This window comes from Sesamum indicum, linkage group LG2 (genome assembly GCF_026168435.1).
Source record: "Sesamum indicum cultivar Baizhima isolate 11 linkage group LG2, ASM2616843v1, whole genome shotgun sequence".
NCBI lineage: Eukaryota > Viridiplantae > Streptophyta > Magnoliopsida > Lamiales > Pedaliaceae > Sesamum > Sesamum indicum.
This window is the reverse complement of record NC_142658.1, coordinates 15,025,667-15,169,380: the sequence shown is the minus strand read 5'-3', so window position 1 is coordinate 15,169,380 and position 143,714 is coordinate 15,025,667. Positions and strand designations below refer to the sequence as shown.

At 33.8% G+C, this 143,714-nt stretch overlaps 12 protein-coding genes, 1 long non-coding RNA gene and 1 other non-coding gene across 24 annotated transcripts; 6 read left to right on the top strand and 8 right to left on the bottom strand.

The window, feature by feature from the left end:
* Positions 1-37,105: 37,105 nt before the first annotated feature.
* On the bottom strand, positions 37,106-41,748 carry UNE7 (Core-2/I-branching beta-1,6-N-acetylglucosaminyltransferase family protein). The gene is made up of 4 exons (XM_011071672.3): positions 41,033-41,748; positions 40,618-40,693; positions 40,391-40,506; positions 37,106-37,788 (listed from the first exon to the last, which is right to left on the bottom strand). Exons 1-4 carry the CDS (start codon positions 41,523-41,525, stop codon positions 37,274-37,276), a joined length of 1,200 nt encoding a protein of 399 aa, XP_011069974.1. The 5' UTR covers positions 41,526-41,748; the 3' UTR covers positions 37,106-37,273.
* Positions 41,749-45,307: 3,559 nt separating this feature from the next.
* On the bottom strand, positions 45,308-50,214 carry LOC105155738 (uncharacterized). Of its 3 annotated transcripts, none has more exons than XM_011071670.3 (4): positions 49,826-50,212; positions 48,872-49,133; positions 48,296-48,371; positions 45,308-45,665 (listed from the first exon to the last, which is right to left on the bottom strand). In XM_011071670.3, the coding sequence occupies exons 1-3, from the start codon at positions 49,991-49,993 to the stop codon at positions 48,313-48,315; spliced, it is 489 nt and encodes a 162-aa protein (XP_011069972.1). In that variant the 5' UTR covers positions 49,994-50,212; the 3' UTR covers positions 45,308-45,665; positions 48,296-48,312. The 3 variants fall into 3 exon arrangements, with proteins under 3 accessions (XP_011069972.1, XP_088734124.1, XP_088734123.1); XM_088877998.1 differs by lacking the exon at positions 45,308-45,665 and adding an exon at positions 46,626-46,644 and having other exon boundaries at positions 49,826-50,214; XM_088877997.1 differs by lacking the exon at positions 45,308-45,665 and having other exon boundaries at positions 48,099-48,371; positions 49,826-50,213.
* LOC105155737 (protein PNS1) lies at positions 45,661-47,950 on the top strand. 4 transcript variants are annotated; one of them, XM_011071668.3, is made up of 3 exons: positions 45,661-45,863; positions 46,217-47,362; positions 47,438-47,950. In XM_011071668.3, the coding sequence occupies exons 2-3, from the start codon at positions 46,247-46,249 to the stop codon at positions 47,570-47,572; spliced, it is 1,251 nt and encodes a 416-aa protein (XP_011069970.1). In that variant the 5' UTR covers positions 45,661-45,863; positions 46,217-46,246; the 3' UTR covers positions 47,573-47,950. The 4 variants fall into 4 exon arrangements, with proteins under 4 accessions (XP_011069970.1, XP_088734121.1, XP_011069969.1 ...); XM_088877995.1 differs by having other exon boundaries at positions 45,661-45,905; XM_011071667.3 differs by lacking the exon at positions 45,661-45,863 and having other exon boundaries at positions 46,120-47,362.
* An 8,599-nt stretch (positions 50,215-58,813) lies between the features above and the next one.
* LOC105155736 (cation/calcium exchanger 1) lies at positions 58,814-60,855 on the top strand. Its single transcript, XM_011071666.3, has one exon. It carries the CDS (start codon positions 58,960-58,962, stop codon positions 60,715-60,717), a length of 1,758 nt encoding a protein of 585 aa, XP_011069968.2. The 5' UTR covers positions 58,814-58,959; the 3' UTR covers positions 60,718-60,855.
* A 6,393-nt stretch (positions 60,856-67,248) lies between these two features.
* RIF10 (polyribonucleotide nucleotidyltransferase) lies at positions 67,249-84,331 on the top strand. 2 transcript variants are annotated; one of them, XM_011071663.3, is made up of 25 exons: positions 67,250-67,692; positions 68,354-68,422; positions 68,658-68,764; positions 68,855-68,897; positions 69,033-69,116; positions 69,415-69,479; positions 69,565-69,721; positions 70,800-70,856; positions 71,447-71,560; positions 73,478-73,741; positions 75,231-75,305; positions 76,014-76,127; positions 77,654-77,746; positions 78,457-78,635; positions 79,826-80,009; positions 80,168-80,215; positions 80,379-80,451; positions 81,573-81,646; positions 81,729-81,836; positions 81,928-82,022; positions 82,219-82,282; positions 82,431-82,484; positions 82,563-82,604; positions 83,188-83,671; positions 83,795-84,331. In XM_011071663.3, the coding sequence occupies exons 1-24, from the start codon at positions 67,354-67,356 to the stop codon at positions 83,590-83,592; spliced, it is 2,907 nt and encodes a 968-aa protein (XP_011069965.1). In that variant the 5' UTR covers positions 67,250-67,353; the 3' UTR covers positions 83,593-83,671; positions 83,795-84,331. The 2 variants fall into 2 exon arrangements, with proteins under 2 accessions (XP_088733564.1, XP_011069965.1); XM_088877438.1 differs by lacking the exon at positions 83,795-84,331 and having other exon boundaries at positions 67,249-67,692; positions 82,219-82,310; positions 83,188-83,286.
* Positions 83,619-88,875, top strand: LBD20 (LOB domain-containing protein 20). 2 transcript variants are annotated; one of them, XM_011071888.3, is made up of 5 exons: positions 83,619-83,671; positions 83,795-83,882; positions 84,435-84,546; positions 85,253-85,663; positions 88,412-88,875. In XM_011071888.3, exons 4-5 carry the CDS (start codon positions 85,292-85,294, stop codon positions 88,772-88,774), a joined length of 735 nt encoding a protein of 244 aa, XP_011070190.1. In that variant the 5' UTR covers positions 83,619-83,671; positions 83,795-83,882; positions 84,435-84,546; positions 85,253-85,291; the 3' UTR covers positions 88,775-88,875. The 2 variants fall into 2 exon arrangements, with proteins under 2 accessions (XP_011070190.1, XP_020547496.1); XM_020691837.2 differs by having other exon boundaries at positions 84,435-84,551.
* A 545-nt stretch (positions 88,876-89,420) lies between these two features.
* On the top strand, positions 89,421-94,485 carry EMB2775 (ATPase family associated with various cellular activities (AAA)). Its single transcript, XM_011071661.3, has 11 exons — positions 89,421-89,664; positions 89,774-89,884; positions 90,385-90,417; positions 90,557-90,725; positions 91,018-91,199; positions 92,188-92,324; positions 92,449-92,547; positions 93,162-93,231; positions 93,333-93,407; positions 94,033-94,078; positions 94,275-94,485. Exons 1-11 carry the CDS (start codon positions 89,581-89,583, stop codon positions 94,331-94,333), a joined length of 1,065 nt encoding a protein of 354 aa, XP_011069963.1. The 5' UTR covers positions 89,421-89,580; the 3' UTR covers positions 94,334-94,485.
* A 384-nt stretch (positions 94,486-94,869) lies between these two features.
* LOC105155733 (putative arabinosyltransferase ARAD1) lies at positions 94,870-98,343 on the bottom strand. Of its 2 annotated transcripts, none has more exons than XM_011071660.3 (3): positions 96,704-98,343; positions 95,438-96,114; positions 94,870-95,197 (listed from the first exon to the last, which is right to left on the bottom strand). In XM_011071660.3, the coding sequence occupies exons 1-2, from the start codon at positions 97,586-97,588 to the stop codon at positions 95,560-95,562; spliced, it is 1,440 nt and encodes a 479-aa protein (XP_011069962.1). In that variant the 5' UTR covers positions 97,589-98,343; the 3' UTR covers positions 94,870-95,197; positions 95,438-95,559. The 2 variants fall into 2 exon arrangements, with proteins under 2 accessions (XP_011069962.1, XP_011069961.1); XM_011071659.3 differs by having other exon boundaries at positions 94,870-95,194.
* Positions 98,344-103,985: 5,642 nt separating this feature from the next.
* Positions 103,986-109,425, bottom strand: LOC105155731 (NADH--cytochrome b5 reductase 1). 3 transcript variants are annotated; one of them, XM_011071655.3, is made up of 10 exons: positions 109,293-109,425; positions 108,779-108,905; positions 108,257-108,398; positions 108,007-108,097; positions 107,805-107,882; positions 106,516-106,596; positions 106,308-106,397; positions 105,908-105,973; positions 104,392-104,478; positions 103,986-104,290 (listed from the first exon to the last, which is right to left on the bottom strand). In XM_011071655.3, exons 2-10 carry the CDS (start codon positions 108,882-108,884, stop codon positions 104,198-104,200), a joined length of 834 nt encoding a protein of 277 aa, XP_011069957.1. In that variant the 5' UTR covers positions 108,885-108,905; positions 109,293-109,425; the 3' UTR covers positions 103,986-104,197. The 3 variants fall into 3 exon arrangements, with proteins under 3 accessions (XP_011069957.1, XP_088733705.1, XP_011069958.1); XM_088877579.1 differs by having other exon boundaries at positions 109,289-109,307; XM_011071656.3 differs by lacking the exon at positions 109,293-109,425 and adding an exon at positions 109,080-109,280.
* A 922-nt stretch (positions 109,426-110,347) lies between these two features.
* On the top strand, positions 110,348-113,681 carry LOC148789213 (uncharacterized). Its single transcript, XR_016064014.1, has 3 exons — positions 110,348-110,533; positions 113,299-113,393; positions 113,517-113,681. It is a non-coding gene; the product is annotated as an uncharacterized LOC148789213 (long non-coding RNA).
* On the bottom strand, positions 110,444-116,947 carry LOC105155730 (uncharacterized protein At4g18490). The gene is given in 16 exon segments (XM_088877578.1): positions 110,444-110,539; positions 110,697-110,784; positions 110,878-110,988; positions 111,217-111,393; positions 111,496-111,535; positions 111,624-111,691; positions 111,838-111,982; positions 112,079-112,237; positions 112,673-112,810; positions 112,960-113,088; positions 113,167-113,355; positions 113,496-114,359; positions 114,483-114,668; positions 114,989-115,115; positions 115,554-115,647; positions 116,889-116,947. Coding segments are annotated over 14 exon segments (2,448 nt in total). The 5' UTR covers positions 115,618-115,647; positions 116,889-116,947; the 3' UTR covers positions 110,444-110,539; positions 110,697-110,733.
* A 782-nt stretch (positions 116,948-117,729) lies between these two features.
* TRNAL-AAG (transfer RNA leucine (anticodon AAG)) lies at positions 117,730-117,810 on the bottom strand. The gene has a single exon. It is a non-coding gene; the product is annotated as a tRNA-Leu (tRNA).
* Positions 117,811-126,475: 8,665 nt separating this feature from the next.
* Positions 126,476-130,696, bottom strand: LOC105155903 (uncharacterized). The gene is made up of 5 exons (XM_011071887.2): positions 130,202-130,696; positions 129,470-129,587; positions 128,027-128,307; positions 127,555-127,653; positions 126,476-127,451 (listed from the first exon to the last, which is right to left on the bottom strand). Exons 1-5 carry the CDS (start codon positions 130,630-130,632, stop codon positions 126,818-126,820), a joined length of 1,563 nt encoding a protein of 520 aa, XP_011070189.2. The 5' UTR covers positions 130,633-130,696; the 3' UTR covers positions 126,476-126,817.
* Positions 130,697-131,393: 697 nt separating this feature from the next.
* LOC105155729 (cationic amino acid transporter 2, vacuolar) lies at positions 131,394-137,782 on the bottom strand. Its single transcript, XM_011071651.3, has 14 exons — positions 137,176-137,782; positions 136,538-136,739; positions 136,129-136,213; positions 135,752-135,892; positions 135,548-135,666; positions 135,338-135,434; positions 135,083-135,255; positions 134,914-134,980; positions 134,331-134,489; positions 133,744-134,020; positions 133,257-133,365; positions 132,782-132,894; positions 132,566-132,641; positions 131,394-131,971 (listed from the first exon to the last, which is right to left on the bottom strand). The coding sequence occupies exons 1-14, from the start codon at positions 137,360-137,362 to the stop codon at positions 131,815-131,817; spliced, it is 1,962 nt and encodes a 653-aa protein (XP_011069953.1). The 5' UTR covers positions 137,363-137,782; the 3' UTR covers positions 131,394-131,814.
* Positions 137,783-143,714: the final 5,932 nt, after the last annotated feature.

The following is a 143,714-nucleotide window of genomic DNA, read 5'->3' as shown; positions in this document are numbered from 1 at the left end:
AAATGTCAAAAAGTTAAATAAAAATATATTTGATATTATTTTTGCAGGGTATAAAAATGATTGTATCTTGTCTTGTAATTATAATACAATATAGTTGATAATTTTATGGGATTATTGCATCCCCTTTCCTCTGAGGTTTGATATAATTACACAGAAATTTCTTGTAGTTTGAAAAATTACATCTAGCACCCCTAAGGTTTGATTTCGTCTAATAAATAAGTCAATCGATTAGTCAAAATTCAATAAAATTTTTTATATTAATAAAAAATTGAATAAAAATTGATGTTTACCCTTGATTGACTTAAAACTTACTTACTGCAGGTCAAATAATTTTTTTCAAACTAAACTACTATTATAATGATAAGATATACTTCCTCACATGCATTAATGCGTGAAGATATGATGGTAATTTGATCATAAAAAAGATTTACTTAACTTGGTATAAGTCAGTAATAAATTAATCGGGATAAATATATATATATATATATTTGTATTATTATTAGCAATTTCAGTGAATTTTGACTAATAGAGAAATGTATTTGTTAGACGAAAACAAATATCAGGGGTACTAGATGTAATTTCTCAAATTACAGGGAATTTACGTATAACTATACTAAATTCCAGAGAAGAGAAGTGCAAGTATTCCTAATCTTCTATATGTATAATCATATATCTAGTAATAATTTTCTCTTTTTGGGGGGTTGATTTTAACATACAATATATAGGTGTAAGGTTTCACTGATATTTTAATTGGTCAAAATCAAATAAATTTTAAAATCGTCCAAAACTTACAAAGCCAAATATCTGAATTTGTTTTAGACTGTTTTAAAAAAAGGTTTCGAAATAGAACCAAACATTGCGAGATTTTAAGATGATCAATAGTAAGAACTAGGAATCAGACACTTTATGCCACTACAAAAAAACTTATTATTTTATATATTATAAATTATTAAAATTTAAAAAATTATAATAAATTAATACTATTTACCACAATCAGATAAAATCAATGCAGAAACTTAAATTTTGACCATAGATAATCAACATTTCTAAATGATTTTACCCATAACCAAAATATTTTTCACAATTCTTAATTTAATAAATATTTTTACATCGATCGCAGAAACAACGACTAATAACCATTACGTAGCCACAATTAATTCTTATCCACTATAAATTTTTACTCTTAATCATAACAATTTAAATTATAACGAAAAACCATGTTTTTTTTAATCTTGAAAGTTGTTATTATTATTATTATTATTATTATTAGCTTTTGGATTGGAGATCTTTAAAGTAGTTGTAAGCTGTATTTGGTGTTTTGCTTTGCACGTTGGAGAAAGCGATAGCGTCTCATTTCTAACAACAATTCCGGCTTTCCTCCATCTTTACAGGAACACAGCTTCCGCCCTTTCCTTGCTCTCCTCACCATACTATATTGCTGCCTGAAATATGAGACAAGTTAGCACTCGATGGGGGGGTGGGGTGGGGTGGGGGGGGGGGGAGAAAGAAAAGTTAGTACTGGAGTTCATAAAGTTTTAAAATTAAGAATTACTCAAATATATAATCCAACAAATTTGTTATTGGAAATTTGAAATCTATGACTTCAAATCCATTAATGATCGAGATATAGTCTTACGTTACATTTGGATTAAAGGATTTTGAATCATGAATTTTAAGTTGTTAATTAATACCAAATTCATTGAATATATTTGGATGATTCTAAATTGAAAGAATTTTAAATCCTTTCATTTTAATTTTGAACTATATTTTGATAAACATAAATGAATTTTGATTTCTTTTCAAATGGAGTCATTTGAAATCTTTTCTCCGAGTTCAAATCCATTAATCCAAATACAATCTTAAATTCCATTTGAATTTGGAAGAATAATTTATTTTAAAGAAAAAGAATTTTAAATAATATCATACTAAAAAAACTTGAAATCCATCCATATATGTCGAAATTTAAAGTTAAATGATTTCGAATTATTTAAATTTAAATTATCCAACACGAATCCAAATGATTTGTTCTTAAGCTTTAGGCATAATATATATATATATATATGTTTGCAAAAGAAATTGGACCATTAAAATAAATATTGGTGGTTATGACAATCGCATATATATAGTGATGATGATCTTCATAACAAGCTAAGTGCAATTATTAAATAATAGGCTTAAATGCATTCTTGGCCTCCTAATTTTGATCATATAGCATTTTTATTTTTTATTTTTTTAGAATAGTATTTTGATCTTACATATTTTTAATTTTTGTGACTTTAGTTTTTTTTTTTCACCGAAGTTCATCGTTTTCATTTAAAAAAAATGCATGTGCCTTTCACATTATATTTTAAAATTGGGTCTTTTATTTCTATTGGTCCGATTCTGCTGACATTTTTGTCTTGTATTTTTTTTTTTATTTTTGCACTTTCAATCCCTTTTTTTGCAGCTTCCACCCTTCTCATCGGTGAGGTGAAGTCTGGTGATAAAAATCCAAATAACCTAAGTTACGGGACCAAAATGCATTTAATCCTAAATAATATTGTGTATGAATATTATTATTGTAATGATCAGTCCCAAAAAGAAAATAATTATTCATTTTATGACTATTTATTCCATATTTCTACATAATTAATTTCTGCATCCATAAATCTTTATAAACCACACTCCAATCTCTGCATATATTCTTGCTTACGAAGGCGGAGGAGGTGGTGGATCATGACGAGGATCTGGTCCGGGAGGATCATAGTCCATTAGACTCTCCACATTGAATCCCTCTATCTTGTTTTCTTCAAAATACTCCACAATACGAGTCTTTGTCTGCCTCCTCACGTCCTACAACATTCAAATTCAAAAAAATAAAAATAAATGAATACTCAAAAAATTTAAAAATAAATAATTACACCTATCAGAAATCGCATTTTCGACAAATCTTACACAGCGTAACTAAAGTAAAATCGTAGGTTGAAACACTTGAGAAACTAATTATTTGTGATCTATGTCTTACCTCTTTTTCCCCACTTGAGACGAAGCTTTCTAAAAAATAAAAATAAAATAAAATTATTTCGTCTCTATTTCTATTTGTCCCACATCACAATAAAATGAAATTTGATCAAGACAGTAAGATTTAATTACGTACCTTTCGAACTTGTTGAATGAGCTGCAAAAGTCGACGAGATTTGTGTGTATATAAGTAAGAGACTTATAAGAATAGAGAGACAAAGTTTCTGTATTGCCTTCATGCTGCAGATGAAACAATGTAATATGAAAATTTTGTTGTGTTCGGGTAATATTTATAGAGAAAGAGAGGTAAAAATGGAGGGGAGGGGAGCAAATTTTCAGTTGTAAAGTCTATTTCATCTTCTACTTTATTTAATATATATACGTCACGTGTATAAAATCTTTTTAGAATGATATAAATGACGTCATCTTTGTACACATAAAGTGTGAATATTAAATGAAATAAGAGATAGAATAGAATTTGCAAGAGAATTTGTTAATCTGGAATCATATTACAAATTCATAAGTCAACTTATATTACATAAATCTGCTTCATTTGTCAATCTATTTACGTATGGGATATGAACTCTGTGAGTAACTTTCGGGGGAAGAGAGTTATATCTCCTTATCCATTGAATTTTAAAATATTTATGATATTTTAAATTAAATATTCAGTTATAATTTTAAAATCATCGGAAATGACCATATGCATGAGGGATGATAGTTTTAATCTTGTCGTGATGTAATTATTGGTGATAAAAATTGTGCATAAAATTGTTACTATATACAATATTATAGATATAATTACAACTTAGTAATAACACTGTAGATATAGCGATAATGATTATATTTGTTGTTATTAGCTCGTCATGTTGTATAAAGATGAATGCATCATTAATTGTTTTTTGTAATAATTTTTTATGTCATTGATTCTCGTTGGTAGCAACTTTTACAAAATAATTGTAACTATTAAAACTATGAAACATATTGTTATGAGAACATATTTTTTTATTATAAAATATATATAATTAGTAATAATATTAAAATTATTATTTAATCTTTTATAGTTGATTTTCTCTTTTTTGTTGTAGCCAAACTTGACACAATTAATTAATGTTTTATTCGTACGCAAAGAATGGAAGTGCTGAATGCAATTCCTTGATAAGCTATTGGTTTTATTGATATTGTATTCAGTGTTTTGTATATTATATATATATATATATATAAATAATCACTATAAAAAAATATGAGATTTGTAACGGCTTTTTCAGAACGGCCATATGAATGGTCTTTGCAGCAACTTTAGAATGGAAAATATTTGATAATGTCGCATTTTTCGCAAAAAGAATTTCATATGTTCGGAATGGCAAACTCATTACAGTGGCCGTTCCTATACATTTGTAGCCATAAAGCTGTTACGGAAACTTGACCGTTATAATGTGGAATGATTTTTGAAATTGCTATTAAAATTTAGATTGGTTTATCTTTCTGCAAAAGCTCATTGTTCTAAAATCTGGTCAAGAGGCCGTGCCAAATATGTATTTCGCCGAGACGGTCACAAACATCATTACAAAGTTCAGACTACTAGAATTTATTATAGTTTTTGGAACAACCGTGTTGGCATTGTAACGACCTTTGGAAAAATAAAATTGCGGTCTTATGTTGGAGTTTGAGGGTGGTGTTAAGACTTTTATATAATGGGCCAAGTGTTAGCATGGACATATGGACGGAGACAAGATTAGGTGCTCGAGTCGGAACTGCAAAAGTAAAAGGTTCAAATCACCCAACGATGTCAATTTTGACTTATGTATGCGAGGGTTTATGCCAAAATATTATAATTCTACTTCGCATAGCGAGGAGAGGGTGCATGAGTATTTTGATGCTTTGACTGCCCCTCCAGTGCAGGGGAACAACTCCAACTGCTCAAGAGGAGGGTAATTTGCACTGGGGTGATAAACAACAAATGGATTAAGCGTAGAGGATGCTTTTTTATGTAATTGGGCCAAGTTATTTTTCTTCTGACCACGAAGGTGTGACTGATGATGGTACGATGTCATGCCGTACTGATGCTAGTCCTGGTTCGTGGTATGGGGGAGGGGGGCTATGATTATGTGTTAGGATTGTCAAACCATTGTGGAGCAGTTGTACCCAATCTCAATTGGCGATGGTTGTTGTTTGGTGACTATTAAGGTCGAGGATAACTTTTCCAAGCGAACATATGATCACTATCTCAGTGGACTAATAATATATTGGCCCATCATCACAGCCTGCTAAGAGTTACTAAAGTATGAGATTTGAATTTACCCATTGAAAAGATTGACGCGTGTAAAAAATCGATGTATGTTGTACTGGAAGGACGACATTAATTTAGAATACTGTAAGTTTTGTGGAGACGCTAGGTACAAGTCAAATAGGGAGTAAAACTCCACAACAAGAAGTCCCCGTATGCTGTTCTTAGTTATCTGTCGCTTACTCCCCATTTGTAGAGGTTGTATGCTTTCAGAGCGACTGTGGAACACATGATGTGGCATGTCACACATCCGATGGAGGAGGTCTCTATGTATCATCTACCTATTGCAGAGACTTGGAGGTACTTTGACTAGACGTATCCCGATTTGGCATTGGAGTCCTGTAATGTTCGACTGGGGCTATGCGCAAACGGGTTTGCGTCGCAAGGGCAATACGATAGTACTTATTTATGTTAGCCCATTATACTTACACCATGTCATTCCCCCCGGAAAATGTGCATGAGTTTTGAGTATATGTTTCTAACAATGGTGACCTCTAGCCCTTGTAATCTGAAGCGTCTGATCGATGTGTACTTGGAGTCATTGATCGAGTAGCTGTTGCAATTGTGGTATGTGGGTGTATGGGTGCACGATAATTTAAAGAGGCTAGCCATTAAATAATCGGAGAAGATAATTGTAAAAAAGAGGCAGTGGAGAAAAATTGAGAAAGGGGGGTAGGCAGAACTCAAAGAGATAGAAAGAGAAGAAGACGGCTGCTGAGGATTAGGATTAGGGTTAGGGTTAGGGTTATGAGATAAGTGAGAGAGAGAGGTATTTAAAAGGCAATCAGGTCTGGGTCAAACCTGGTGGATCGGGTAGATGGGTTGGACAACCCATAATGGAATGGGCTCAGTGGTTTTAAGTCTTCCAAGTAAAATGGGCCAAGACCACTTGGTTTGGGCCACATATTTATTTACATAAAATGTCCAATTAATTCAGCTTTAGTATTTATATGTGGGCGTTTTTTTGGTATATGCTCTAGATTTTCGTTGGCGCTTGTAGGTCCCGGCTTGACAAGTTGTGCAAATCATAGTGCAGAACCATCCTAAGTGTGATGAAGGTCACCAACCTTGTCATTTTCTTAATTATCTTTGATCTTGTCAAAATAAATATTTATTAATATCATACTTGAATATTACCATTATAATATAGTAAAGTTTTTTCCACGTACAAGGGACCATTTTATTTGTTCCTTTTCCCTCAGGTTTGTGCAACTTGTATTGTGAATAATTAAATCAACATGTGTGCACAAAACCACCTATAAATGAACGAAATAATCAAAGTAAAAATTAAAACTTGGATTAATTTGATGAAGTTATTATAACATGGACATTGTCAAAGAGAGCTAGCTAGGCATACAATTCAATGTCAGCTATATTAGAACCAACGTTTATTTACGTAACGATCCTGTCATTAAGTTTAGCATTTGTATCAAATATAAATGTTACGATTATTAAGGTGAAAATTAAATATATAGCATAAGTAAATATTATAGACACAATTATAGTGTATGAAATATTTACTAGTTTGATTTGAAAGACAAAATTGGAGGTGATGCATATGAAATAGCAGATTTCAAAAAGTCCCTCAGAATTACTGTTTTTATTTTTTTTCTTAAATGTAGGCGAAAATATGGAAGTATTATAAGGATCAAATGACGTAAAAATTTAATTTTACGTATATTAACTACTGTTCTTTTCATAATTAATTTCCGTCAACTCTATATGTTATCTCACGACTTACCTTACAGGATACGTTTTAAGTACAATACTTTCCTTCTATCACCTTTCCCTCTCTTTCATGTTGTCTTTCTTTTTCACTTCTCTTGCCCTTTTGTTAAGTCAGACGAGACTTTATTCTATATTTTTACTAGGTAATAATAATATTATGGATAGCTATATCTTCATGCAAATCAATTTCTAGCTCTCCAACACACAATATAATATATATATATATATATAAATTATACATAAGTAATTATATCTATGCTTCCTGAATTATGGTTTATTTACAAAAGTTACGCCATTTAAAAGATTACAGATACACGTATCAGAAATATTAACACCATTTATACAAACTACCTCTATTGTTTTGCTGCTAGGAATATTTTATATAATTACGTCAAAGATAAGGGTGATTTGTGTAAATAGCTCATAAATCAGGGGTGTAAATGTAATTATCCCTATGTATAATTTACACAACTTGGTTATATTAGCTAGTATTAATTTAAATTAATTAAGCACTCTCCTAATCTAAAATTAGTCGTAATTAGAGGAAATAAGAGTTGGATTATAATATTGTCCTTAACCTTAATGGCCCGTACTATGTTTAAGGAACTTGTTAGTTTTGTTGGTACTCCTATAAGTTGAGAGAGCTTGCTAATTTAAATATAGAAAAGAAAAAAAGAAAAAAAAAGCCTATTAAATGTGGCTAAAATTCCCTTAAGTTAACCAGATGGGATTTAGATTTGATAATCTACGGATTCAAATTCCCAAACTTTTTCGTTTGAATGATTTCTTGTTAGTACAAATATGTAGAGAGATATGGTAAATAATACAAATAAAATTTTATACAAAAACATGCAATAAAAGTGATTTCTTGCATTCAAATTCTTATTTCATATATTATATATTAATGCATCAACAGAAAATCTTATTGGAAGTAAATGCTGTTGTCAACTAGCCAAAAAAAAGGGTAAAATACATTTGTCTCCTGAAGTATTCGTCATGTATCATTTACCCCCTAATTAAACTAATAAATATAATACTTACCCTTTTTGTTGAACAAAAATGCTCCTTATGTCTTGAATAATTATATTATTTACTTTTAATATATTTTAATATTTTGCACATTAAATCATCAGTAAATTATTTTTTAATTAATTTTTGTAATAAGTAAAGAATTTTCATTAAAAGTGGAGTATAAATCAATGTATATATATAATAATAAATATAATATAACCAACAACTCAAATATACTTTTTAGAAGACATTGACATATATATATATATATATATATATATGCTTAACCAAAAGTTAAATATTTTTAGAAAAAAATGAATAAATATGTTTTATCATATTTTTTAAAGAAAATATATTAAAAAATGTATATTTAGTTATTCATTTTTATCTAAAAGAATAAATAGTTAATAACTTATTTTTATCACCAAATTAATAAAATCTTTTCATGAAATTTTTTTGTGTATTTATTGTACTTATTTATTAGTTAACTTTGAGTCTATAAAAAAATAAAATTTGAACTATTTAACTCACTAATTATTTTTAATTTATTATAAATAAAAGATATTTTTCTAATTAAAATATAATTAAAATTAAAATGCAAAATTACTAAAAAAAAATTATTTGAACTAAATATATAATATAAGGGAAAAACTCTAAAAAATTTAATTATGGGGGTAAGTGTTACATTTATTATTTTAGGGGGTAATTGTTACATGACGAATAATTCAAGGAGGCAAACTGTATTTTACCCAAAAAAAAATTGTAATTTTCTGTGCACAATTACTTCCTAAAATTGGCAGAGAATGTGCAAAACTATATATGAACAGAGATTATTTTGTTTATCCTATCTTTGTCTTATTTATTTATAACATGCTTAAATTTCCATAAAACAGAAATTCAAAAGCAAATATGATAAATTAATATTGTATGCTTCAAACATCAAAACGTATATATATATGTGTATATTATATATAAATACATATATACATGTGCACAAACAAAGATAACATTCCGCGCATATCAATTAGTTAAACAAAAAGAAAAATCATACAAAACATGATCACGTTAAATATGTATGTATAAGCACTTCATAATGACCAAAAACCTATGTGGGCTAATAACAACTTATTCATATACACTCACAAACTCATACATACATTCTGTTTCTGTTATCCGTCCATGACATACGACATCACAATCTGGATATTCAAATCCTTAAAGATTGGAAAATTTGAAATTATAGTATTTTGGTTTTTATTTAATTATTAGTTCATAAGGAAAAAAAAAAAAACAAACCCGACGATGACCAATATTTACTATAAAATTTCACTAAGATATTAAACAACTGCATGCAGCATTAGGCATAAGCATAATTACATATGCCATAGACACACCTCCCATCAATCAAACACATGTTATTGCAGAAACCACAGTGTCTTTTATCGTAGCTAAGATTCACGCATTGTCCTCCGCAACATGCTTCTCCAAAAGGACACTTTCTCCCACACGCCCCACAGTTGTTACTGTCTTGTGTTGTCTCTACGCACTTGTTATTGCAACAAGTCGCGTTTCTCCCTCCCAAAAGATAGTTGCAAATAGCGTGATCCCGGTCGCAGAAATGACGATCACTTGCTCGTGGATTGATTGTTCTCTGGAGAAATCGGCCGACCCTTTTCGTTGCCAATGGTTTTCTTTCAAGAAAATCAGCAATTTCGGAGCTTGTGGCGTTGAGCGACAGGGCGAAGGCCAAGACAATGAAGAAAATTATTTTGATCACCTTCATGGTTTTGAAGGTGGAGAGATGGAGGAATAGCAATTCTGAATTTCTTTTTTTTAGCTTTAGATTTAGCTTTTCTTATTTATATAATTAGGGAAGAGGAAGAGATGGTTGATTAAGAAAAATATAAAATTGCAAGACTTTTAAATTAGGGTATGTATTTAGGGTGAGTACCATAGGGAATTGACTTATAAATGGTGGTAAATATTTGAGGTCCCTTGGCCGTACTAATGCATGAAATATGTGTTTTAATTAATTAATAAACAACTTTTTGAATACGATGGCTTGAGCTTTTTCAGTCTTTCATATGTGAAGTACTAAGTTTAAATAATATTAATGAATTTTAGTGCGTGGATGTGCACACGCATGTGAAAGAATAAGACATTATAAAACTATATATTTAATTGGTAGTAAAACAACGTTTATCGTACTTTTTTATGATTACATTTATATCACACCTAATTTTTGTTGAAAATTGTATAAAATATAGGAAAATAAGCAAAACAAACGTATTTGTGACGTTATATAATATGCATATTGGTAGTAGTTTACGTGGAGTGTCAACCATAAATTAGAATATGATAATTATATCATAAAGTGAAATAATGATGGAATCATGTATGATATAATGGTTTATACCCTTCGATTGTTACCCACATGAGCGACAATATTGAACACCCTGTAAAGTTCAAATCTTGTACGTACACGTGCATTTAACAATGCATTACAAGAATATGAGATACTGCTTGGAGCATTTGAAATTCCTTTCTTATAAGTTGGGAAAAAGTTACACAAATTAATTTTTTGTTCATTTGTTCCATAACCTATCAAGCAAATGCATTGTTCTTCGATCCCTACTTTATGTTCAACCATCTTTTCCCCTACAGACGAAGAGCCAGAGATGGGAATGAGTTGGATTTTTTTGGTTGTGATTCCATTGAGGCTTTTGGTGTATAATAAGGTAATTTGTTATTAACTTCTAATGCTTCTGTATTGGCGTTCTGATAAAACTCGTATCTTGAAATTGACATAATTATTTGCATTCAAAATTTTGAAAGGCCAAGCTATCATAATTTTTGACTTATTATTTCAAACACCGATATAATGCATCTGGCACTTCATCATATTTGCAATTGTAATGTCATGACCCTTAAGTTGATCCAAAAAACTTATGAAACCAATTCATAAGGAACTAAATTTTAATAATTTATTATAACAAGTGGTGATATCACAATTGTTTTTGGTATGAATATGTTTATGTATACACGTATGTGTGTTTGTGTACATATATGTTTCATTACGAGAGAGTTTATTATTTTTCTTGCTCCAATGTGGCGATTTCATCGTGAACTCATGCTCTTCTTCACTTAGCATAAAATTTAAAAATTATGTTGTTATTTGTTAATTAATACTACATAACTATTATGTTATTAACATTTTTGCGAAATTCATTCACTTAGATTTGAAATAAAGGCAAAAGCTATCCACATTATTTATGAACAAACAAATTAAGTTGTTGGTGTTGGTGTTTAATTATGTTTTATCCATATTTATATTTATGCAATAATCTTGAGCGCATATTACTTGTGTAATTTCTTTTACAAGTTTTGAGATTGAGGGACACATGCATGTTGCTAGACATTTATGTTACTTCTTTTATTAATAATATTCAACATTATTTGATTTACTCATAAAAATTCAAAAGTAGTTTACTAAGTTATTCTAGTTTTTTTCTTTTTTTTTTTTGTTTTTTTGGGGGGTGGGGGGTGGGGATAATAATTTTATAAATTAAGTATCTGTAATACGGCTTGAAGTTTGTAATGTACATATAAATTCTTAGTATATATCATTTTGTAGGGTTAATTTCTTGAGAGTTATATATAATATATATATATATATATATATTAAAATGCTTAAGTTAATTGAAAAAAAATCTAATTACTTTTCTATCATGATTATTCTACATTTTCTTTTTAATTTTACCATTTTTTATAATGATTTTCAAATATTTTCAAAACAAAAATTCTAATGTGTAATAAGTCAAAATAACTTGCTTCCATGATTTTGTAATCCTTTATTTCTATAGATAGAGTGAGACGGCAGGAAGATATGATAGTTGTAATTACAAATAAGAAATCACACAACATAACTTGTTGAGTTAAAATTCTTGTTATATATCTTTTAAAAATCCATTATTAATAAATAAGAAGAACATGTTATTTGCACAAGAAGTTGTTGCAAAAATTTTACAATGTTTACCCATTATTTCTTGAGATAAATAAAGAATCTATACAATAAATCAACATTTTTTTTCCTCACATTTTTCTTGGATAAATATGTATATTGATTAAAAATTTCTCTGCAACAAAAATTCACACCAAATATGATGGAAGTATTTGTATGCTTTCGCAGTACCAATACAAATTACATAACTCTTACCACTACAAAAAAGATATAATTTTTCGTTATGGTTAAATACAATAGTCAAAAGAAGAAATCATAGCAAAATACAAATCAACCACGGCTTTGCAACAACTATCTGCCATTGTTCTGCAAATGTTGACTAAAACCACGACAAATGTTTTGAGTATGGCTAATATTGATTAATCATAGTAAAAGTTTAAATTTTTGCTAAGATTTTATTAATTTATCCATCGTTAATAGTATTGATTTACCACGACTTTTAAGCCATGGTCATTCAAAGTATAATGAAAATACAATTTTTGTATAGTGCCACCGATTGAAAAATCCACTGCGTGGAAGATTATGGGAATAATCATCAGGGTTAAATCCATTGTGAAAAGGATGTACATTGTCTATCACCTTCATGATCTTGAAGGTGGAGAGATAAAGCAGTAGTGATTCTGACTTTTTGTTTCTAGTTTTGCTATTTATATAAATAAGGAAGAGGAAGATATATATGATTGATTTAAAGAGTACTATAACGGACTTTACGTTTAGAATTTATAGAGTGAGTACCACAGAAAATTGATTTACAAATGGTGGTAAACATTTGAGGTCCCTCTGGACCGCATTGTAGCATGGATGTGAGTTTAATTTAGTTTAGACGAACAAGTAAAGATAAATTAGTCGCTACGCAACTTTAAACAATTGTGACCATACTATGAGGTAATAAGTTCAGATTTTCTTGAGTTTTAGTATGCACGGATGTGTAATAAAAAGGCGTCATCAATGCCATATATTTTGAATTGGAAGCAAAATAATATTTATCTTAATATTTGTTCTTACATTTAAACTACACCTATTTTTTGTTGAAATTTGTATCAACATGGGACCAATAAGAGAAAACATATTTGGGACGTCATAGGTTGTAATTTGCGGGAGTATCAACCATTAGATTATAATATCATGATATTTATTCTATAAAGTAAACTAATAATGTAATCATGTACGATCTATCGGTCTATACTCTTAGATTACTTCCCTCATAAGTGACAATCAAAATACTCGTAGAATTAAAATCTTGTACTGTATAAACAATGGATTACAATAATATATGAAGTTGAAAACTTTCGATTCCCTTCTTATAAAGTTACAAGAATATATAGATTAAAAACTTGTTCACTTCTTATATAAGTTAATGAATTTTGAGCAAATCCATTGATTCTTCTGTTCTTACTTTCCTACCCCTGCAGACCTCTAGAGACTAGAATGGTTTTAGTTCTTTTGGTTGTGATTCCATTGAGGATGCTTTGATGACGATATTGAGGTAACTTGTTATTTCTTCTGTTGGATATGGGCACTGTATATTGATAATAATTTGCCTTCAAATCTTGTGATTCACTAATACATATATTGTACTATACTTGTCGTACTGATGACTTGAACGTAATTTTTGAATGGCCGAGATAACTACCATAATTACCTACTTGTTCTTTCGACACCCATAAAAATGCGTCCATAATGACCTAAGCTTTTATGATTCATTTTGAAAAGGTGGTAATAACACAAATTCCACTAGTATGTATGAATATATGTACATGTGTGTGTAAACGCAGAAGAATATGTTATATATGTTTCTAGCTCCAATGAACAGATTTCATGCTAATGTCCTAGACAGAGGTGAATTGTTACAAGTAAATTAAATGCTCTTTTTCACTTGTCATTAATATTTTAAAATTTAATTGATGTTTGTAATACTATATACAAGTATTTTGTTTCTAAAATTATTATTTTACTAAATCTTTTTAATTAATTTTTTCCCACACTTCGAATATAAAAAATGTACTATTATGTAACGGATGATATTGGTTCATTAAAAATATTGATAGTGAAAGAAAGGGTAATAGTTAATTATCCATATTATTTTTAAATAGATACTATTGGAGTTTAAAATATCCGTATGATATTTGTGAATTACTCGTCAACTAATATTTCTTTTTTGAGTTATCAGATTGAGGGAGAGGTGTAGCTAGTTTTTGTCCCTTATGTTAATTATTTTGTTAATAACGTTCAAAGTTTATGTTCAAGCACTTTATTTACCATTTCTTTTTTATCTTGCATATAATATTTGATGAATATATTATAGTTGTCAAAATACATTCAGTGAAATTTGTGAAAAAAAAAATTCATTTTTTATGAAATGAAAAAGAAAATAGATAATACTTAACTGGAAAATTCTCTAATTTTCTTTGCTACTTGAGTTTCCTTCCTATTTAAGAAAACGATTATTTTCCAGCGAAACCTTTTACTTTGTCTTTAATATTAATGACACTTTTTTTAATCTTGATTATGTATATATAAATTCTTAAAATCGCACAATATCATAAATATGTTGTTTAACAACTTATAATGTTACTCTAAATTCTACTAGTACTATATATTTATCAATTGAATTGAAGAACAGTAAATATTTAGTGTTACTTACTATTTTTTAGTCCTAATACTGATTTTACCTCAATTAGTATGGTTGGTAAGAATAATTTAAAGTTATAATGGATATGCTTAATCGAAAAGGAAATCTACTATATTGTTTATGTATACAATTATATATATACTACAAGTTTATTTATTTTTTACTGTTTTTCTATAACACTTTGGAAAATTTTGGAAAAAAAAAATCTAATAGATAATTAATTAATTATTCATGATTTATAATTCTTTAATAATAAGATGTTTAAATGAAAAAAGACATGATGAACCAGAAATAAAATTTTTTATATATATAATTTTTCAAACCATAAGAAGTACATATAAGTACACTGAATCCCAGGTGTTGAGAGTATAATCATCCAAAATATTAATCATGGACAAATATTGATCATGGCTCTTGGCCGCAACCAATGTTTGTGCAACACCAAGGGGTGATCAAGGAGTGAGGTCCCGTCTGGATTCAGCCTAAATGAGGCGGGTTGGGATCTGAGGACATGTTTTTGTTTTGTAAAGTTGGCCGGGTCTGACTCAGGTCTCTGTTTTGTTCAAGAACCACTCCAACCCGTCTCCAATAATACTTAGAAATATATTTAATTTATTTAATACATATGTTTGCAACAAATAATTCTTTAATTTTTTTTCAAATATTTTTAGAAAAATATTGATTAATTAAAGAAAAAAATTAATGGAACTTTATGGATCACATATAGACGCATACATAATTTAAAAGAATGATAAAATAGAACTACAATTCACACTATGCAATGTAATGAACAATGTAATAATATAAGCACTTCATACTGATGGAAAACTTTTGTGAACTAAATCAAAACAACTTCTTCATACACACTTTCACACTCATACAAGGGGTTCCTTTTTCCCCTTCCAACATCACATTTGGATATCCAAATGCGGCTTTTATTTAATGATTAGACATTAATCAAGCCTTGACTAGATGATGATAACCAATACTTCTACATAAAATTTTCACCAGGAAATCATTGATCTGCAACCTTATGCATAATCACATATGCCATACACACAACTCCCATCAATCTTGCACTTGTTGTTGCAAAAACCACAATGTCTTTTATCGTAGCCAAGATTCACGCACTCCCCTCTGCAACAGGATTCTCCAAGAGCGCACTTTTGCCCGCACGCCCCACAATTATCACCATCATATGTTGTTTCTATGCACTTGTTATTGCAGCAAGTCGTGTTTCTCCCTTCCGTAATGTAGTTGCAGACAGAGCTATCTCTGTCGCACAAATTATTACTTGCTCGGGGGTTGGTGATTCCCTTAAGGAACCGGCCAACCCCTTTTGTTGCCACCGTTTCTCTTTGAGGAAAACTGGTTGGCCCGGAGTTTGTTAGGATCGAGTGCAATAGGATTAAGACCATAGTGAAAAAGACTATCTTGATCACCTTCATGGTTTTAGAGGTAGAGAGATGGAAGAGCTAGTGATTCTGACTTTCTTGTTTCTAGTTCTACTATTTATATAGTCATGGGAAGGTTAAATAAGAGAAATTTGAAGGAAGAATTTTAATTTATGATTTGTAGGGTGAGTGCACATAGGGAGTTGACTTAGAAATGGTGATAAATTTCTAAGGTCCCTCAATGAGTCCTTCTTCTTGCATGGAATGTGTGTTGTACATATTTCATTTTTGAATAATGGGCAAAGAAAAACTAAGTGCTACGCAACTTTTAAACCATTGTGGGGGAGACTATAGATGATGGTTTTAGGCATAGAGAGGTATTGGTACAAATGAATTGATTGAATGAAAGAAGAACAATTTAAGAATTAAAAATGTAGATGAGAAAGGTACTATTTTACTTATTTTTGTTATCTCAATGCTAAAGGAACAAATAATGTATTGACAATATTCATAGTTTGCATCCAGTTAAAAGAAAATCACTTTCTTTTACAGCATTCAACCCATAAGTTCGAAATAGGAGAAATGAAATTTACCCCATGTGATATAAAAAATAAGTAAAAGAACCTATGTGAAAAGTAAAACAACAAATTATTCTCTGTGGTTTGGAGAATGAAGCAAATTACCCTCCCCCCCCCAAATCTAAACAATTAATAGGGGGTAATTTGCTTCATTTTTCGGTTTACAAGGAGGTAATTTGTTAATTCTTTTTTTAAGGAGAAAGACGACTGAGTTGTGTTTAAGAAAACAGAGAGGGATTTTTCGCCTAGAAGGAAACTTTTAGCTACCTTTTTAAAACACGGGGATTTTATGCATTTTAGCCCATTAAAAATTGATCTCGAGGGTGGAATAAATAAAAAGGTAATCAATAATTATTCATATCATATATGATTAAATAAAATTGTTTATATTGGTGTGGAAAAAGTATTATTTTAGTCCGCTAAGTATGCCTAATTTTAATTTTACTCCGATAACTATATTCATTTTTGTTTAGGTCCAATAACTTACGAAATTGCTTACTTTTAGTCCTCTGGTAAATTTTCGGACAATTTTACCCCTATGCAACTTTTTGAAAGGCAGTTTTAATCCATATGCACTGGACCTAAACAAAAATAGACATAGTTATCAAACCAAAATTAGAATTAGACATACTTAGCAGACTAAAATAATACTTTTCCCTATTGGTGTTTACAAATTATCTATATTCATTTTTTTGTGTATTTTTAATTATCATTGTTAAAAGCAAAAATATATGGCAGATTAATTATGGCTGTGCAACGATTATTAGCCGTTATTTCTGCAAGTGAGACCAAAGTATACTAGTAAAAAGTAAAAAATTTAGGCAAAATAATTTGGATATAGGTACAACCATAACGAATTTTGACTAACTGTAGTATAAACTTAAGTTTTCGCATCAACTTTATCACTGTGGTAGATAGTATTCATTTATTATAATTTTTAAATTTAATAATTTATAATGTAGGGAATAATTAATTTCATTTGAGTGCATTGAACAGTTGAGATGGATAAAGAATTAATCCCTGATTTGTATGGAGTTCTTTAATTTAAGTATTGGATTCAATGTTTTTAAATAAAAAATACAGTGAAAATGAGAAATGTAGAATTAATGTAGAAATTATTAGCATAGTCCGCTACCTATGCATGATATTTATTTTAATTCTTTAAGTTTATCCATTTTAGTTTTAATTTAATAATTTTTAAAATTGTTTAATTTTAGTCCTTTGAGAAATTTAGGATAATTTTACACTGCATATCTTTTTAGGAGCAATTTGAGTCCATATTCATTCATTTTGTATCTTACAGCTAATACGGGGTTAAAATGGTATCAGAGACTAGGTTTATTATAGAAATATTTATTTATGACATTTTATCCACTAATGGAGGAGACTTCAAAAGTATGGAATTGAACGAGAGTTCGAGTTATAATGACAACAACGAATATTTTCAGACTCTATAAATACAAAGAAGGAATGTTCTTATAGAAATTCTTGAAAAAATTGACAACAGTTCAAAAACGACTGACTTGAATCTTCTCACATGAGAATAAAGAAAGGAATGTTGAGAAATTACCAGGCCGACAGATACTACCATGGAATGCAGTAAGATGCTTACACTCCATCAAGGTCCATGCTAGAATACTAGCCAGGAGAAATGGAGTGGGTAAATTTCGAAAAACCTATAGTTATAGAAATAATGATAAAAGAAACTGACTAGAAAGAAATAGAACTGGACACTTCGAAAATCTCTCAAGATTTAAGGGAGATTCAAAAGACCGTTCAGAACTATAGATATAGGTTAACCTAGTTACCTATGAAAACAGATCTTTTGAGCTAGAAGATGGACGAAATCCTTAAAATCCTTCTAGATCTACACAAGGATCTTATAGATTTAAAAATCGAAAACTCAAATCTAAAGTGAAGTTGAAGGAACACGCCTAAAACATCCAAATCTCATCAAGAGCGTATCAGGGACACCTTTGGACCAGTACCTCTTCTACACCAGAAGGGAAAAGCAACGGAGATTTCGAAACTAAAGACAAGAGAAGATCTAATCGTTGAAGCCATCAGATCCATAAAATATTGGAGGTAATGAGGGCAGATCTACAGGAGTTGGCGGAATCCTTTTCCCAACTTGGGTTTGCATATTTATTCAACATTAAAACCAATGAAATCACTCGAGCACTACCACCTGCTGGAGGGAAGTAAAATTTCCAATGATCCCTCACAGGATCATCCAATGAGGGAAAGTGTGAATTTCTACACTAGTGCAACACCGAAGTTCATGATAACCAGACTCAAAGAAAATCTAGGACAAAACCCAAGAAGAAGATCGGAAAATACACCTCGGGCAAAGACAATATTCCAGCCTTTACATCTGTATGGCGCTATACTCAACCTTGATGTTATCGACTTTCAGAACATTGAGAAGATGATAGATGAATGGGTTGCAGCCATGAAGATAGTAGCAACCACATTGAAACTCGGCAATGAGAACTTCATAAGACTATTGGAGTTAAGCTCGGAAGGTTCCATAAAAGTTGGACGGGGATAATACGCCTGAAGACTCCAAAGCAAGCATTGTAGCCGGAGAGTCCAAAAGCGCAATTGCTAAAAGACTTGAAAGGCTCATCAAGATACACTTCAGATGGATACTTCGATGGAAGTAGAGCTAAAAAGGCTAGAGAGTATTCACAAGCTCTCTTTGGCCTCAAATTAAGAAATATATGCACAATAGGTGAATATATCTATTAGTTCCACAAGTATTTATTCTAGAGTGGAGTAGCAACAGAAATAGCTGCCCCTATGCTCTTTGCAAAGATCTGCAGTCCATGGAGGAAAATGTTAATTCAAACATACAAAGTACCCGAATGATAGTTGGATTCAGCAGCAAGAAAAATGTCTTTTCTCAAAGACAAACTAAAGTTCTGGTGTTATCAAGTAGTTGTCCAAAAAAATATGAATAGACTAAGAGGTAAGATCAAAAGAACCCATCTCTGTTGAAATAATAATTATTTTTCAACTATTATAGGAGAATCGATCTAGCCTAGGAAGAGGAAGAAGCAGAGCGGTGACTCCTACATTAGGAGTTCCAGAAAATTCTCTTTTCGAAAGAGATCATGGGGTCGAAATCAAAGATCAAATAATACAAATCAAGATAGAAAACAAGACCAATGAGGGGTTTATTAAAGGATCTAAATGAACAGACGAAAAATCCACTCAAGGTTCCCCTACAAAAAAGACGTTAAGACGAGTCATACCAAAGTCAATGAAAGTTTCAAGAACTGTAACTGCTCAACATGCAGAGCAAAAGGACATATATCTCCACATTGCCCGCAAACATGGTGAATTACGAAAATTTGATGGTACAGACTACGTTTTAGATGCAGTTTACTATGGCGATTTGGCACCCATGTACCAATTCGAAAACCTTTCCTCAAATGAAAGCATCTATGAGGAAGAAATAGAAATTGATTCGGATGGATATTCAACCAAGTCAGAATAATTACAATGAAGGAGATAGGCATCAAGCCTTTGAAAGCTTGCCAGGATTCTTTTCATGAATGACTATATCAAATAAAATTATGGAAAAAAAATTATGTGTCAAGACTCTAATCTCAGCCCATAATATGGATTTAGGATTGGAGGAATCGTTAGGATCCTTAACCAAATAGGATTGAATAAAAAAAACATCACATAATTTACAAAGTGAGTTCATGTGAGCTTGTTATTCTTGTGGAGCTTACTAGTAATGTGATAGACATTCAACTTAATCCTAAAGAAGAAATTCTAAAGAATTAAGTTAGCTTAAAGAAGAAGTAGTTGTTACTATGAACTGAATCAATGGAGGAATTTTTGAGGTAGTAATAAAAAGTAACTTTTAAGGAAGAAATTGATCAAAAATACATTTATCGAGAATGAATAGAAGAATCTATAACTTAAGAGATGGATGTCTTGAAACAATGGTAGAAAATTTGTATGTAGACAAATTAATATTTGATAATCACCCTATAATTGCATACAACCTAACTGACCAAGATTTCAATTGTGTCATAACCTTTCATTAGGACTTTAAGAGAAAGATCTTATGAAAAAAGGAAATAGACCATATTTTATAACGTATAGTATAGTTTATGCCTTTTCCAATACGCATCATTCTAGCTTGTTTCTTGGGAGAGATTATATCGAGACTCCTAGAGTTTTCAAAGAATTTGCTAAGGTAATGACATCAGATCCAATTAAAATACCTGGATAGGGGGTGTTGGTATCATAATAAAGAATCATCCAATCTCAGATAGAATACTTAGCTCTAGGACTGAATTTAGTATTAGGATGTCCTTTTCAAAAGATAGAATAACAAACTACAAAGGTAAAGAAAAGGAGTTGCTAAAAGCATTAAGTCCTCTGGCAATTAGGGTAGATAATGTAAAACTTAGATATCCTGAAAGTTGGAACAAATACAGGTAATATTTCACATCACTGAAAAAGAAAATTATTTTCCATGTGATGACTTACATCATTTGCAGCAACCTGTTGTTGGTAAATATGAAAGCATGCTAGAAATAACAGACCATGAGATCATGGTTGCAGGTGTTGTAGAACGAGAAAATGAAAGTATGAATTTGGGACTAAGTTTTCTCAAAAATCATAAACCAATGGGAAGAAAAGATAACGGCATGGAATTCAGTCTAAATGGTCTTACTACAAGAATTGAATGACTAGTCCCTAATTCATACATATATTTGTAGGTATGTTATATGGGCAATATAAGTTAAAATATTTTGCAGCTTATATTAATTCAGGATTAGAAATTTATACAACAAAACCTAGAGTTTTTCCAAGCAAGGCTATGGAAACCTTAACAGTTATTGAAGAAAAGGATTTTTCACAAAAGAATCCTAATACTCACTAAAGGAATACAGGAAACCAAAATCATGATTGGAAGGGCATTTAGAACACCTTGGTCCAGGGTGAAGAAGCTCCTATCTAATTTTCATGATACAGGTGTAGATATTTTGCTAGCAAACAATTGTATCCAAACCTTTGCAAAATACATACAGGATAACCATAAAAATATGTTAATTTTTACTACTAATTGTGGTAGTGAGATACAGGTTTTGAAAATAGAAAAGGCACTTAACAGGATGATGCCCATAAATTTTCACAGCAAGCATGGTGATTATGACGATACCAAATTAACTCATCCAAAAATGCAAGATAAAAGAAAATATGGTAAAGCTCTTTTGCCTTTCAAGCAACAGGGTCTCAGCGTCAGCGAGTCTTCTTATGAAGCTTCTGAAGAAGAACTTAAGATCCTCGAGAAAGCCATACAGGAACTAAATTCGTTAGACATGAGCGAAGAAAGCAAGCTCTCTTTCGAGAATGTCAAGAGATTTATCTGGAGGAATTTCAACAAGAACCCTCTAACATGGTGGGATAGAAACAAGATCAAAGTTACTCTGAGAGTCAAAGAAGAATGCAAGTACGAGTATGTTCGATACAAACCTATCCAAATAAACATGGAGGATAAGAAGGATATGCAGGAAACCATTAAAGAGCATATCAATCTTAAACTTATTGAACCTGGAGTCTCTACTTACAGTAGCCTAGTTTTTTGATAAGAAACCATGGTGATCTATTTATGTGGATTTGCCCAACAAGAACAATCCTCTTTATGAGAGGCTAAATAGTTGTTTTCTCCAATGGTGGAAATAATATCTTTGTAATATTTCATATATTTCTTCAATAAATATAAGGATTCAGTTCAACTAATTCGACCAAAATTTTATTAATATTGGAGTGTTTTCTACACCCTAAGGCAGGAAACGAAATAGGATTGTATTGTCTGTTGCTGAAAGAACCAATTACCTTGGAACCATTTGTTGCGGTAGTGTGGTTGGAGAAAGTCTATAAAACCAAAGACTTAGAATACCCAGAAGTAAGGCGATCAAAACAAGGTATGAATTTATGAATGCTTAATTTTATTTTCGAAGCATATTGGGCCTTCCTAAGAGCATTAGGATAGATTATTAACTTTATCAACAAAAGGGCAAAATGATCATTAATTGGACCAAAAATTCAAATCTACGTAAAATTAAAAGATGTATAACTAAACTTAATATTGTGAAAGTTAAAAAACCAAAATATATTTGGGACATGGACAGAGGAAGAAACAACTCTTTTTCCCTAATTAATGTATATCTTGCAGAAAATTTGTAATTTTAGAGATAGGTTGCCAGTACAGTACAACCATAGTTGAAAAGAAGCTCTGAAAAAACTAAAAAAATAACTAATAACTGAAACATCTGTTAGTTTTTATTTTTATTTTTTTCTTCTAAAGTAAAACAACTAATGTATGACATATATATATTGATATTATAAATTTTGAAAGAACTTTAAAAGGTTAGCTAGCTAGTATAGCATGAAATCCCCATTAATTCGCTTGAAAAATTCTGAATATATATTCAAATTATTAGGCCCGATTAAGTTCAAATTAATCACCATGGTGGGCGCGAAATCGAATAATTTATCATGTGATTAGTACATAAATTTAATAACAATATTGCATTATGATTGTTTTGATCGGACTAATTAATTAACCTGACTAGAATAAGAATCTTTCTAATGGACAAATATTTATAATATATTTTAGATCATTAAATAAAAAATGCAAATATATTGTTAGCACTCTACAATGACAAAAAAAAAAAAAAAAACCTTCATTTGTGCGCATATAAGAGTAACAATTTTATTCATACACGTTCTCACACTCATACATGGGGTTTCTTTTTCCCCATCACATCTGCATATTTAGATGTGGTTTTTATTCAATTCATTAAATCAAAAGTAATCAAATCTAAACAAAATGATGATCACCACCACCACCACCATTAATTTCTTCACCAAGAAATTAGCAAATTGCAGCAGCCTTAGGCATAATCACATATGCCAAACACACAACTCTCATGAATCTTGCACGTGTTATTGCAAAAACCGCAATGCCTCTTATCGCGGACAAGATTCACACACTCCCCCTTGCAACACACTTGTCCGAAAGCACACTTTCGCCCGCACGCCCCACAGTTAAACCCATCATACGCCGCTGCTACACACTTGTTGTTGCAGCAAATAGGGTTTACCCCTTTCAAGAGATAGCTGCAGATGGAACTATCCTTGTTACAAAAATGTATACTCACTCTTGGATTAACGATTATTCCTTGAAGAAACCGACCAGCCCTTTTTGTCGCCACCGGTTTTCTTTCGGGAAAACCGGCCGGTTGGGCGTTTGTGGGGATGAGCATTAGGGTTAAGGCCATGATGAAAAAGATTGTCTTGATCACCTCCATGATTTTTTAAGGTGGAGAGATGTAAATATGCAGGAGTAGTGATTCTGACTTTCTTGCATCAAGTTCTTGCTATTTATATAGTGAACTAGTGGAAGAAATATATGGTTGATTAAGAACAATAGCCTTTAAATTTTAGGGTTTATAGGGAGAGTACAATGGAGCAAGTTGACTTATAAATGGTGGTAAAATTCTGAACTCTTTTGAGCCATATAGACTTTTAGACTACGTACAAAGACATGTAACTAGTTGCCAAAAGTTAACCATTGTGGGAAAAAAGAAATGACGATTTTAATTAACATGTGAGTGCAATATTTTTTTAAAAATTAAAAAATGGTTTAATTTTAATTAAAGTGACAATAAAATTACATTTATCGTACTTTTTATTGATACGTTATATTAAACCTAATATTTATTGAAAGTATATATTTAGAATCCAAAAACTATTTGAGATGTTGTATCATGTGGGTAGTAATTACCAAAAAATATCAACCATATATGTATGATCCTAAGAATATGATAATTATATGATAAAAGTAAAATAATTGTGTGACCATGTATATATGGAAGCATTGCAATTTTAGCATAGTTATTTAAGGGTTAGCATTTTTAGTCGTGCGCCAATTAATTTTCGTAACTTACTTCTGAAACTTTAAAATTTTGATAATTTTTGTCTTTTCAGTCAATTTGGTTAGAAAATTACATGTAATTTATACACGACCTAATTATATTGTAATTTAGTCCTTTAATTTGGAGTGTGGGTATTTTTTGTCCTGCATGAATTGATTTACAGAACGAAAATTTATATTTTTAGACTAAAATTACAATATAATTGGATCGTATGCAAGTCACGTGTAATTTGTTGGCTGAATTAATTGAGAAAAGGCTAAAATTACTAAAATTTTAAAATTACATAACTAAATTGGAAATATCATTTTGGGTAGAAATAAAAGTACCGACACCTAAATTCTAAGACTAAAATTATATTTTTTTTCCTATATATTTATGATGCATGCATGAATTAAGTTCGAAATTTGTATGTATACATGTGCTCGTGTGAGTCAAAAGAGAAGATAGAAAAAAATAAAAAGAAAATCACCAATATATATTCTAGAAAATATTTTCAAATTGACAGCAAATTGTGCATCATAGTTCTAATTACTACATTTATATTATACCTAATATTTTGAAAATTAGATACATATGGACCCATCTGGAAATTGGTACGACTTCCATCAATGCACTGAGTAATGGGCAATACTACATTCTTTGTCCTACAACTGAAGGAAAATGAGAATGAGGCTTAGTTCGTGAAGTTGAGGCTATATGTGTTTGAATTTCACCATATGCGTGGAATGTTGTGCTACAGTATATAAAAGGTGTGTTTAAATTTAATTTATCTAATATTATTGATTAGGGTATGATTATCGCAATTGTATTTGTTAGGTATTGATGTTCAACAAAAATAATTCTAATCGATTTATTTTAATTAATTATAATTATATTGATTAGATATAATATTTAATAAATACTTATAATTGATTTGTTTTAATTAATAATAATTAATCTCTTTCAAACTGCACGTGATGATTGAAATTGCTACTTATCAAATTTCTGGGACTAAAATTGGCACGCCTTAATTTATATATAAGACTTGAAATTGAAACTGTATCAATCACAGAACTTTCTGTAACACTAAAGAATAATAGGAACAACAATAACAGGGAAGGAGGTGGGAGAAGAGAGAGAACCGAGATGAGGTTGAGGGAAATCAAAGATAATTCATTTTATAATAATGGCTTAAAGGTAATTTTCGTCCCCTAACTTCAGGCCGTTCTCGTTTTAATCCCCTAAGTTACTAGGGTTTCATTTTGGTCCCGTAAAATTGAAAAAATCTCAATTTTCGTACAAATTTGGTAGAAAAGTTAGTCACTCGCCAGAAAAAGTCACATGTCAGGCATGTGACTTTTTAAATTGGGGCTTGCATTGTGATTGGCTGAAAAAGATAATCTGGTGAAGACATGGCCTGAAGTTAGGGGACAAAAATTACCTTTAAGCCTTTTATTTTCAGCAAATCATAATGCAAGCCCCAATTTTAAAAGTCACATGCCTGGCATGTGACTTTTTCTAGCGAGTGACTCAACTTTCCGATCAAATTTGTACCAAAATTAAGATTTTTTCAGTTTTATGGGACCAAAGTGGAACTCTAGTAACTTAGGGGACTAAAACGAGAATGGCCTGAAGTTAGGGGACGAAAATTGCCTTTAATTCCATAAAAATTTTCAAAAACGTCTTTTGCTTTCTTTTACATGGAGTTGTAGTAAAAAATTGACAAAACGTAAAAAGTAAAAGAGCTACAACTAATTCTTTGAAAATGTCCCTCTCAGTCTTCTTTCTCCAGCTTGCTTTAGACTGGTTCTCAACCTCTCAAAGCTTCAAAAAATCCGAAAACAGCAATTTCATAGCTGTGCCAGCTATACTTTCTCCCTTGGACTCCACGTCTCCCCTTGTCGGTCCCTCTAGGGAATGAGTAGTAGGCTCACAATTCCCTATTTCTTCCCCAATTCGATCACGCCCTAATTCTACTGATACGACATCGTCATCTGCTGGAATTGATAATTTAGCCCCAATTTTAACTGGACCCTTGATCGAACGGCTCACATAATCGCCCCAATAGCATGGCTAATCTATCATGAGAAATCGCATTTTTGTTAGAAAACACGATATTTCCTCATCCTTTTTTAAAACCTTATCCCCAAGGATCAAACCCAAGGAACTTGGAAACAACATTGTTGTAATCTTCCCTAGTAGTTTGGTATGGGGAAGCATGAGAACATTGAATTAGCACTTGAGAGACTCCTACATTGTTCCTTGGTATCAACCTCCTAGCTAAGATAGCCACAGGATGCACCTTAAAGACTTCATCTTCAAATTTTGGAAAATTTACTGAAGGAAAATATTTTGCTCCAATCTTCTTTTGCAGCAAAGATACATGAAAAATAAGGTGAATCTTAGCTCCAGAAGGTAATGCAAATTTATAAACCACCGTCTCTAACACCTTGTATGGACCAAAATATTTGGCAGACAGGATCAAAGGCTTCTTGAGGGCTACAGTAGTCTGCCTATAAAGCTGGAGTTTGAGAAAAACTTCGACTCCTACCTTAAATTCCCTCTCTCACCTTTTTTTATCTGTATACAGTTTCAGCCTCTGGTGGGCCTAGTGCAAATTATCCTTCAGTATTTAAATTACTTTGATCCTTTCTTGCATTAATCCATCTACTTTAGTGTGATGATTCTATAGATAATTGATGGGGAAGATAACCATATATGGCTTGAAATGGAGTAGCTTTCAACCTAGTGTGAAAATTAGTGTTAAATCAAAACTGGTAAAAGAGTCAACCACTTGCCCATTTCTTTGGCTTTTGATGACACATACACCTCAAATAATTCTCCAAATATTGGTCAAGCCTTTTTGTTTGTCCATCAATTTGGGGGTGATATGCAGATGACATACTGATACACCAGGTAAAGTGAATAAGTCCTTCCAAAATCAGCTAGTGAACACATTGTCTCTATCAGTCGCAATGCTCGCAGGTAGACCATGCAGCTTGTAGATGTTGTCAAAGAAGACTTCAATAATAGAAACTACATTGTAGGGAGGTTTAAGAGCCAGAAAATGAGAATATTTGGCCAATCTATCCACAACCACCAAGATTGAATCCTTATCTTCTAAGTTAGGTAACCCTTCAATGAAATTTATGAAAATACACAACAAAGATTGGTCAAGAATAGGCAAAGGTTTCAGTAGACTAGGGTAAGAGTTATTATCGTGTTTGGTTCTTTGACAAACTTCACATTCCTTCACCCAAACCTGCACATCATCTTTTAATATAGGCTAGTAGAATAGAGGTCTGATTCTCTGATATGTTCCATTGATTCCAGAGTGTCCACCTACTACAGAATCATGCAGGGATTTGATGATTTTTTTTTCTCTAATTCCTCCATGACTGCTTAGACAAATTATGATTTCCCTTTTGAGTAACCCTAACTTACAATTATAGTTAAGATATGATTGAGCATCCACTACTTTTGCTTGAATGGCAGTCTGAAATAGAGTGTTGTCTTCATAGTTATCCTTATAATAAAATGATTACCCTATCAGTAGTGTTTCCACTTTTTAATTCCTTCTCATAAGTGGATTGACCAAAATTCTTGGTTTTTGGAGCTTTGCTCAAATAAGCAATGGGTCTGCCTCTTTGTATTAGCACAGCCCTATTTCCTTTCCACATGCATATGTCCCAACCATAAAAAGCTGAGAGAAGTCAACTAAGGCTAATACAGGTGCCTTGATCGTCATTTCCTTTAATTGATTGAAGGCTAGTTCAACTTCAAGATTCCACACAAATGCATCTTTCTTAAGAAGGGAAGTCAGAGGTCTACTGATGGTTCCATACCCCTTGATAAACTTCTTAGTGAGCCCCAAGAAACCCCTTACAGCCTTGATAGTGGTAAGCACTGGTCAGTTCTTCATGCATTCAACTTTCTGAGGATCAGTTGCCACCCTATTTATAGATATTACATGGCTAAGGTAGTTCACCTGTAATTGTACAAATGAGCACTTGCTTTGCTATTCAGAAAGTTGATGCTTCTTTAGTAACTCCCGCACTTTATTCAAATGTAGCATGCGTGTACCCCATTCCTTGTTTACACTAAAATATCATCAAAGAAGACTAACATAAACTTTCTAGGATAATGTTCAAAAACCTTATTCATCAATGCCTAAATCTGGAGGGTGCATTTCATAATCCAAAAGGCATCACCAAGAATTCATAACACCCACAATGTGTGATGAAACTAGTTTTTGGAATGTCTTTCTTCATTCTTATTTGAAAATACCCTGATCTTAAGTCTATCTGTGAAAAATACTTAGCACCATGTAATTCATCTAGCAATCCATCAATAACAGGGATAGAAAAACTATGCTTGACAGTAAACTTGTTAAAGTACATATAGTCTAGACATAACCTCTATCATCCATCCTTCTTTCTTACCAGCAAAACAGGAGAAGCAAATGAACTTTGGTTGGTCCTAATGATTCCACTTTTCAACATTTCTTTCACTGTGTTCTCAATTTCTATCTTCTGTTCATAAGCATATCTGTAAGGATGTTGCTTCTTGGGAATGGAATATAGTAACAGCTCAATGTTGTGTTCAATTGTTCTCTCAGGAGGCAAAGTGTTAGGTTCCTGGAATACATCCCTGAATTGGTGGAGCAATTCAAATAATCTGGAATCACTTCTTTTCAACTGTATCTCCTTGTCCACTGAATGGAACTGGGCGTTCATTCCATAGAATCCCCTTCTCAACAAATCAATAAGTGATTTAGAGTGTTCTCAGGTCCCCCTTATCAGTTGGAGCCTTCAAGATCACCTTCTTTCCTGATTTGCTAATTATCACTTACAGTTTGTGGAAATTCAACTCTATGGGATTGTTGCCACTAAGCCAATCACATCCTAAAACAAAGTTACTCTCCTAATTCATAACTCTAATAGGATGTGCAAATTGAAACCCTTGTACCACCTAACAGAATGCAGGACAATAGAGCTTACTTTACACCTTTCCTCCATCAACCACTCTAACCATCATAGGTGTAGTTTGTTCTAGTCTACACCCAAATACTTGCACCACCTTCTCATCAATAAAGCAGTGAGTGCTACCACTGTCAATGAGGATATGAATATCCTTGCCATTGACCCTCCCATTTACCCCACACATTGCATGAAAGGATACAGTAGCATCCTTTTCTTCAGTTGGTTCCTCTTGTTGTTCTCCTTCTTCTTCACAAGCTCTAGCCTCTTCTTCACTCATCAACATATAAAAATGCCTAATCTTACACCTATGCCCAGGGTGTAAGGTTCATCACATTTGTAATAGAGGTTTCTCTCCTTCCTAGCCTTAAATTTTGCTTTAGTGAGGAATCTTCTGGGTGGACGGTTTAAACGCAGGTTTATAGGATTGGTTTCAGTTTGAGGGTTTGTATGGGATTCTGTTGAGGTTGTTCTTTTGTTGCTGATTAGACTTCTTAAGGATGCCATTCACCGTAGTTTCTTGTTTCCTAACAAGCACAATAGCTTGATTCAGTGTGGTAGATTTCATAATAGCCATATAACTTTTTATCTCATCCTTAACCACTAATAAATTTCATCATAAAGAAGTCTTCATTCAAGTTCTTGTGGAATATAAGTATGTGAGCTACCAACTCCTCAAATCTCTCTAAGTATGCATTTACAGTGGTCTCTTGATGCAACATATTAAACTCAGACACCGCCCTCTCATAATCTAGATCCTCAAACCTCTCCAACACAGCAAGTGTTAGTTCAATCCAAGAAGGCACCCCTCTTTTCTCCACATGTCCTTGATACCAAAACTCAATCATTCCTTCCATAAGGATGGCAGCTAAGGAAACCTTTTGATCCTCAGGGATGGGGATCATCTAGAAATACCTTGTGCATCTCCTCACCCATATCCTTGTCTCCTCACGATTAAAAATGGGAAATTCCATTCTGTGAATGACATTGTAGCTTGTTGAGTTAGTTTGAGTTGGATTCTCATTTCCAATTGAATGTTGTTGAATAATTCTTAATGATGAATCCTTCTCCCCAGATATAGTGAGCCCTTCTCGAAGTATTGATTTGTTTCTATAATAATGTTGTAGTTGTTTAAAAAACACTTTGGAGTTGTTGTTGCACCGTAACCACTGTGTGCTTCAAGTTCATCACAACAACCCGCAACTCCTCTTGAATTTCATTTCATTTATCTGATTTTGTCGAGCATGAATTTGTTCTTCGCTAGCCTGTCTTCTTGCTTTTTCATCTATTAATCTTAGCAATGTTTTCTTTTGGAATTCTTTCAATTCTTTTAATTTGGTTTCATCGGCCATTGTTAACACAGGCCTAAGGATTGACTGGCTCTAAGGTCAATTGTAATCTTAAAAAAAATAAGAACAACAAGAACAGAGAAAGGGGTGGGAGAAGAGAGAGAATACAGATGAGGTTGGAGGAAATCAAAGACAATTCATTTCATAATAATCCCCAAAAACTTCTTTTGTTGCCATTTACATGGAATTGCAGCCAAAAATTGACGAAAATTGAAAACGGAAAAAGGTAAAATTAATTCTCAGAAAATGTTGCTCTCAATCTTCTTCCTCCAGCTTGCTTTGGACTAGTCCCAACCTCTCAAAGCTTCCAAAAACCAAAAACAGGAACTCCATAGCTGCGATAGCTACACTTCTCCCTTGGACTCCACGTGTTCCCTTTAAGGTCCCTCTGAGGAATAAGCAGCAGGGTCACAATTCCCCATTTCTTTCTCAATTCGATCACACGCTAATTCTCCTGATATGACCATTTTTTGGAATTGATAATTCAGCCCCAATTTTAATTGGACCCTTGAGCGAATGGCTCACATTAATCGCCCTAATTGCACGACTCTTGCGAGAAATTGCATTTTTTGTTAGAAAACACGACACTTTCTTGCTAAATTTCAGTTCTATAAATTAGGAGGTGATGACAATATTATTCATATAAATTTGATAAATGGTAATTTCAATTTACACGTGCAAAATGCATGCAATTTTCTCACAAAAATGGCAAATCCCCAATTTTTAGTTGTGGCCAAAATTAAACTTTTTCCTGTTGGGCACTGGATTAAAATTGAACAAAATTGAGATAAATTCACCCCCTCAATATTTGAATGTCCTACCAATAATCCTTTATCTAAGTAATGAGGTTGAGGCCTATGTGAGACCTACAGATATTCATATATAGTTCATTTCTAATAGTAATATATTATTTTTTATTTATTTTAAATTTATTGATTGATTTAAAATTATTGATGTATTACGTATCTACTGGATGTTGTAGTTGTTAGGAAAGCCAACTCATAAAACCTATATTTGTTGTCCCACATTGCTTTTAAAATGAACTTTCAACTAATTTACAATACACCATCCTTTTGCATTTGGTTTCGGAAGTGTGGGTGGGTAGGTAGATTTTGAAAGAATTACCATATGTGCACGCTCGTCCGTCCCGTTCGGGTCGTTTTTCGTCAGATTTTCTCCTCCCAACTCTCAAACAAATCGAGGCCTTCCCTTGTATAAATAGGCTTTGGTTTTTCATTTCAGAGATGCACATTCCAAAATCACTTCTCCTCTTTGTCTACAACTTTCTTCTTTTTCTTCTTATCAATGATATAATATGTTATTCCAACTCTCTACCACAAGTATACGTATTAGCGGGTGTTGTGTTAATCTTGAGGAGCAAACAATTGCAACAATTGCACCACAAATGTACCAAAATTTTATTTTCAGAGCAATGATTATTCCATGATACAACGATATTATTTTCTCAAATTTCTTACAATAAAAATACTATGTTGACCACAAATATAACTTTTACATGTATTAATGTGACATAGAAAATCATGTTAGAGAAATGCAGTTTAGTTCAACTTTTGCCGTACGTAAGACGATTCTAATTACCCTTTTCTGATGCAATAAGGATGGGGAAAAAATACAGAAAATAAAAAAATCAAAAGAAAAACAATGAAAAGAATTATCACTGCTAATCCTTTTAATTAACTTTATCAGATTCTAAATAATGGTCAAAGTTTGATACTATTTTATAGTTTTATTTAACACAAAGTTTAGATCCTAATATACAAAAATATAGGATATTTTATCCCACACAGCAGTAAATATAAAATATGTAACTTAAGATATTATAATAATTAATTACGTTTTTTTAATTAGTACATTTGAAATGGCATATGTAACTAATAACTATTTTTCCTCAAAAGAAAAAATAATGTTATAATTATTGAACAATTTATGTCATGATTTATAGACACTAAAGTGAAAACTAAATCATGAAATAAATTGATCATTTAAGAAATCAAGTATTAATTAGTCATTAAACCTAGTCTTAATATTTTATTATTACTTATTACAGTCAATTGATATTACTAGCTAGTAAAAATAATTAACTTGTAATTGCAAATTATAATTAATTAGACTTTTATCTTTAGTTTTCCTTTTAATTAATCAAATCAAAAGGTAACTAAATTAATTACAAAAGGGGATTTCTCTTAATAATGTCTGAAGCTTGAAGCTTTTTTTTTTTATGAAATCTAATAAATGAGAGTGGAAAGTTAACAAATTAATCTGATTATTCTTAATTATTTTCATTAATAATTGTTAAATATTTTGTTCAAAAAAATAATTTCACATACTAGCTAAATATCAAGCTCAAGGATAACATTTCATAGAGTGCAGTAGATGGCATTTTTGTCCTGTGACTAAGAAAAAACTTGGATCTAAAGTCAGAAATTTAATATCAATTGCTCAAGTACCAGTGCAATAATTACATAGCAAATTGCTTATGCTATAGTGTATATATATATAGAGAGAGGATTACCTGTTTTTATTGTCCCATATATAAAGGATAGTGACAAAATAAGGACCATAGATTTAGAGGCGGAAATTAATACCTAGAATTTAAAAAAAAAATTGACAATTATAGGACTCCGACTTTGGAGATTTTATACTGGCTGGACAATTTTTTAATCTCTTCTATGTCTTATATACACTTAATACTAGCTAGCTTTTGTGACATGACGTCTCTGTGTGCAAATAATAAGTATTTTATAATTTTTAAAATATATTATAAATTAAAATAAAATATATAACCCAATACACCAGCTTAAGAAAAAATTAGACACAACAAAAAAAATATAAATACATAAAATTATTATTTATAGATACTCATAACAGAGAGGCGACGACTACTAGGCAACAACTGGGCAACAGCGACATATCCCAATGGTGTTTGCGCATCGCCCCGTTCTATGGGGATGGAAGGAACGGGGGGCAGGGTAGGGGGGACGGGGGGAGGGGATCAATTATTAATTGAAGTACACTTCATAAATAGCATCATAATTAGAAGAGTAAATTAAAGACTCGTAATCAAGAACAAAAATTCTCTGAAATGAGGGATTCTAAATCCTTTACAATAAATTATTTGGCTTTGTTTTGGTAATTCTATTTTTCAAAAAAATTCAAATCCTCTCTCATTTTGAAACATATTGTATGAAATTCTGATAGATTTTAAATAATTTTGATATTATATTAATGCAAAGACCATATATGCAGCTTATTAAAAGACCATATATAATACCTCCAAATTATACTGAGTCATTGACATAATCAAAAATAATGTCCTGACATTATCATTCGTTGAGATATGTTTTCTGTGATCTTACTAACTTAAGGGACAAACTACTTTTTTAATCTCATAAGACTATGGCATAATATCTTTTTGATACAACAATTATGATAAGTGTCGCTTTTAGTTTTATAGAACTCAAAATTATATTTTTTTAGTCTAATATGTGTTGCACATGGCTGATAACTATCGTTAAGGTCCAGTAACTTCTTAACTATTCCTTTAGGAGGGAAAACATGTGAGGCGGCAAAAATGGAGGAAAAAATGGCTGACAATGAGATTTCTTCCACCATAACTGTTTTTATTTTCTTCGCCTTATCATCATGTTTTTAATGTTGTTTATTTTTTATTTTTTTTATGTTCGCGGCATTATAATTTGATATAAATGTCTTCATCATTTTCATACACACAACAAGATGTTTTTTTTACTGTGGGAAACAAGTTCATTTAAGGACATCTTAGACACATCAAAATTCAAAAAGAAGATTTAACACTTGTGTCGATTTATTGACATCAAATGGCTGCAACTTTTTTGATTGGGAAGATAGGCTGATATGTGAAAGAATCAAGATTGTGTTCCAAGTTTATTGCGCAAAACGAATTAGTTAGAAGATGAAGTTAAAGCAAGCTGTTGGGTATAAACCCCACAGCGGAAGCTTGTAAATCTCTAACTCAACTATTACAGATTTAGGGGGTTTTGAATCCTTAAATAATACAAGCCAACAATACAACGATAATAATAATTACAGAAGTAAAATAAAGCAAATAAAGAATGCTCAGGGAGCCAAAGATCCGAGGCTGTCGACACAGTCACAAGAAGGCCGACAACCACAACCACTCACGATTGCTCCTTTCTCACCAAGAGAATACATTGGGAAGACAGTTGTGTGACTTCCTAATAATATTGGGAAGGCAGTTGTGTGACTTCCCAATAATATTGGGAAGCCATTGTTGAAGGATTCAAGGAGACATGTTTAAATGAAGAAGAGAGGCCGGCTTGAGAGAGAGGGAGAAGGGAAAAACGGCTGCTGCATATGAGAGAAAGAGAGAGATGAGTATAAATGATTAAGGTTATTTTTGAGGTTAAAAGCTAAATCGAGTCGGGTTACGGGCATGGATTGAACCGGGTCATGGGTGGAATGAGCGGGCCTTGATGATTTAATGAGAGCCATCCAAATGAGTGGTGGATTTTGGGCCTCCCATTATTGGTCATGTGCCAAATATTTTTACACAAGCCATGAAGAAAAAAGAAGAAGAAATCGAGCTCTTGAAGAGGAAGAAAAAACTTGGCGTGCTTTTCTTTTTAATTGTTGGCAGAGTAATGATGTTGGTAGGTTTAAATTATGCTGATTTTGTATGTAATTCTCTATGTAAATAATTTCACTTGTTATATGTTAAATAACTATGCAAGAAAAAATAAAAAAGTTTAGCGGAATTCTTCGATTTTAGCCTAGGGTTTTTTGGAGTTTGCAAGAGGATAGTATGAAAGGGAACTTTTTATTCTTTTATCCTGTTTTTGTCATCTGAAGTCAAAAGGAAACCCCCAACTCGTGACTCAACAAACGTTAACGGGAGTTATCGGGCATGTTCGAGACACGTCTCTTGTTGTTAACATGAAACTAAAAAAGTATTATTTTAAGTCTTTGGAGCTAAAACGACACTTGCCATGATTTTGATACCAAAAAAAATTCTATCCTAATTTTATGGGTCCTAAAAAATATTTTGCTAAAAGATTAAAGTAATTATTGGGTCCAATTGGAGTTATTCATAATTTTGTTATGAAGTCCTTCCTCACCAAACCTAAACAATATTCAATGAAATAGAGATGAGTTAATTATAAGAAAATCAAAACATATATATGTAATTATTAATTGAAGTACACTTCATAATAGCATCATAATTAGAAGATAAAGACTCGTAATCAAGAACAAAATTCTCTAGCAATGGATCTGAAATTAGGGATTCACTTTTGGTAATTTCATATTTCAAAATATTCATTTTGAGAAATATTTTATGAAATATTGATAGTGTTTAAATTATTTTTATATCGATATAAAAATCATATATGAAGTCTATTATATGACGATATATAATATCCCTAAAATATATGAGAGTCGTTGAACACTATGAGGATCCACGCTTATCCATTGACATTATCATTCATAGAGACCATCTGATCATTCTTGAATTAAGAGGTCTCAATTTATCGTACAAACGGATACCGCATTCAATGCCAGCCATTTGAACTATATATTCTTCTTGTGATCTTACTAACTTAAGTATCGAAATGATTTAAATTTACGCAATTAGTTGAACTGACAAACTGAGACCAAAGGCTGATTGTGTAGGACCTCATTTATCTCCCATGAAAAATGGCACTTTTTCATCCCATAACTTAGGGCATTTTTATTTTTTGTCCCATAACATATTTTTATCGTATATTGTAACGAAAAATACCACGTACTTAACATGTGGCTATTAGAGTCATTACACTTTTGATCTCATATGTTCCATGATTCTCACTTTCGATCTCAAAACTTTAAAAAAAATAGTATTTTTGGTCCTGTACACTTAACAGCCATGTTGTTTCCTTTAAACATCTATCGGGAAGACATCATAGGACCAAAACTGTTACTTTTTTAAAGTTATAGGATATAGAAATAAGAATTTCGCAACCAACAAAATCAAAAGTGGAAAGATCCTAAGTTACGAAATGAAAAATGTTATATTACCAATCTCGCAACCTAAGATCTACCTAAGATCAAGAGTGATTCGGAATCTTTTCTTACATCGAAACCAAATGATTCTTTCAAAAATATAACACAAACCAACCTCAATTAATCAATCAAACACCAAATCCATTCATTTTATTTCCACCAACTCAATCAAATTTCCTTGTACACTTTCCGCAAAAAATAAACTTAAACTGCTTCCCTCTTTCACCACTAGAAATACACTTAACTAATCCAACCATACTTGTGTAAAAGAAAGAACAGCCTTACAACTTATGTACATTGTCTTTTACTGAAATTCTGAGTATAAATCAACTTAGATAGCAGAATTCTCAATCTCCTGGCACCAGCTCCAGGCCTTAAAACCCCATACTTCTCCCCCTGCAAATCCGCGCACTTATCTCCATCCTCAGACGACGAACACCATCCTCCATAGGCAAACTGCCTGCTCCCTCGTCTCAGAAGCTCCCTATCAATCTTGGTAAGGACGGGATCGTTCTTCTTGAATTTCCGGGCAAAGGGCCTGTTGCTGAGGATCATTCTTCGGTAGTCTTTGAGGCCAAGTGACCTAGGATGTTGCTTGGGGGGGTTGTCCCATGTAATATAGTGAAGATCATGGTTGACTGTCTTGTTCTTGAAGTCCTCGGAGTTGCACAGTAATGTCTGGAAATAGCCCTCTGGAGAGGAGACGAAGTTGGTGTAGTAGAGGAGGAGGGTCCTGGGGAGATTGTCCCACCCTACTATGCAGTACTCCGCAAAGGATCTTGACAGGATTGTCCATGCTGAACCTGCATATGTGTTTAATTATGAGAAAGTTGTAATGTTTAGTGCAAGTTATATAAAACAATTTTTTTTTCTACTTAAGAACAGCAACTATGGATGATTTTGGGTCGGAAAATTCTTACCCAAATCAAATTTGGTTGAATCAAATTAATCATAGGGACTTGTCATGAAACTTTCTATTATACCAATCGCACCACAAATGTATTGTACATATCATATGATTAGTTCAGATCCGGCCAAACTCGATTTGGGGCTTATGGTTTTGATGTGGCATCAAATCATACCATCAATTTATTCAAAGTGAAGGGCAAAGATTGTAAAGACTAATTAAGATGAATCAGCTTGTCTGATTCAGGTGAAACATGAATGTATATATGATAAATACAAGTGGAAAGAATGTATGAAAAAAGGTTTCATGTTTTGTTAACAAAGAATGAAATGGAAGGGAAGTATATATAATTGGATCTCTCTAAAATTCAATTTTTTATTTTCGTTTAAAAAAATAAAAGCATAAAAACTAAAAGAAAAAAAATGTAGGCATTTTGTCTTTATTTACTTTATTACCTCTAAACATAATTATCCTCAAATTTCTTTTTCCTACTGCAGCTGGAATTTTTCATTATTTTTGTTGTTTGAGAGTTTTTATGTTTAATTTTTAAATCTTTCAGTAATTTAAAATTATGTTTACTTGCTCGTTTTTATTGATAAAATTGCAGAATTCAGTTTATTTTTTTCGTACCAAAATAAATAATTAAAATTTATTTTTCTTTCAATTTTATCAACAACTTAAATAAAAAAATATTATTTTTTGCCATATAAAATAAATTTCTCACTCTCCCATTTTTCCTACACTTTTTGTCCCTATACTTTAAATTAAATTTACAAATGTGACGATTTTAATCCAACTATTAAAATTTGGATTAATAATGTTAAGAATGAGGGAATTGAATGGTAAGAATTTGTGAAAATTAAAAATCAAAATAGTGGCTCAAAAAGTTTAAGAACCAACATTATCATAATTTACAAAAATTAGAGACAAAAATCATGCTTTGAAAAATTCAAGAACAAAAATTAATTTTGGCCCAAAATATAGGGACGAAAAGTGTAATTTACATATATAATTCGATTGTGCAACGCAACATCAGATGGGCATCAAGAATTCCAACTTCACTTGTCATTTTTACATGCAAATACTCTCAATTTTCGTTTAAACTTATAACTTTCTGTACGACTTATTTTCATCATAAATAAAAAATATTGCAAATAATCCCTCGTCTCCAAACAAAAAAACAATATATATTCTGTGTGGGTGGGTGGGTGTGAAAAGGCCCTTTGCCCAATGAGAAGCACATGGAGAGCCACGTGGGCATACAACATGGAGCCATAAACAAATGCAGCACAACTTTTTTCTTATTTTTCACTGTAATAAATCTCGACGTTTTGTATAATTACAGAAACTACTTCTAACAATAAAAAATCAAAAGTAATTTGTATAATATCATTCATATTTTTTGGGGGTATATATTTGATTTTTCAAAAAAAAAATATGGGTGATTTTTGTAAATGATATGACATTTTTGATAAGTGTGTATTTATTTTTTCAAAAAGCAAAAATAATCCGTATAAATAAACCATAGGTCAGAGGTATAAACGTAATTATCTTTTATTTTTAATTTCTGAATTTTAAATCTCGCTTTTAATTCGGCAATAAATTCTAACTTTTTGAATAAATGAAAATTTGTTCAGAAATAAAAGTTCTGCCAAACACTCCCCTTAACGTAGAAGAGCAACAACGGTTTAAAGATGAAACAAATGCAAATAATATTATAATAAAAGCATAATGTTGATAGAGGTAGGTAGGAAGATGGTATACCTAATAAAGCACATTCTAGAAGCTTCACCATCACACTCAAAGTAGCTTGCAATAATAACTATATACAAATCACACTAATAATCAATCTTGACTTGTAAGTATTTATTTGCTATATGTACACCACTAACCTAACCCTTATCCCATCCCTTAATTAATTTTCCCAAAGTCTTTTTATTTAAAAAATCAACCTAACTTTTATCACAAATTCAAAAATATATCCAACATACTGAGTTCCATAAAATAAGGAATTCAACACTTTTAGTTCTTTATTTTAGAAAATTCTTAAAATAATCCCAAAATTAGAAAAACTCGCTTATTTAATCCTTCACTTTATGATATTTTCAAAATGGTCCCAAAATTGATAACACTCGACATATTTAGTACTCTACTTCATGGAATTTATAGGGCTAAACGTGTCGGGATTTCTCAATGTTGGGACTATTTTGCAAATTTCATAAAATAAAGGACTATAGAATTTCTTTTTTATTTTGAAATTATTTCAAAAATCCCGTAAAATGAAAGATAAAAAATATCGAATCCCTATCCTATGGAACTAAAAACATTAGTGGATGTGTACTTTGGGCCATTTCTTGTAGAACATTGTGGTCAGAATCCCACATGTGGTGTTTGTTGGATGCCAAAAAGACTCCCAAAAAATTTTGTAAACCACAAATAGTGACTCGAAAAGGCACAAAAAAGAATAAAGAGTAAAGAAATGAAAGGGAAAATGAAACCTGTGTAAAGCTTGAAAGCAGAAGGAAGGCTTCTTTGCTTAATCACCCACCAGATCTCAGATTTATTCACACTGTACAAGCCAGGGTCGATTATGATTGGCTTCCCTCTTTTATTCCTGCACTCAATCAATATTGTAACACCTTGTTAGTAATTACATCACACACACACACACCTCCAGTGTGTGTGCTTGATGAGTGTCTGAAAATTTGAAGCTTTTGAGTCTTACATTTTCCAACCCAAGTGGCTGGTGTGCTGTACAAAGTTGAGATCTTTTGGCAAGTTAGAGAAGGCATGGATCAGATCTGCATTTAATGACAATTACAATGAAGATACATGTTAATTCATAGTTGATATTGTTGTGATAAGAGGAAACGAAAGAACCAACATTTTTCTTGAAAATTAGGTTCGAGTTCTGCAATGAGTCGGGGAATCAGCATTGATCTTTTTAAAATAAATCAAAAAAGAAAAGGAACGTTTTTCGCGAAAACTAGCTGAGCCCGGAACCAAATTAGTGCGCGGCTGTATATATAAAATGAAATATATGATTCAATATGACAAAGAAGAAATGGGATCCAAGAACACCCAAAATGCTAAGGAAAATAGAGTGACGAGCAAGAAGAAAAAGGGGCCACTCACCATACCATCTTGAGTGACTAAAGGGTAGTCAGAGGCACTGAGATTGATGAACCAATCCCATTGTGCAGTCCTCAAGAGCATGGACATGGCATGGAGAGTGGTGGCAAGCATGGTAGGTCCTCTATAGGTCACAATATTGCCCTTCTTCACAATCCAGACATTCCCAACCTCAACAAAAACAGCAGTGCTGGACACGAATCTTGCAATCTCCTGATGCTCATTCTCGGGGGCGCCGGCATCCATGTGGATCAAGTAGTAGTTTCCAGGGTGGTATAGGGCAAGCATGAGGCGCTTGAGCTTCATTGTGTCGCCGGTGGATGCGGAAACCAAGTAAGCAAATGTGGCATTGTATGGGTTGGGTTGGCCTTTGGGGACTATGAAGGTCTTGGTTGGCCTGAAAATGGTGATGGGGTGTGTTTGTTTGGTGGGAATGTAGAGGAGGGAGAGGAGTAGTAGTGAGGTTAGGATGGAGGAGACGATCAAGATCTTGGTGCCCATTTGGGGTTTCTTGATTTTTCTTCAAAGGAGTTGGGGTTTTGGTTTTTAATTGAGGGAAATGGGAAAGGGGTGATGGTAAGTTAGTTGGTGGTTGTTATTTTTGGAGTGGGGGGTGGGGAGGGGTAGGGGGTAGTGAAATGGGGAAAGAGGAAAGAAAGAGGATGGTATTACAGTAGCTTAGAAATGTTACCTTAGGAAGAGTGTAGATGAGAGGTTCCTTTCTTGGAAGGGAAGGGCTCCAACTGTCAATTAGTTCTTGGATCTTCCTCTTCTCTCTTCCCTTAGTGGTTGGTATGAGAAGTTATCATTGTGGATTTTTCAGCTTTTTTTTACTTTAAACTAGTATTGAATTTTTATTTCAATAAAAAAAAAAACCTTTAAAAAATATTTAAATAGCCTTAAAGACCACATTTGGATAATAATTTGGATCGTTTCGACCCGAATCAGATCTAATAATTTACTTTGATCTCATTGATCATTCGACTGAGAATAGATTCACGGAGAGTTGTACAACTCGATCATTTTTAAATATACAACCTGTAGATATAGTGTACAATTTTTTCTGTTTTACTCTTGTGTTTCATTTCGTTTCGATATTTCTAACTTACGTATTTAAAATATATAACCAAAAGACTTTTTGGTTTTGTTCTTATTCTTATTGAATTTTTTGAGCATAGGTTAGACCAGAGTAGGTAGATAACTCAATTCAAATCTCAATTTAGGTACAAATTATATTTTTAAATATATAGGTGAAGATTATATTTGTAAACTTGCCTTTCCATGTGCAAATAAAGTTACATGTCCCTATTTCAATGGATGATTGTAATAATTTTTATTTTACGGTGATAATAAATTATAAATAAAATCATAAATTAAGTGAGAGTAAAAATCATAAGTGTTCAAGAATAAATATAAAAAGTAGAAAAAAGTTGAGTTGCGTGTTTAAAAAATATTTAGTATTTACAGTTTTACTAATAAATTATAAATATTAATAAATCAATTTAATTAGACTCGTTAAAAATAAAAATTATATATTAAAAAGTTAGGTACATATAATTGAGTTTGGGCCTTGGCTGACCACATGTGTACTCTTGGGCCTAAGTCCTATACATTCTCACAGACAGGATTGGGACTTGCTGACAAACCTATCACCAAAATACTGATTTTGATGCATATGAATTGAATTACTAATATTTTACAAGTTTTATAATTTTATTTTAATAAATATTTCAAAAGCTTATTTTTTAAAAAAAATTAACATATTATAATATTTAAAATATTTTATAAAATATAGGGTCAATTACACTTACACTTTTATATGAAAATATGAAATTATATTTTCCCCAAAAAAAATTTAAAAATTACATTTACACCTCTGAAAATTTATTTTTTACACCTGTCTTATTTTCATCAGGATATGGACGAAGAATTACACAAATTTTTAACTTTACTTCTCATTCAACATTCTCATGTTATAATTGTGTACTTATAAGAGAAAAGATATAATTATGTTTAACCTCACTATATAAATATATATATATATATATTTCTTTTTATAAGTACAAAAATATACATAGGAATCGTAAATGATGAGCAAAATTAAAAATTTATGCAATATTTTTTATTATTGCCATCATTTTCATCCAAACCCTAATTAAAAAGGGGCCAAATGTAAATGGAGAATTTTTAAAGGGGGTGTGAATATAATTTCAAATTTTTTTTAAAAAAAAGTGCGATTTTGCATCTTTACATGGGGTCTAAATATAATTAATCTATAAATATATGAAGTTATAATTTTTCTAAAATAAGTTCAAACCCGCAGTCTCTAGATATGATATTTTTAAAATGTTACTTTTATAAATTAAAATAATTGTATAATGGGGCAAATTGCAACTTACCCTTATATGTTAGCTAAAAATGACAAAACGTCGCTGATATAATAAATAAATTAGCAATTTACTCCCTCAAAGTACAAAAAGGAAGCAAAACACCCCCTCACGTGCGGGCGTACCGCACCGCACCATATTCTTTTTTTTTTTAATTTTTTTATGTCTTTATCAACCGTTGGATCTTACCTCTATACATGAACGGTCTAGATTTAATTTTGCATATAAAATTATATAAAAAGTAAAAATATATAAATATATATTATATATGTATAATATTTATACAAATATATACTTATAATATATATACATATACATATGAAATATCTATATATATATATATATCTATTTCTCAGCGCCAGCGACTGCCCCCTCCCACCATCGCTTACGATTTCCCTCTATTGAGGGACAGCACACGATCACGAAGACCGACAGCCACTGCTCACAGTTGCTCAAACAGCCGCTTAGCCCTTTGGCCACACAGACCCCTTTTACTTAACCACAAAGATTTTCTCACACTTAGTGTTCACTTAGAACTCTTTTCAATCAAACAGAAATAAGAGAGAGGAGAAGGAAGGGTATTATCTTTCTTAGCCACAACTAGAAACCGACCACTGATAAATAGTGGCACTGGTTGAGAGAGAAAGGAGGAAGGAGGTGATTGTAAAAGTCCCAAAGCCCATGAGAAAAAGCAGCAGCGAGAACGAGGGAGATGAACCAGAGAGGGAAGTGGGCAGGCGGGTCAACGGGGTAGATCGAGTCATGGGCCAAGAGAGATGAACGGAAGTCAGCCAAGTAGGCCGGGGGGGGCATGGGCTTGAGCCGTCCAAGTGATAGTGGACTTGGGCCTAGGCCTACCTATTGGTCAAGGGCCATAAATCCTACACCCTCCCCATCCCCCTCCCCTGGTACTGCGTTTTCCTCCATCTTCCCCCGCGTCACTATGCTTCTCCCGCCACACCGCTACACTTTCATCCCCCTCCCCCCACACCGCTGCGCTTCTCTCCTCCCACCCCCCGCCACTGCGCCCCTCCACCTCGTCACCACCACCTCCATATGCACCTTCATTCGACGTCCGGCAATTTAGAATTTTCTAGATATTTTTTAATTTTTTTACTAATTATATATATTATATGTATATATATGTGTATATATACTTTATAATTTATTTTATTGTAAAAATCTATTTTTATAGTTTATAAATTTTATTTTATATCTTGTATAAATATAAGCCATGATCTAATTCAAATAAATTTGATCCATTTATTTGTACGTTGATGTAGACCGTTGATCTAAATCAAGAAAATTACAGGTCATTGATTTAATTATCAAATCTCAACCATGATATATATAAAAGACAATATCTAATGGTTCACATTTAGGGCATAAAAGTCATTTTATAAGAAAATTGCACATGCATCACGTGCTGCACACGCATCACGTGTTGCACACAATATGACATAAGGGGGTATTTTGCTCTTTTTTTATACTTTGAGGAGGGCAAATTGTTAATTTATTTTTCACATAAGAGTGTTTTGCCATTTTCTACTAACACGGGAGGATAAATTGCAATTTGCCCTATAAAATAGTTTGTAGCTTTAAGTATACATAAGTAATATATATTTTGAAAAATTTTAATATTTTAAAGTTTAAAATATGGATATATAAATTTTCTAAAAAGAATTTTAATTTACCAATAATATTATGCTCTCATATACATATGATAATATATTTTTTCTAAAGAATCAAATTTTAGAAATTTTGTAACCGGTCCAAACTGCTACGTCCTCCATCCCGGATCCCAAAAATATTCGAGCAATCAAATTTTGGTTTTTAGCCAACCAGACTCGTTACCAGCTAATCCGTAAATCCACCCTCACAATACGACAAACTCTATGTTCTCAACATGATTTGAACTCATAATTGAGAATATCATAAATTGCAATACAAAAACTAATATGAAAATTGTCATTGGTCAGAAGAAAAGTTAAAAAGGAAAAAAGAAGGACAAGAGTTTAGATAGCCCCTTGAACTGGTGAACTAAAAGCATTGATAACAAACACCTCCTCTTTTTCTCAGTAGTCTTTTTAGTTAATATACAAAGGGTGAACGCAATTCAGGTAAAATACCAACTGCATCACGAGACTCTTAGGGGAGAGACAGAGACCCCTCTTCACTACGTCACCGCTGCTGACTTGCCTTTTATCCACCCCACCTCATATTCAGACTTTAATGGAGTAGGAATCCCTGCTATCTGCAACGTATGCATGTACACACACAACATCAAGAAGGAGAGTTCAGATGATTTCTAGTCGTTTCCTGAAATGAGTTTGAAGTTGAACGACAAAAGAAGACATGATTTGGTGCCAAGAAAAGAGTGCATGAACATACTTTCATGGCAATAAGTGCAGAGCTGGGAGGATTGTAGGATCTCACAGAATTGAGAAACAAGGTTTTCCCTGTCCCTAAGACGTGCTTTAGATGCTATAGCTAGGTAGCAGTTCAACTTGAATGTAGACCAGTGATCGTTATGGTTTCAGTATTTTACGTACAGTATCATCATAATTTGATCTAGTTGATACCTCGTCTGATTAGTACTTGCATGGGTAGCGTAAAAACATCCCTGTTCACACATACACGCAAGCACTCATCCTATTCTAGTTTCTTGTACTTCTGATGATCTTTAACACAGGCAGATGAACACCTTTTCCTTGTTTCTTGTTCTTGTTTCTCTTCAACTAAATTACTCCTTATCTCTTGTTAATTTCTCTCTAGTCTTTGCCTTACAAGTGATATTGGATGCAGATACAGGAAACCAATGGTACCCAAGCAGAGATGAGGAGGGATGGAAATTTACTCAACAAGCTCTTTCGTTGCATTTTCTACATACAGTTTCTCCTAATTGCTATCCTGATAATTTTTCTCACTTTTCGTGGGATGTTGTCAGCTGCCCACAACCATCATTTCCACCCCAAGAAATGGTACCTGCTGGTCCTCTCTTCAACAGCTTTTTCAGGAATCACAGGATTGTTATGGCAAGCATTTACAAGCTATAATCCATCAAGAACTCTTAGAACTACGTTCTGGCTTAGCCCTCTTCTTACATGCGCATTTGGTATTTTACTCGTCATTATAGGCACACCGGGGAGTTTAGCAGCATCCATAATTGCACTAGCTTCTGCCATACTACAGTCCATATACGCATGTTGGGTCAATCCCAGAATCGAGCACGCCTGCAGAATACTAACAATTTCTCTTCCATATCATCCTCCAAAAGTTAAAACAACAGTAATTATATCGATCATTACAAGTACTCTTTACTCATCATTCTTGATGTCTGGCATCGGTGGAGCCACCGCTACTAGAACCAAAATCGACACTCTATTCATTTTCCTCATCCTGGGAAGCTTAACATGGACCATGCAGATTATAAAGAACATGATGCAAGTCACAGTATCACATATCAAATACATGAAATTTGCATGTGGAATAGAAGTTGATTTCAAGGCAGTAGTAAAAAGTGCAGCTAAATATTCAATGGGGAGTATTTGCATTGGCTCTATCCTTGTACCCGTTCTTGCTGTTATTCGAGGTTTAGCTCGAACGGTGAGTTTGGTCTCCGGGGATGTAGACGAGTTCATGTGCTTCTGCGCAAACTGCTGTTCAGGAGTTGCGTCGAGGATTGTAGCTTATGGAAATAGGTGGGGTTTCGTGCATGTCGGGGTGTACAATAAAGGGATTGTGCAGGCATCAATGGATACATGGGATATGTTCAGACGGGCCGGGATGGAGAAGTTGATTGATTCTGATCTCACTAGTTCATTCTGCTTCCTATGTGGGGTGGCAGAAGGATCAGTATGTGGACTAGTGGGGGGTACTTCAGCACTTTTTATTCACATGAGTTATGCAACTGAAGTGTCCTTATATGCTTTCTTAACTGGATATTTCATGGTAAGTGTTGAAGAATTTTCCTCAACATTTTCTTGCTACAAAGTGCACACCAATTTCTAACTTTATCAATTGCAGAATAGGGTGGCTATGGCATCGGTTCAAGCCAGCATTACAGCATATTATGTTGCTTATGCAGAAAACCCGCAAAGCCAGCAATTTGACAGCACAATCCCATCTTATATCCGGGGTCTACAAAGATCACAAGCATAGCACTCAAAAGAACTTCTTCATTGAGGTCAAGAACTACTTGATTTCTGTTTCTACATAATGTGCACAAGTAGTTAGAAGATGTTATAGCATTCTAAGGGCAAAGAATGACTCTTATCCTGTGTTTTCATATTTGTCTGACCTTACAAAGAAACAAGCCTTTGGCTGGTATACCATTTCCTGTTACTGTATTCATGTACAAAATCCTTTACTTACCCAAAAACTTTCTATTAGTTCTGGTGTAGAGAGTTAAATGGTTTTACTCACTAAATAAGTGGGTATTATTTCTTCTCTTATCAGCTTCCCATGCTCTATTTTATAATTGTAATACCATGACCAATTGGAGTATTAGTAAATTTTTACACCAGGCGATCAACACAATTATTATAAAGCAGCAGATAAGCTCTAGATACGGGCAAAGGGCGAAATCCCATGTCTGTGGAAGATGAATTCTCTTACAGGGCCAAAGACGATATTTAAATGCTGAATAAGCATTATGCAAAACAGAAATCATAGAAGTAAAAAACAATACTGCAAAAGAAATATTAATATCAATAAGAAGAAGATGTTGCCACATTTATATGAATTTTGCTTTGATTCATCAAATGATACAGCAAATATTTGAAAATTCAAGAGGTCGACATATCTTAAAGAAATGCAATCAGATTTGAGGTTTGTGCTAGGTGTACACATCCCGTGAAGCAACTAGTTTAATGAGAAGCGAACCTTGTATACCAGCCAAGTCATATGTGACCCCGGCCACCACATTCTGAACACATAGTATTCCCAGTTCCCCCACAACCTACACAGTAAGAGAGAAGACATTAAGATTCTCACCAACAAAGCTAAATTCTAATGGGCTCTCGCCAATAAAACTGGATATTCAAATCCGGTAAAGGCATTAACTTGTCATGTGGTATTTGACACCAATACTTAATATGTGTAAGACCTACATGCTCTATCAAAGATGTTTTGAATGATTTTGATTTCATTGGCTTCTTTCCATAAAGATGGTTACAATGTATATGCTAAAATGATTTCTTTCCAACTCATTAGATCGGGCATACACATGAAAAAAAAACTGTTGTTTATTGTATAGGATATGTATACTTAGACCACAGTCGGATTGAGGGACTGAATAGTTTAGAGAAGCAGTATTTAAAAATAACTCAATGCACTAAAGGCTCATAAGTGCTCAAGAACAGGAAATATCTCTTCAGTTCCAGTGCTTGTTGAAAAACAAACCAAATAAACCAATCAAACCAATAGAAGCTCTGTTCAAGAAATTCTGCTAGAAATTACCTAGGCATCGCACTTTTACAATGATTCCTTGACTCTCCAAGATGGAGTCTACATATAAGCCTGATCCAGAACAAGTGGCACAAAGAATCGCTCCATTAGTCTGACAACTTGGGCATCGAGGATTTTCTCCAACATCTTTCTCAGCCAAAGATAACCCGATGGGCTTCTCAATTATTTCCTCAGGAATAGGCTTATCATAACAAAAAAGAGATTCAAGACTACTTCTTCGCCTGTGTGCATCCTCAGCAGTACATGGCACAGCCTGCAATATCATGCTATACTGCCTTAAGTAATTTAAATATATGAAAACTAAAAGAAAAACCATGCTCAGAAAGAAATCATACTAGAACCACGCTCATATACTCATTCTTCAAATACGATAAATGGTAACACAACAGACATGTTTTCTAATCAGAACTACTATGAGCATCTACATGTGATCAAGAAACCAAAATTGAGACACAAACCACATAAGCTAGACTTCAGTATGGCGACCAACCACATGAGCAAACCACAGCATCTAAACAAAGAAATGGACCGAGAATAAAAATAACAAAGACAAAACAACAGTCTTACATTATAGCTCTGCCCATCACCACCTCTTTATTAAAAAAACACAGAAGGCTGTCTAATGCAGCTAAGCATCCTTAATTTCATCACACTTTCATTCTATCCGACCAATTACGGCTTTTCATGTATAACAAAACATGAAATACACAGAGAGTCTACAAGTGTTCTAGCTCCTAAATCACATGGTATAGTTTCAATTATCGTTCTCCCTCCATTTGAACTCATCATCTGATACTCATACTTGACAGATAAATGCTCTGATAATAACCTAATCAAAAATTCACCAAAGTTTCAACAAAAAGAACCCCACCCCTTCAATTGTATCGCAATGAAACCAGTTTCGAATGCAAATTTCCCAAATAAAACTGAAAAGAAATCACTAACCCGAGGAGTGGAAGAGCAGGAAGAAGACAGCGACCCGGCGTCGCTCCATCGATTTGCATATCCTATTCTGGGAAGAAAGCTCGAATTCTTGGGCAAATGGCAATGTGAAGGGGAAATCTTGGGCGGTGAGCAAATTGAAGAAGGCCCAATTTTCAGAGCGCTTTCCATTGTTTACAGCAAATGAAACCAAGCGAAAATAGGAGCAAAAACGTAACCTTCATTAACTTAAGAGTTTTGATTTTCCTTTTGCTCAACTTGGGCTATTGGTGTTCGATGACTTCGAGGAACGGCTCGATTGCAACTTGATGTTAACGAACAACGACCAACTGCATCTCCGCCTACTCTTCCTCTCTTGTTTGTCCACTTAAATTTTCTCCAGTGTGAACCAGAGTCGCTTCCCGTCAAACATAGCACTACACTAGCGACTTTATATGTTTGCACGTGTATTTACATTACACTTTGACTCTCCCATACTTAATTTAGTTGATGGCGAGATCGATCGGAAGAAATATTATAAGGTCTGTTTGTTTGTCTTATCATTTTCAGTTTTTTGTGGAGAAAAATATATTTTCAATTTTGTATAGGTACTAATCTGAAATGAAAATATTAAAATTAATTAATGAGATTGTATTTTATATTGAATTATGATATCAAATTAATATATTTCCAATGACAAAATATATAAACAAATATATTTTCACTTTAATTACTATTTCAAAAACTGAAAATTGAAAATAAAAACACATACGAGCAAGGTCGAAGATTCCCTCAATCAAAATGACGTAAATTAGCTTAAAATAGTCGTGGGGTATTTGTAGAGTCAAATACCCGTACTGATCTCAAACTTCTAAGTGTCTGGTGATCGACAATTATCGAGTCGGATGGAGCCACACCTGACCCGAGTCGACTAAAATTGCGATTCTTTTCTTGTCTATGAGGTTCTATCGAGGGTAATTTTATTTTTTTGAAAACTCTCATGTTAAACGTTATCAAACCCGTTAATGCGCGCGTATATATTTTAGTATGAGCCATGTATGTTGCACGTAATGCTTGTTACCTTGACAGAACAATAATTTAAAAGTTTAATTAAATAAAAATATAAGGTATTCATAAATTTTTAAAAATATTTATTTTAATAAGTACTTTATAAGTGACAAAATCTTATTCATTAAGCTTAATGAATTTGAACTTTTCAAAAATTATTGCAAAATCTTTCTATTGAATGAAAATTGAAAAGCTAAATAACAATATAACTAAATAAATTGCATGTAAATATATGATTCCATTATTCGTTTGCTTGTTAAATTTTGTTGGCAAAAGAAATCCTCTTGCTTGGGTTCTTGAACTGCTTTTGTTATGAGATTATTAATCATCTCCCTATTGCTTGCGTTTAAATTTCAATGCCGTCTTTCTTATTCATAGTTTACTATTTCCATCGTCTTCTCAAGATACTATCACATTTTTGGGTAAATTACATTTTTGGTCCCATAAGTGGACTTGTTTCGAATTTTAGTCCCACATTCAGGCCAATTCACACATTATATGTGGGATCAAAATTGGAAACAGGTCCACTTATGGGACCAAAAATGTAATTTACCCTTATTTTGATTGTATTGACTAACAGAGAGAGCAGCTGTCGTTATCAAGAATCCCTCAATGGTCATCAAATTGAAGAAAAAAAAAAACACAAATGGAACTCAATGTGCGAATTTGTCTGAGTGTGGGACCAAAATTGAAAATATGTCCACTTATGGGATTAAAAATATAATTTATGATTCCATAAGTGTGGGATCAATGAGGTAAATTACATTTTTGATTCCACAAGTGGACCTGTTTTCAATTTTGGTCCATAAATGGACCTGTATGGGACCAAAATTAGAAACAGGTCCTTTTATGGGACCAAAAATATAATTTACCCAAGATTAATGTAACATTTTCTTGTTCTTAGGAAAGAATAATAATAAATAGAAAAAAGTAATATAGAAACATAATGGTAGTTTTATTATTTATTGAATGTAATGATTTTAAAAACAAATCTTCTAAAAATACACTAAAGTATTAATAATATTGGCTAGACATATATTTATAGGTGTGTATTGTAAAAAACAACAAAATGCAGAAATAAATAATAAAAAATATAAATTTTATTCTAAAATCTACTTTCTCATTCTTATGATAGAAGATTTTTAACACAGAAGACACCTTTGACATGCCAAAAATATTAATCATTAAAAAAGTTAATATTATTAATTAGAAGATAAAACAAAACTCAGATAAAAAGATATAATTTTAATTGAAAGTTATAAAAAAATATTAAGTAGGGCAATAATATAAATTAGTCTATTGTTACTTACAACTGGGCGTGGAAGACATAATGCAGTATGCTTCAATCTTTGAACAGTCGGGCTCAGAGCAAGGGAAAATGGTGGCGGTTGGGGTTGGTCGTCTTCTTCAGGGATGGGGAGTGTTGGGGATTAGGAATTTTTGTCTGAGAAAGGCTTCGATCGATTTGAGAGGAAAGAGATTTCTTCTTCTTTTATTTTGGGTTTTGGATTTTATTTTTGGTTTCTTTTTTCTTTTGTGTTTTTTTTTGCTTTGTTGGCACTTATTTTTTACACCACAGCCACGTCAACAAAACCCCGAAATTGGAACCCTAATTTGTGTCCAGGTAGGCAGATTCCGATATTTTGAAAACTCCGGTCGCCAGAGTCCTTAAATAGCCAAAAAATATTTAATTCTTGGATGTTATTTGCTACCCCTTTAACTAGAATCCTTGATTTGCTAGGCCCCTAACATACTGGACAGTAAATGTAATTTAGCTTATTTTTTATGTAGTGAGATGTTGCTTAATTCTTTTTTATTTATTTTTAATTAAATTTTATTATTACAAAACATATACATGAGTAATTTGAAAAGTTTTGATTTAATTCCCATTTTCATTCCATTGGTATACCAAACATAGGAATAATATACCAAAATCATTCAATTTTTACTTTTATTCCATTCCTAAGTTTGTCTTGGATATAATATCAAGAAGACTTTTGCGTATTCAATGGGTAGGGTAAAAATAAAGTACATAAAATACTTAATCTATACTAATAAAATAAAATCCTTTTTTACTCATAAATAATGGTTACTTATACCGCGATACTAATTTTTTAAATTATCAAAATATCCCTTATGTATTTTTTAACCACCCGTACTTAAATTCTTCTTCTCATCTATATATCTATACTAATTGGTACGTCTATTCTGTTAATTTTTTTTATTTACTTTTTGAAATGTGATATGCTGATTTATATATATTTTTTATATATAATTAAAGCATAAAAAATTATTTATTTTATGCATGCAAAATAGCGTGCTATAATAACTAGTTATTACATATCTAAATTATTTATTATCCATTAAAGCTCAAGGCCTTAGAGGTTACATTTTGGGTGATAAAACGTGAGTTGTCTAAAATGTGCTTACATATTCTTATTTCATTTACAAATAATCATATCATTGCATAATTAGTTATATAAATAATTTTCTTTCATGTATATTTAAAATTAATTTATTTTACCAATTTTAATAAATTATTTATTTTATGTATTTTGGAATTATACTTAATTAAATAAATGTAACCTAAATTTAAATTGTACACACATATTAAATATATTTCAATTGTCAGTATTTATTAAATATAAACTTGGATGTATAGGGTAATGCTCAACAGCTGACTAGTATGAGAGTGTGCTTGGCTAAGATTATTTGAAATATTAAGATAATTATACTCCTCTCTCCTAATGTTTGATGTGATTACACGTAAATATTTTGTGGTTTGAAAAACTCTATTTAGCACTCATAAGGTTTGCTTCTGTCTAACAAATAAGTTAGTTAAAATTTGTTGAATTTGTTGATACTAACAAAAAAAAAAAAAAAAAATTGAATGAGAATTGATACTTACCATCGATTGACTGATTATTGACTTATTGCAGGTCAAATAATTTTTTTCGGGCTAAACTAGCCTTATATCGGTGAAGATAAACATCTTTCCATGCATTAACGTGTGAAAATGAATGGGGCAAATTTGAGCATAAAAAGATTTATTTGACATGTAATAAGTCAGTAATAAGTTAATTGGGTTAATATAGTTTTTTTTTTTATTTTTTTTTGTTAATATCAGCAAATTCGGTGAATTTTAAGTAACGGGGAAACTTATTTATTAGACAGAAACAAACCTCAAGAGTGTTAAATGTAATTTTTCAAACTACAGGAAATCTACGTGTAATTACACCAAATCACATGGGAGGGAAGTGTAATTATCCCAAAAATATTTTATAAGTTCCTACATCTTATGATATGCTTTAAAAACTTAATATGTTAAATTTTATCTGGAAAAAATAATTTCTTTAAAATGTTAAATAATTTGTAGAATTTATAAAATGTTGGGCGTTTGGAATAATAAGATCTTTTATTGTACTAAAATATTTTTAATAGAATTTAGAATTATGTAACAAATATTTTTACTTGGAGCCAAAAATAAATAAATAAAATATATGAAGCATGAAAGTGAAAATTAGCAAAATAATGATGGTGATTTGCTCTCTTAATTAAGACGTTAAATTAAAAAAACTCAAAAGATTCTTTCTTTAAAGAAAAGAAAAGGATAGGTTGAGCATATCTATTTCTTTTTAATAGTACATAGGATACATTACAACATGCTCTTTTGAAGTTTGGTATAATTATAAATATTCATCGTTATTTGTAAAATTACCAACACCACCATGATTTTAATAGCCTTCCAACAACCAGCCCAATCCATTAGTTTTCATCAGATGTTTATCCATTTTTTGTGGTGAACTGACCAAAGTATTCTTGTAGAACTATGAATTATAATGTTATTCGATTTTTAAAATTTTCTCTAAATTATTTTATAGACTAAATAGACAATTTTTTAAACTTTCGAAAATTATTCTGCCACCTCATTCTATTTTTCTATATCTTTTTATTTCTTTAAAAAAAAAATACAATAAGAATAAAATTGATAATTTGAACCTCTATTTAAAAATTACGTAATTTTATCAAATATCAAACAGTCATTTCAACTCATTTTGTTTTATTGTTCTACCATCACTGTTCACTGAAGAAGACATGCTTTGCTTGTATGTGGGGGACGGCGGGGGCGGCTAACCTTATCTTGCTGCATTTCTTTTCTAGCTCCCTTTCCAAAAAATTAGCTGCGCTATTAATCACGTTATAATCTATTAATCATGACATAAAGAAGATTTAATTTTATATAGATAAATGTAAATATTAATTCCTCATAGAGAAATACTTGTTTGAATTAATTTTGATCAAATCAAAACAATCACAGAGCACGTGTATCATACTTATTATATGATTGATTAATTTTCCTGATCTTTACACCATTCATACGATAAGTGTATCGCACTTGCCAAATAATTAATTCGGATTCAACCGAACTAGGTCAGGACCAGAATTTCTCATTCGTCATATTAGGCGTAAAACGTGTACACATAATTGTCTTCTCGCTGCTATATTCACTAATCACCATAACACGTAATACTTGCACACATATCATCTGATAAATACAGCTAAATATAATTAGTATTTTAAAATTTTTATTTTTAGCCTGTCACCAAAACTTTTTTTTTTTTTGGGTTTTTATTATAGATATATAATAAAGAGGTTGAGAATTCGAACCTCTTTAAGTATTTACGTTGTATTTTTTTTTTTTTTTTGTACTTATTAACTCTTTTAGATATTTTATGAAATGTTTGAGAGCGTTTAAAATGTTATGAAATATCTTATAAATATTTTTAAAATTTGAGATAATAAAAATTTATGTGCACTTGTTTAGAAAAATTGTTATATTTTTTCTTGAATTTTGAAAAAAAAATTAAAATACTCTAAAAGTCAGAACGAATTTACCCGCAGTTATTCATATATTTTTCTCTTTTTTCAAATAATTTCTTTTAGTAAATATTTCGAAAAGCTCCTTGATTATATTATACATAGTAACATATATACTTACCAATGTCCTATATTTTTTTAGGGTAAATTACATTTTGCTCCCATTTTTACGTTTTGTCATCAAAATTATTTTTTGTGTCGATTTATTATCTCAACTTTGTAAAATTTGTATTTTATCATATATGATCATTTTCTTATTGATTCTTTTGCAGGAAAAACATCACATGTTGTGCGTATGTGAAAAATTTCGCATAACATAACCCTTAAGTATCACATGTACATTGCATGTAATGTTTTTTCGGCAAAAATTTATTTGAAAAATAGTTAAAAAGGCAAAGTGCAAAAATTCGTAAAGTTGCGATGGTAAGTTGATAAAAAAAAAACAGTTTAGATTCTAATGTGTAGAAATAATCATAGTTCAGATAACAAAATGTAATTAATCATTTTTTTTTTGTATCTTTATAGATATTTAAATCATTTTATTAATTAAAAACTATTGATTAAGAAATTAATATGACATTACTACTAATTACAATAATCCAAAAAAGGAAATTGACCACTAACAGTACATTCTCGACCTTTTTCTTGAAATATATGTTTGTTGTAGTTTGAATAGCTTCTTATTGTTCGAAAATTACAAATATTTCCTGATGCTTAATAAAACTACGTATTTTTTTATGGAGGCCCAAAATCGTCAACTCTGTCCAACTTGTTGTATTTTTCTTAAATAAATTAAAAAATAAAAAAAAAGACGAAAATGGATGGAAAAATGTGAGAAATTATATATAAAAAAAAATGTCCACTTAGTCCATAAAAAATTCAGAAAATTTTAAAAGTAAAATTATAATGGGTAAAACACACTTTGATCCTCTGAACTATTCTTGATGTGATTAATATCCCCCTAAATTAACAAATATAATATTTACCTCCTTGACTCGACAAAAAATTGATATGTAACTACTCATTTTTGGCTAAAAGAATAAATAGTATTAATGACTTTATTACCAAATTAATAGAAACTTTTCATAATCTTTTTAATGTATTTATTGTACTCATTCGTTACGTAACTTTAATTCTGTATAAATATAATAAAATTTAAATTATTTAACTCACTGATTATATTTTATTTTATTACAATTAAAATATATGTTTTTCAATTAAGAAAATTTTAATTCAACTTACAATGCAAAAATTGTTAAGAAATAAATTATTTGAAGTAAATATATATATATATAACGTAAGGGCAATATTATCCAAAAATTTTATTTTAGAGGGTATGTGTTACATTTGTTAGTTTAAGGGGGTAAATGTTACATCAAGAATAATTCAGGGGACAAAGTGTATTTTATCTAATTATAGTTTACAATGATATTAATTGTGATCAATTCACAATAAAAATGAATAAAAAACTAACCCAGACTAACAGATTGCGGAAATTGTTGGACGGTATTAAAATCAATGAGATATTCGTAATTTTTCAAACAATAAAAAAGTATTTATAATTATATTAAATCTCAAAAGAGCTGGCTGTAATTTACCCTTTTTCTAACATCTTCTAAGAAATATTGAATCTAATGTTGTTACGGATCAACCAACTTGGATTTAAGGATTTTAAATATATTACTGTGTTGTCTAAAACACGGGTTCTACAACGCATAATCTCTTTTCAATTTTAGTTTAATTTAATTATATATATATATTTATTTTAGAAAACACACATGTCTATGACATATTGATATGACACCAAAATATTAGAAAATTTTAATTCAAATCAGATTTGCTTGGATATAAAAGGAATTAAATATAGTACACTTATTGTGTGATTGGTATACAGTTTAGAAAAATTATCTAATTACATGACAAATATATCACATTTGCTCTGTAATTTATTTGATTTGCTAAATCTGATTTTAGTATAAGAACTTTTCCAAAATATCATCAGAATCTTCAACAGAAATTCATTCAGACTATATTTTGTTATATTGAATCAATTATATAACAAGTACAATAATACATGTGATTAAGTACTATTTTTAAATTATACATAAATCATAGATATATATTATAATTATATATAGTATAATTATAGTGAAATTCATTCAAGGGATAATTATATTCATACCCCTTGATCTATGACATGTTTACACAAACCACCCCTTATTTTTTTGAAAAATACATACACACCCTTAAACTTTAGATCATTACACAAACTACCCCTATATTTTTTGTTGTCAAGGTAGTTTTTGTGATTATACAAAGAGATAGTCCCTCTCCTCCGAAATTTGATTTAATTATACGTAGATTCCCTATAATTTAAAAAATTACATTTAGTATTCATGAGTTTGCTTCCATCTGACAAATAGATCACTCTATTAGTGAAAATTCACTAAATTTGATGATATTAACAAAGAAAAATGAATAAAGGTTAATATTTACCATCGATTGACTTTTATTGACTTATTGCAGGTCAAATAATTTTTTTCTAACTAAACTACCCTTATAATGGTGAAAATATAACTCCTCATATGCATTAATGTGTGAAGACATATGGGGGTAATTTGGTCATAAAAAATTTATATAACTTACAATAAATCAGTAATAAGTGTAAATATAAATCTTTATCTGGTCTTTTTTGTTATTATCAACAAATTCGGTGAATTTTGACTAATTGAGTGACTTATTTATTAGATGGAAGCAAATCTCAAAGGTGTTAGATATAATTTTCGAAACCACAAAACGTATGTGTATAATTACACCAAACTTAAGAAAAAAAAAGTGTAATCATCTCTTATATAAAAGATGAAGTGATTTGTGTAAACATGCCGTAAATCCGAATGTAAATATAATTATCCCTTGATTCAAATATGAAAAATCCAATTTTGGCTGAACTTTATTCCAGAATCCTGCCCCCTCTCCCCACCCCCACCGCAACCTTTCAATTAGATTGAAAATGAAGAAAAGAAGGTCTCCCAAATCAGTATACCTCTGCTACAAAAAGACAGCCTAATTAACTCATAGTACCAACCACAAACCTGGACCAAACATTCCTACCTCGGTTACCACCCCACCCCCACCTCTCTCCATCTTTAAAGCTCTTCTTTCCCAATGCCCCATCCTCTTAACTCCTCTCCACTTCTCCTCTCCCCACATGAATGGATTTTCACACCACGATACCTCATCAGCACAACAAGTACAAACATGCCTTCTCTCTCTTCCTCAATCTCTCTTTCCTCTTCTTGCTCTCTCTCTACATCATCTCCAAGAATCCCACCTCCATTCACTTGATGAAGAACACTGATCGTGATGATCAGGCCGGCAGTACTGGAACGTGCAGCGACGTTCGTGAGCTCGTCGATCGTAGATCAAAGTGTGCGTACGTAAAGTCCCACAGCAGCTGCTGGGGTAAAGGCTACCTGAATTATCTCCAGATCTTCTACTGCAGTTGCATGAACATGCCTGCTGTCGGATACTCGGCTCTTCTCCTGTGGCTTGCGGTGTTGTTCTACGTTTTGGGGAACACCACTTCCGACTACTTCTGCCCGTCTGTTGAGAGCCTGTCGAGAGTGATGAAGCTGTCCCCGACGATAGCTGGTACCACGCTCCTCCCACTTGGCAACGGCGCCAACGACGTTTTCTCGAGCGTAATCTCGTTTACTCGCGCTGGGGACGCGGACGTCGGCCTCAACAGCGTGCTCGGTGGCGCATTCTTCATCTCGTGTTTCGTTGTCGGGATCGTTAGTATTTCGATATCTTCACGAGGGATTAGAGTCGACAAAAACAGCTTTGTCAGGGATGTACTCTTCTTCGTTTTGGTTCTCTGTTCTCTCCTCGTGATCGTTGCATATGGGAGGATCAATCTCTGGTTTGCCTTGTGCTTTCTTGCTGTCTACTTTCTTTACATTGCGGTTGTTTCTGTGATGCATTTGTTCTGTCATAAGGAGGAATTGGCGGCTGTCTCGTCGGTTTTAGATGAATTTGGGGCAGTCGGAATACCATTGCTGGGCAATGTTGATGAGGAAAAGGGCCTGGAATCAGGAAAGGGTTGTGATCATAAAGCTCAAGAACAGGAATCAGGAGGTGGAATGGGGTGTCTGAATATCGACAAGTCATCGTGTTATTACTGGAGTAGTTTGTTCTTCTATGTTTTAGAATTGCCACTTTACCTGCCAAGAAGACTCACAATTCCTGATATAAGTGAAGGAAAATGGTCTAAGCCATTCGGTGTAAGTTCAGCATCATTATCACCAATACTATTAGCTGCCCTTTGCAGCACACAAGGCGAAAGCGTCGATATTAAGGCCAATTTGGGAATTTTTTTGGCATCAATCATAGTCGGGACTGTTCTTGGGACGTTGGCGTTCGTTTCAACCAAGAATTCCGGCCCACCAACGAGATTCCAATTCCCTTGGCTGGCCGGAGGATTCTTAATGAGCATCGTTTGGACATACATCATAGTCGAGGAACTAGTTTCTCTATTGGTTGCATTGGGCAACATTCTTGGAATAAGCCCTTCAATCTTGGGAATCACTGTCCTAGCATGGGGGAATTCACTAGGGGACTTGATATCCAACTTGGCTATGGCATTAAAAGGGGGTGTGGACGGGGCACAAGTAGCAGTGTCAGGATGCTACGCCGGTCCATTGTTCAACACATTGGTGGGATTAGGATTATCACTTGTATCCGCGGCATGGCGGGAGTACCCGAATGGGTACGCAATCCCGGGGAATATTCATGATCTATACGAGACTATAGGGTTCTTGATGGGGGGATTGTTGTGGGCACTTGTGATATTGCCAAAGAGGAATATGGAGATGGACAAGTCTCTAGGTATTGGCTTATTGGCAATATACTTGTGCTTTGTGTTCCTAAGGGTTATAAAGGGTGTTGGGCTACTCAAGCTAGGAGAATAGGAATCAACCCTTCTTTTGGTTGAACTTCAAAGAGGTGGACATTATTCTCCAATGTTGTCAATGTAGCATGTCCATAAGTACTAGGTTGTAATTATTTTACCCACCCTAGAAATTAATGTGTACCTAACTTCATTTTTACTTTGATTTTTTAGTTTGGGTCTGAAGCTGCATTGACTACGATTATGTAAAACACTATTTTCATGAATTTTTGCCCCTGACATTTAATATAAACAATCATCACTGTAAAACCATTTCTCAATAGTCCATATTTATTCTTTCTCTATCTCTTTATAGAATTTGTTTTTCAGAAAAAAGATATATCAACCACCAATCATCAAATTTTAGATTTTCAAATTTCATAAAATACCAGTACATGTAAAACGTGAGGAGTCAAGCGTATTTATACTTGCTATCTATATATACCTGAAACAAAACGAAAGCTGGTACATCGCCCGACGACATATATACCTGTTTGAGATATATATAAAACCAAAAAAAAGAATCGAACGTGACCATGGATAAATTATTAAAAAAAATACACACACAAACACACACTAAGATATTGATGCAAATAGTACCGATCATTGTTCACGTGTTTTCCATCAATAATTGGTTTCAATTTTGGAGTTTTCTTACCTACATGCATCACATTAAGACAGATTGGTTTAGAATTACAGTCCAATACGACATCCCATTCAAAATAGTGACTGAGTTCCAAGAATTCCGATAGTTTTCACTGTCAGAGGGACCCCTACTGCTGCATGATATTCCCTCTTTGGTTTTAAATTAATGTGTACGTGACGTGGTCCAAGAAATCAACTTGGTTCCACTTGTGCTCATTTCTAGTGGTCTCTATAATTATGAAGTTTCACAAAATTCTAATCTTCATTGAATTTAATTAGGTTTAAACTAATTATATGATAAATGCAATAAAATTATTATATAATTGTTCTACAGTTCAAAAAAAGTAATCAATCACATGTCAAGTGCCTAATATTTAATATATAATTGATTTGGTTATGGGTAAGATTCTATACAAAAGAGGTGAACAGATTTTTATAGAGTGTCTGCACTTTACTCCTTGTATCAATTTATGCGAACGGCCTCTCAATCTTTATTTGAAAGATATCGACCCCACATTGATTTTGTTTTTTTTATAGAAATTTATGGGATGTTTGGAAATACATTTTAAGTGAAATCTTGGTATAAAAGTCCATTGAAAAAAAAAATCGAATGTTTGGTTGTTAAGATTAAACGTACTTTCAGAATAGCACCTCAAAACATCTTATAAGATATTTGAAAGCTTATAAGCTCGTGAAAATTATTTGATTTTTTTTTTTTTTGGAAGAGCTTATAAAATAAGATGTTTTGGAATTATAAGCTCTTTGGAAAAAGTTAACTTCGCTTAACTTTTTTAAAGCATCTTATGAGATCTTTAATGTTATTATTCGATAAAAACGGCACTCGTAGTTTTCTTAATATTTCACTTTTATCCTTCGTAGATAATTTTGCCTCCCGAAGCAATATTATCTATTTATATAAGTTTAGATTCTAACAATTTGATTATTTTTTCGGTCATCATTAATCAAACACTCTAACACCTGATAAACTCTCATATTTTATTTATCTAGATATTTTAAGTATCTTTAAATTATGAAAACATCTTACAATGAGAATCAAACACCCTATATATATATAGGTCACATCTTGAGAAGTCCATTTTCAAGAAGTGACAATTATTAGTTGCTTTTTCAAAAATGTTCTCACTATGTGAAAGTGAAATTAGTGATTTCTCCATTTTGTTTGTGTTCTCATTTTCATTTTTTAATTTTCATTAAAAAAATATGTATTTTTAATTTTGTATAAATTTTAATGAGAATGTGTTTGAATTAATTAATAAAATTATATTTTATATTGAATTGTTGTGTCAAATTAAATATATTTTTAACGAAAATACATATACTATATATATGCTTTCCAATGAGCTGTTTATTTACTTAATTTTTAGGATTGCATTCGATAAGAGTTGAAATTGAAAAGTTACCTCAATAAATGAAGCGTCGGGGTATTTATAGCTCCAGAGGCGTGTCATCATCTGGGCGATAGTGTCTTAGATCAGACGGCTCCTGTTAAGCCGGGTCTTCCTTTCTTGGGGCGGGTTCTGCCCGACCCGCTTGAGTAGGATGCGGATCTCATACCAGAAAATTACAGAAATGCCCTTTATTAAGGGTATTTTTGGTAAATTAGGATTTTCCCCATCAGAACTGTTGTGTCAAATTAATATATTTTTAATGAAAATACATATAAATATATATATATATATATATTTTTTTTTTCCAATGAGTTGTTTATTTGCTTAATTTTCAGGATTGCATTCGACAAGAGTTGAAATTGAAAAGACATGTCCCTTTAAAAACATAGGATAAAATTAGAATAATACAAAAAAGATGAAAACGAATGGTATTGTCCACGAGTGGTGTAGATTTAAAACTAAAATATAGGAATTTTAAAGAAGTTGTACAAGTTTGACCTATCTTGTTTGGATATTTGACATAACTCCAATACCCTAACTTAGCTTGTTTCTTTCACTAATTTGAACCTAAAAATTTAAAAAAAATTATCAATTTGACACTTCAATTTATCAAATATAATCTTTTTCTGGTCAGATTTATTGGAAAAGCCAAAATTGTGTCTGTCGTAATTTTAAGGATGAATTATAACGATGTGTCATGAGATTTGACATAATTGTGAATACTCCTCTTGTTGTTTGAAAAGTTACAAGTACCTTCTGATATTTGATGAAATTATTTAATTTTTTTATGGGGGTATGAAATTGTAAATAGAATTATAATTTTAGTTTACAAGGACATTTTGGTCAGTTCACCACAAAAAATGGATGAAAGCCGAACGGAGACCAACATAATTGACTAATTATTAGACCGGCGTTAAAATCAGGATTGCATTAATAATTTTTCAAATAATGAGAAAGTACTCGTTATCAAACATCATGAAAAATAATTGTAATTATTATAATTTTAAATTCAGACCATCTCGATGACATGTTTTAGTTGGACTTGAAGCCCTTCCCACCCCGTCTAAAACCCACACCTATCCAAATCAAATTCTAGACCCAAGATCCAACCCGAATTTGATAAAATACACTAAACAAAAGTTTTGATACCCAATTCAAATTTGATAGTTTAGATTCGAACCCGTTGGATTCAAGTCGGGTTTGAGATGGGCGTGCTGTATACCCGCTCCACATGCCATGCTCTAACCTTGGAGTTGGCGTTTTCAGTAATGAGGCTTGAAACTTGACATTCGACAACGTACGAAACATGACGTCTCTGTCGATGCGTTTTTGGCCATCCACACTGTTAAATTTGCTGTCTTTCTAAACAAAAATCACTTGCTAACAGTTTATTCCATTACCATTTCTTTGGTTCTTTCACCAATTGTTTTGTCAGGTAAGTCCGTGACTTACCACACGTGCTACTCTGAAATTTATTATTGAGTGACGCAATAAATAATATATATATATAACGAGTTTTTATAAAATTTATCATAATTATAAATATTTCTTTATTATTTGAAAGTTTTCAACTACCCCTTAGAATTAGGGGATATATGTTAGACGACTGTTAAATTCAAGGGGTAAAAAACACAGAAGTATTTGTAATTATAACAAATTTTAGAGATGCATATCATAATTTACCCAAAAAAATTATGTTCAGAGGTTAATGAAAATTCCACTCCCTGAATCTTTCAGTAATACTAATAAACAAATAAATTATTTTTTACATTATAAATGATTATGACCTAACAATTGCAGTGAATTGATATTTACATCATGGTCAAATAAAAAAATTTAAATTTTTAATAACAATTAATTAACATTGCCATTGTTTTAGATGTGGTCAAAATATTTGGAACAGAAAGATCATAGCTAATATTTTGGCCTCCTCTACAAAAAATAGTGGCTAGTAGTTGTTTCATAGTTGTAGTTCATTGGTATTCTCATGATTTTCCGTGAACCATGGTAATTATGCATGGAAAAAAAAGATAAACTACAATGAGTTCTCTTTAGATTTGACATAATTACGAATATTTATCATTATTTAAAAATTTACCAATACCTCCTGATGTTTTTGTGTAATCCTTGGATTAAGGCCTAGAACGGTCAATTTTGCTCTTGTTGTGTTTTATTTTTTCTTTTTGTTGAAAAATAAAAAAAATTATCCATTTAATTCATAAAAAAATTTAAAAAGTAAATAAATAAAATTGTAATTTATGCCAATGAGGGTATTTTGATTAGTTTAAAAAAATTAGATGAAAACCTAATGGAAATTAATAGATTGAGTTTGTTGTTAGATGACTATTAAAATCAGAGAGGTATTGATGATTTTTCAAATAATGAAAGAGTAGTTGTAATTATATCAAAATTTTAGAAGAACTCATTGTAATTTATCGGGAAAATAAAACAAGATAAAATAAAATAAATTAGACGGAAAACTACAACCACAAATTTGAAGGGTAAAACAGGCAAATCAGTAAACAGATTGTGACCCTTGCTTTCAATTGATCAAGAATGTGACTGAACAGAAGCGATGAGGACGTTGTTCCATCAGAACGAAGCTTTCGAAAACCCTAAAATAGCCCAATCTCAATAATTCAATGCTCACTTATAGAAGCTGATAACTTGATTGTACACTTAGAAATGTCATGTCATGTACCATTCATTTTGACACTTCAATCAATACAAATAGTTACATTTTTCTAAAAAATATTCACAAATTTAAGCAATTATTGAAAATATATTTCATGAATCAGTCATTTTATAATGCAGATTTTAGCTTTTATTTGATAAGTAATATGATTTATTTACACTTTAATTCGATCAAGAGGAGGATTTATGTGTGAGTCTCGATGTAAGACTCGTTAAGGAGCCGATGTGCACGAGAGCGTGTATGGAGTTTTTTTTTTTTTTTGGGTAAATGTAATTTTAATTAATAAGTAAAAAGATATAGTACAACAATGCTCCTTTTCAGACGGTATCCTCAGTAGGCCAGGGAATGCACCACAGTCGACATAATGCATATGTACTAATCGAACTAGCTAACTCAACGCTATGAATACGCTGTCTAACATCATTTACAATTAAATTAGCTACAGTATTGGGCGCCTTCTCATCATGATGGAATCGTCTCATATTCTGCTCCCTTCATATGTGGTACACAATCGCATTAAGTAAGGCACGACATGCAATATTGATGATGTGCTTCCCTCGTTATTTCCTTGTTGCCCACTCAATATTTCTTGCCCAACCCCTATTGGGCCACTGGAATCGAATAATGCGCCGAACAGAGTAAATACATTGTCTACTAAATTTGCACTGGAAGAAGAGGTGGTCGTGTGACTCTACCATATCATCATTACAAAGCAACGTGCATGGAGTTTCCAGGTTAGAATATTGTAAGTTTCTCATCCCATGTCGGTTGGGAGATAGGTCCTGAAAGTATTCGTAATGTGAGATTATCCCTCAACCTTAATAATAGATTGTTATGGAGGAACGTGGGCTCGTGACAATATATATAATTACATTTACAAAATTTATCTTTTTATTATAATAATAAGAATTATAATTTTTGTATTAGTAATTTGTAGTACATCCTCGTAACCCTTTATTTAAAATAAAATATTTATAAAATACTTTTTATAGACGGTGAAAAAAATAATGATATAATATTAGAGTAGAAAATGCATAAAAATTGAAAAAAATATATCAAAAGATACTGAAAGAATTGAAAGTCAGATAAATAAATAAATAAATAAATAAATTTAAGTTAAATTTAAAAAAATACAAAATGACAAATCCAAAATGATAAGATACTAAATGACCCTCTCCCTAAATAAAGTATAGATATAATTAAAAACTCAGTTACCAGATAAGACCCCACAAGGAATGATATTCTTAATGAATTTTCGACGATGAAACCAAATGCGTTGTCTCCTTTTCATAGGATGAAAGGGGTGACCAAAATGCGTTTCTTTATGGAAAAATGTCAATTCAGTAATCATTTTCTAAATTACTATATAACAAAAACAGTAAATTGCGATAGGCTTTTATCAAATTTATCGTAATAATAAATATTTTTTTATTATTTAAATATTTATAAATACTTCTCTAAAATTAATAATTATCTGATAAAATATCACTTCGTGACAACTCATTATAATTGGTATTTTTTAGACTGTCGATAATTCTTAGATGTACTTGAAATTTTTTCTAACAGTAAAAAACTATTTTTAATTACGACAAATATGGGAAGCTCGTTGTGATTTACTATAACGAAAAAATAACAAGTATTTTGGGCCTATTTACAAAGCCGTATGCTTAGGCCCAAGTACTTTATGGGCCTTTCTTATGATGTGGGCTGAAGCCCATTAACGTTTTGGGCTTGGACTCATATGAGCCCTATTTACTGGAGCGAACTTGAAAATTTAAATAAAATTAGAAAAAATATTAAACACTATTTTCTCTCATTCTCGGAGAGAAAGAAGAGAGTGGATAAGCCTGCAAATACTACACATACTTCACACGCAGTGACGGTGAAGGGACAGTGGAAGGCGGGGAAAATGCTGGCAGCCAACCCTAATTCGAGCTTCCACACCCCTCTCTCGCGATTCAAATCGTCAACATCCAAGAAGTTCAGAATACTTTCTCAATTTTCACCGGTTAATGGAATTCCTCCGTCAAAAATTTTTCACTTGTCTTCCATTTTGGCACCAAATGCTGTTCTTCGGACTCCCAGAACGAGGAAAAGGAGAACTCGGAGCAGCAGAGGAAGCAGAAACTTGTGTAATCAGTTTGCTATTGGAGCTTCTTTAGCTGCAGAGCCTGATATTCAAAGTGATGAAGCTCTACAGCAGCCGTTCGCTCCTTACTCTATTAAAATTCCTGTTGGTGATCGCCATGTAAGTCGTTTTGATTCATTGTAGTTATTTCAGTATTTTTGGAAGTTAGATATTTGGAAATTAATTGATGATGGGGCCAACTTACGAGTTTCGTGCGCGCAAAGTTCAGTCTTCAATCTTTATGTTTGCGTTTCCTTTTTGTGTTGTTCATTTGGTTGCTCTCTCTTCGTTGTCGGATAGAAACATGGGTAAGAAATGAAATTTTCTTGCTGGAGAGGTTTATTCTTTGAAATTGGAATGTACTGCATGTCAATGGTATAATGAATAAGGTTCTTTCTTAGGGTATGAGAGATTTCAAAGTATTGCATGCCATAAGAGCTGGTAAGATATGTTGGGACTTCGGAGTGTATCAACCTACACTGTTGGACAATCTATCACAATATTCAAATTAAATGGCTCCGGGGTTGGAAAAACTTTGAACATGAGAGCTCCAGGGTTGGTGCCACCTATCTTATTTTATGAAGTACTTAGATTTCCTTAACTTTCTGTTTGCAAAACTATCAGCAAATCAATTACGATCTTTTGGACTCTGGCTGGTTTCTTTTTTTTTTCTTTTGCCCCCAGCTTGGCTATTTTTCAAATACGTTATTTTGCATTTTGGTCTGGGTCCTATGATGCATCACTAATCTTCACCTCATGTGATTTTTCTGAGTTTTCACAGATATTGGTTGAGACTGGTCACATGGGAAGACAAGCTAGTGGTGCTGTTACTGTTACAGATGGAGAAACTGTAAGTTATGGACTTAAAGAATTATTTTCTGTTTGTTTTTGGCTAAACTTCTTATAATTTTCCTAGACGACTAAATGCTGTTGTTTTAAACTAAAAATCATCTCTGCAAATGTTGATGCATGTGCCTTTTTGTTTGGTCAAAATGTTCCAATCTAAGGCATAACTTGATGATGTTAAGTTGAATTGGCTCTGTTGTTTATGCTCTGAATAAAATAGTTTTCACCTTTCCTTGTAGATTATCTACACAACTGTTTGTTTGGCTGATGTTCCGAGTGAGCCTTCTGATTTCTTTCCTCTTTCTGTACATTATCAAGAGCGATTCTCGGCAGCTGGTCGCACGAGGTATATGCTGGACATTTTAGATATTTCCTTTAAACAGGCTCCTAGCTTGGTAAGGAAACTTATGTTTTTGGTTATCCTGCCATTTTTCAGTGGTGGGTTTTTCAAGCGAGAGGGAAAGACCAAGGATCATGAGGTATTTCACTGCTTTTGGTGTTGAGGAATGTTTTCTATAGCAATGGTGAAGAATTTCATTGTCAACTATGAATACCATTTATCAATTTCTACATTGTGGTTGGCCTGCTAATCTGTAAGCAATTTCTTCTTGCAGGTTCTTATTTGTAGACTAATAGATAGACCTTTACGCCCAACTATGCTCAAAGGGTTTTATCACGAAACACAGATATTATCTTGGGTATGTTTTTTTTACTAAAATCTTGTGAATGGACAAAGTTTCTTGGTTGTTACCTCCAACATCTAATATCCTTAAAATGCTTTCTCTACATTTTGTTTCTTGAATTTTTTCATAGCTATCATAGACCAAATTACCATGTAAGAATTCTTGAAGATGGAAAATAGAGAGAAAAAGAAAGGACTTGAAAATTTGTTAAGTGCTCTTAGTCAGTTAAGTGGTTGGTTATATATTTAATCATATTTCCAATAGTGGCTATGCATAGCTGATGCCTTTTACTTCCATCATTCCCATGAGGCAGGTACTCAGTTATGATGGTTTACATCCCCCAGATTCTTTAGCAGTGACGGCAGCTGGGATTGCAGTGTATGTTTGTTGCCTTGGTTCACCTTCTACTGGTTGACTACATAATTTAGGCCACTTATATATTGTAATTCATCAAATACAACAGAGCTCTTTCAGAAGTGCCAAATTCTAAAGTTATTGCGGGGGTTCGTATTGGGCTTATTGGTGATAAGTTTGTTGTAAATCCAACTATGAAGGAGATGGAAGGGTCTAAGCTAGACTTGTTGCTGGCAGGTACAGACAGTGCGATATTGATGATTGAGGTAAATTATTACATTCCTACTCTCTATCTCTGTTTGTTCATGTGTATAACTGAACATCCAGAAATTGATTTTGTAAAAAATTGACCTTGCTTTTCTTTGGAAAGTACGAGACGTTACGAAACATTTCTAGACTAATTCTTTTGGCCTATTGTAATATGTATCTGGAATTCTGTATTTGACTTCTGAAAACTTAATGGTAATCGAATTATTGTTTCTTTCTTCTTTAATTTAGTTCAACAACCAGTATTCTCTGAAACACTTAAACAAAGTTTTATGATGGCTGTCAAACGTCTTAATAAAACCTTGCTTGCCGCTGTTGTAAAGCTCAAAATAGCCAGCCGAAAGACCTATTTTTTAGACATAACAGTATTAACAACCATAAAATTGACAATAAATGGTTCAAAATATTTGCCAATTCTTCAGAGCCTTTTCTAAACTTCTCCACTTGCTTCCGTCTACACAGATGTCCATCCTTCTACTGCCCCATTCCCATATTTGCCCCACCTATCTACCCCTCTCTTCTCTGTATGTGCATATACATGTATTGGTCTCTGGCGTCAGGTTTAGGAGTAGTGACTCATAGCGGGATGGGAATCAGGATGCATAGAGAGTGGAAGGGTCCAGAGCTGGGGGGTTTTCCCAGAAATTGGCGGGGAAAAAGATGAACAATGGAAAAGAAATGGGAAGATGATAAAAGAGGTCAGATCTGGGCCCGGGTTATTACAGTGGATCCAGCATATTATAGCCCCATGTGTGCGATGCTAGACAGGGTCTGAGTCTTGGTCTATCTTTGTATTCTGATTGGTTTTTAGATATGGGCCTGTGTCGGCAGAGACTCTGCCCATTTTCAGCCCTAAACTGCTAAAGCTTTAAAGACGACGTCGAAAGAGTTCAGCTGAAAATCAATCATTTGTCAGATGGTCCATGTATCTTCTCCTTGTAGAAAGAGAGATGCTATTGTTAACAGAGTTCTACTAGTATAAAATAGAAGTTTTTGGTGATTGGAGGCTATGCTTAAACATCCACAGTGGTTGCTGAATTTTCTGACTGTTGTTGTGTCTGAAATGGATCATCACAGGGATACTGTGACTTCCTTCCTGAAGAGAAGTTATTGCAAGCAGTAGAAGCTGGACAGGTGCCTACCTATCTTTCATTTCATATCTTCTATTAGCTATTCTCCTCCTTTAAAGATGTAATGTTTCTTTTTTATCAATCTCCATTACAGAATTGAACCAATTATAATGTTATAGTTTCCTCTTCCTTGGGATCTAGGATAATTAGACTCTTCCTGGGCGGTTGTCGTTGGTTGGCCATTATCTGCCATAATTGGGTATTCACTGTATTAAGATTTTTATATGCTTGCTAAGTATTCTTATTTTTGTAACTTTCAACACAGTTTGTGATGCTGGGGCATGCCAACATGTTTGGGGTTGTTATTTAACTCAATCCTGCAAGTTTTATGAAAATTTATGAAATGCTGGTTAATACTCTGGATAATGAGTTGAAAAGGAAATGTGTTTGGTTCCCCATGGACTTTTCTGGACTAATGAATATCTAGTATAGTACTTTGCTATTATGATATTCTTTCGGACTGCAGTGCATTGGTTGCGATGCTTAATTAATTTCAAGCTTCGCAATTTAATTACAACTTCAACTCAACACTATGGGATATTTATTAGTGATATTTAATGTGTGTATGACCATTTTTATTATTTACAATGTCAGAATGCTGTGCGAGATATATGCAAAGAGGTGGAATCCTTAGTGAAGAAGTGTGGGAAACAAAAAATGCTTGAAGCAATCAAATTGCCCCCTCCTGAGCTGTATAAGCATGTCGAAGTATGTTTTATTCTTCTTGTATGATTGCCACCTATCAATGATTTTATGTTATCAATTTCCATTTCTTAACTTGTCCCAGTTGATGCTTTATTTTAGATCTGTTTTCTTGCGTGTACTTTTCATTATAGTAGCTTTGGACACGTGCCATGCTTGGGAGTATTAGGTCCTTTTATCTTCTTCAGGGATGAATTCTAAAATATCTCTTTGATCATATACTTTTATTTTCAATTTTGTTTGGTTTTAACTGCGTGATTATCCAAAACCAGGACTTCCAGATAAAATAATAATTCCACATGATTATTGAGAAATGTAATGTGTACAAACATTTTTATCTTTTGTACCTCTTTTCTGAATGCTGGTGAGGCTGTCATTCTGAGACACACCGATACTCAGAATAGTTTTAGCAGTAGAACTCTTTTTGTACGTCATATAAAAGTTTGGAGATATGGAGAATCTCTTTGATTATATAGCTTTAGTTTTTATTTTGTTTTGTTTTGACTGTTTGAATATCCAAAATCAAGACTTCCAGGTGGAATAATAATTCCATGTGATCACTTAGAAATCTGCATGCACACAAAAATTCTTATCTCTTGTGTCTCTTTTCTAAATTCTGAGATATACCAATACTGAGAATTGTTTTAGCAGTAGAAAAAATCTGCAGTCATGTAAAAGTTCAGAGCAATGGAGCTTGTAGAACCAAGATGTTGACTTCATTGTATAAGGTTTACCCTGTGCTGTAGAATATTACAAGTTTCATAGGGTCTGCTATTTGGAGGATGTTACTGACTCAATGCATAAGTTTGAGTGACAGAGATTTCACCAGAACTGCATTTTTGAATCACAGATATTAGATTCTGGAGCTAGCTTTTTGGATGGACAGATGATGAAGAAATAACAATAATATGGTTCATGCACATATTCATCATGCTTATTCTCTGTAATGATGTTGCTGATCCTCTGTAGAAGGTCGGTTGCAGTTGTTCAAATTACCAATGGAATCGGGCAGTATATAACTTTCCATATTTAGGATAAGGTTTAGGAACCATGTCGTTTCTTATATAATCAGCGATTTGAATTTTGAATCTACCCTAAACAACTGATTTTAGGTTCAATTTTTGACAGTCAACACTTGTTCCATACTTTGGATTGAAGAAAACTGGTTTCACATGAAGCCCTTTGTTGAGTTGTTTCTTAAATTTTGATACCAATTGGAGCACCTTGAAACTTGTAGAAACTATATGACAAGACAATGTCTGAATATCCATCTTGTAAGTCTGCATAAATAACTGGCTTGAAGTTCTTAGACCAAGTCTGTTAACCACAGCATATAAGAAACCTATGAAAGTTGAGATGATCATCTTAGCAGAAGTGGTAGTGTTGATGGTGTCTGTGCTTCCCATTGGCAAATGTGAGAGAAAATATACTTAACTTGAAAGCTGCTGCGGAAGAAGAGCAGAAAGGTTGAAAGAAAAAAGCCAAAAGGGGACTGATGGATTTTCCCCAACTCTTTTGGGGCTTTGGGGCAAGATGAGTTTTGGGTCTTAAATAGATATTAATGTAAAGACTTTCTTCTTTTAGCAGAAGATTAATTTGGTTGGAAAAACCATCCACTTTAAGACTTTACATGCAAATGTCTAATGAGTCGCAACTTGTTTCATATCTATTTCTAACTATGTTTGCTTCCTTTTAAGTATTCTTATATCATTCTTGTGTTATATGGGGACAGGTTCCATGGTAATTTTACATGTACAATGTCAATAGGAAACGGGCATGAAAATGTTAACCTGCCATTTCTTTCTCATATATATTGCTAGAGTTAATGAAAGCTTTATCAATGTTATCCTTGTTATAATTTCTTCATTTGTTGTGATATAAACATTCTGTTAAGTCATGACAGTGATTTTTGATAATATTCAGGAAATTGCAGGTGATGAATTGGTTGAAGCTCTACAAATTAAGAACAAAATCCCAAGAAGAAAGGCATTATCATCTGTGGAAGCAAAAGTTTTGAGCATACTTACAGAGGAGGGCTTTGTTAGTAAGACGGGAACTGCTGTGACCACTGAAACGTTACCTGACTTACTTGAGGATGAAGAAGAGGATGAGGAGGTCGTAGTTGATGGTGAAGTTGATGAAGGTGATGTTCATATCAAGCCAATCCCAAAGAAGTCCACCCCATTGGTAATTCTGGGCCTCTAAGAGAACCTTTAAACTCTTCTTTCTTTAGGTTATTGTCTGGGTACAATTCTGAAGTTTTGATGGATTTACTTTCTTATTCCTTTTTGTTGCGCTATTTTGTATTGGCCTTAATGATGTAAGTCGGGAGTTGTATATGTGATCCTATTTAGTTTTGTTTTTTGTTGATGCCAGAAAGGTGGAGTAGTCTATGTGGTCATTTTTTTTTTCCCCTTTTGTCTCTAGCTGACATGAACTTAAGGGAGGAACACTGTTTTGATGAGTGAATTCATTATCCTCAAGGAAGCTGTTTCTTCAGTTTTGGTTTTCTGTAATTGTTGAGGCATGTTCGACGTGTTTGTCTTTTGATACCTTGAAATTCTAAATGGTGTAGCCACACTAAGAACACCCCCTTGTTTCCATCTTTATGGCTGTTTTTCTTTTTTTGGGTGCCTAGGCCCACGGTCTAGTTTTTACATCACAAACACCTTTTAACGGTGATGTCCTACCCTTAACTAAAATCATCACCATGGTAACAGAAGAAACCAAAACAATGATGAATGAAAGTTTGGATGTTAAAGCTTAAGCCAATTAAATGGTAGTTTTTCTTGCAACTGGAGACTACGCAAACAATGGTTTTTGGGTCATGAACTTTATTTCTTTCGCCTTTCAAGCTTGTACGATGTTATCATGTATTCCGGAATATCAGTGTACACCATATCTGTTATGTCATCGTCAGCACCAGTTAGGTGGGAAATAGGGTGACCCGATACCGTGATTTCTGCTTATCTTATTCTTTAGCAGAGGTGAAAGGACGTTGTACATACTGATCCCAGACTTAACTGTTTATGAGTAGGGAACTCCTAATTTCTTGGCATGTCTTAGGGTAAATTCTTTCTTTTATTACGATTATGTTAATTGAGGGAATTCTACTATGTAGGGATTCTCGTGATAATGATATAATAAGTGAATTAGATTAGTCATAGCCTTTATAATAACGGGTGCTTCTGACCTTAGGCTCTTTCTGCTGTTTGTAGCCACAGCTGCAATCTGATTTATAGATCCCGAGACGCACTTCGTATATGCATCAGATGCACAGAGTAGATGTAGAGTCGTTCAAACTTGTAAATCAAACATTTTATTGAGATAATGTGGTTATGATGTTAAATGGAGAAAGACCTTTTTCAACACTAAATAAAAACTCAGAAGTCATGGTTGATGGGATTCTTTTGTCGCTTTAGCTCTTTATTTCTTATTGCCAATACATACAGCTTGAGTACATAAAATTTCGTTAAGTTTTTGCTTATTCATATGCCAAACTCAAAGTACAGAACCAATTGACAACAAAACTACCAATTGGTGCTTATGTTAAAATTTCTGGTCTGGTGAGAAGTTGTTGATTCTATTGGTCCTATACCATTGAATTTTATTGACATATCATATGGTTTTGAGTGATTGAAGTTGACTAATCTTTTGATGTTTGATTTTCATATAGCTTTTCTCTGAGGTAGATGTGAAGCTAGTTTTCAAAGAAGTCTCATCCAAATTCTTGCGGAGACGTATTGTTGAGGTAAGATTTAAAGAAAAATACCTGAAATCTTAATCCTTTGCTTGCTCAACTAGCAGTTTTATGTTAAGGGATTCTCATGTCTTGTCTTCAACATCCGACTTTAGCTTTTGATTAAAATGGACACCTTTTTTTGGTGGTAGGTAATGAAAATCCTTATTAATTACATCATTAAAGGGGCTTGATGAACATCAGGATCTTGTATCTTGTAGTTTCTTGTGTTTTATAATTTTTTTTTGCAATTGTTTATCATCTTATGGAAACTTCCTTAGTATTTGAGTATTTAAAATGTATGAGCAATAATGAATTTATTTTTACTGCAAAAGCAAATGTGGTGGTTCAGGTGTTTACATTCTTGCAAGAGAACTTTTATGTACCAAAACTCAATTGATGATAGGACTGTGGATATCTGGAATCAATTGTCAAGATTCTGACGGCTAAATAGATGGTTTTCTATGTTAAATTTCACATTCCTCTTGTGTTCTATCTTGCAAAATTCAAATTTGTGACTGTTACACAATACACTGACTGTGTAACTTTGTTAATGTAAGAGATAAAACAACAGGGAAACAAATTAACATGTTCTATTACAGGGACACTCATTTTCTGTTACAGAACTTTTGTAATTGTTTCATAAATTTTAGTTATTGTTTCATTATGTCTTCGTTCTAATCTGAACTTTTGTTCTGTTCTCATATTCTCATTTCTCAGGGAGGAAAAAGAAGTGACGGCAGAACCCCTGAGGAATTACGATCCATCACTTCACGCTGTGGATTACTTCCTCGAGCACATGGAAGCGCCCTTTTTACACGTGGCGAAACCCAGGTCTGATTATATCTGTTTTTGTCAGAACCTGGATTAGATCATTACAGTTCTCTTCAGTCTAGTTCTTGTAATGGGATCTTGATAGCTTCTTTCAGGTATTTGCATTATTATGATCATGCTTCTTGTGTGTCTCTGTTCTCTTCCATCTGAAGTCACAACTTTGATGTCTCTCAAAACTTACTGATGCTTGTGATTTTTGTTGATATGTTGTAAGAATATTTTGCTGTAGTGATAAACTGTATCATATACAAGAGTGCTTGAACCCTTTAATATCCTGAATGCCTGAATGAATCAATCTCATGGTTGGAAGTTTGGAACGTGTGCTGCCCTTGTCTTCTGGATCATACTCTGTTTCCTTGGAGTGTGTGCTGCCCTTGTCTTCTAGACGCACTCTGTTTCCTCTCTCTCTATAATGACTGAACCTTTTACTCAAGCAATTTGGTGCAATTAGGAAAGGTGAAAATATAACTGCACAGCAGTAATTTAATGAACTAGCACTGGAGATTTTGTATAACACGTAATTCTTGAAGGAGTATATTTAACAGAAGATTTCAAGGGTCTTGAATCCTGAAGATGAAACGTGTAGAGAGGGAACAAATATTATTGGTGTCGGCCCCATTTCCGGTGCTGCTTTAAAAGATAAATAACTCAACTGTCTTTGACTTTGAGTGACTATCAGAAACTCAATTCAACTAAGTAAACCCTCAGAAGACCTCTAAAAAGAAAGAAGCGAGACCAAAATTAAATCAAGAAAATGTTGGTAAACAATTCTTAACTTGTGATTCAATTTCTTTTCCCTTTTCAGCTCTGAGAATGTAAACTTGTGAAAATTTTCTTTATGAGAACCTCTCTTGTCCTAGATGAAAATATTCTGAACGCCTCAGGTTCTTGCATGCTTATCATTTCCAAGCAAAACTTGTGGGCGTTCTCTCTTTATGTGAATCTTTTTCCTTGTCTCAAACTCTGATTATGCCAGATCTTTACGTACTATATATCACCTTGTCCCTATTTGTAGATATATGAAATTTTTTCATTACCTAAATCTATGCAATTGTTCCATATTTTGGATGTCAATTTTAGAGTACTCACACTGGAAATATAAAGTATTTCTTCACGTACTATAAACACTGAATTTGTTTACAGACACTAAAGTATTTTAGTCAATTTTGGCCAGATCTTTAAGTATTATAAACACTGAATTTGTTTTCTAGTATGTTGACTTGACTTAGTATGAGCAGCTATGTTCATTTTGCTGACGTTAGAAGTACATCAGTTGCTTGTTAAAACTTCATTAAACTTTGTTTGCAGTACTTGTGAGAAAATTTCTTGCCCTGCCAATCTTATGAACAAATTCCCAAAATTGTTTTTATGAAAAATGACATATAGACAGTGAAAATGCTTTAATTTGGATCCATACAAACTACTGTCTATTTGTACCCCACCAAACCAATGTGCTGAATCTACAAACACGATGCTTGTATCCTCTTACTTTGTAATTTTTGATGTATTTCATTTGTCTTTTGTAGTCGTTAGCTGTGGCTACACTTGGCGATAAACAAATGGCCCAGAGAATAGATAACCTTGTAGATGAAGACGAGTTCAAGAGGTTCTATCTTCAGGTGACACTGCTGAAAATATCATACTTCCTTCTAGTATTATTCATAGTGGAAAATCCCATGTTAGTTGCTGGTTTGACATTGACTTCCAAAACACGAGCAACTTGATCTTGAAGTGGCTCGATCTCATTACATTCTCTCCTCTACCTTTAAGTTATCCCAGCCAACATATTTGTGGTTTCTTTACGTCTGAAGATATTCTGTTACTTAATCACTGTCATTAGTTTGCTATTGCTACTTCATATTGCCCTGATCTGCAGATCTGAACATCCATGAAATTTAGTGGAAAACTGTTGCGTGTAGTTGTTGATGAGGAAGATCTCTGGGAATTGGTTGAGCACTGCAGCAATAATTTGATTTATCAGAACTTTATCTCAAAGCTCTGATTTGTAAAGATCATATTATTATCTGCAGGATAAAAAGCATTAGGTTTCTGTAAGATACTAAAACAGTTACAAATTTCTTGTACTAAGATCTCGAGGAATGTTACTCAGCAAAAAATTGTCCCAAATTATTCCTCCTTTTCCTTGTTAAATTCAATCAATCAATACCCCTTGATACCCAAAACATTAAATTTCAACCAGTAAAGCACACGAATTTATAAGTTCATTTTCTTCTCATCTAATTCAATATTCTTTCTGCTATACACGAGCTGACTGCAGAGTGTTTACAGTTTCCAGTCAAGTTCATTCTTTTGTTGGTTGTTTGTGCAGTACACATTTCCTCCCTCGTCTGTTGGAGAGGTTGGCCGTGCAGGAGCACCATCTAGAAGAGAAATTGGCCATGGAACACTTGCAGAGAGAGCTCTGGAGCCGATATTGCCTTCTGAAGATGACTTCCCTTATACTATACGTGTTGAGAGTACCATAACCGAAAGCAATGGCTCATCAAGGTAAAGCAGTGATCAGGTAGTTGTAGAGTGGTTTTATTATTCTTAAGCCACACAATTCAGTAATATAGGACTTACATGCACTTAGTACTAGAGAATGAGCTGGGACTGGAAGTATCATTCTCAAATCCACTTCCAACCTTGTTTTTGCTTCTTGAATTTAAGGGAACTTACTTAGAAGGGAATCTTTGTCCAGAACATTTTCTCACGGCCGGGCTGGCCCCCCCGGATTTCGGCCCTCTCCAAGGAATTTCAGAATGTTCGTCTCAAATTATTTAAACAATTGATAAGGTTTATTCTTGTCATGCTACTATTCATCTGACCTCATGATCTCCGTTGCCACATCCCTAAGCCATTGCCACCTTTCTCTACCTTCCCCCTAACAATTTCACTACACATATTCCTGCGGCCACGTCCATCAGAAGCTACACCTTCCCATTTGGCACCTTTACACCACCTATGGCCCTAAACTAGCCACTGTCCAACTCCTACCACCAGGCCTTCCCAGTCCATCAATAAAGTGCTCCATACTCTCAAACCAAAAACCATCCAGCCTTAATCGTAATGTCCAAACCATGAGGTGATCCACCATACATGCAACCCTCGCCCCAATCCTAGTTGCCATGCACCAATTTCTTGAATCTTTCATCTTATCTGTTTCTGAATCCCATCTATTCCATCAGGAACCCCTTACATCCTCCCTCACAGTCACCCGGGCCGCTTTAACAACCAGTGCACCAGCCACCCACCCCTACATCCATCTTACATGCCAATTGCACATGAACACTAAAGATTGGACACAACTTCTATGCCTTATACAACTAAAGCAATCAGGAAAGTGAGGCCTGACTAGTAGTGTGGTGATGGAGGATGCAAATGAAGAGCACCATGTTCTTGTTTGTTTTTCCATTGCTTTTGCTAACCAGTATGTTCTCCACCAGCGGAAAGTGGTATCAAAATTAGGAAATTTAGTCCATTTCTGTGTTTATTCCTGCATGTTATTGGATGCCTCATTGCTAGTCCTTCTGATCCAGCCATATCCATTCCCCCAGGCTAAGTGCCACTGTAGTTGCTGTTATCAGGGATAAAAAAGAATAAAAATTCTTATAAGCTCTTTTAGATATTTTCTTATGATCTTCTGATGCATATGAGTGATAAAGCCATCTGGCATTCATTTCTACAACTTGTGACAGCATGGCTTCAGTATGTGGTGGTTGCTTAGCATTACAAGATGCTGGCGTTCCAGTGAAGTGTTCAATTGCTGGAATAGCGATGGGCATGGTCTTGGACACTAAGGAGTTTGGAGGAGATGGCACTCCACTTATCCTCTCTGATATAACAGGGGGTGAAGATGCATCAGGAGATATGGATTTCAAGGTCTTGGAATTTTCCATGTGAAAGGATCTCTTTTGTTCATTTTTTTAATTTATTTCTTCAGTTTCTGGTCCATCAGTAACCATATCTGAGCAATGTTGCTCATCGATCAGTGGAAAGGCTAGGATCATGGTCATTGAGCTATCTTGTTTGTCCTGCAGGTTGCTGGAAATGATGATGGTGTAACTGCATTCCAGATGGACATAAAGGTTGTGTATCACAGTTTTCTTAGTAATTCTAGTTAATCATATGCCTGTATGTCATTTATTTTTAAATTCTTTTGTACTGAATCTGAAATATCTCATCCTGATGTTTTCGGTTCTATCATAAAGCCATCGGAAATAATTGCTCATCATAACTCTGTGATGGCAGGTCGGAGGAATTACTTTACCAGTCATGCGGCAAGCTCTCCTGCAAGCAAGAGAGGGTCGCAAGCATATTCTTGGTAAGTTATTATCAACCTCATTATCAACTATAGAATAGGTTTTTGACCGAGATATGCCTAAAAAGTGATGCAAGAAAGCAAATTGGAAACATGCCTTTCGTGGGAGCATTTAGATGAACATAATCGGGAAATAGAAGTAAATGTTACCTGGTCAAAAATTTCACAATCCTTCTGTAAAACAACTATTACAGGAGATATTGTGCAAACAAAGCCCTCTCTTCTCATGTCTAGTTTATTCATTTGAAGAGATGTTTTATATTCTTGCTGAGAGCTTGAATGAGTCAGCTTAAAATGTTGTTGTGTTCTATAGAAGTCTATACTTTCTCAAATCTTCTCATGAATATGAATTAATGCTTCTAATATGTATTGCTATGCGACAGTTAGTAGGTCCTTGGGGATGACAATATTGTAACTTAAATAGACATGTAGACTATAATTCAAGATATTGCCCATAAATAGTACATTTACTATGCCAATAAGGTTCCCTTGTAACCTGTTCTGCAGTTACTGGGGATTCTTGATGTCTAACCTGCTCTTATATTGAGTGTTATTAATTTTCTGTTACCTTTATGGTTAGAATATGGCTGCTGCATGTGTTAATATGTAATTCACCTTCACTTTTGAACAGTATTCTTAAAAAGCACTCCACCGAGAGCATAATCATTTTTTATCCCAACGATCATACCAAGCCAATTAACTCCATGTGACAGAATATTTGTAGGTCAATTGGATTCTAAAAGCATATCCATTTGCTATGAGGTGGTGTAAATTTTCTTTTATGCCAACGACCTATGAGATCTATTTGTGTCGTTTTGTACATGTCCCAATAATTTTTCCATCAATCTAAGTTTTCCTTCTCTTACCCTTTTTCCTACTGATCATGTGCATGCGCCCTAGGTCATGGTAAATTTTAGATATTACTTCGTATGCAGATCATTCTCCCATTATATCTCTTGTACTTTTCGATGCCAATGTTTATCAGCTGTTACACTATGGATCCAATGAAAAGTAAATTGAATGAATTTAAAAAACAAAAATAGATGTTCCTTAAATTATATTATCATAGCTGGTGCCCTTTTCTCACTCTTTCTAGAGCTCATCCTTTTTCATTTCCTTTTCAGCCGAGATGTCAAAATGCTTTCCTCCTCCTGCGAAGAGACTCTCAAAATATGCTCCAATTATTCATGTTATGAAGGTTTGTCTGTTCTGGATGTTCAATTTATTTGATGATATGTATACTGGTGAATGAAATTTCAACAACTTTCCGAATGATGCAGGTAAAACCAGATAAAGTGAACCTGATCATAGGTTCGGGTGGTAAAAAAGTGAAAAGTATTATTGAAGAAACAGGGGTTGAATCTATTGACACACAAGATAATGGCATTGTAAGTTGATGATAGAACTTATACTCCAGTGATTGTTTGTTAACCCCAATTTCTCTTCAATTGTTCGGTGTAAAACATGTGGCTGTAACAGGTCAAAATAACAGCTAAAGATTTATCAAGCTTGGAGAAGTCTAAGGCCATTATTAGCAACCTGACAATGGTTCCGACTGTTGGTGACATTTACAGGTCTCGTTTTCTTCTGGTTAGAGTAGCTGTGTTGACTAGCACATGCTGCGTGGAGCTGCCAGCTGAATTCATAAACTTTTTGCATTTGACATTTTCTTAATAATGATTAGAGAAACTGATTTCTCTTAGATAGCGTATTAGATGAACGTAATTTCCAAGTTCCTGTAATCATATCTTGCTCTGCCTTCTCAATCAGGAACTGCGAGATCAAATCAATTGCTCCATATGGAGTTTTTGTTGAAATATCACCTGGCCGAGAGGTAGTTCCAAAAACACCAAAAACATATGGTGCATATTTCTGAATCACTTTATTGCAAGATATTACTATTGCATACTTCGATATTAGCTATACTATATATGATGCTGGTGCAAAAGGATAGGTATCAATTGTCTTATTCTATGCTTCAGGGACTGTGTCATATTAGTGAGTTGAGTGCAAATTGGCTGGCCAAGGCAGAAGATGTAAGTATTCCGCACTGTGTGTTTTACTAACATTCAAGGCGATTATGATGTGGTAATAATTTCAGTACATAAAACCAGGCTGTCAAAGTTGGAGACCGTATTGATGTCAAGCTCATTGAGGTTCGTATTATCCTCTTCATTCCTCTGTGTTGCTAATGCACCTACGTCTTAACTGCATCCTCCCAATCAGAGTTTTGTTCCATCACTGTTTGCTCCAAGGAGTATTATTTCACATAATAAGTAATCACTAATATCTCAGATATGAATTTCAGATTGACTTTTCAGAATCCTCACAAACTATATGCATAATCGATATGGCAAAACGTCTTTTTATTTTTCCAATTTCTCTTTTGGCAATTGAACATGGATTGATGTGATTCAATTGTGTCTTTGCTAGAACGGGTTGGCTTACCATACTATTTCTCGAGATTTATTACACCAAATCTGGAGCATTAGAGGATCCAAAAAGAAAACTGTGGGAAATAATGCATGCGCTTGCCCCCAATACAAAATGGCTTCTGTTTTAGTTTTAGAATTTGCATTTACTCATCCAGATGCACACTAATTGCATCTAGAATAGGTGAAGGTAGGAGTCTGTGTAAATTTTCCGCAATGATTTTTAAGTGCTCCATGGCATTTGTTTTTTGTTGTGCTACAACTACCTTTGTATAATCCTGCTGCAAACTATGTCAATATGTTACAGATCAATGAGAAGGGGCAACTTCGGCTAAGCCGCCGTGCATTACTTCCAGAGCCTAACCCTGAGAAGCCAAGCACAAACCCAATCAAAGCAAGTGCAGATTCCCAGAAAACTCTTGACAAGGGTAAGCAGAAGAAAACTGGTCAAAAGAAGGATGTTGAAGTTGATGATGCAGAACTGTCTGAGGATAAAAGTCTTGATGTTAAAGTCAAAACTACTGCCAAAAGTAAGCCAGCGGAGGCCATTACACTTGTGGAGGATAAGTTTGTCAAGAGACTTGTAAGTTCGGGGAAGGATACATCTGAAACTGAGAAAAGCAGGGCGAAGAAAAGCACTAGTAAACCTGTCATCAATATTTCTGGAAACAGTGAGAATGCAGTTATAAATGGAGAGGCCAAAATTGGATAAAAATATTATGGCGTCATAAAAGAAGATACTTGTTCGATATGAGATTGGAAGATGGAACTCCCAGCTTCTGGGAATAGAGGTATGTGATCCACATGTTACCTTTCAACAGTTATTTTTCATTGTTTATTCTAATATTCCCTGGTGTTATTATCTTACTTGCTAGTAAAGACGGAACTGAACTTAGCTTTCTTGGTGATGACAGTTCCTGATCAGGTGATAATTTGGACTTGTTTGCCATGGCTATCTTGAACCAATTAGTTCTAATTGGAGAACCCCTATTATGGCCGAAGGTAACTAGCTCTCTCTACCTGAATCCTTCACAGCTTAAGAAAAACGGAGTGTGCCTTGAGTAAAAGAGTCATATGCAAGAGAAATTTGTAAGCCGAAGGAAATGCTGACTGTATATGCTGCTCCAGCACAATTGCACTTGTGATCCTGCTCAGTTGCGTATAATTGATTCAACACCAAATGGTCTCCGATTTCTTCACAGTAGCTATGTCTAGTTTGTCTGCAAATCTTTTTGTTTGAAATTTTATTCCACACCAGTCAATAGGATAGTAATGACATGATTGTCCCTCTCAAGCACTGTCTTTCTCTTGGTTACTGATTCTTATAGTTTTGCTTTTACTGAATCAGTGATGTCAAACACAACTTAAAAGCCCAATATTCCAGCACTTGTGAAGTTTCATTGAAAAAACCCCATACACATTTATAACTAATTCTAGTTGTTTTTGCATCATTGAGATGGTATTTGATTTCTATAGCTGTAAAGTTATTGTCTTCTCATTTCCCAAGCAATGTTGTCTGGAAAAGTAAAGGAGAAAATCATGCACTCGTTGCAGGGTTTAACCCAACACCTTATGGCACGTGCTGATGATACCCATGAACCACCTGTGTCCAAATTCCCAAAGGCGCCCCTCTGTTTCGGGAGGGTTTGCGGCGTGTCAAGCCCTGGTAAGGTTTGTCTCCAAGATCACAAGAATTTGATTTAAATGCTCACAAATGCAGTGATATTTGTAGTCAAGAAACAGTAGATGCAATAGTAATGTGCTCCCTCGCATGATATTACACCTAAATACGTCTGCTTCCACCATCCCACACGTCACGGGCAGCACAAATCTTGTGGCTTCCCAACACCCCAACACCAACACCCCCATCTGTACATACACACATACGTGCACATATTTTTAATCAAATTCAAATTAATTTTTTTAATTCCAATGTACTTCAATCAAATTCAAATTAATCATATAATTAGAAGGTGTAATTCGTTTATATTTTTAAAAAATAATCAATCATGTAATAAATATAATAACATTCGTACAATGGTGAATCAGTTTCTAGACTTCGTAGAAAAGTTAATCAATTAAAATAAAACAATTAATTAAGACTAATTTTAATAACTTCCGGCATCAATTCATTATAATAATCACCAAAATCACACTCTCCTTAAACACTCCCTTTGCACATGCATGCAACTCACACACCAAACCCTTTTCCCCTCTTTCTCTCTCTTCTCTCTCTCTAAAGGTTTACTAATCTTGCCAACCCTTCACGAGACTTACGTGCCCTTCTTCATATTATACTATAAACACAATTCTTTAACACCCTCGTTACTATTAATTTTCCTTTTAACTAAGCACTCTACTTCTCTTTACAGCTAGCTAGCTAGCTGCTACTTCACCACATATATTTCTGCATGGATGTGCCGCCAGGCGATGGCACGTCGGACAACCGCCGTGTCGGCCCCGGAAAGCGGAGAGCCGCCACCCATCCCGAGGCGGCGGACGGCGCTCCACCGGCCAATGCCCCATGTGGGGCATGCAAATTCTTGAGGAGGAAGTGTGTGAGTGGATGCATATTTGCTCCTCATTTCGGGTCGGACCAAGGCGCTGCCAGGTTCGCCGCCGTGCACAAGGTGTTCGGCGCCAGCAATGTTTCCAAGCTTCTAATGCACATCCCGGCGAACCGGCGGCATGATGCGGTGGTAACGATATCATATGAGGCTCAGGCCAGGCTCTCCGACCCGGTCTACGGCTGCGTGTCTACTATTATTGCTTTACAACAGCAGGTTTGAACAAATTATTACTTCAAATTTCTCAAGCCTATATGGGTTTCTATACATGGTTTCAGCAGAAGAAATATTGCTTTTAACTATGATTATGATTAAACGTAAAAATTGTAATGAATACTAATTAATCAAAGCTGTACAATGGTCATTTATAAACGAGATTAAAATATTTATTACAACTAAAGAATGTGGCAAATATTTTGGTCATAAGTAAAATTATAACGAATGTTAGATTAACTGTGGTCAAAATTTTGAGTTTTCGCATCAATTTTGTCTGATCGTAGTAAATAGTCTTGATTTATTATGATTTTTAAAATCGTAGTGATTTATAGCATTATACGAAAATAATCAATTTTTTTTGTAATGTTTTGTGAGGATATTCAAATCTAGTAGTAAACATATATACTAGCAGCCTTGATTTTCTATTTGAATTTTATTACACTATAATTAGTTTCAAAATATTAAATAATTTTTTTAAATTACACTAAAAATATATTTCGAACAGCACCAATCTGGTATATAATTTTAAAAATTTAATTAGTGACAAAAATTTTATATAAATCATTACGTACTATGGATAATTAGCCAATGATACACCAATATATGGTGACAACTGCAATTATTAATGTTACTAGATTATCACTGTACATATATTACTAATTACCTATTGTGATAATTAATAATAATTAGTAACAACATTCACATATAATAGCTGTGTAACTATAAAAATTATAAAAATAATTATAATGACAATATAAAAATTCTTATTACTCAATAAATATAGTTAAATACACAATCACTATCATCATCTAATTGTTTAACGCCAGCTTCTTTTTCGTTGTGTTTTACATTGCATTTAACTACGTACACTTAATTATACAAATTAAATGCATGAAATATAACTTTATTATATATATATATATTGGATGTATATAATGTATTTGATGAGAAAAAAAATATAATTTTAGTCCTGTAACTTAAGGGGTTGGTATCTTTGGTCCTGTACAATTGATTTTTTGCAATTTAGTCTTGTAACTTTAAAATGTTAATAATTTTAGTCGTTTTTCAATCAATTTGGCGAAAAATTGCATGTGACTTGCACATAACCTAATCAATGACAATTTAATCCTATAACTTAGGGTGGTTGGCAGTTTTGGTCCTACACGAATTAATGTATAGGAATAAAATTGTTATTTAATTGGGTTAAGTACAAATTAAATACAATTTTTTGGCTAAAAGTGATCAGAAAAAAAACTAAAATAATTAAAATTTTAAAATTACAGGACTAAATAACAAAAATTAATTTGTATAAGATAAAAAATCCCACCATCTGAATAAAAAACTGTATTTTTTCGTGTACTTTGACATTCACAATTAGTGAAATCAAACATAAATTGTTACATATTTATATTTTGATACGGACATGCAGTATTTTTTTTTCCCCTTAGAATACGAAAAAGGGATGTGAGTGTAATTTTTTAAAAAGTAAGGGATGATTTGTATTAGTGATATTGATATTTTTAATGGGTATATATATAATTATTTAAAAAATAAAGATAATTTATGCAAACGGCCCATAAATCTAGGGGTGTAAATATAATTATCCCATTACTTAAAAGCATGTCACTACTTTTTGACTAAATAACTGTGGTTTCTTTCCAAGATTATGGAAATTCAGTCCTTTTCTTCGACCATCATCCTTATGGGAGAAAATTCTAATTGAGATAGGGTCTAATTAGTTTTTGAAAATTTATAATTTTAGCTCTAGAAATATGGGGTGCTGGCAATTTTAGTTTTCTACGAATCTGTTTTGATAATTTCGTCTGATAATTTTATAAATTTTGCACAGTGAAGACAAAAATAGCAAGAATTTGCTAAACTGTCAGCAGATATGCACCCAATTAAGCTAGTCACATGTACTTTTTTAAATATTTTTGTTTTCAATGTGAGAATCTTTAAAATTACAGGATAAAATTAACAAAATAATTTCATACAAGACTAAAATGATCACCCCCTTATAGACTTACAGGACTAAAAGTACAATTTTTTCAAATAATTCTAAACCAATCACATGAAAAATGTGATGTATAATTCTAAGAGAATAACCAATTATATAACGAGTCTATTATACTTGTTGTACAATTTATTGGATCCAAACCAAATTTGCTTTGAATAAAATGTCCCACTTATGTATCATAAACATGGGTCTCCTGAATCCCACAATTTTAGCAATTTGCATTCTTTATCTTAGATTAATAATTTATATTTGAGTGCTCAACACATACACGTAATGTGTAATGGAAAATTCTAGTTCAAACTTGACTCGATCAAATTTAAATCAATCATATGATAAGTGCAAAATACATTTGTTGTCTAATTGGTGTACAATTAAAGAAAAGTAACCAATCACATAACACTTTCTCTACGGTTGTTTTGACTCGATCAAAGCTTGTTCGGCAAGAATTTTCCTAAAATTTCCATCTCTTACATATACACATACATATAGAGGTATACTTTATGCACGTAACGTATATATCTGTAGCGAAATTCAAGATAAAATAGTCGATTTTGTAAACCATGATTCGAACTATATACGATTTCATTTCATATACAATTGTGAGATTAATTAATAATAAACAGTCTAATGCTTGAAAGTAATTGATTTTGCAATCATCTAATGCTTATATCTTCATCAGGTTCTTGAATCATATCCAAGATTCTCTAACATGTAGAGTACATACAATTTAGGTGGCATCACTTCAAGCAGAGCTCTCAGTGGTACAAACTCAGCTCCTAAACACCAGATTTGCTATGGCAAATGCACTTCACCACAACTCACCACCACCACCACAACAACAGCAGCAGCAGCACATTGCAGCAACTTATTCCAACACATCCTCAGCCTCCAACACTCTGATTAGCATGCATGGCTTCAGCCCCAACCTGGGATCAGACACTACTGCACCCTCTAAAACTACTTTTCATGACCACCCCATGAACAGTAGCGCTCGTCTCTCCGCCCCGACGACAGCCACTCAACACGATCATGAGGAGGAAGAAGAGGACGAAAGCCATGATCCTGTTGCATTTGCTAATCACATTTTTCACTGACATATATATACTGTACTTACATCAAACCATCATCATCATCATCAATCAATGTTACTACTACTTGTAAGCAATAAATTATGTTCTTTAACAACACTATTACATCAAGAAAGCTTTGTTTATAGTCCTCTTATGTTTGATTCAGTATAATAGTCTAGAGGTAAAGCTCTTAAGGTACCAAATGCTAGCTATCATTTGGAGGGTGCATGTTTGCATGCTTTGGCGAGTTATCAGTTGACTGCGAACTGTGGGTCCAGTTTTGATCGGATTGTTGGGGTTTGAAGATCATCTTTGGAGGCTTTTTGGTCATTTCAAAGGGTCCGCATGTGGTCGCCGCATCAAATTTTCTATCACAAATTCATATTTCAAACACGATGTGTATATAACTTGTGTCATTTTTATATTTAACAAAAGAGTTTTTTTATACACGTGCTATGTATATACGTAAAATGCAATATGAATAAAAAATAAATTTATAATAAAAGATCCAAAATGATATCAACACAACATAAAATTTACTTGATACAGTTGAATCCTTATCTTTAAATGTCCCAAAAAAAGAAAAAAAGAGTAAGGACCTTAAATCATTAAATTGAGAGTTTCCAGTTAAAAGCGTGGTTTGTATGTCAGCGACTTTAGTTGATAGGATTGCAGCTTCCGACCTTAACCTTCCGGTTTCCCGCCACTTCCTTTCTTCACCCACAAACATACAAACACTTGCAAACAGTTAGTCTCCTCCTGCTCACCTCCACTGTGTGCTTTTGTGTGTGTGTGTAAATCTTTAAGAAGAAAAGGAAGGAAGAGAGGAGATGTTGTGGGTGGATAAGTACCGTCCCAAAACCCTAGACAAGGTTCTAGTCCACCAAGATATCGCCCAAAATCTCAAGAAACTGGTAATTGTTGCGATAAATCAGGTTTAGATATTCCTTTTTGTTTCGAAGAGAAAAGCTTAGAACTTGGTTTGTTTGTTCTATAATGGTTTTGTATTTTGTTTGATTATAGGTGACGGAGCAAGATTGCCCCCATTTGCTGTTCTACGGGCCATCTGGCTCGGGTAAGAAAACCCTAATAATGGCCCTTCTCAGACAAATGTTTGGTCCCAGTGCTGATAAGGTGAAAATCAAGTATCTTTGTTTTTTTCCTCTAATTTAGCTGCCATTCAATTTTTTGCTGGGGTTTTTATGTACTAGTTTGTAATAGGAGAGATGTGGTAATGAATAGTGCGAGTTAGGTGCTGCAGCTGAGCGTTTCTTGGGGTACAACATTTAATGTGTCTGATGTTTTAACTGTAAAAACAAAGAGATAAAGCCCCTTTTCCTTTCCATGGCCTCCCAAAACATCTTGAATTATTTGGGATTTGTTTTGGTGATATTTACTTGTAGAACAAGGTACCAGTTTCAAGAAAGTTGACGACACATGAAAATTGTACCTATCCAGCTTTTAATTTGTTTGAACTGCTTCTTCTGTTATCTATGGAGTAAGTCGACACTTTATCTCTTCGATGATGATGCAAGAGAACGGAAATTTGATATGAAGTATGTCCAATATTAGCTGTCAATATTCTATTTCAATGAAGGTCAACTCGTACTTGACTGTTTAATGTTGACTTGCAGGTGAAAGTGGAAAACAAGAACTGGAAAGTTGATGTGAGTTTTTGCCTCCCAAATCCAAATCTTTTTGACACAATATGTGTTGGTTAACAGCTATTCTGTTAAGACCGACATATTTATTACATGGCTAGATTTTTCTGGCGTTCTAGTTTGAATATGAGTTTTGTGTTTCCAGGCTGGGACTAGAACAATTGATGTAGAGCTCACAACATTGTCAAGCACGCACCATGTTGAACTGAATCCTAGTGATGCAGGATTTCAGGATCGGTATGTGGTTCAAGAGATAATCAAAGAAATGGCAAAGAACCGACCTATTGACACTAAGGGCAAGAAGGGTTTCAAAGGTAACTGGGGTCTTGTTTCCTATCAATTGCAATTGGGGAATATGCTGGTAGTACGTTTGCTGGTGACTCTATTGCTAATCTTCTGTTCTTTGTAATCCTGGATAAAAGGAATTAGCTAGGAAATATTTAGTTACTGGGTAGTTATAATGATAAACAGGAACCAGGTGTAAGTCTTCTATTACTCTTACTCACCCCTTGAAAGAACTTTGAAGAAGTATTAATGAACTTCAATCTGTTGTTGTTGGTTAATATAAATTCTCTGTACTAATGACACCTTATGGTGAAATGTTAGTTCTAGTGCTGAATGAGGTTGACAAGCTCTCAAGGGAAGCCCAACACTCTCTCCGAAGAACAATGGAGAAATATAGTGCATCTTGCCGACTCATTCTTTGCTGCAACAGCTCCTCCAAGGTCACTGAAGCTGTCCGGTCTCGATGTTTGAATATGCGAATAAATGCACCAAGAGAAGAAGAGGTCAGAGAGTGTGTGTATGGTTTGATTCTTTTTTTCTTCCTCGTTATTAAAGAAGAGCCATTTTTGGTGTGAAACTGGAACATTATGTTACAAGTCGTCAATAGGATTTTCACAATAAGCATATGCATTGATGTTTATGTGCTGAGATTTTTTGGAGGGGCAAAAGTGATTACATAGGTCTTGCCAACAAAAGCTTGATGATTCTAGCTCTAGTTGTGAAAAATTAGCGTTTCTTTTTGCTCTTCTATTTAATCTGTTTCATAGGGTGGTTTGTTCTTTCTCGAGATAGTTCCAACCATTCTGACTTGTCTACTTTCTGCAGTCAAATCTGGTACGTTCGCTGCTGAAGAAAATGTTTTTAGATATTTAGTGGGCAACTGTGCCAGTCATCAAACCAGCCACTAGTATGTAAAACATTAGATGGAGATGGATATCTGGCACTGATTCTACATGTACTCCAAGATTGTTAAAGTCGTATTTGCTTGCTTTTTAAACTATATCATGTAAAGCACGAAACATTGTTCAGATGTATCTTAATGAAAAATAAGAAACAAAGTAAAGACTGACTGAATGGATTCAGTTCCGAAGTACTAGGGAGTGTAGTCTTTTCCTTAATAAAGACTTGTGTATATGTCAATCAAATTTAGTAGACTGTATATGCTAATTAACACTATATAGAATTTCACTTTTTGTTTCTTAAGTGCAAATGCCTTGCAAATAATTATCCGTAAGTGCTTGAGAAAAACTTAAGAACTTAGTGTCCCTCTTTATGTGGAGATTGTTATATGTACACTCAGGAGTCTTTTAGATATCTCTCAGTCGCTAGTTCGACATGGAAATGATAAACATCTTCATAGTACATTATTTTCATACCGTGACTCTGTTATCCTAAAGTTATTTAGGTGTTGCAGAGTGATCAAATTTCATTGATGTCCTCCAGCATGATCTGATGGATTATGTTATTAATCAAATATTTTTTAAATGTCAGATTGCGAATGTGTTGGAATTTATCAGCAAGAAAGAAGGATTGCAACTTCCATCTGGATTTGCTGATCGCATAGCACAGCAGTCTAATAGGAGCCTGAGGAGGGCAATATTGTCATTTGAAACTTGTCGTGTCCAACAGTTGGGTTTTGTTTTATGTTTAGTTTGATGTGCATAAATTGCTATGATGACTTCCTACTTATGAATTGATTATGTTGACTTGATTATGTCTTTCTGTGCTGATGCTATGCTGTATTACTTTTAGGTACCCTTTTACAGTCAATCAGGCGATACCCCCCATGGATTGGGAGGAATATGTTTCTGAAATAGCTTCAAGCATATTTAAGGAGCAAAGTCCTAAACGGTTTGACATTAGTAACTTTTTATGCAAGGCATCTTAGTTCCAAAAATTTGTTGCTAATTTTAAATTTCCTATTGTTAGTCTTCTACATGAATTCCTGAACATTACATATTCCTGTAAGAATACAGTCATGAGATAAAATGCTACAAACAACTGAAATGACTGATAAAACAAACTAAGACTTTTCATCTTGGTACTCTGTGCTATGTGTATAATTTTAAAACTTCTTGGCAGATCCTCTCAGTGTAATTTGTTGTAACACTCACAAGGAATAGCCAGTCAATATTGCTAGAATCCGCTGTAGCATTTGCTACAATGACAATGGGGAAAAAATACTGAAGATAAAATGTCAAAATGAACACAAATAACATGTTATCGATTTTCCAATTTTTGTTGTATAAAGTGGAAGAGTCAGGTAATGAATACTCTAATGCCACCATTCAAAATTTACCTGATAAATAACAAGATAATTTATGAATATTTTACCATTATTACGTGACATAGCTTATTTGATCTGACCCCTTTCCTCTTGGTAATCTGGCTTCTTTGTTACAATTCACATCATTATTGATGTCATCAGCAATTGTGTCTGAAAGATAGCATGCTGTTTTTTGTAGGTTGTTTGAGGTCCGAGGAAAGCTCTATGAACTACTCATCAATTGCATTCCTCCAGAAATCATTTTAAAGGTTCACCTTCGTGTTTCCTGACCCCTCCACTTCCTCAAGTTAAAGGAATATGTGACTACATTCCAATATCAAGTTGAAGACTAATTGTCTTTTTGTTGCAGAGGCTGCTTTATGAACTATTGAAGAAGTTGGATTCTGAATTAAAGCATGAGATCTCTCATTGGGCTGCATACTATGTAAGTTCATGATTGCACTGTGTTTTTCCTCTCCTTTCAAACTGGAAGATCATAGTTACATAAACATCATGTTTAGGGTATTTGGTCTGCCATTGCTTTTCTGTAGTCCATGCTCATTTCAGTCTATCATTATTTCATAAGTTGTATATGGCTCGGGTACCATATTGTTATTAGATTTTGCTTGCCGAGCATCTTGTATCTACCCAGAGATGGAGCTGGCAGAGAGGAACAGAAAAAGCGGTTGTCTCCTCCACTGTCTATAATTTCAAACTTCATGTGTTGATCACCTGGAATTCTGAATTGTGCTTGCTTCAAATTTTCAATTATCCTCCCATGTGAACTTATCACCCTCCCCCCCCCCCCCAAATGCCCTTAAGACGTTCCCAAATAGGACTTCCTTGAGGCAATGATGTAACGCCCTGACTCTCAACCACTCCTTTCAAGGGCAAGAATGTGAAAGTATACCAAACTTCTTCAATTATCTGAAAGTTCATTCATGTCAAACTAAGCCCTTTCAGCCAGAGGGGACATATATACCTGTAGAAGAGGTTAAACTATTTCAAAACATTGCTGCAATCAAGTTTCCTTTGTTAAATCTCACGAAATGACAATTTTTTCTACGCAGGAGCATAGGTTACGTCTCGGACAGAAAGCAATATTTCACCTTGAAGGTATGCCACAATTTTCTTGAACCTTGTGAGAATATTTGACATGATTGTCTGATCGTTAATCGTTAGCTGAGGTAATTAGATCAATAAAGATGGACAAAGCAGAGAATGATGAAATTTTATCATCACCACCTCGAAGTAGTATATTATTCAGAAATTTGGTACTGATATTATGCTTTTACCTTGTTCAATCTTGCAGCATTTGTGGCCAAGTTTATGAGCATCTACAAGGGCTTCCTCATTGAGACATTTGGCTGAACTTTTGAAAATACTAATGTGCAGCTGATTTTATATATTGTTATAACCTCTGCATTTGTTTAGTTATTTGCATCAAAACTGATGGAGGATTTGCAGTATAATTATATTTTGTATTTTTTTTATTGGAGAAATTGATTCCGCATAGTTTAACATCCTCCTGTGTCTATTTGATGCTTGTTGGCCGTCTTAGTTATGGCTTGAGATGAACATTTTAGTTTGGTTACACCATCTAAAGAACCCTGCAAGGACGAATGCAAATATAAAAGAATGATATTTCATGAGTAATAGCTACGGAAAGTCTAATCTTAATTAATAAAACATACCCATAATGAGGACCTGGAGAGACATGGAGGACATAATTCAGACCTCTTTTAAGTAATGAAATTCACAACTTCGTTGCTTGTAAAAATCGTCATTTGAAGGAAAAATTAAGAGTGCTTTAGGTGGCAAAGACCGGATCAGCATGCTTTTAGTTGCCGCTTGAAAATGATGAGTGAACTATCTAGCAATCTATTACCACAGAAGGGTCCGCTGTGTGAAGCCCAATTGTCTGCATGTTCCTCTAAAGGTCTTAATTACAAGAAAGATCAGATCAACTTGTTGCTTGTGCTAGTGTAAGTTCAATCCTACTACAGCTAAACTGGTGAAACAAAACCAAGCATCAAACATATCCATACAACAAATTTATCTTGCATTGCGGGAAGAGTTGCTATCAGTCCCTTGAAATCTGCCTAAAATTAGTTCTCTATGTCGTTGTGAGACTAACTCCCCCTTCAACACCTTCTGCTGGTTCTGGTATCATTCTCTGAGGACCAAAATCCGCCTCATGATAAGAGAATCTAGTTTCTTCTACAGTGATACCTGCTGGTGCAGTCATTACAAAAGTTAGGATAATTCAACCAAAAACAATGGCCAACTAAACCAGAACATCGGTGTCTTCAAGCTATTTGGAAATGATGACTTGATTTTAGACAATGTACAATGTTTCATTCAACAAGAAAAGTGTCCAAGTAAAGTAATGAACCCTTGGAAATCAGAATGTACTCATCCACTGGTTATAACTAGATAAGCAGGTGGCATGAAATTTTCCAAGAAAATACTTACTATGATCAACCAAAGAGCTGGCAGCTTGGTTTTCCTGAAACTTGCATTTGAGCACATAGGGGGCTTCCACAATCTCCAAGTGACAAGTGCTGTCCTCAAGAAGTCCTCAGTCCTGATGAGCATCAACCAAAATTTCTTGGCAGAGGAGCCGATATGAACCCTTTTTCTCCTGGAACAATTGTCTGAGAAATTCGGGAGGCCTTGTGAACTTTCCTTTTGATAGCAGGAACCTTCCTGGAGACTGCCTGCCATATCATCTGAATAGCATCATTCTCCTGTGATGGATAGTGAAACTCAAAAAACTGTTCAACTTCTTTCAGCCTTTTCCACATCCTGGTCCACTCCTCTTTGCTGATGTTCCTGATTAAGTTTATGAGGAATTCTTCCCTGAGAGCATCTGATGTGCGGACAAATATGCAAAACTCGGAGTAGTCAAGAACGTCTTCAAAGGGAAGCTCAATTTCATCACTAATAACTATAGGTACGCAGTGGCTAGCTATAGCATCAAAAAGACGGTTTGATGAAGGAGTATCGCCAGCAATGTTGAGGCAGAACTTTGACGAGTGCATACCCTGGGTAGCCTTGTCAATACCGTCACCTTTGATATTTCCAAATGAGAAGTGTACATCTTTCTCGTTTTTTAGCATGTAGAATAATTCTTGCCGAACCATTCCACCCTGAAAATGACAAACTAAGTATTACACATAGATGCCCCTCAGCTAATAAAAGGCAAACTAGGACATTATGCATGAGGCAGGAGAGGCAGTTAGTGGAGCAAGATCAGTGACTATATATCCAATATAGTTGCAATCTCACATGTCAATTATTTCTTATGAGGAGACGCTTACTTTGAGGTAAAATATTTCTGGATGTTCTAGGAAAGTAAATACTATCCACTGGGATCATTTCAAGGGTGGCAAACATATGAAGAACTTGAAAATTATAAATATTATAGAACTTTGAGGTACTAAGAAAGTGATTCATGAGTTTCTTTCTCCATTTTGTACATGGGTAGACAGTGACATGCTCTATCCACTGTTGCTAAGTTCATTTGGCTTTTTTATTCTAATCAAACTCAGTTTAGGTGTATTTGTCCAGAAGTAAACTCTAACCACACAGATTTCACATATATAAGGCAGGCCTGACCACTCAGAAGAGCAGGAAGAATTAGCCACCATTACCAAAAAAAATTAAATCAAAGTACATATGTTTATCATCAGAAGTACAAAGGAACATAAATGTTTAAGGGACTGATATATGACTTACAGCTTTTCTGTAAATAGATCCCTGAAAATAGAGCAAAGTTGGACGACTATCAAAGTCAGATTTGTCATTCACATAACTCCGGATATAATGCCTGTAAGGTGCAATCACATCTTTCTCGACATTAGCAACGGTAAGAGGATACCTTCCGAAATCTGCAAGAATGAACATTGCAGGCCAGAGCTTCATTCTTGCATACAATAGGCTATTTGGATGATGAGCAACAATCACATGATCCTTCCCCCCAGACCTCTTCCACTCCTCCTGAGCTGTCAAAAAGCTAACCAACTTCTCCTGTAATAAGTCATTAATACTTTTCTGGCCTGCCTTCAGCTTCGAGTACCGGTTATAACTTATGGATGCGAAAAACGGAACAAAGACAATATCAGCTTCACTAGAATCACGCACTCTTATGGCACTACGGCCACTCATATTTTTAGAGAATTCCGAGTTCAGGAGATCCAAAGTAAGCCAATATTCGATGCTATGCTGCATATTTAATCCACCAGGGTATTTGGGGACCTCAGCCTGAATGTCGGGCCATACAGTCTTCCCCCCACCTTTCCAACCCAAGAGAGCAAAGTGAAATTGGGAGGGCAAATCATGCATGAAAACCTTGAGAATCTGGCTATTAGTATCACATTTTCTTGAATTCCTTTTCCGGGTTGCTTGCTCTCCATCCACTGAAGCACTTATGACAGAGGATGTATCAAGATTTTCGTTTTTTGCCACTGCAAGAAGGCTGGAGGTTGGCAATATATTGAACTCAAGAGACTGAAGCCGCCCTGTTGATCTTAGCACTAAGAACCAAGATAATATCAACAGTACCGATGTCATCAAGAACGCATAGAACATAGATTTTTGAGAAAGGAGTCCCATCTTTGACATCCTTAACCCGAACACAAGAACTTTTCGAGAATTTATTTAGTTAGAAGTGTGAGTACGAACAAAAGCAAACATCAAACACCATCAGTCTCCTCATTTCTAGGACAGGACAAAAGACTTGGATTCAAGAGTACAGAAGAAAAACCACTCATCAGGAAAGGAAGAAGATGCACAACACTCATCCAACACCTCATCAAAATCAGGTTATCTTCCCACACTATTTGCATTTCCAAGCTATAATATAGATTTCATGCATGCCAACAACCCAACACAAAACGGGCACGAGCACAGAGCACAGAGCCCAGAGCCCAGAATCAGAAGATAAACGGAACGGGAATTATACACTACGAGGAAAAAAAAAATTCTTCCTTCTACACAACGAAAGCAAAATCTTCAATAAAAATACAAAACCCAGATGGATTCTGATATCAGATTACCATCAGAAAGGAGTGTTCAAGAGATACAGTACAAAAAAAAGGAGTGTTCAACAGATACAATACAAAAAAAGGAGTTATTATTACAGGAAAACGTGGAGGAAACTGCGGTTGCTATAGTTGATACAGGTGATTGTCTATTCGTCGCCCATTTTCCATCTGTTTATCTTCCTCCTCCATTTCTTGAAAAAAAATATCGTTGATTTCTTTAATCGGTAGCATGTCTTTGTGCAGCGTGAGTGTAGGAAGCATCTGAAGAAGCGGGCGGTCGTTCGTTCTGGTCTGTAAAAAGAAAATTAAAGAAAGTCAGTTGTTAACTGCAATTTTCCTCCGTGTCCTCTTAAGCCATGTTTGGTAAGCCTAATCCTCGATTTTTTAATTAAAAAAATAATTATTAAAACATATTATAAATTAAATACAAATTGCACGACGTAAATATCAAAAATAAAATTGTCTATAACGTAAATAATTCTCTTCTTATTTTATTTACCTTCTTTGAGAAATTTATATATATATATATATATATCTTATCCCCATAACACGAATATTCGAAATTCACACACTCAATATATATTAGGATAAATTACAAAAAGGTTTTTTTAATATTTATATTAATTACAAATACATTTTCATTGTTCGAAAAATTATAAATACCTCTTTAAAACTAAAAACACTTTAAGAAATACTCCCTCCCAATCACAATGAAATATTTGTTAGAGCATTTGTAATTTCAGAAAAATATTTTTAATTTCTTAAATAATAAAATGATGAAACCCATCCATACTCCCCACAAGAACAGCAGCCACAAGCAGAGGAATAAAAGGCAGAATACTTCAGACTCTGTTTTATTTTTTTTCTTTCTTTTCCTTCAGTTAGCTAAGTCGTGTTTTACAGCAGCACTTTCATCTATCCGTTAAGTATATTGACAACTAAGTGGTTGTTATTGTTAGTTGGGTCTTCTTGTATATAAGAGGCTTTTTTTTCTTCCTTGAATATACATATACAGAACTTCTCTTCTGTAAAACCAGCTGCAAGATCATTTTTCATTTTGATTTTACTTCTTGATTCCTTTCTCAACATGGTATCAGAGCGGGTGTAACAAAACACTCTGCCGCTTCTGCATTCTGTTTGTACCTTATCCACACACCACATCTTCATTTCTTGAACCAAGAATCAACACAAGAAATGACAGACAAAGAAGAAAAGGAAGAGAGAATTTCCACTGATGTAGGCATTCAAGAAAATGATAATCGTAGCATTTCTTTGGTATCTGCACCATTGAACGGGAACAATTACTTGTCTTGGGCAAGATCTATCAAGATAGCCCTTGGAGCGAGAAGAAAATTGGGTTACATTGATGGCACACAAACAAAACCGATGGAAGATAAAGAAGCCATTGAGCAATGGCAGAAAAATGATTACATGGTAGTCTCTTGGATATTGAATTCAATATCAAAAGAGATTGCAGAAGCATTCTTGTACGCAGAATCAGCAAGGGACTTGTGGGTTGAACTCGAGATGCGGTTTGGTGAAAGCAATGGTCCACTCCTGTACCAAATCCAAAGGGAAATTGCATCCATCTCACAGAAAAATTCCACTGTTGCTGCATATTTTACAAAACTCAAGAGGCTATGGGATGAATTGGGATCTTTAGACCCCCTACCTGTGTGCACTTGTGGAGCCAGCAAAAGAATGTCAGAAAGAAACGCTTCCTACCAATTGATTCAATTTCTCATGGGTCTCAATGACGTCTATGATCATACCAAGAACCAGATATTAATCATGGATCCTTTGCCTTCCGCTGCAAAAGCATATTCCATGGTGCACCGAGTTGAAAGACAAAGACAAGTTAATTCTGAATTTGCTGAAGTAGAAAAAGAAGGAGTTATGGCGGTCCAAATTTCTGAGACACAACCACAAACCTTCTTATGATCATATAAAAGTTTTTGGATGCCTTTGCTTTATCACTAATACCTCACCCTCTAAAAGAAAGTTTGAACCTAGAGCTTTGAAGTGTGTTTTCTTAGGATATGTCCATGGCATAAAAGGATATAAAGTAATGGAACTTAGCACAGGGAATATCCATATTAGTAGAGACGTAATGTTCTATGAAAACATTTTTCCCTTTAAAACCTCCAAAGATGATAATAGTGACATAGTTTGTCCTTTGCCTGTCATTGATCAAATAGATGAGAGTGAAACCAGCAATAAACCTTTAGCTAATGATGTTATAGAACCTGAGGCCGATACTCACATACCTAGGAGATCCAACAGACCTACCAGCAAACCTAGCTGGATGAATGACTATGAGTGCTACAACTCTGAAAATTCTAATAATTTGCATATGTCACATGAAAACATTTTTCCCTTTAAAACCTCCAAAGATGATAATAGTGACATAGTTTGTCCTTTGCCTGTCATTGATCAAATAGATGAGAGTGAAACCAGCAATAAACCTTTAGCTAATGATGTTATAGAACCTGAGGCTGATACTCACATACCTAGGAGATCCAACAGACCTACCAGCAAACCTAGCTGGATGAATGACTATGAGTGCTACAACTCTGAAAATTCTAATAATTTGCATATGTCACATGTACACTCTTGTTTTGTGGAGAATCTGTCAAGTATACAGGAGCCAAAGGACTTCAAACAAGCTCAGGAGCAGGCTAACTGGAGAAAGGCTATGCAGGAAGAAATCAATGCACTTGAAAGAAACAGAACTTGGAAGATTACAGATTTGCCTTCTGACAAAAGAGCCATTGGATGCAAATGGCTGTATAAGGTAAAACTTAACCCTAATGGCACTATCGAAAGGTATAAAGCACGGTTAGTTGCTAAAGGGTACAGCCAAGTTGAAGGGGAGGATTACAATGACTGTTTTGCACCTGTTGCAAAAGCAGTCACTGTAAGGCTCTTCTTAGCTGTGGCTGTGGGAAAGAAATGGCCTATCCATCACCTTGATGTTAATAATGCCTTCTTGCATGGCACTCTTGATGAGGATATATATATGGAGCCTCCTCAAGGCTATAAAATTCCACACGGCAAGGTCTGTAAATTGGGAAAGTCCCTATATGGCTTAAAACAAGCATCTAGAAAGTGGAATGAAGAATTCACTAACAAGATAAGAGAATTTGGTTTTGAACAATGTAGTCATGATCATTGCTTGTTTATAAAAGGAACTGACACTAGCCTCATTGCATTACTGATTTATGTTGATGATATACTAATCACTGCTGCCTCTGAAAGCTCCATAATCACTGTTAAAGATTACTTAGATGACCTTTTTACAGTTAAGCACTTGGGAAATGCTAAATATTTCCTAGGACTTGAGTTAGCACGATCCACTGAAGGTTTAGTGGTAACTCAACGCAAGTATACTCAAGATATTCTAAAGGATGTTGGGCTCAACAATGGCAGGCATGTTGCCACTCCATTGCCTCCTGGACTGAAGCTCACAGTTGACACAGGGGCTGCTCTCACTGACCCTTCCAGGTATAGAAGACTGGTTGGCAGATTGTTGTACTTGAGTTTCACCAGGCCAGACCTGTGCTACGCTGTACAACAACTAAGCCAGCACCTTCAACATCCTTGTGAGAAGCATTGGGAGGCAGCAATTCATGTTGTCAGATATTTGAAAGGCACCATCTCAACAGGTTTGTATTTTCCCTCAACTACTGATTTTTCACTCAAAGTTTTTTGTGATGCAGATTGGGCTGCATGCCAAGAGACAAGAAGGTCCTTATCAGGGTTCTGTATTTTTGTGGGAGAGACTCCCATATCCTGGAAAACCAAGAAACAGACCACGGTGGCCAGATCGTCCGCTGAAGCCGAGTATCGAAGTATGGCTACTACCACCTGTGAAGTCACATGGCTGGTGTACCTTCTGAAGAACTTCGGTGTTAATGTCAAGACTCCCATTCCATTCTACTGCGACAATAAAGCCGCACTTCACATAACTGCAAATCCAGTCTTCCATGAGAGGACGAAACACCTGGAAATAGACTGCCATGTGGTGCGTAACAAGTTCAAGGAAGGGTTGATCCAACCAACTTATGTGGTGTCTAGACAACAAATTGCAGACGCCTTTACAAAATCATTGTCTTGCAACTCTTTCCTCCATTTGCGGTCCAAGCTATCCTTGGTCACCCTCAACCCAAGTCTATCTTGCGGGGGGGGTGATGAAACCCATCCATACTCCCCACAAGAACAGCAGCCACAAGCAGAGGAATAAAAGGCAGAATACTTCAGACTCTGTTTTATTTTTTTTCTTTCTTTTCCTTCAGTTAGCTAAGTCGTGTTTTACAGCAGCACTTTCATCTATCCGTTAAGTATATTGACAACTAAGTGGTTGTTATTGTTAGTTGGGTCTTCTTGTATATAAGAGGCTTTTTTTTCTTCCTTGAATATACATATACAGAACTTCTCTTCTGTAAAACCAGCTGCAAGATCATTTTTCATTTTGATTTTACTTCTTGATTCCTTTCTCAACATAAAAATATATTTATAATTATGATAATTTTATAGGAGTCCGTTGTAATTTCTCCTATATATTAATAAAAAGTTCCCTATTTAGGAAGTCTACGTACCTGGGTTGTTGAAGTATTGAAGAATAGTTATTATTCAAATTTCAAACTCATGATTACTACCACATCTTATTTCTTTTTTTTTTTAGATTGTTTCTGTCATGACATGAATTAAATTAATATATATTAATATATTTAAAAAATAAATAATAAATTACAGTAATTCTCTTCAAAATACCCAACACATTTGGTGGAATATGAATACATAAATTTAAATTTGTACTTAAAATCTTAATTTTAGTTTCAATCACAGATTTAGACATGATGGATTTTTTTTTTATTTTTTTTTTTTTGAGGGGGAGGGGAGAGCAAGTGTAGAGAGAGAGAGAGAGAGAAAGAATTGATAAATTATTAAATTAGAGAATATATATTGGAGGAAGGTAAGTAAGGTAGTCACATGAATTTTTAGTCTTGAGATCTGAAACTGTTGTTGGACATTAATAGTGAGACCCATCACAAATGCCAATACAATTTAACAAATGAACTTGTCTTTAAATATTATATATATATAGTATCAGATCTTTAATCTTTTTTCCTAGTTATCTAATTCAAGCAGCTCTTAACTGGACAGGCGTATTTACTTTATTTATTTTTGGTTCACAATTTCCAAGTATTTATTGATCCTAGATTGTTTTCAATTTCTTTTTGTTATTTACTTATCTCACCAATCAAGAACGCTCATAAGCTAGGTTGACGACCTTCATTGTACTTGGGAGCGCCGCCCGTCTAAGGTTTGTGCCAACCAATAACGCCCACCGTCTAGATTGATGACCTCCACTGCACTTGGGATTGGGAGGAGTGGCCGTCTAAAACTTGCTCGATAGTCAAGTCTACGTCATAATTTATGATAAAGAAAGAAAAAATGAAGACAGAGAAGGTCGGAAAAAAAGATTTTGATGTTATACAAAGAATCTCTTATCTTTGGAATTTCTACTGTGCCAAATTATAAATTGTGAATAATTATTTCACATTGAAAATAACAATTATTGAGTCAATGATAGAATAATCAAATCCCAGAGGTTATGTGGTGCAGTCCCATCCTTGCAACAACCTTCCAAATAGGGTATTAGGTTACACTTGTTTATATTATTTTATGAGTTCATACGTCTTAAGAGATTATTGTATTTTATTCTTACAAAGTTATTATAATATTTAAATAAAATGAAATCATGAAACTTGTAATATATTATTAATAATAAACTTGAAGAAAATTGAACTCAACTTGTTAAAATTTATAAACTGTCTTAGGAACTCTATTTGTATGGAATCCCAATTCATTACATTTTTTCAATTTGTATGTAATTCCACATCAAGTGTAGAGATCATCCTGAAACTCCAAGTCCCAGAATGAAATATCCAAATTAAAGACAGCACAACACCTGTAGCAACTGTTAGATTAAAAATGTTACAAAACAAAAGTTTTCCATGAGAATTAACCAACTTCGTTATGGGGAAATCGATTATTACAATTTGGTAACGATGTCTTGACATTGAATCGTTGTTGAAAAATGGAAGGGAAAAGACATCCTAATATTGCAGCGTCCGAATCGAAAGTAACTTTCCCCAAGAATAGAACAAAACCAGGTGCCAAGTTAGAATTGGAATTGCATCGCAGCAGTGTATCCGATAGCATCCAAATGCGCAGCCATGGCCTTGTTCATTGGAGGCGGGCCGCATCTCAGAATCTGTCACACCAGAGTAACGGAATTAGGTGCTTGATGCGTTATTTATTGTTTTGATCTTTCGGAGTTACATTTTAGCAAATTTTAGATAGCTGAATTTGGACCTGAATATCAGAGGCCGGTGGGGGGCAGTGAGCCTGGATCATTTCCTTTGAGACGAAACCGACGCCACCATCCCACACTTCAGGAGGCTATAGAAAATCAAACAAGCAACAAGTTAATCAGTTAGGAAGACTAGACATCACGGTCATGTGTGGAGCGATTTATCAAAACATGTCACTGATTTGAGTTGGCTTGTCTGATTCACATTCAGATGAATGACCAATATCTCCGAAATATAAGTATTCTCCAACTGAAGAAACATCATAATCTACATCAACATCATACTTTAGATGTGCGACAAGATTCGACCTCCTCCGGCCCACCAATTGCATCATTATCAAAATCAAATACAAATTATATTTAGCATCCATCATGCACGAACAAGGCTTTTATAACACCCCATTTCAGCCTTCTATTGAACTATATATAAGATGCCATGTAGACTAGTTATGTATATGAGATGCAAGGAAGCTGCACACATGTATAGAAATTACTGTAAATACATGCGAAACGTGCGCACATATTTATTGACCAAACAAAGGAAGGATAAATTCAGAGATGTTCCACAAACTGTTTCTGTCCGTATAGCCAGAGCACTTCCAGTGCTTTGAGTAGCAAACTCTACGCAAAATCTATTTGAAAATAAAATGTTATGTTCCTATTTAGATTAGTTTTGAATATCACCTTCCATTTATAGTTTGAACTTTCTCTCTCAACCTTCTGTCTTTATTATCACTATTCAAGTAAAATTGTCTTTTTTATCATCAGGTCTTCAGTCATGAAAAAGTCTAAACTTTATTTTTCTAACCACTCAGCATTTCATATTGGTGTAAAAAATAGTTGCGACCTCAAGTATCTCAGAATCCATGCCTTTAGGTTAGATATGTTAAGTACTCTGTACCAGAATAGCGGTATGAATGATAGAAGGGGGGATGAAGGTTTTCTGGCTTGATTCTTGTTCATAAAACCCCACAAGTGGAGATCAGTTCATGCATTGATGAGCGCAGCCTCCTTGTTTCTGATCTTCTATATTGCATTCTAATTTCAACAGTCCAATTCAAATTACTGATCTCGATAACTGGATTCCGCGTGCCTAAATAACAAACAGCTAAATTGAAGTCCAATTCACCGGACACTTTATATTATTTTTAAGCCAAAGAGTAAAGTGCGTGCAAACCATGGTTCCCATAAACAGCCAGTTTGACCACACAACAAAATAAGCTCATTGAGAGAGGGATAGTTGCCAATGGGAGAACCATAAGCATAAAGTGACTTTTTATTGAGTAGGTTAGCAATTCTAACAATATCACGTGTCTGACACAAGTCAAACACAGAGCTAGTCCTAGACTACGAAGGTCAGCTTTAGGTCAAATAGAATGAATTATTCCCTTCTCTCAAGTTCACACATTTGGTCGAAAGGGCCGTATCATAAGGAATAGAAAATCAAATATTTCAATAGCTGAATTCATAAAGATACTCAAGAGTGCCTTAGTCAAAGATATTAAATGGTAAACTTGCCTGATTGAGTACATAGTAAACTTTGAACCTCTGAGGGTAGTTTTTAGCAAGACTATCCAATTCCTCCTGCAAAAAACAAAGAAATTATTCAGGATCATACCCAAATAACCATCTTTTAAGAATTCCATCAGTTGCCACCAAAATTTTGTAACAAGAATATCCCTGAGAATTAAGAATCAGGTACAAACTCTGCCCCTATATTGTTTTTTCTGCAATATCTTTTCCGCTAACATTTATTCCAGATATTCATAACATGAAATTCAATTGGCTCCCGGGATGCCTAACTACCCAGCAAATAAAAACCCAAATTTTGGCAAAACATAACTCCTTGATTCGACAAATTGACAATTTTGCATAATGCATAATGGTAGATATAATTGAAAAAGTCATCATAAATTACCTTTAGCAGAATGTCATCATATGTCACATTAGCATAAATTAGATGGACCTTTGTTTGGTCACTGGGGTTTTCAAGAATTGCTCTGGCAACCTAAAAAAGAAAGCCAAAGAAGAAATAATGAGATATGTTAGTTGTGAAAAGTCTATTATCAAGAAAGAATATTGATTAAGAGAAAGAAATGAATAATAGAGATAATGTTGCAAATAACCTGGAACATTGGTGTAATTCCAGAGCCTCCAGCAAGCATTCCAAATGCTCTCACTTGGCCTGGTTGATACTTAAAACGACCCTAATTTTGAAGATAGAACTAAATAAATAAATAAAAAAGCAGGTCCCCTGGGATACTTATGCATGGAATAATTCAACATAAACGACCTAAATGACGTAATGCAATTCAATTCCATACACACCCCCAGATAAAAAATAATCAAGCCGCTCCAGCTGGAGAACCAACTTTCAGCCAGTCGAAGTTAGCTGAGGTTTATGCACAATTGATTGACTAGTGACGTATGGATCAAAGATTTGTACTGAAGACAATAACTTCTTCAACAAAACATTGTTTCTAGAAATGATGCCAAACTTCACCTCAAGTTGCTGAACACAAGTATCAAAATTTCAAAGTGCAACAGAATACATCGGTTATCAGGGACCATCACATAATAAATATTGAAATCTGAAGGGCATCCTAGTCCGCAAGTACATTGGTTTTCTAAGATTTGGGCAGCTACTTCTAGACTCGAGCAAGTAACTATAGGTAAGTGTCAATTGACTCACATGGTTCTTCAGGAAATTCATCAATATATCATCAATTCTTACCAAGTCTCTTTATGAAAGCATATTTAGGAGAACTTTCTAGACTTGAAAGTGTATTTGCAGTTTCGAATACTTACGATATTTTTAAATGGAAATCTAGGTAAACTGAAATGCGCAGAAGAACAATTTGAAGATGTGAATATTAGTAGTTACAAAAATTTTGTCTAGAACACTGTTTTGCGGAGGAAATAAGTGCATTTTCTAAAACCAACGGCAACGAGTAAAAACACCACCACATGGAGAGTTTATTTCATGTATGAATTTTTCTTTCCACAGTGTGAAACCAAATACCGGCCAAGTCAATTATGTGGAGATACTTTACTGAATTATTCAGCACGAGCTTTTGTTATTTTCATCACATTCTTAACATCTTATTTAAAATGAGACTATAATCTAATAAATCTAAATTAGTTACAGAGGTGTACCAAGAGCATGTTGACCTTGAACAAAACAATACATAGACCCTAATTCATGAAAAAAAGTGAAATGGAAAAGTGCAATATTGCTCGCATCTCATGCCCTCCTTTACTACAATGACTTGGCTTTGATGCATACTGCGAAACCAAACACCACTTCTCTTCTGCTCTTTTTGTCATTTCAAACTTGAAAAAGAGGGTACATACAACAATAACAAAATTATTAACGTGGTATGCAGAAAGGGTGCCGATAGGATATAGAGTGTACCTTTGGTCCTTTCACAGCCAGATAATCACCCTCACGCATTTCTCTAAAATGATGAGACATTCTTCCTTGTGGATACATCTATCATTTTATAAAATTTATATCACAAAGCAAACCAAATGAGACCCAAAAAAATGAAGAAGTCTGACCGCTATATATTGCAGGCTTAACCAAGTAAATGGATGCTAAATCATAAACAACCCACCTTGATAACTAGCTCGAAGTATCCAACATCAGAATCCAACGTAGTCGGAGTGTATGGCTTAACGACCTCTTCACCTTGACTATCCTTACCCCTGCAACAAAATACCAGACAAAATAAAAAATGTATTAAGTACAAGCCTGATTATGTTTGTTGCTTCAAGCCTCCAACAATCAAATGGAAATGATATACCATGTGCACCAACTAAATATATAACAAGGTATCCTGAGCATAAGACTGTAATACAACTAACCTGCAGCTTATGTGTTGTCCTATGGGAAGGCCCAATACAGAAGTGGGTGTAGGAAGAGCAAATCTGAACTTTGCCACATTATGGCTGAGTTGTGTTTTCTTGACAAGCTTGAACTGCTTGAAATTCTCAGGATCCAAGCACACTGTCAAGAACAGAAGCTTCTGACTATATCAAAGAAAACAGAAGTATCTTATCTATATGCAAGAACGTATTTTGTCCTCCTGGAGAACTTGTCTCTCAAAATTCATACAAACAGGCACCAACAGAAGAAAACCCAAACTCATTGAATACAAATATACAAAATCAGCTCACATGCAAGTACAGAACTCGGCAAAAATTGAATCTTTAGGCCGAATTAAGATCCACATAACTAAGAAAACTACTGAATTCAAGCTCCACGCAAGCTACCAATCAAAACCCACGAAAAGTAGACGGCCATAGACAGAAACAAGCATTAAAAACAATACAAATCGGCATCATCTTCTTCAATGTAATAACAGATCACCATATAATTCATCAAACCTTTGGGCTTCTTGGAGGAGAACAAGAAGTATGCAGCACCAATAGCAATAAGACCAACAGCAACACCAACAACCAATTGGCCCTCAGATGTTGCCAAGAAATCCATAGCACCAAACAATTAGACCACCTGGATTATCGCAGTAAAAAACAATTCATCCAACGCGAACTATCTTCAAGGAAGAAAATGCAGAGGCCCAATATATAGCATCAAAATGTTGACAAAATTAATAAAAAAACCAAAAACAAATTGGTTGGTGAAAGTTTTTTTGGTTTAAGATTCCAAGAACTGGCGATGTCCCACCTGACCAGGAAACAGGATCTTTATACAATTAGTCCAACAAACTATCAAGAAAAGGGATAAGAAAGAAGCAGTGAATGAAGATGGGCCAAAAAATAGACAGTTTTTTGTATTAAAAATGACAACTGAAGTAGGTGAGGTGAGGGAGAACAGTGGTAATAGCAATTAGCAAAGACTGACTATTCAAGAAAATAGGGTATGAAAATCATCACCTACCCACCCACTCTCCTTCTGGCTCTGCCCACTCTATAAGGTCATTGATTTCAGCCCCTGGTTTTCTTTGTTTTGTTATTTGTATAACATCAGTTTGAAAACCAGTATTCCTCCACCACGTGCACCGTGCTGCTAATATTATATATATATATATATACGTATATATATTGCGAATTTTGGGTGTATTTCCATAGTTTATATGGTAGTTTCTTTATTTTTTTTCAATATATTTGTTATCAATGAGAAGCTGTTGGACATTTTTGATGATTTCCACCGGTACGATGATTCGCATGACTCAATGTGGTAACTTCATGAAAAATATAAGCTAGTTGCTAATATGAGATAGCTCTCATTTAACCATAACGAAAAGTTCAGATAAAACTGAGATCTTAATCGCGCTTGACCATGATGATCAATGATTTGTTCAAGTCAAAATATTCAGGAAATAGAATTTCTTGGGATTTCTTAAAAATAAAACGAGTATAGATTTAGAGAAACAAAAAATTGACTATTTTTTTATTTCTCTAGATGGGTAATAGAAAAAAAATTATTTTTTTTAAAATTCATCATCTAGGAAAGTGCGCATGTCCTAAAAGCAAAACTCAAATGCAAAAATGAAAACGCCGACTCCTCCATAGCCGACCGATATTTCAGGCCAGAGGATGACTCAACTGCCAAGCATTTGATGTCCTGAAGAATTAGTTGGATTTCCCAATCCGCCTGTGTTAACAAAAGGATATGCCAGAAAGGAAGGTGATGAAGTGTTTAATTAAATCCACAGCCTAAACTCGTTTTTCACGAACAACAACCAACTTTGATTCTTTCATGATAAAATATGTGGAAGAAGTTGAGTAAAATTAAGTAGTGTGTAAGCATGTGTCTCAATCAACATCAAGTCCCAAGGGCCACCCCCAATGGTTAGTTCCGAGATGAACCTCACGTTCGAGTTTCATTCGCTGCGTGTGTACTAAAAAAAAGTTGTCTTTTGGTCAATATCGGGATTATATACGAAGTGAACTTTTTATATTTATACACGTTACGGCTGAATATTCCCGTGTCTAATTGGCTAGGTTATCACTTTGCCTCTTTCTGAAATTCCAAAGCTTGGAATAGAAAGGACGGCTGCTCTCCAGTTAGGAAACAAATCTAATGAGTAGTACCATGTTGAAGATGCTCAAATGCTTGAAAGAAGTTGGAAAGTAGACTCAGTTTCCTCAGATCATCGATCCAAAGGCTGCTAGCAGGTTCACCTGAAAGTCATATTTTGTGTTGAGTTGCAAATTTAGATCAGTTTGATGTAAATGTTCGCATATCAAAAGATTTCACTAGCCAACTCCAATAAAGATGCACATTTTTGCAAGTGCATCTGCATGCGTGTTTATGTGTGTAGAGGGGAAGAGGCGCTACCTTCATATGGAAAATAATTGCCGTGGCTGATGTGATTTCATTTGCTGTTCAGCGTTAATCTGGCAAAAAAATCCTGAGCTGCATGAATGTTTTCTGCAGTGAAGGTTCAAACAATGTGTATTGTCATGTATTATGAAAATTGAACCCATAAAAGCTACACGGTAGAAGGTTTGAAGGATATTTTCTCCTCAGAAAGGGGATTGTTGAGTAACAGCAGCTTATTGCTGTTCACAACAGCTCGAACCAATATTTCTTTTGCCTCGTCGTGTTTCTCCCTTAGCATGTTGCAAAGCTGCAAAAAGAAAAAGTACATCAATCATGCATCCTGCTCTTGCATTAGTGTCAGGAATGTCGTAGAGTATAATTTATTTTAGTTAAGGTGAGTGAACCAGTTGCGGTAAAATGATCTTTAAGTAACTGAGTAACTGGCATGCAGGATTAAAAGACAAAATGAAATACATCAGATGTTTTCCAACTTCTACAAAACCAGCAAAGCTAGAGAAAGAGAATGAATTCTTACATCATCAAGTTCCTTGCCATAAGCTTCAGCCTTGTTAATGTTGCTACCATTTTCAATCGAGAATGGCATCTCAAATCCTTTAATCTTCACGTCGTGGGAAATATGAGAGGTAGAGATTTGGCAATTGCTAATTGAACTTTTGATGCCGGCATCTTCCATGTTATTGTGGTTGGATACCTATTAGTTGAAAAAACAATATTCCATAATGTTTATCTAGAAGGACATTTTACTTTTTAATCGACGCTCCCTGAATTGACACCTTGACTAATGAACACATACCTTTTTGTCAAGAACCTTTGCTGATGCTTCCACAAATTTTCTGCAGATTCCACAAATAATCATTCACTAGAATAAAATCCAGAAAGTGACATTTGTATAAGTTATGAAAGGAATGGATTAACATCAACCTGATTGAATTTGGTGATTGGGAAAGACGTTTAGATGGATGTAAGGCAATAATACCTGCAGTATCCTCCTGTTGCAGGAAAATGTCATGGGAAATATACAAGTCTATATTATGCATAATTTAGTTAGATATCTTTATTGATTGATTATGTCGTTGCTAAAGATCTCAAGCTCATTGGCAAAACTGAACATTATGGGAAAGAGAGATGACGTTACTCCCATTGTTTTTCGCTTCATAGATAGGATACCAGCTGATTGATTCCGCAAGTTCGGAAAATGGGCAAAAACCCTGTTGCGACTAATATTTCCTACTGATTTGGTATCTCTCTCGATTGGGAACTTTGTAGAATCAAGGTTTAAACTGAAAGTCCAATATTCAAAAGATGACCTTCATCAATGAATATAATCCTCCATCTAAACCATATCTAGAATCATGAAGATTTGAAGATTAACTTACCCTGAAAGTTTCAGTCCATGTTGATTAATGGTCTTCTTACTATTATCAATTGAAGAAAGCTTCTGTTTATCCGCAGTTTTCTTTATAGTTGGAATAGATACCAAAGAAGCAGCATTGCCACTACTTTGTGCTGCTTTTTTGTTGACCTCCATGCTTGAACTGGGAAAGGCAGCACAAGAGCAAAGCTAAACCAATTAAAGTCACATTCTTCATAAATTGTTAGATTTCAGCAAAACAATCTTTTGTTGCTGGTACTACATCTAGGTTTAAAATCATATAACTTAGTATGATGATGACTGAAACGACAATAAGTTCAGATGATGTATATTGACAATAGAAAATCAGTTAAAAATGAATACTAAGAAGATATCAAATGAAATTTCTTGAATCTTAGTATCAACACGTTTCTGGTGCAAAGTAGGTGTATAGGTAACACTTTGTTAGTACCTCTTAAGAAACAAGATTATGCTACAATAAAGAATCATGTATACAGCTTGAGAATGTGTGACTTGAATTTGATTTCTGGGAGTCATTATCTGTTTTTCAGCGAAGCTCAAAAGTCTATAGTAGATTGTCCCGAAGAGAATAACTGACCTCAGAGTATCTAGATTTTCTGGACTTGTTTCTCTTTGCCTCATAGCAGATTTTGTTTTTATCATATCCTTGCTTTCCAAAGTAGAAGAATCACTTAATTTTTTCCCAATCTGCAACCCAATAACGCCAGGCACATCACTGCACAATGTTAAACCAAAGGCATCGTTGTTGGATTACAAAAATTATACTTCTTATCATTCTCAACATCCACATTCCTATTCAGTTTATCACCGAAAGAAAATATAAACTTTAATTGAACATAAATTTGAATCTGGGTTGAGCCTTACCAACAAGTCTTTGGACCCTCGCAGCTCTCCTGACTTTGTACCTGGGAAAGTTCCCTCCTCAATGGTGGTTTAGAATGTTGCAGTGGAAGGGAAACTAGTTTTCTATCACTCTGATTATTATCCCAGTCCCTGTTAACATACAAGACAAAATTATCCGAGACTGAACACTTCACAGAGTTACTTTGAATTATTAACATGGCAGATTACCTTCCTTGAACTAGACTAGGTAGACTGAGACCCATCTTCTTTTTACTACTTAATGAGGAAAATGTTGTCTGGGTTGACGCCTTCTGCACGGTATATTCAGTTTTCTCTGACTGAGAAAAGTATCTTGAGCAGGTAACGAGGGGTTCACTTCTCTTCTCTGCATCTTTCTCAGAGAGATCAGCTGGTTGACTGCACTATGTATGGTAAATAGTAATCAAACACTACAGGTAACTTTCAGGAGTTTCAAGATTACCATTGCCAAAAAACTGAAATTCATTTTCATAAAAGCACCCGTTGCTGGTAGAAATTTTCAGTTTACTTAATCTGACCTGACCAAGGGTAACTTGCAGATCTCTGAAGCAGGTTCCCGTTTCTCCCTTCCAGATGGTGTGTCACAGGATATCCCTGGTACAGCATTAGTGGTACAAGAATTTGCAAAAAGTGAATTAGCTTGACCTGGTTCTGTTCTTTCTCTATTGCCTCTCACATGATCTTCAACGAAAACCAGACTCTTTGCACCATCATCCTTCTCTGAGATTGCAAAAGTCTGGAGGGGTTCTGAGTTATCAGACATTCTATGTTTGTAATTACTAGTTGAACCAGCAATTGATCGCTCATCAGTATTTTTTTCTTTTTCTCCACTTGAGCCAGTTGCCTTTGTATCCATGAAATCAACCACGTCTGATGAATTACCTCCACCTGGCTCATTCTTGGAGAGATAAGCAGATGACAAATCCTGAATGACATCATTCTCAGCAGAAGCTTGAAGATCAACTGACTCTGGGAAAATCAATTTTTCAGATGGACTGATTTTTGGTAGCTCCCTGGAAGCAATTGTTGCCTCTGGAAGGCTTTTTGTTTTATCAGATGTAGCTTCCTCAAAAGCAGATGCCTGTTCTGCAGTAACAGCATCATCCATTGCCAAATTCGGAAGGCAAATTTCCCTTGTCGATTCAAGATCTGTTGCTCCTCCAACTAGACTATCCATGTCAAAAGTAATCTTGGTCCCTGGTGAAGATGGCTTCATGGGCCTATCTTCTAAGTTGTTCACATTTTCAAGTAGATTCATGTGCATAGAACCTTCCTTATCTTGACACCCACTTCCATTCAGGGAACTGCCTCTGTTATTTTTGTCTTTCTGAGCTTTTGGCTCTTCTTTTGTTAAGCTTGACTCAAAACTGAAAGTTTCCAACCTAGACCCAGGCCCACTGTTAGTGCAGGTAAGCTTATTATAGGATGACCTCAACAAAATGGAGCGTGAAACACATCCATACAATAAAAGAATTTTGAAGGAGTATCAGCTTTTGCACACTCACTCATCAAAATCAAATGCAAAAGCAAAACGATCATTCTTTCCTTTATCCTTTCCGGCAGATGATTCTTCAGGCTACTCCTTGGATTTTCCATCTTTTTTAAGTGGTGGGGAGATATCCAGATCTGTGATATCCATATTGAAAGATGGTATCTTTCCAAAATCACCGTCCAAATTAAAATCCATATCCCTGAAGTTTTGATAGCAATTTCGTTAGGCCTAAGAGTAGTGACTTTCTTCAGCTGCAAAGCACATCGTATTTTTGCAACTATTAGTTATGACTAACTTCAACAGGAGGACAAAATCAGAGATATTCGGGAAATACACAATTTAACAAGATGAAGGAGCACAGCAATACTCCAGGAAATTTAGCCCTCAAAGCCCAGACACCAACTAAACACAGCAAAACCATAATAGCTTCCACGAAAATTATTAAAGCTCCAAAAACATCAAACTACCTCCCAAATCAATGAGCTCATGAAAGAAGCTAATGCATTTCGTAAACCTTACGCTTTGTCAAAGTCAAATGATTTTTTATTGCCCTTGGTAACTGGCGTAAGGTCAAAATCCATTTCATCCCCTTGTGCTATTGACATTGATTTCCACGAACTAAGGAAGTCCTTTCCAATGTCCAGATCTGCGTTAAGCATAACAAGGAACAGAACGGGTTTATCTCAGACGACGTTGAAATAATATTTACAGCAAACATATACTAGCAGCAATTAAATAAATGGTATAAGGATATATATAGGGTTCCCAGGTTCCATGTCAGAAGTCACCACAAGGCATTTTGCAGTTAGGATTTTAGTTCATCCTTATTTAGCTTCAATTCCTAATTTCCCAAATAAATTTGCATGCCATCTGAGGCTGAAAGTGGCTTTTATGTGCTCTCTATCAGTTCCATCTCATCTAACGTTACTTACTAAGATTTGGAAAGGAAAGAGACCTCTACTTTTTTTCCTCTCGGAAACAAAACCAACAATAGATTTGATGTACCAACTGTCTGACTGAGCAATCAGCAGAAAAATCCTTATACTTTCAATAAAATATAATAAACAAGTACGGATGATAATACCTAGCAAGGAATTTTTCTCCTTCAAACTGACAGAAGAAGAATCTTTCTTCTGAGACTCTGCCATCTCAGTCTGCAGTTGCTGATGCTTTTTGCTCTGCAAGAAACGAGCATTCCGTTTGAAAGTGAAATACAACAGGACAATGAAAAGTCTCAGAGCTTGAAGAAGTCACAGAAATCCATCAGATTGGAGGTCATGTAGTTTATACAGCAAAAATGTTCAGGATTGATCTGCCAAAGAGTTATAAACAATATGATAAAGTGCATTCAGTTCTGGCACAAATGATTCACTATTTCTGACATGATACACTCCAGTTTGAAATCTCAATAAACCCTTAAATCTGAAGCAGTTATAAAAGCCCCAAAATGGACAACACTGATGTTGCTTCACACGTAATCAAAAGAGGAGTGATGGAGCAGAGATTAAAGACAAAATTGGATCTTCTCACTTTAAGGAAAGTCCCAGTAGTGACTAAAAAAGGGAGTGTAAGCACTCACCATGAACCTCACCTCTAGTTCATGTTACCTTCCCCAAACTCCATGTTCAAGGCTTCTACTGATCAATCTGGATTTATTCCCTATACTTTGGTTTTGCAAACTTGATGGGTCTAATCCTAGAGCTTAGGGAAGAAATGTAATAAGTAGTTCAAACAGTTAACAGAATTCCCAAGTCGTTTACTTGCTTGCTACCAAGCAGTAAACAGGAATCAACTGTTGAAGCCTTAGCCAAATAGACAAATAGTTATCCCATAGTGAGCGCTCATCAAAAGGTCCATAGTCTCATAGACACTGGCACTACAAACTGCTTCCAAGATGAGGAAGCAGCAAAGAAAATTCTCAATTCTCCTTCATTCAACTCATTATATTCCAGAAATCGTGTGGAAAATTATCTGTCCAATTACCAAGTAAAACAGAGGATTCTGTAATGGCAGGAAATAAAAAACTACTGCAACATAAGAAAATCAACCACATCCAATCAGCTCCAGCCATCACTTTCCATAAAAGAAACTAAAACATACGACATTTAAACGGATTCTAGACGGTTGGACAAAATAATACCCAGAATATTAACGAGAAGCAAAACCAAATAGCAGATCTGATATACCAACTTAAAGGTCAACTATCCGATAATCCTTGCACTTTTGCGTTAAAGAAACTGTAATTCTCACGCCGCAAGCAAAATCGTTCGATTCGTCAATCGTAACGTAACTTCTTATATGATTGAAAATATATCACCGAGTGAAATCGCACGATTGTTTCAACTGGTAGTCAAAATTGATAAAATCACTGCGTGCATAATCAGCATTAACTATAAATAACATAGAGAGAGAGAGAGACCTTGATTGGAGGCTGTTGAAGCTGGAAAGCTCCCGGGAGAGAGAAACGCGCTAAAAGTATTTTGAAGTGCAGGGGGTTTATATAAACACGACAAGGGCAAAACAGGAATTTAAAGAGGGGCTGAGCCCAGAAAGAATGAATTCGGTACTTAGGCCCGGTCTAATCATCAACATCCGTTTCAATTTGGGCTGATCCGGCCTACACAGGCACGGACCGGCCCATACTCGCTAAGTTTAAAAACTTTTCAGAACAGCTCATATGACTTATATCAATTATATATTTATGAATATTATTTTGATACAAAAATTTAAGTAATAATCCGTCAATTATTTATTTTTGCAAAATAAAAAAAAACACATATCTGCTAAATTTTTATTTGAAGTCAAACTAATATGTATTGTTTATGAAAATATTTTAAACGCAGAATATGTCAAGAAATAGCAGTTATTTAATTCTAATTTCTTTTTTTATCATTTTACCAATGATATATGTCAAGCATTTTATAAATTTTTAACATCTTATTTTATTCAAATACTTTAAGAATTTTTTTCAAAAATAAAATCCAACATTTTATAAACTCCAAAAACAACTTAGCCAAACACCTCCTCCATAAGAGATGAGTAATGGATACAATTGCAGTGATTGGATGATACTTGAACAAGAGGGGAAAGAAAGCCAACTGGCTTCCGGAACGCCTGCCCACAATGCAGAGGAAATTTGTGAAGAAATTAATTAAAGTGAGTATTCTGTGTTGGAAAATACTAGCAAATCGCTGCTGATTGTTACTTCCTAACTAACAAGACAAAAGAAAGAAATAAAATAAGTTCACTCACATCTATTGTGTGGAGAGTGGGATTTGAACCCACGCCCTTTCGGACCAGAACCTTAATCTGGCGCCTTAGACCAACTCGGCCATCTCCACGTTTCAGTCTATTGTTGTACAATTATTTAATTCTTGTGTGCATCATATACAGAACAAAACTGGGAAAAATAGAGATATAGACACTCCTAAAAGAGCTAACAACAAATAACGAAAAGTAAACTCTCAACATCACAAACACCAAGAAATAAAGCAATACAGATCATTTCAAAGCACTTTCAATTAAACACCAACCTTCAATTCAACAAGGAACATAAGAAAACATAAATTTGAGCTCCCAAAAAACATCAACTTCAAACCATGTTCCAACTAAAACCAAATAAGAGAAAATTGAAGCAAATGGAAACAAACATCAGCACAAAAGAAACTGATGTGGCTAGAGACTAAGTAAAGGATTTCAGGGAAAAAAATACCCTCGGCACACAAATGCTTTCCAAATCTAGTGTTGGTAGAAAGAGAATTTTTTTAGAGAGTTGGGATAATTAGTTGTCTCGCGAACTTGGTTTAAAAAAATAATAAATGGGGTATTTATAGTGAGTTTTATAGAACCACAATGTATGTATTTATTGTGTGTTGCATGTAATTTGTACGAGAGTAAGCAATTATAGAAAAGAAAACAGGTTGATTTGAATGCATGGGAGTGGGAAGGTGAGTTGGCCAACCGGAGACTTCGGCGGCTGCAGAGCGGTGGTGCATAGTTGCTTAAGGGGGGGCGACCTCGAATGCTCAGCCACACCCACTATCCCGAGGCACTAAAGCAATTATAGAAAAGAAAACAGGTGATTTTGAGACTTCAACTGCTGCGGTGGCGCGTAGTCGCTTCGAGGAGGCTCAGCCACCCAGCCAGCTGGGGAGGGCCAACTCCACCAGCTCGAGTGGGCAGGTCGTCCCAACGTGCAGAGCACTCCTCTATTCGGGTCAAACGCGAAGTGTGTGGGAATCAACGGAAGTATTTAGTAGGTTATCCACCTTATCACATGGGAACGATTAGGAGATGATGGCGTCTCTTCCTCGAGACAACAATCATCCAAGCGGCGAAGGAAGTCTCTTTAGGGCTCGCCTCGAGGTGCTCGACCTCCAATTTCTCCTTAGGGCTCTTCTCCTCGATGACATGTCTCTAAGAGGAAGTAATCCTTAGTGAGATGACACTTCTATGTAAGGGTGCTCGAACTCCCTTTTCCCCTTAGGGTTTTCCTCCTCAAGACCTCCCCTCTCCTTTTAGGCCTCTCTTTCTTGAGATAGACACGTTTTTGGATGAGGAGGTCTCCCCGAGACAACACTCCTCCAAGATGTGGAGGTTGCTCGACCTTCCCTCCTGTTAGGGCGCTCATCCTCGAGGACCTTAGGGGAGACGAGGGGGTGTAGTTATTTTTCTTCGTACTTAAAAATATTTTATTACTTGAGATGACTTTCTTCCGACTCATATGGTCGAAAATTTTGGCAAGTAATTTGTTTGAATCAAGTGAAACCAACAATTTAAAAAAACTAAATGGAACAAAAGAAATCAAGTAATTAAAAGAAAACTCATGATCATAACAATTAATCAAAGCACAAGAAATCAAATCCACTTAACCAATACAAATATAATAAACCAAATTGCACAAGATACCCACAATCACATAAACCAATTAGAACACAAAAGATCAAATAATTAGGAACTCCACACAATCAAGTAGTTAGACTAATTACTAAACTCATGATCACAACAATTAATCAAACCACAAGAAATCAAATCCACTAAACCAATTCAAATAATTAACCAAATTGCACAAGACACACACAATCACATAAACCAATTAGAACACAAAAGATCAAATCATTAGGAACTACACAATCAAAAAAATATTAATCCAAAATTCAAATATTTAAGTCAAGTGCAATGAAATCAAAAATCACATAAACTAACTAGAATAGGAACACCAAAATATCAAATCCAAGAAACTAATCAAATAATTAAGTCAAGTTGCACAAGAGAACCACTACCACATAAATTAATTAGAAAACAAAGGATCAAATAATAATTACAAAATGCTCAATTACAGAAATTAATCAGAACATAAAAATAGAAATCCAAGAAACCAATTCAAATAATTAAGCCACGTTCACAAGAAACCCACAAGCACAAAAAGTAATTACAACATGAAAAATCAAATAACTAGAAAAGTCACAATATCACAGAAGTTAATCAAACCACAAAAAATCAAATCCAAAAACCAATTCAAAAAATTAAGTCAAGTTGCACAAGAAACCCACAATCGCATAAACTAACTAGAACATAAACTAATTTAGATCAAGTACCAACTAGAACCACATAATAGAAAAAATGAAGCACATGGAAACAAGGATCCAAAAAGAAATGTACATTAAATCCTAGTACCCCAAAAAACCCTGTCGTAACTTCAACCAGATATATTCTTGAGGTCCTCAAGCAGAAAGGGCAGCTTGGATTATATGGAAATAGAAACACCCTAACCACTTGCATGTTCTGAAACCTGCAGCAGAAAAACCCCAATCCTTGTACAAAGACTTTAAGATAAGGATATTCCATACAGTCAAACTTTAAATAGCTCTGTAGGAACATACAAATAAGTACAACATGAAGATGTTAATTTTACAAAAGTAGTGCACTGGAGGCGAAAAGTTACCGTGTTGCAGATAGAGAGCATTAAACTGACACTAGTTTGAAGTCTGAAAACATTCAGTCTAGGACAATTTGTTGTACAAGAACAATAATGTACCTTAATCAAAACATTTTTCCTTGAGAAGATCACTCCTCCAAACATTCTTTGAGGTTGGCACAACCGCATGCTGTGAAACACCCTGACACACCTGCAGAAAAACTCCGATCCTTATACAAAGACTTCAGATAAGGATATACAATACAATGAAACTTAAAATAGCTGTATAGGTACATAAAAATAAGTGCGACATGTAGAAGTTAATTTACAGAAATAATGCACTAGGGGAGAAAAAATATCATGTTGCAGATAGAGAAAAGTATCGAAACAAGTTTGAAGTTTGAGAACCTGCCGTCTAGGACAATTTATTCTGCCAGAACAAAAATGCCACATTTGCTTCGTATGAGCTGCACATCAACATCTTCAAAAGACAAGAAAGGCATCTCTCAGGTATTAAAGCATCCACAGCATTCTCATTATGCTACATAAAAGAACAAATAATTAGAAGATGCGCACAGTCACAAAAAGAAATTAAAATTCAAAAAGCCACAGTCGCAGAAATTAATTTGAACAAACTTATCAAAGTCACAAAAAGAAATTAAAATTCAAGAAGCCACAGTCGCAGAAATTAATTTGAACAAACTTATCAAATCCAAGGAACCCATTCAAATTTGAACCCATCCAAGGAACAATAATGTACCTTAATCAAAACATTTTTCCTTGAGAAGACCACTCCTCCAAACATTCTTTGAGGTTGGCACAACCGCATGCTGTGAAACACCTTGACACAACTGCAGAAAAACTCTGATCCTTATACAAAGACTTCAGATAAGGATATACAATACAATGAAACTTAAAATAGCTGTATAGATACATAAAAATAACTGCGACATGTAGAAGTTAATTTACAGAAATAATGCACTAGGGGAGAAAAATATCATGTTGCAGATAGAGAAAAGTACCGAAACAAGTTTGAAGTTTGAGAACCTGCCGTCTAGGACAATTTATTCTGCCAGAACAAAAATGCCACATTTGCTTCGTATGAGCTGCACATCAACATCTTCGAAAGACAAGAAAGGCATTTCGCAGGTATTAAAGCATCCACAGCATTCTCATTATGCTACATAAAAGAACAAATAATTAGAAGATGCGCACAGTCACAAAAAGAAATTAAAATTCAAGAAGCCACAGTCGCAGAAATTAATTTGAACAAACTTATAAAAGTCACAAAAAGAAATTAAAATTCAAGAAGCCACAGTCGCAGAAATTATTTTGAACAAACTTATCAAATCCAAGGAACCCATTCAAATTGTGCACAAATATTAAAATCAGAAGTAACAGAAAACAAAAATCAATCATAAGAAAACTCAATTTCAAGAAGCCAAAGTTGCAGAAATTACTTTGTACAAACTTATCAAATCCAAGAAACCCACTCAAATTGCACAAATATCAAACATATGTAACAGAGAACAAAAATCAATCATATTCAAATTCAAGAAGCCACAATCACATAAACTAAATGGAACACAAAAAGATCAAATAATTAGAAAATCCACGATCACAACAATTAATTAACACAAGAAATCAAAACTAACCAAGTTGCACAAGACACCAACAATCACATAAAATAACTAGAACACAGAAGTTAAAGAATCACAACCGAACAATATCACGCCAATATTTAAATCAAGTTGCATCACCATATACCACATCAAGATCAACTAATTAGAAGAGGAAAATTCAAGAATTACAACCGAAAGGGAAAAATCCAAGAATCACAAACAAAATTCAAATACATACAAGAAATACAATTGAAAAGACAAATCCAAAAAAGCGATTCAAATAATCAAGTGAAACCCACAATCACATAAACTAAATGGAACACAAAAAAGATCAAATAATTAGAAAATCCACGAACACAACAAGTAATTAGATCACAGATATCAAATCCACTAAAACAATTCAAATAACAAACCAAATTGCACAAGACACCCACAATCACATAAAGTAACTAGTACAAACAGAAGATCAAATTGTTAGGAGCTTAATCAGAACACAAAAATACAAATCCTGAAACCAATTCAAATAATTAAGCAAGTTGCACATGAAATCCAAAATCACATGAACTTGAACAGCAAAGATCAAATCAAATAATTAGAAGAGGCACTCAATCACAAACATTAATCAGAACACAAAAATACCAAATCCAAGAAATATAATCAAATAATCAAGTCAAGTTGCACAATACACCCACAATCTCATACATTAAATACAAAGGATCAAATAATTAGAAAATGAAATTAATCACACAGAAAGACAAAGAAGTAACCAATTCAAATAATTAAGTCAAGTTGCACAAAAAACCCACAAATGACATAAAGTAATTACAACACGCAATATCAAATAACTAGAAAGCTCATTATCACAACAATTAATCAAAGCACAAAAAATCAAATCCACCAAACCAATTCAAATAATTAAACCAAATTGTTCAACTAAATGGAATACAAAAGTATAGAAAATCCATGATCACAACAATTAATCAAAGCACAAGAAATCAAATCCACCAAACCAATTCAAATAATTAACCAAATTGCACAAGACACCCCCACAATCACATAAACCAATGCAAAAGATCAAATAATTAGGAACTACACAATCAAGTTATTAGAAAACTCATGATCAAAACAATTAATCAAAGCACAAGAAATCAAATCCACTTAACCAATTCAAATATAATAAATCAAATTGCACAAGATACCCACAATATATAAACCAATTAGAACACAAATGATCAAATGATTAGGAACTCCACACAATCAAGTAATTGGACTAATTAGAAAGCTCATGATCACAACAATTAATCAAAGCACAAGAAATCAAATCCACTAAACCAATTCGAATAATTAACCAAATTGCACAAGACACCCACAATCACATAAACCAATTAGAACATAAAAGATCAAATCATTAGGAACTACACAATCACAAAAATATTAATCCAATATTTATAATTAAGTCAAGCGCAATGAAATCAAAAATCACATAAACTAACTAGAATAGCAAAGATCAATTAATAAGAAAATGCACGATCACATAAATTAATCGGAACACCAAAATATCAAATCCAAGAAACTAATCAAATAATTAAGTCACAAGAGAACCACTACCACATAAATTAATTAGAAAACAAAGGATCAAATAATAATTACAAAATGCTCAATTACAGAAATGAATCAGAACATAAAAATAGAAATCCAAGAAACCAATTCAAATAATTAAGCCACGTTCACAAGAAACCCACAAGCACAGAAATTAATTTACAACATGAAAAATCAAATAACTAGAAAAGACAAAAATATCACAAAAGTTACTCAAACCACAAAAAATCAAATCCAAAAATCAATTCAAAAAATTAAGTCAAGTTGCACAAGAAACCCACAATTACATAAACTAACTAGAACATAAACTAATTTAGATCAAGTACCAATTAGAACCACATAATAGAAAAAATGAAGTACATGGAAACAAGGATCAAAAAAGAAAAGAACATTAAATCCTAGCACCCCAAAAAACCCTGTCGTAACTTCAACCAGATATATTCTTGAGGTCCTCAAGCAGAAAGGGCAGCTTGGATTATATGGAAATAGAAACACCCTAACCACTTGCATGTTCTGAAACCTGCAGCAGAAAAACCCCAATCCTTGTACAAAGACTTTAAGATAAGGATATTCCATACAGTCAAACTTTAAATAGCTCTATAGGAACATACAAATAAGTACAACATGAAGATGTTAATTTTACAAAAGTAGTGCACTGGAGGCGAAAAGTTACCGTGTTGCAGATAGAGAGCATTAAACTGACACTAGTTTGAAGTCTGAAAACATTCAGTCTAGGACAATTTGTTGTACAAGAACAATAATGTACCTTAATCAAAACATTTTTCCTTGAGAAGACCACTCCTCCAAACATTCTTTGAGGTTGGCACAACCGCATGCTGTGAAACACCCTGACACACCTGCAGAAAAACTCCGATCCTTATACAAAGACTTCAGATAAGGATATACAATACAATGAAACTTAAAATAGCTGTATAGGTACATAAAAATAAGTGCGACATGTAGAAGTTAATTTACAGAAATAATGCACTAGGGGAGAAAAAATATCATGTTGCAGATAGAGAAAAGTATCGAAACAAGTTTGAAGTTTGATAACCTGCCGTCTAGGACAATTTATTCTGCCAGAACAAAAATGCCACATTTGCTTCGTATGAGCTGCACATCAACATCTTCAAAAGACAAGAAAGGCATCTCTCAGATATTAAAGCATCCACAGCATTCTCATTATGCTAAATAAAAGAACAAATAATTAGAAGATGCGCACAGTTACAAAAAGAAATTAAAATTCAAGAAGCCACAGTTGGAGAAATTAATTTGAACAAACTTATCAAATCCAAGGAACCCATTCAAATTGTGCACAAATATCAAAATCAGAAGTAACAGAAAACAAAAATTAATCATAAGAAAACTCAATTTCAAGAAGCCAAAGTTGCAGAAATTACTTTGTACAAACTTATCAAATCCAAGAAACCCACTCAAATTGCACAAATATCAAACATATGTAACAGAGAACAAAAATCAATTATATTCAAATTCAAGAAGCCACAATCACATAAACTAAATGGAACACAAAAAGATCAAATAATTAGCCACGATCACAACAATTAATTAACACAAGAAATCAAAACTAACCAAGTTGCACAAGACACCAACAATCACATAAAATAACTAGAACATAGAAGTTAAAGATCACAACCGAACAATATCATGCCAATATTTAAATCAAGTTGCATCACTATATACCACATCAAGATCAACTAATTAGAAGAGGAAAATTCAAGAATTACAACCAAAAGTGAAAAATCCAAGAATCACAAATAAAATTCAAATACATACAAGAAATACAATTGAAAAGACAAATCCAAAAAAGCGATTCAAATAATCAAGTGAAACCCACAATCACATAAACTAAATGGAACACAAAAAAGATCAAATAATTAGAAAATCCACGAACACAACAAGTAATTAGAACACAGATATCAAATCCACTAAAACAATTCAAATAACAAACCAAATTGCACAAGACACCCACAATCACATAAAGTAACTAGTACACACAGAAGATCAAATTGTTAGGAGCTTAATCAGAACACAAAAGTACAAATCCTGAAACCAATTCAAATAATTAAGCAAGTTGCACATGAAATCCAAAATCACATGAACTTGAACAACAAAGATCTCATCAAATAATTAGAAGAGGCACTCAATCACAAACATTAATCAGAACACAAAAATATCAAATCCAAGAAACATAATCAAATAATCAAGTCAAGTTGCACAATACACCCACAATCTCATACATTAAATACAAAGGATCAAATAATTAGAAAATAAAATTAATCACACAGAAAGACAAAGAAGTAACCAATTCAAATAATTACGTCAAGTTGCACAAAAAACCTACAAATCACTTAAAGTAATTACAACACGCAATATCAAATAACTAGAAAACTCACAATCACAGACATTAGTCCGGCCACAAAAAATAAAATACATAAACCAATTCAATAAATTAAGTCAAGTTGCACAGAAAAACCACAATCACATGAACTAACCAGAACATAGAAGAACAAATAATTAGAAGATGCGCACAATCACAAAAAGAAATTCAAATTTAAGAAGCCACAGTCGCAGAAATTACTTTGAACAACTTATCAAATCCAGAAAACCCACTCAAATTGCACAAATATCAAAACACAAGTAACAGAGAACAAAAATCGATCATAAATAAATTCAAATTCAAGAAGCCAAAGTCACAGAAATTAACGTGAACACAAACTTATCAAATTCAAGAAACCCATTCATATTGCACAAATGTCAAAATCAAAAGTAACAGAGAACAGAAATTAATCATAAAAAAATCAAATTCAAGAAACCACAGTAGCAGAATTAATTTGAACAAACTTATCAAATCCAAAAACCCATTCAAATTGCACAATATCAAAACAGAAGTAACAGAGAACAAAGTTTAGAAACAGTAAACCCTAACAAAGATAATTCACCAAAGTAGCAAAGAAAGAAGGAGAAGAAAGCTAATACAAACGCAAGGCGATGAAAGCACCGGTGCTTTGGCGAAGCCAAAACAAATGCTTGATGGAAAATCTGGTGGAATCGCCTTTGTAATTGATGTCCACAACTCGTCAATTTCTTCAATCCTTCTCCGATGCACAACCGCATTCCTTCAGGCTCTGGAGTAATCTGTGTTGTTGACAGGCTTAAGACACAGAGTGTGGAGCGGGATTTTCTTATGGTTTACGAGGTAGGTTTTTTCAAAAGAGGGGGGGAGTTTTTTTTATAATCAGTTGGTTGATCCATGGTTGTCTGTCTACTATACTTGGGAAAAATCCGCGAATGATCTTTGTTCTTTGTAGCTGCAAAACGGTTTTCTTCTTTGTGCATTGGCATCATCTGGGCGAAGTCCTTGTCTGAAATGGCAGTTGGCAGGTCTTTGGCATCATGCAGTTCCACCATCCTCTTGAACCATCTTTCTGGTGTTTCAGCTTGCTCTCTTTCTTTTTTCTGGGTATCTATCTGACTTGCTGAATTTCTCAGAAACTGAAAATTCTCACCTAAACTATGGGACTCACTACTTGTGGTGTTCTGATTCCTGACACCTGATGGGGCAGTTTCATGGGGTCCTATTTGTACCTTGTTCCCATCATCCATCTCTGAGGTTCGAGCTCTTCTCTGTCGAGGCATGATTTCAAGAAAACCTTCAATGGCAGAGGCATTATTAGTATCTCTCACATTATTCACTAGGGAAATTCTACTAAATGAGTGTTGTGCCTTCTCTTCATTCCCCAAACCAGATATAGAGTTAATGGTATTAAATAATGGTGTACATATTAAGCAAACCGAATTCCTTCCGTAGTTAAAGAAATTGCATCTGCAACAAGGAATATTGAATGTCACTGCATCATTCCAATGACTAGGTTTTGGTCTGTTATAAACTTATAGATTAAGCCTCTCTACGTTATAAAATTGCTTACTGAGGACATTCCCACTCCCCACCAGTTAGCTGTTTCTTTGGTCTGGGTTCATCACATTCGAGGCATTTCATGTTTCTTGCAAAGTTCATAAAATTGCACCTGCTCAATCAAAAAAATACAACAGTAAGCAAACATGAACTAGAATAACCATTTCGCCTCTGGATTCAAGTATCATTGGACTACAGGGCGACAAACCAATAACCAAATTTGTTTTCATGAAAGAGGAAGAATAAAGAGTGTTTCCTTAAGGGAATTATTGCTATATTCGTTTTTTCTTTTTCTTTCTAAAAAGGTGGTTTCACTTCCTCCGGGAACAGGAGAATGCATTTATATTTTGACCCACAACCAATTTAATCTTTGAGTACTGGCCACAAAATCTTCCTTTTTTCTTTTATAAACATCATACTGAAAAATCTACTCCAAGGTAAGCACAACATAAAAGATAATATGGGGGAAAAAAGACTAGTCATACTTCAGGCATATCCAGTCGCCTCTCTTCATTTCAATATTTCGTCCAAGAGGTCTGAGGATTACTTTTTGTCTACCTGACAACTGATAATCTGAGGCAGGCACATAATCTGTGGGATCTCCGCAACTTACAATGCCCAACTCTTGCAACAGATTCCGAATTGATGAGTTAACAAGTTCCCCACTGTACAGCCCATTTCTTTTGGAAGAAACAATTGGATTGCTTGCGTAACTTAGTACATATTTCATAAGATCGATAGTATTTGCTTTATCAAATTCTGAGACCTGAAATCAAAAAACAGTAATGATTTCATATAATACAAAGGAAAAAGTTGACTAGTGTTTGTAGTTTCACATGTCATAGGTATTAAAATGTTCGCATGCATGAACATAAACACACAACTAGAAAAGATCAATTGGAATTAACAATTTATTGAAGTCTTTCAAGAGAAGTACATGCTCAGTTAAGTGGAATTTTAACTTGTAAATATAAGTTAATAAATACATCGTCCCCTATTTGCTCTCACATTTTGGCAAACTAATTTTGAATAAAATTGTTTAACCACAGAACTTCTTAATGTGAATTCAAAGTATTATTTCAACCAAACTAGTACAGCCAGTTCTCATAACCGGTATGGAGCCAGCTTTGTGCATGCAGCCCCTGAAGTTGAATGGACAAGAAACTTTCATAAATGTTCAAGATTTGAGCTTGAAGTTGCAATATTGTAACAGAAAGCACTATTATAGCCAGGTTGGATTGCAGGTTGATCATATGAGATGGAAGGTCTCAAAATTGATTAGTCTTCATCCAGAACTTTTATTAAGCATTTCATAACCCTCCACCCCAAAGAAAAAGAGAAAAGGAAAGCAAAAGCAAAGGCAACAACAACAACATTAACAAATGACTGAATTCAGATTTAGCCTTTGGCATAAAATTTTGATGCTAGCTAAGCTCTTTGAAGTCATAGTGTGGTCTTGATATTTCCGTACATATGTAATCAGTTCAAGTCAAAACTCCAACTGAATGCTCTGTTTTGACTTTGCAGTCAAACAAAATGTTATCATTATATATTACATTTTTTTCCCGTCATTATTAAACACAAAAGACTTCGACAGAAGTATCTCATTGAAACTTCCCCACCAGTTAACTCTTTTGTGCCTGAGAATAAATAAACTCAGAGGAATTAATAAAAAGTACTTCTAACTGAACAACAAAAGTCGCACAGAGCTGCTCAAAGTAGGTAGGCAGCAAGTTCTGTAAAAAGGGGATTGCACTTACAAGGAATCCAAAACAAATAAGTCATAGAAACTCAATCTTAGTGGAGTCCTAGGAGTATATTAATAGTTTGTCATGATTAAAATTGGTGTTTTATACCCCTAAAATTAGTTCATTACCAAAGTGATTCAGGAATATCAACAGATGAGTAGGAAAGATTCATTTACATACATTGTCTCCGTCAGTTCCCAGAAATGCCTTCATCCTCCTTGCAATTTCTATTGCACTTTTAAACAAAAAGGGGGTCCCATTCAATACAACTGCTTCAATGTCCCTCCTTGAAAGCAATCTGATTCAACAATACATATCAAACTTAACTCAATGAGCAAATATGACACTAAGGTCGTTATATCTTTCTAGAAAGGAAGCTGAAGTCAAAATTTACATCAGTAGTAAACAGCAAGCCTTATTTTACGGTAGAAAGGAGTAGCTTGACTAAAGAGAATTTGTTTTAAGCACCTTTGCACTCGAACATAAAATTTCACATCCCAAAATTCCCGAACATGTATAAATTGAATGATAAGTGGAGTAAAAGGTGAGAAGATTCAAGACAATGATCCTATTACTTTGAATCACAATGAAGTTACAATACCATTGTTATAAGTATTCAACTTTAGTTGCTTTCACATAAATAGAAATAATAACTGATTGAAACAGGAGAAAAACCAATAATTAAGCAAAGAATTACATTTGCTAAGAACAGGAACCATCGAAACCTAAACCTTGCTCCCCCCAAAAAATTGCACTATACATGTAAAGAAAGGTCAAGAACAAGTAACCAATCAAAACAACAAACTACTTAGAGTGCAACACCTCCAAAGCAAGGTACTTAACAGAAAACAAGTAGCTTGATCATCGGAATTTTCTCTAAAAACTCAAAACGCAAACGAAACGAATTCAAACCTTAGAAGATCCGGCCGGGCCCTAGCGAATGCTAAGCATGAGGCGGCAGAGCGTACAAAATCATCGAACAATTCCTCATACACTACAAACGCGTCCTCAGGGAGGATTCGGTTGTCCGCAGGGACATGTAATCCCTGCCCATTTGACAAAATTTGGAGAAAATGTCTCCATTCGGACCACAGATGGTCGTGCTGCTGTTGAATCTGAGCGGCGGAAGAGTGGAGTAAGTATGCATCATTACCGGGTTGAGAGTGGAAAGAGTTGACTGATTGAGGAGCATGGGATTCCGTTTTGGAGAGGGAGGACAAAGTGAAGATGCTGACGGGCGAGGAAGAAAGAACAAACAGGCGGCAGCGGAAAAGGAAGAGCGATTGGTGGAAAGGCGGAAAGGGGGCCCTTAGGAGGTTCATGAGCCTGGCTGCACCGCCCATTCCGGCAGAGGGACGGTGGCTCTGCCTGTTTGGGAGAGAAAATTCAGCAGTGTCAGCTGTGGGAGTAAAACAAGATTTTACATGGGTTCAGCCCTTCTGATTATCTAACCACGCTTCTATTGCACTTTATTGTCAACAGGTAAAATCGTCATTCGAACTTCGGGTTCAGTCTAAACTTATACTATTACACTATATATATATATACATTACTTTTTTTTTTTTACCAATTTATATTTTTTTAATATTTTAATTTAATTAATGTGTATTTATTAACTTCCAAACGTATTATGTTTCATCGATATTCCAAATGTATTACATAAAATATATTTGTAGTACATTATACACCTCTAATAAAAATAAAAATCAAACATGGCACAGCATTGTACACCTCTAATAAAATTAAAATCAAACCGATCTCATCTAATTTTTCAAATACTACACTCGATATGAAATACACAAGATAATTTTACACAACGCAAGTCGTCAATTGTAGCATGAATTTAACACAAATCAATGAGTATATTTCTTAAAAAGTACAAACGCTACACTCAGTATCGAACACACCAAGTAATCAAATGATTAACGAACTTTCCACTTGTTAAAAATGACAGTATGCACGATGTGCATCAAGTGCGAACCATTCAAATTAGTGTAGTAAGCAATGACAGTATGCACGATGTGCATCAAGTGCGAACCATTCAAATTAGTGTAGTAAGCACCGAATGTAACATGAATTTAACGAGACAAGAAAGAACTATATGTCTCGGAGAAAACCAACTTGTCACCAAGTGGTTGGTCTGAAGTAATTCAATAACAAATTCACACTATTTACATTTATGTCCATACAAGTCCCAAATCATGGGCAGATTCAAGAAATGAAAACCATCAATCCGTACGTATATACAAAGACTACTATGCTTTTCATCTGCTTTCTACTGTTTGTCCGTCTGTCTGGCTATTAACTAAAACTTGGCCAAGTACTATATATTACAATAAAGACATCATAGTTCATCACAGTTTGGCTGTGTTTCTGAGATCTCAAAAACACACAATGCTATATTCTTTGTCCAGGCAATCTGAAAGCCCAGATATGCCTCCAGACAACGTAAATGGAAGTGTATGCTAGACTGGGATTTTGCTGATAAAACGACACGGTTTTTCAGCCTCAGTGTTGGTGTTGCATTAAGACAGAGAGTTGGATGAGCTCTCGTAGATTTCATCCACGTGTGCTGCAGGGACGTAAACGGCATCTTGCAACGAGCTGTGTCTGCGGCCGTAGAAAATGTAGACGATCGCTCCTATGCCTAGCCATATTGATACTCGGGTCCAAGTAGCAGCACTGCATGTTCGGATCCGTTACGTTAGATAAGGAAGAATGTGTGTGCGCCACAAGTAGTAGTGATAGTGTAAAGAGTTATTGCTCCACAAGAGTTATATAAATGTATTTATTTCATTGTTGGGCGCGCCTATGTAATAATTATCACTCATTCTATTTTCGAGAAAAGTCGGGAATATTAACAAATTAATTACAAGTCAAGTATACCAAGGGGGTTTATTTAAAAACTCTTATATGTTGTTTATTGTATAAATGTCCTTAAAACTTATAAAATGTTATATATATATATATTAAAATAAAGTCTCGAAATGTTTGGATTAAATAAAATCGAAACTTATAAGTTGTTTCTAATAGCAATTCTCTAATTAATACAATCAATTTGAAGAAGTTTGCCAAGATCTTAAACACTGGTTAAGAACTACTTTTTTCTTAGAGAAGCTTATAAGCTCTCGACGTTTTAATTTTTAGATCTTAAAAAAGTTCCTTCCTATAAAATCATGTTAAAAAACTTATAAACTCACACAAACACACTCTAAATTCAAAGTGGAACGAAAATCATTATTAACCAGATAGCTTAAAACTGGACGAAATACTTACCCAAGGTTAATTAATAAGTAGGCGTTGATCAAGACGCAGCAAATAGGTAGCAGTGGAACAAATGGGCAAATGAAACCTGAAAGAGAAACGACGACTCATATAAAGATATGCCCCAATTAGAAAACAGCTCATCTTGCAACAGAAATTGTAGTCAGCAAGCGAATAAACAAGCTGAAGCTCTAAACCACGTTAATTTTAGAACCTGAGACAACATACCTCCGCTGTGCCCAAAACTGTGCCTTGCATCATCTTGATCTATCCAGGTGAGCGATACCAGACCCGACAAAAGGAGAACACCTCCAACTCCAGCAAGTGTATACCGAAGAGGGCTGGTATAATTCGAAATATTTGATTTAGAAAATTGATAAGGGAAACGATAATTTGGGAAGAATAGCATTTATTATGTACATCCACCAACGTAAAAAATTGAAAATGAAGGGATATTTACATAGCACTGGATCAAGTTTGGATATTATATTACAAAAGACCCCTCGGTGTTCGAAAATTACAGCGACACCCCTTGTAGTCATATTTTAAATTACAGATTCCCGCTTCTCATACCCCGGTCTTTAGAGAGAATTTGTGACGTAAAATATCATTATTGGGGACCCTGTGATTTTTCAAAAAAAATCAGGGTGTACGGATGTAGTTATCCCTAGATTAAACCCAGCTAAGAAGAAAAGAATAGTACCTGTAGAGACTCAAACTTGAAGCAGCAGAAGTTAGAACAAAAACGCCAATACACGTAACCGTGATTGACCAGCCAGCAATCTTCCGTCGGTTCCCTTCACTCATAAGAACTGCAAGTATACAATGAAGGAAGCATCAGATCCTAGAAAATAACAGTGGAGGAAGAATACCGGACACGATAAAATTCACGTAATGTCCCATAATTTCATGAGATACTCTTGCTTTAAAGGTCACACACAAATGGGATCTCCGATCCAATTGTTTTCATTTCTAAAGTTCATATAGTCGAGCAATCATGTTAAGAACAATGACACAACTCCTCACTTGTTATGTTTCGTCTCAGTAACAATGAAAGAAGTTATCACTGCCAGCAGATATTAACCGATGTTACATATGGAGGTCGCATAATTTTTGCCCCATACCTACCGACAAAATCATTATTCAGTAAACGCCAACCAGAAACAGCTAATATTATAGCACAAACTTACAGTTTAACTGTCCAGCTGCTTTCTCTATAAGAGGATATTCAATAGTCGTCTCTTTGCTGACTAAAACTGGAGCTCTCTTGTCTGACGTGATAGCGTAGACTTTTGTGTTCTCGATATCGACATCGCCAGGACTGTTGCTCATAGTGTGACGCGCTGAAACTGAATCTATTGCATCCTGAAAAGACGGTGGAACCGGAACCTCATCCGGTGGAACATATCTCAATATCAGCACCGAAATAGCCACCATTGTGAATGCAAGAAGCGTGCCGACACTGACCTGCAAGTAGAATTTCAGCTATCACGAACCTTGCAAAAGAATTCTGGACAACAATGGTACTAGAGAGTTTCTACTTCATAAATACTATCAACAATGGAAGGACTGGTTTCATAAAATGCAAAGTTAAGTCTTAATTTCTCTATCACCATATCTGGGTCACTTATCATCATCATGGAAAAACAACGGTCAGAAGAAGTAAGGATTTCTGCCTATGCATGTATTTGGAATTTTGTAAGACTAAAGTTTCATAAATGAATGTGCAATAGAATTAAAACAACTGAAATTTATACGAGAAAGAATAGGAGCATACCATTCCTGACAACTGTTCCACATCCATGAAGAATGCCAAGCTTGCTGCAAGTAAACCAGTCACTAGAGTGCTCTTTATTGGAACTTGAGTTCTTTTATTGACATCCGAAAAGAATGATGGCAGCAGCCCGTCTCTAGCCATTGCCATTAGAATACGAGGCTGAGATACACATAATAGCAAAATTTTGCATTGTCAGGCTTTCTTTTTCAAAAACTGATAACATCTTAATAACCAGATATTCCACGTACATCAAACAGGAATTGAAAGCTTAATACCATGTAATACTGGTTTACAGTAACAAACATTAACTCTTACCTGAAACAACTTAAGTAATTAAAGAATATAATAACTTCATCATCATTGTTCAAGGAATACTAGACATAAGCAAAAGACAACGGATTATCACATAATTTATTAAGTTTAACAAGAAAAGACAAATTTAAGATATTACCATATAGGTAACTGAGACCATATTCTATCTATTGTTAAGACTTACCTGACGTTACACGTTGTGACCACAGAAAATTTGCAACAGTGAGGGGAATTAACACATATAAAGCTGAATTGCTGAAAGAGTAGTTACCTGTGGAAGTAGTGAGCCCATCAATGTTGAACAAAGTGCAGTGCAAGCTCCAACGGTTATTATGTAGCTGCATTAAACTAAATGACGTCATGAAAAGGTAGCTCAGCAATAAAATGCACTAAGCTAAGAGAAGATCTGAAATGGACAACGTCAAGACAAATCTGCTTACGCGGCCCACTTTATTCCATGACTGGCAAAGGCAGAGGAAATGGGAGTGTCCGGATCCATAGCATAATAAGGTACCAAACCGACAATGACTGCAGAAACCAACATGTATAGGGTGCAACATATGGACAGTGCAAAACCAATACCCATGGGAAGATCACGCTGAGGGTTTTTCACCTGCAAATGGAGAAAATGCATAGCTTCTATGTCAGCCTGTTACATTTTCAGAAAGCTGAGAAGTTCACAAGAAAATAGTTACCTCCTCGGCTGTACTAGCAACTGAATCAAATCCTATATATGCAAAGAAAACAGTTGAAGCACCAGCAAGCATCCCATCAGCTCCAAACGGGAAATATCTAAACAAGTATGGATGATTCATAAGCAACTCCATTTTCCCAAAAAGAGATAAATACATCTAGAATAGTCCGGCAAAACTGAAATGAAAGAAAACAAGATGAGCAATAAATACCCTGCAGAAAGTTCGTAACCAGGCCATCCAGTCTTGAAGCCCAAATATCCACCAGCCACAATGACAAAGATCATGGCGCATATATTAGCTGAAGTGACAATTCCTTGGACAAATGTACTCTGCAGAATCATGTTATAAGTAGTTTAGAGCTGGAAATTCCAGACGAACAAAAATTTTTTTTGACAAAAGGAGATCAGGAAAGACCTCCTTGATTCCAAAACATAGAAGTCCAGTGACAGCAAAAACCAAGATGGCTGCACAAGGGTCAACCACAACTCCAAGCCCAGGGATGGTCTGGCGAGCTAGAAATGAAGGGAGACTACTTGGACCTCCAAAAAGCATGGCCTGATGAAGAAAAATAGAAAAGGACGAAATCCAAGTCAGTGCCAAACATTATCATCTAGTACAGACAAATAGAGATAAGTGTTGAATTGCACACAAGTCTTGCAGAAAATGGATCAGGTATTTAATTTTTTCTGTCTATCTGGACTCTGATTCAATAGCAAACTTTATATCGTATCCATGAACACTGACAAGAAGCCCTAATGAAAGGGCGAAACAATAGAGAGAATGACATTCACCAGATTAGGGGATATGCCACGAGCAACTGCTGAACCTCCTATAGTGTATTCCAATATCAATGCCCACCCAATCAACCAAGCAACACTGCACGAAATGAGCATGTAAACATAAATTGCTATTGTGTATCTGAAGCATTGAAGTAAGAAGGGACTAATGCTTGTTTGCAAGGAACTAATAAACTGGAAGAGCTTAGAGACATTAGCTAGGTTTGTTTACAAGGAGGTTAGTCTTTCCAATAAGATAACAAAAAACAATATGAAAGAAAACTTCATGATTCCAGAGTCCCGCCCGACCGAAACTATGCAAATCAGGACATTTATTTGTTTCTACTAAAGCTAAAAGACAGGGTGCTCTAAAATCAGAAATTTCTAAATAGAAATTCAAACAAATCCAACGAAGGAAAAGTACCCTTCTCCGACACATATGTAAGAATAATGATATGCACTCCCAGCAGAAGGGCAACGGCTCGCTAGCTCGGCATAGCAGAAAGCAGAAAGAGCAGCTGCTATTCCAGCTATCAGAAACGAAAAAGTCAGGGCAGGCCCTGAATGCTCTCTTGCAACAGTACCAACAAGAATGTAAACTCCAGCACCAATTGTTGAACCGACTCCTACAAGTTGAGACAAAATCCATAGGATTCAGAACATTGATTTAGGAACTACAATCAACCAATCCATCCATGTCAGTTGCACCAAACACAGAACTCGGTAAATCAAATTCATTCCCAAATTTTGAACAAAAGGGAAAATGGACTAAAGTTCAAACACTAAAAGTGCAAAATTTCCATCCACAAACAACAACATATAATTCAATCCCACAAAACAAACCCTTTATGGAGATCACATCCAACAAATACAATTCAATTATAACAAACCCTTATGCAGATCATATGACTACACAGCTGAGGCCAACACAACATAAACATCCAAAGGTATGAAGAACAGAAGAAACAGAGAAAACTCAAGGAATCAAAAAGCAAACCTCGAAAGTCCAGAATTGTAAAATGGAATTCAAACCAATAGAAGACTAAAAAAATATGATCTTACCTATGGCTATGAGATGAGGTATCGTCAAGGCCTTGGCCAACTGATGATGACTACTTCCACCGGAAGATGATGGCTTTGTATGAGCAGAATCAACCTGTTTCCTCCTCACAAGAGTCCTCAAAGCCCCAACAGCACACTTTCCTCCAACACCACCACCATAATTCTGTGTATCAGAAAGGAATCCCATGACAACCCCACAAGAATTTTCTCAATTGGGTGTCCTAAGATTCAACCTTTCAAGCCAAATATCCACAGAGTTCCCAAGTTTGCGGACAGAAAATTTATTAATCTATACGTTCCTTTACTCAAACTATTCAGATTTCCACATATGCAAGCAAATCTTGAACAGGGGTCACCCCGGTGGAGGTGGTGATGAACATGAAAAATATCACTCTTATAGAAAAAGCAGAACAGCCCCTCTTCCGCAAAATCCCAAAGGCAGAAAAAGATCAAATCTTGACAGATTAAAGCCTCTGGGAAATTGGGGCCTGGTGCTTGATGGTGCTGTTGCAGAGATTCAGCTAAGATTACTGTGTGTGAGACAGAGAGAAGAGAGAGAGACAGAGAGAGAGAGAGAGAGAGAGAGAGAAATGGATAGAAGAAAGAGAAAGATTCGGACGGAACATCTGTTATATAAATATTGTGGATTGCCCAATGAGGCAAAACATGAACGGAAGGCTGATTCTTTTTGCAAAACACTGCCTTTTTGTATTATCGTTGTCACTAAAACATAATATGATATTTCAATTTCTCTGAGCTGTAATAAATTAATTAAAATAATTATAATTTTTTATATTAATTTTTCTATTAAAAATTATTAAATTTAATAAATTTTAATTAATTGAGAATATAAACAAACACGGTACTATATATAATTTTTTAAAATATAATAAACTTATCAAATATAAATAAATCAAGATACTAAATATATTCTTTTAAAATACAAAAATTTACGTATAATTAGATTAAATTTCAAAAAAAAAACAGTATAATTATTCTTAAATATACTATGGTTTTGAAAAGAATTTAGCAGATAAATGATTTATTTGGGAGAGAACAAATTATTTTGATATTTATAGATACATTCCATTATTATATTACTAATAAATATTAAATTCAGTACTATATAGTATTTGTGTGTAATAAATATATACTATATATATCGGTATTTAAATTTTCTGTATTATATAATAATGATAGTGTTAGTGATATTATTATATTGGATTTGATTCTATTATTATTAGTAGTAGTACTAGTATATTTAATTCTTTATAATACTAAATATAAAAGAAATGTATTTAAATGGAAAATCTTTATGTCTTAAAACTAATTACATTATGGGCCTGTATTTTTATTTCTTTTAAAATGACAATTACATTATACATTAATATTTTAATAAATTAATAATAAATCGGATCAATCAACACTTCAATATAACGAAAAAAATAAAATAAATCATAATAAATTTACCAATCACATCAAGTGAGACAAATATCACAAATCTAATATATATCAAATTTATTCATAAATTTTCAACTTTAATCGTTAGATTAAAACATTATTGGGCATATAATGTTTAGCCACTTGGTACCTATCAAGAACCACTTGGTGCAAGTGTTTTAGTATCCAGAAGTGATAGAATGTAGGTATGAAGAGAATGGGCATTTATTAGGGTTAAATTGAAGTATAATGATGCAAGATCATCTCTCCATTAATGATTGTTGTCAATGGGTCATCATTAATAAATGCTAGGACCACAACCATCCTCAATTTCTAGTCAATTCTACGATGTTGCACCAACCTCTCTCTCATAAAATAATTTGACAATTTAGGGTTTCAACTTATTCAAATATAATTATGTTTTGAAATTTTTTAGTTATTTATTGCTTTGAACATAGTAGGGTTTTTTTTTTGGGTATATGCAAAGTCAAAATTTATTGTCGGAAGGAATCTTCGTATAGTTGCAGAGTTATTTTATAATTTTTTTGGGGGAAATTGAGCTGTCGTGAATTTTGGTTTGTGTTTTCTTTTTTCTCTTATTGTATCCACGTTGTTATGAGGCTTCGTAATCAAGAGATTGTGGGTTCGAGTATTGCGGATATTGATATATAATCTACTTTTAAATATGTTTGTTGATTTAGAAATATGGCAAGTTAATATTTGAATGTAATGGATGTGTAGTAATGAAATGAATTTTACTATATATATAAAAAAAAATATGTATTTATAATTGTTTCTTTTATTGCCCTAAAATAAGGTATTATTACTTGAATAAAGAAATGAATTTCCAGTTGAACTATGTAAAAAATGCAGGAAAATCAAATTCATTAAGGCCAAATAAGTAATCTGGTCTGGAGGCCGGAACGGGCTTAATTATTTTTTTTGTTTTCAAATAAAAACACAATAACTTTAAATCTTATGACAATTTTAATCATTAGTCAGAAAATTCCACATCATAAGTCATATCAACACCTAAATTGAGGTTTTGGTTAATTGGTGACGTGACAGTCCAAATTCTAATTTTTAATGGCAGTTTTGATCCTATATCTTTAAGGGATAGGTAATTTTAGTACTCTAACTTTGAATGTAGTGATTTTAGTCATCTATCTTTCCTTATAGTAGCGATTTCGGTCCTTAAACCAAATAAGTAATCATTTTGCCTTTTATGATAAAAGTTCAATAGTTATATCACATGCTTTTAATTAGATCCAATATACTTTTTCGAAATAAAAGTAACCTTGATAAACTTCATACATTGATTTGATGGCATTGCTATTAGGTATTCCACGCATTTGGTTTTACGAACTTCTTACGACCACACTAACGCAACAAATGGTTCACAGGTGCTTGGCTTATTCAGCAATAAACAACAACAAATGCGGTCGGACATTTACAATCCATCGAGATTCGGATATAATACCAGCAAAGAGAAATCTCATCCATATTTTGGTTTAAGAGTTCTATTTTTATAGGTATATAGATTAACCTACGTCCATAGTCTTAAATTGTCTTTTAAATCTCTCTTAGACCTGAGAGAACTGTATATGGATCAACCTATGTCAATAATCTTGAATTGTTAAATCTCTCTTAGATTCAAGAGAACTTTGAGGTATCCGACTCGAGTTTTTTCCAATTAATTCATTTTATCATAATATTAAGAATTATAAAGTTTCAAAATTTACCCGATCAAAATCTTTATTTACTAGTATTCTAGGAATCTTGGATTCTAGACACCTCATCGCATTTGTGCTGAAGGACCTAAGTACTTGCAAACCACATGTTGTTATAGTGTAATTGGAAGAAATCCATAAAATCGAATGCTTGGAACTGGTGGCAAGGCGTTCAAAACAAGGTATGAGTTTATGGATGCTTAATTTTATTTCGGAAGCATGTTGGGCCTGATTTAAAAAATGTGATAGAACTACTGAACTTTTATCATAAAATGTCAAAATGGTCACTAAATAGAATTAAGGACCAAAATCGCTACTATTTTGAAAGATAGATGACATGATCCAAATTGTCAATCTCTTAGAGATACAAGATCAAAATTGTAATTAGAAATTACAACTTGGACTGCTTTGTCATTAAATTAATCGAAAACCCCAATTTAAATGTTGACTTAACTGATGACGTTGAACCTTTCAATCAAATTAGTCGGAAAAAACTACAATTATCATGATTTTTAGAATTACGGGACCAAATGTAAGTTTTTATTTGAACATGGCCAAAATCACTTCCCTAACATATAGAATTAAAATAATTTTTTTTTCTTTTAAATAAATTCACATTGTAAAATAAAGATACTCAAGACAAGAAAGTGAAGAATTTTTGTTGGAGAGCCGACTTTGAATATCAAATCAAAAAGTTCAATTGAATTATGGAGGAGATAAAGAGCCACAAATTAGAAGCATTTGTATTCTTAGGTCAGATTAACAAAAAAAAAAATGGATAGTTTCTCATGATGGTAGATGGCGATGTGGTATTCTGACGACTAACATATCATAATACATTAATGGAGTTTGACAGGGCCTCGCCGTCTGCCGGTAACTACAATAGTCGAAATAACGTTTGTCTGCTTTGTCCATTATTTTCGTGACAGGATGGCAAAGAGTGGTGTAATATTGAACAACAACTAACTATAAACGGATTATGCATATAAGATATTCATATATTGGCACGAAAAATATGTTGAGCATTCGGTCACAAGATACTATTAGTTTCAACAGTCCTCCTTGATCGTTACAGAACGCCAGTATGGACAAAGACTCATTATCCATGTTGCCAAAATTGACAACCGAGAATGTTCATGTGGTAAGTGGACTCAATTTGGTGTCCCTTGCTTTTACGCTAAAAAAGTATTAATTGCATACATGATTAATGTTGCTTCAATAGTTATGAATTATTATGATCCAAAAACTTACAGAAATACACATTTTTAATCTTTTGAACCTTTGAAGTCGGGAGATTATTGAGATGTCCTAAAATTTGAGTTGGTTTAGGACTCTACTATTTCTACCTCTAAACGGTCTGGTCGAAACCAAACATCACGTATTCAAAACGATATATATTGACTGTAAATACATGAAAGACAGCAAGCCCAACAAAGTGGAGATATTTCAAGAAGATCAAATATGTCAGTGCAGGGTCGTCCACGATAAATAATATAATAGTTAATTAAATTTTTTAATTAATAAAATTTTAACATTATTATTTATTGTAATTTGTAAACTATTTAAATGTGTATCTATTTAATTATTTTATTAGTTTGGATTTAAAAATTTAAAGTTATTATTAATAATAGATTAATAATAAGTGTAACTGTTATTTATTATAATTAGTAAATTATTGATTGTTTAATTCTTTATTAAATATTATAGAAAATTTTAAAGTTATTATTAATTACAGTTTGTAAATTTAAAATTATAAATAAGTATAAGAAATAAATATATTTATATAAAAAATGGGGAGTCTTGGAAATTTAAAAAAAAAAAACTGCGAAGTCGCAGACTCAGATAATAAGGAGCAAAATGCGATTTTAATTTGAATACGAACAAAATAGTCACCCCTAACTTATAGGACTAAAATTGTATTTTTTTTTTCTTATTTAAAATGATAATAAGAATGTGTTGAAAAGGTACAAAGGTAATAAAATTTATTTACCCTAATCAAAATACTCTGTAAAGGTAAAGATATATCTCTTTACATGTATTATTGTGTGGAGATGTATAAGAGTAGTTTGGTAAAAAAAATATTTGTTCGACCTACAATAAGTCAGTAATATCAATTGGGGTAAATATAGATTTTTTATCCAATTTATTTTACTAAAATCAACAAATTCGATAAATTTTGACTAATAAAAAATGGTCTATTTATTAGACAAAAACATTCATAATAAAATTAATTTAAAATTTGAACAAATTCAACATGAGCTATAATTCACTATTTGATTTTAATCAGGTAGGGCCAAGGGCCATGTGGTGTGGGCGGCCATGACTCATGCTATCTAGCCAACCTCGTTTCTCGTGAGCCGAAAAATTCCAAGAAATAAATGAATTAATTAAATATTAAAAAGAAAGTGAGAGAATCCTGCAAGCATGTATTTATATATATATATAAGAAAAATTGCAAAATTAATCTTATATATATTAGGAGTGAAAAAATAAATCCTCTAATTATGGAACTGATAATTTTAGTTTTTTATATTTTAAATTTATAGTAATTTTGCCGCTTTCAGCCAAAAGTGGCCGAAAGTTAATAAATTAAATTGAGGCTTAAGATTTCGGCTTTCAAATGAACATCACTTAAACAGTCAGCATCATATATGGATGCTGGAGTGATAAAATATCGGGGATGGAAACGGGCGGGTTTTAGTCCAAACAAATTGTGTTCAATATGGGTTGGGTTTAAATGAGTTTGAATTAATAAATTGAAAATAGATTGTGTTGCAAATGGGTCGGGTCGGGTTGATGGTACCCATTTTTTTTATATTTAATATTTAAAAAATTTAAATTTTTTTAAATAATAAGATGACAATATATTTAATATAACTTGTAATACAATATAATACGATTAAATTTATATTCTTCATAGTTTATGGAAAGTAATCAGGTTACATCAAAGATTCATTTTGTAAAATATAAAATGAAAACCTTGTAAAGTATTAAAAAGCACCGTATTTTTTAAAACAAAACATGAAATGAATAGTTCTGCAATCATTTTCTCCATGATTCTTTCTAAAATTGAATTATAAATTTTCAATCGCTATAATACTACATGTTAGTTCATTATAAATTATTATTACATAATGGTATTTGATATGTTCATTAAAATTTATAATATAATTGTATACTATCAGTTTGTTAAAAAAAAAAATGGTCACATATGAATTACAAGTTTTGACTATTTTATAAAATTCTTCACTTTTCATTAATTTGTTTCTCATTAATTTAAAAAACTAATAATTTACTAAATAAATTTTAAAAATTTTGTTTCTCATAAAAATATGAAAAAGTTAGAAATGTAAAAATAGTTAGTAATTT

What these genes read in the sequence shown, in the direction of transcription:
- UNE7 (XM_011071672.3), bottom strand. Translation starts at nt 41,525, where the DNA reads ATGGGCACCAAGATCTTGATCGTCTCCTCCATCCTAACCTCACTACTA. An exon ending in CCCTTTAGTCACTCAAGATG is followed by an intron (nt 40,694 to 41,032) that starts GTATGGTGAGTG and finishes CATTAAATGCAG; the next exon opens with ATCTGATCCATGCCTTCTCT. An exon ending in AGCCACTTGGGTTGGAAAAT is followed by an intron (nt 40,507 to 40,617) that starts GTAAGACTCAAA and finishes GATTGAGTGCAG; the next exon opens with GAATAAAAGAGGGAAGCCAA.
- LOC105155737 (XM_011071667.3), top strand. Translation starts at nt 46,211, where the DNA reads ATGCAGATACAGGAAACCAATGGTACCCAAGCAGAGATGAGGAGGGAT. An exon ending in TCTTAACTGGATATTTCATG is followed by an intron (nt 47,363 to 47,437) that starts GTAAGTGTTGAA and finishes TATCAATTGCAG; the next exon opens with AATAGGGTGGCTATGGCATC.
- LOC105155738 (XM_088877998.1), bottom strand. Translation starts at nt 49,993, where the DNA reads ATGGAAAGCGCTCTGAAAATTGGGCCTTCTTCAATTTGCTCACCGCCC. An exon ending in CCTGCTCTTCCACTCCTCGG is followed by an intron (nt 49,134 to 49,825) that starts GTTAGTGATTTC and finishes ATGATATTGCAG; the next exon opens with GCTGTGCCATGTACTGCTGA. An exon ending in TGTAAAAGTGCGATGCCTAG is followed by an intron (nt 48,372 to 48,871) that starts GTAATTTCTAGC and finishes CTTACTGTGTAG; the next exon opens with GTTGTGGGGGAACTGGGAAT.
- LOC105155736 (XM_011071666.3), top strand. Translation starts at nt 58,960, where the DNA reads ATGGATTTTCACACCACGATACCTCATCAGCACAACAAGTACAAACAT.
- RIF10 (XM_011071663.3), top strand. Translation starts at nt 67,354, where the DNA reads ATGCTGGCAGCCAACCCTAATTCGAGCTTCCACACCCCTCTCTCGCGA. An exon ending in TCGGCAGCTGGTCGCACGAG is followed by an intron (nt 68,765 to 68,854) that starts GTATATGCTGGA and finishes GCCATTTTTCAG; the next exon opens with TGGTGGGTTTTTCAAGCGAG. An exon ending in TCAAGAGGTTCTATCTTCAG is followed by an intron (nt 77,747 to 78,456) that starts GTGACACTGCTG and finishes TTGTTTGTGCAG; the next exon opens with TACACATTTCCTCCCTCGTC.
- LBD20 (XM_011071888.3), top strand. Translation starts at nt 85,292, where the DNA reads ATGGATGTGCCGCCAGGCGATGGCACGTCGGACAACCGCCGTGTCGGC. An exon ending in TTATTGCTTTACAACAGCAG is followed by an intron (nt 85,664 to 88,411) that starts GTTTGAACAAAT and finishes CATACAATTTAG; the next exon opens with GTGGCATCACTTCAAGCAGA.
- EMB2775 (XM_011071661.3), top strand. Translation starts at nt 89,581, where the DNA reads ATGTTGTGGGTGGATAAGTACCGTCCCAAAACCCTAGACAAGGTTCTA. An exon ending in ATGCACCAAGAGAAGAAGAG is followed by an intron (nt 91,200 to 92,187) that starts GTCAGAGAGTGT and finishes TTTAAATGTCAG; the next exon opens with ATTGCGAATGTGTTGGAATT. An exon ending in CTCATTGGGCTGCATACTAT is followed by an intron (nt 93,408 to 94,032) that starts GTAAGTTCATGA and finishes TTTTCTACGCAG; the next exon opens with GAGCATAGGTTACGTCTCGG.
- LOC105155733 (XM_011071660.3), bottom strand. Translation starts at nt 97,588, where the DNA reads ATGTCAAAGATGGGACTCCTTTCTCAAAAATCTATGTTCTATGCGTTC. An exon ending in GATCTATTTACAGAAAAGCT is followed by an intron (nt 96,115 to 96,703) that starts GTAAGTCATATA and finishes TGTCATTTTCAG; the next exon opens with GGTGGAATGGTTCGGCAAGA.
- LOC105155731 (XM_011071655.3), bottom strand. Translation starts at nt 108,884, where the DNA reads ATGGATTTCTTGGCAACATCTGAGGGCCAATTGGTTGTTGGTGTTGCT. An exon ending in TGGCTGTGAAAGGACCAAAG is followed by an intron (nt 106,597 to 107,804) that starts GTACACTCTATA and finishes CTTCAAAATTAG; the next exon opens with GGTCGTTTTAAGTATCAACC. An exon ending in ATGATGACATTCTGCTAAAG is followed by an intron (nt 105,974 to 106,307) that starts GTAATTTATGAT and finishes TGTTTTTTGCAG; the next exon opens with GAGGAATTGGATAGTCTTGC.
- LOC105155903 (XM_011071887.2), bottom strand. Translation starts at nt 130,632, where the DNA reads ATGGGCGGTGCAGCCAGGCTCATGAACCTCCTAAGGGCCCCCTTTCCG. An exon ending in GCCCGGCCGGATCTTCTAAG is followed by an intron (nt 129,588 to 130,201) that starts GTTTGAATTCGT and finishes TTGTTGAATCAG; the next exon opens with ATTGCTTTCAAGGAGGGACA. An exon ending in GGGGAGTGGGAATGTCCTCA is followed by an intron (nt 127,452 to 127,554) that starts GTAAGCAATTTT and finishes TCCTTGTTGCAG; the next exon opens with ATGCAATTTCTTTAACTACG.
- LOC105155729 (XM_011071651.3), bottom strand. Translation starts at nt 137,362, where the DNA reads ATGGGATTCCTTTCTGATACACAGAATTATGGTGGTGGTGTTGGAGGA. An exon ending in GTGGCATATCCCCTAATCTG is followed by an intron (nt 135,893 to 136,128) that starts GTGAATGTCATT and finishes TTTCTTCATCAG; the next exon opens with GCCATGCTTTTTGGAGGTCC. An exon ending in GGTTACGAACTTTCTGCAGG is followed by an intron (nt 135,435 to 135,547) that starts GTATTTATTGCT and finishes ATACTTGTTTAG; the next exon opens with ATATTTCCCGTTTGGAGCTG.